Source organism: Rhea pennata, chromosome 11, assembly GCF_028389875.1.
Source record: "Rhea pennata isolate bPtePen1 chromosome 11, bPtePen1.pri, whole genome shotgun sequence".
Lineage (NCBI taxonomy): Eukaryota > Metazoa > Chordata > Aves > Rheiformes > Rheidae > Rhea > Rhea pennata.
This window is the reverse complement of record NC_084673.1, coordinates 22,910,322-23,044,979: the sequence shown is the minus strand read 5'-3', so window position 1 is coordinate 23,044,979 and position 134,658 is coordinate 22,910,322. Positions and strand designations below refer to the sequence as shown.

The window sequence follows — 134,658 nt, the reverse complement described above, 5'->3', positions numbered from 1 at the left end:
TCCCTGGGGCCATCTAACCTGTGGCACTCCTTTGTCCTGGATGTAGGCCTTCTTCTTTTCAAGAGCATCCCACTGTCTACCTTTGTCTGCACATGCCCCTACTCTAGCTCTATCCTGGTCCAGCTGATCCTGAGTCCCAGGACTCAGCTTGGCCCTGACCCACTTTCCAGATATGTCTCATTCCTTCCCCTGGTGAAGGCAGAGCTGAACTGATGTTCCTGAATGGCCAGAGCCCTGTCAAAGGCTTTCTGTGAGCCACAAAGTCAATTGAACTGTCAGCCAGGTTAAAATCTGTCAGCATAAAGTTTGGCTCGAAGGAGGAGACAGTGCCAAGGACAAAGTAGCTCCTTTTGCCTGCTCCTTGGGCAGCGGTACTGAGAGCCTGAACACAACATTGACTACGGTTCCCAAGAGTGAAAGGTAGATTATTTGAGGAAGACTGGGGATCTTTGTCTCCTCCTCTGGCAAAGGAATGCTGGCTTGGGCTGGAAGTCAAAATGCTAGTCTGTGAGACAGCTGCGAGCAAGGCTCCTTCTCAGCCTGGGAGAATGAATTATTCTGTGTTGCCTTCAGCATGACCACAGTGGGTGGGTGAGGAAGGGTTGCCATTAGCTTCTGGGGCTCCCATTATCACAAAAGAGCCTTCTGACAGCACCTCAGTCTTGGAGGATGGCTGGCAGCATTCCTCAGTGCCTTGCTAAGCCTTACTTAGCCAGCTTTCTGCACTGGTGGAAATTGGAAGGGTTAAATCAAGACTCCCTTTATGAGGGGGTCAGGTAACGTAAGCACAAATCCTGCCTGAGTGAGCTTGTCTCACAGCCTGTCTGCATTGCTTTGAGGAAAAGAGAGTCTAAGCCGCTATAGGAAGAAATGTTAGGTGAATGTTGAAAACTAATGACTCTTGTTGTCTAACTGTGTTTAATTAGAAACCACTGTGTGTGTCTAGTGCTTTCCAGCATCTTTCCCTTTGGTCCATAGCTCTTCCAGTGTCTGCTGAGCCTGTACACAACCCCACAGGATGCTCCCACTGAGCTCTGCAGGATCACAGGCTCTGGGAACTGAAGAATCCCAAGAATTTTGCTCAGATCCTTGCCTCAGACATAAAGCCAAGTTAATGCAGTTTCAGAAGTCCCCATGAGTCAGCCAAGTGACATGAAGAGCCCATGTGCTTGCTTGTTTCTCAGAAACGCTGAGCAACATGCCTCAGCTAGAGCTCGCTTGTGTGGGCTATGCAAGGTTCCACTGTCGCGACCTCATGGCAGGATCAGAGCATGAGTGCAAGCACTTATCAGTTTCTGCTGCCTTGCAGAAATCTCTGAGATATAGGGCTGAACTCATGCTTTCTTCTAGAGCTCAGGCTCCCTACCAAAATGACCTCGTCTCCCACACCAGGAGGCCTGCTGTGTCTAGGCAAGTTTTACTCACGGGTCAATATTAGCACATGCAGACCAGGACCATAGACATCCCCTTTGGAAAGGGTTCCCCCAGGTGTAATTTTAGATGCAGATGGTGTCATTGGCCCCCAAGTCTAGCAGACGTGGGCTCTGCTACCTGTAGTTCCCTTGGGGCACAGACCTGCATTAAGTGACCATGTAGCAGGGTACCAAGCAGCGGTAGAGCCTCCAATACACTGTACAGGCAGCCAGCACTGAGATGCCAGCTCTCACAGTGACTGTGAACAGAGCTCGCCCAATCCCAAAGGCTACTCAACGTTTACACCCTGCTTTGCACATGAGCTGTGATTTCCTCATTTCCACAGAGGGAGTCAGAAAAATAGTGAGTCTACAGAGCTGTTTAGTCTGTACACTCTGGACTGACTAACTGCCAGGGCAATTGCATTTCTCATCCCAGAATACCTGAACACATCGCCCAAACTCTGCTGTCTGCAGATCACACCAACCAAAGCAGTCCCTTAGGAACTCAACCTGGTCACCCTAGGGATCTAACTACTGAACTCTACTGGATGTACAATACTCCAAACAATACCAGGGAAACCTCTTCCCAGGCCAGGAGAGACCTTTCTGCCCAAAGAGAAAAGGGGGAAGTTGCACTGCTGTGCATGTCCAGAGCAGCCAAATTCATGTGAAACATTAGGTATGGCCCAAATGATTTGAGCCAGCAGTCAGTGCCAGCCATAAGGTGATGGCACAAGGAAAAAACCCACCTGGGTTACAAGCACAAACATGCAGGTTAGTTGCCCTTACCTTGGACCCCATTGCTTTCAGGGTAGACAGGGTAAGCATTAATGCAGCAAGCCTCCAATAGTACTGCCAAGGTGACTACCAACATCTGGGAAGGCATCTTCTGTCCTTCTCGAATTGGTGACCAATTTCCCAGGAGTGTGTAAGTGATGAAGTGTGAAGAGGCTCTCTTTTATGTCCTCCAGCCTCGGTCAACTTTCTGTAATCAATATGCTATCATCAGGTGTGTTGTGTTGTCTTCTGAGTTAGCCATTAATCCTAATGACAAGAGACGATTGGCTGTGCTCTCTCCCCAATTTGATCTTTGCTTGATCATGCCTGACAAGAAGCTTTGACAAATGCTTCGCTGGGATTTCAGAGAACACCACTGTTTACCATGGCTTTGCTGCACTGAGGGAGGAATGGCAAAGGAAGGCTTTACAGGCTAACCATGCCCCTGCTAGGTCTGGCCAAAGCTGAACAGGGATCAGAAGAGGACAAGGAGGATGACATTTGGACAAAGCATCGAGAACCACACTTCCTTTTCACATAACATTGCTCCCCAAAGGTCACCACATATCCTCAACCACTTTCCCTTCTGATGGCAGAACCAGGACAATGACAAAGTCTTCCTTGCAAAGGCATCTCAAGCTGATGTGTACCAGGTGCCCCATTCCCTGACAGGATCAGGTAAGATATAATGCTCCTCCTCAACAGACAGCAGCAGCTGGAGCTTCCTTGCTAAGACAGTATTTGGCCTTGCTGGTGTTCAGAGGAGGCTGTCTCCTTCTCTCATAAGCTGTTAGTAAAATTCCCTCTTCCAGAGGAGGACAAAACTCACATGGTGTCTGAGTTCTGGCAGCCCCAGCTGCCGTAGGTTGCGAATGTCCAGGCCAGTAAGTCGCTGCACATCACAGAAAGTACTCTTGCTTGGTTTCACAAAAATGTGCTCATTGTGCAATTCACAGTCAGTGCTAAAGTCTGGACGTTTTCAGCTTAAACACATGCTTTTTCCCTCTTGAGAAAAGGCAGCTGATGATGGGAGGACTTGCAGTCGATGTCCCTCCTAGAGACATGGCCTGAAAAATGCTTTTCCTGAGACAGTAGTACAGATATGATCTACACTTAAAAGTTGTAGGTGCAGAGCCAGATCCTCAATCCTCATTCATTCACTACGGGGACCTGAAGAGGAAGAATTGGCAGGAACTAACATTTTTTTTTTCATTCAGATTTCTCCAGTTTCCATTTGATTTTGCATTTTACTGACAAACTTCACATTCAAACTACTATAAAATGTCAGCATACTCTAATTGTCAGTAATTTATTTAAATTACTTTGCCTAAGAGGTTTAGTTTAAAGAAATCCAGTTGAAACTGGTCACCTTTGTGACCTGAGATAGGCCATCTTTGCTGCGACAGCATCTCTCACCCTCACTCGCAGTGTCACGCTGGCTGAGAGCAGTGAGGAATAATTTGACAGACGTAAGAAAATGTGAAGAAGTAAGAAAGAGTCTGACAAACATAAGAAGAAGTTTAAGCTCCCAGGAGCTATAAATCTTGAGTCTTACTCATGGGGAAGAGGAGACATAAAGCTTCATTTAGTCCCCTTTTACCACTAAAAGGTACGTTCCTCCAGGCTGGACAGTGCCTGCTTCAGCAGTGCCATGAGGAAGTCCATTTGAAATTTTGATGGGAGACCCATATTTCTCCATCTCTTCAGTCCTTTGCTTTCATGGGGGGACACTGCTGAACTTTTACTGGAAAAGACTGTGTAGAATGCTTGGGGGCCCAACAGCTATTTTGTTGCTGACCATGACCCTGCTGACCATGAAAAGCTGACAGTGTCTGCAGTCCTCAACACAGACTCTCATTTTTCATGAGGCAGCTTGAAGGCACATTAACAGGAGACAATTACTTCTGTCTGCACATCCCTATGTGTCAGACACAGATCAGAGTTGTAGACGGATGAGGCAAAATGGTCATCCATCCTAACTGAATACACAAGTGAGCTGGCATCTTTCTCCTGACAAAATCTATATCATCTAGGCTGTTTTTCATCTGTTCCTATTCCCTGAACGTCAGGTTTCATGCAGTACAATGAAAAAGCGTTGAAGCAGATTCATCAATTCTACTGTCAGGACATGACAAAGGGACATGGGTAGAAAGTATGAACAAGATCACAGGGAGAAGGTGGCAGATTTCAGACTGGGATGTTAGCTTGGTGCAACAGGGACCACATTTGTCATCTCACAAGAATTTCAGCCCAGAAGGCTTTTTAAGGACCATAGCCCTTCTTTGCAAGTCAGTTACATTCCATTTTACACCAGTTACACTGTGCCTGAACCTGCATGACCCAAGTAGACCTGTCTGGAGGCTCTGCCCAGATTGGAATTTCCAAAGGGGATGCAGACTGTGACTGATGGCACTGGCAGGAGTCCATGCCAGAGCCAGCAATGTGCCCTTGTGGCCAGGAAGGCCGATGGTATCCTTGGGTGCATCAGGAAGAGTGCTGCCAGCAGATCGAGGGAGGTGATCCTGCCCCCCTACTCAGCCCTGGGGAGGCCTCATCTTGAGTACTGTGTCCAGTTCTGGGCTCCCCAGTACAAGAGAGACATGGAGCTACTGGAGAGAGTCCAGCGCAGGGCTACGAAGGTGATCAGAGGACTGGAGCATCTGCCATATGAGGAAGGACTGCGAGAGCTGGGCCTGTTTAGCCTGGGGGAGAGAAGACGGAAGACTTCCAACCTTACTGATTCTACGATTCTATGATTGCTCGGAGTGGAGTTTGACTGCCTCCTGCAGCCTGTAGGACAGTGATGCTCTCTATGTTTATACCAACACCTTGCCTCCAAGAGGCTGGGTGAGATGGTGAGAGGCAGAAGAGATTGTATTAGGGAAAAGAAGCTCCAAAAAACTGTCCCTCGACTCTTCCTTAGTTCAGATGGTGAATGCATTGGCTTTCCAGCTATTTCAGTTGATGTACCCATGCATTTAGAGCATCTCATTCAACTGTTTGTATATCCATCCAATTGCATCTACATCGATTCTGTGTCAATGGCACCACTAGGGTTCAGGATGGCTGCCAAAGTACCTGTGCACCAAGGTCTCTGTGTCTTTTTTCCACATTTATTTCCAGTCTGGAAGATTAGTGTGACATACTGCTTTATGACCCAAATATACCCCTCCAGTAGACTGGGCTAGAACATAATCCACCTTGTGTACCATCTTTCAAGTTACTGATCTCCTAAGACCAGTTAGCAAAGCCCTTCACTGAAAAGTGTTTCAGGAGCTAATTTTCAGTAACTCTTTTTGCTTCACTGTTTATAAAAACAATGGTGTTTGTGTTTACCTTTAAGACAGTCAAGGTGATACCTCGTATTGTGGGTAACCATAGAATCATAGAATCAGTAAGGTTGGAAGGGACCTCTGGAGATCATCTAGTCCAGACATGTGAGCTATCCCACCATGTCTCCGTGATTGCAACGAGATCATGGCCCTGCGATCGCACACAGATCTCCAGCTCCTCCTGTTTGTTCCCCATGCTGCGTGCATTGGTGTACAGGCATTTCAAAGAGGTGGTCGTGCCTGCAGGTTTCCCAGGAAGGGTGTACGGAGGTCGCCCACAGCCGTGTCCCAAATGCACATCCCCAGCTGCACGCATCCGTTGGAGGCCCCCCTCAACCCAACTTGTGTTTTGTTGTCTACCCTGTCTGTATGACACCCCTCTTCTCCACTCCTACTTAGTTTAAAGCAAACAGCTTGGTTCTCCGGTGTCTGCACAGCAGGCACAGACATTTCTGTCTTCCTCAAGCAGGTGGCTGTGAACCAACAGCTTTGGTTGCAGGATCAGCAGCCTGGAAAGGAGGCTACTGTAAGGGATAGAGATAAGAGGCTGGTGTTTTTATCATCATGGCTGACTAGCAGACTCTGGCAAGTCCTGCAGAATCTCAGGCTGGATAAATGTTTTCAAGGAGCTCGAGTGTTTAAAGGCTTGCAAATGTTTCACTACCATGATGTAGCATTTCTGATCTGCAGGGTCATTTGGCTGAAGGAGCATGGAGACCACTTGTTTAAGGGCAGACCTGCTAGTCCAGAAAGGTGAGGAACTACACATGAGCCATATGTGGAAATGACCTCTGTGAACTAATGTGTGTATTATGCAGAACTGCATGCACCGAGTCTCAAAGGGCAGCTCTATCTGTACTGTGTATCACTAAGGGCAGGAGATGTCTCAGTGGGCTGAGAGCTACAAAACTGTGTGCCCAAAGCAGTGCAAGGAGAGTTTGAAAGCCATTGAGCCAAGCCAGACAGTTCTGTGTCCAGAAATACTCTGGCATTGCAGGAGGTAGACTCCTGCATCAGGAATGTGTGCAGCACAAGGCCCAGGTCATATTTCATAGATCATGTCCAAGCTTTCTGCTGGGAAGAGTAGAGGTGAGCTGAGCAGTTCCTTTGAACCAAAGCAGGAAAACTTGTCCAGTAGAGCAATGGGACTTGGTGGAAGAATTGGGCAACTCCTAGCTCTGTCACCTCAGCTTCAGCAGAGCTGACCCGAATATCCACAGCACATGCTGAAGGCCCGGATCCTTTTCACAAGTCCCCAAATCAGTGCTCTTCTAGACCAACACATGGAGCAGAAATAGATCAGCTCTGCAACAAGCCCAACCCCAAAGCCCTCCAGCACATGCCTCCCAGGCCAAACACTCACACCAAAGGTGACCTGGGCTTCACCATCATCCATGGGCGCTCAGCACTTGGATCCAGGCCTACTGAGCTACAGGAAAGCTCTTGCCTTGTCAGAAATCACTCAGTTCTGAACCAACCAGTCCAGTTCAAGCTTCCCATGTCTCCCCCTAACTCCTTAGCCCTGCAGCCCTTTCCATACAGGTGCTCCAAATGTATTTTCCACAGCTTCCTGTTGATCTCCAGCCTCTGGGACCACCACAGTCCCTTTCCACCTTGTAGTAGGCATCATGGCTGAGTCAAGCTCTGAATTTACTCAGTGTCCTGATCTGCTGGCCTTACATAGGAGCAATCCTGCAGAGTGCAGGGAGAGATGAAGCAAGAACCAATGGCCTGAGTTAACTGCAGCCCAGACGCAAAGGACCGGGAAGCCTTTCTGGCCTAAACTATCAGGTCCAGCAGGAAAGCTCTGACACTGCTGGTCCATGCCAAGCCAATGACACATTTGGAGGCACGGAGCCATCATGAAAGCATCTCAGCCCTTCACAAGGATGGCTGGATAAGAGGGCCTTATTGAGCAAGAATTGTAACCCACAGTCATAAGTCTCTATAAAAACAACATTATTAATATTGGTCCCAGTCCTTCACTCTTCTACCTGCTTCATAGGCTGGTGGCACTCGGCCTCCAGGGGTGCCTACTACATTTTTGTACCACAGGTCCCACATTGCCAGACCTGGATCCTTCTCTTTGTCCATCTTCATCCAGCAGGAAGAGTGCATACTACAACTGGAGCACATGCTCCTGCTTTCATGTCCCTTTCTGCACTTAGCATAGCAGGCGCACTTCAGGCACCCACTGGGCCTGTCCAGTTGTTACGATGCAAGCACCCAGCAGAGTTATCCCAGTTCCATGGGTACAAACTGCAGGGCTGCACAGCAGTGGAAAATGCCTTTCCTGCACATCCCCATTGCTATTCTCCGCAGTGCAGAAGTCCCACCAGCCCCCTGCAAAGACCCTGGGCCAGGCTTAATCTGGCCAGTGCTTGGGGAGCTCTGAGTTCAAGAATGGGGAGGGTAAGTCTGAAGAAGATCTGCTGCAAATATAATCTTGCCAAGATGCAAAGACCCCAGAGATTTCGAGAGTATTTATCTGGGCCGGGCACCCATCCAAGGCCAGAGCTCGCTACAGGGAGATGGGAAGTGCACACAGCACAGACAAAACGGTGGATAGGCACACAGGAAACACTAAGGAGGTGCAGCAGGCATTGACTGTGCACAGCATACCTACTGAGCAAGGAACCTCTGGTGAGAGACCACATGCAGTGGTCCATCCCCTCTAGCCTGTCCAAGGAAACCTTGCAAGATACATGAACTCATGCAGGACAGCACTTGGAGACGGCTCCAAGGCCAGGAAGCCAGGCTCCTGAAAACCTTGACAGACCATAAGCTGCCCCCAGAGCGGCAGCACTGCTGTGGCAGTTGAAATGATGGGCAGGATGGAGAGTGGGTAAGCACCTACCTACTTGTCAGGGTCACAGGAGTTCCGGGGGATGGGCTCCAGCCCGAGACACAGATCTCTGCTTCTCTGCCACCCGCTACCCCCCTTCAAAGGTTAGCAGGCCTTTTATTTTGGTTCTGGTAGCCTGATTATTAGTGCTTAATTTTGCCCTGTCATTTCAGGAGCTGTCATCTCCCTCATGTTTATTAGGTATTGTGTTTCCTATCTGTCGTTGCAAAAGTCCCGCTGGCCCCCGCATAGAAATTTTCCCCTCTCCAATACTTTTACAGTTTAATTTGGAACAGACTGGCAACTCAGCTCTCTGAGAATTAGTAATAAAAAATACCCTCTTGAAGAGTCCTAAAACTACTATTTCTAAGAAAGAGCTGTTTTCAGCTGCATTCCCCTCATTGCTTTGATTTGGTACCAGCGGAAGTTTAAAACACAGACAATAGCACAAAGAGCAGGTGGGAACAAACCTATTGATTACAATGAGTCAGAGATTTCACAAGCCTCCACGGTGAATACCTTCAGGCATGGCACTGTGGCTCTAGGTCCGTGGTCAGCATGAATACTACAGTGGTTGACCCCCACGATGATGCACTCTGCAGGGCTGAGATGGACAGATGGACGTTAAGCCTAGACCAAGCCCCCAGCTCCTGGAGCCCCAGAACACAGGTGGCCTCTTAGGACTCATGTTCAGCTGCTCCCAGACCTTCTGCAGACAGACGACTTTAGCTCTTACTAACACAAACTATTCTGCAAGGGAGTTTGTCCTACCTCCCCAGGCTAGAAGCACTGCTGTGGGGATGAGGTAGCTGCACATGGCAGCACAACCTTCCTGTGAAAGGCAAGACTGCAGGCCTCCAGCACAGGGCTGGAGCCAGGCTCACACGTAAGCATGACCCTGCAAGAGTAAGGGAGGAAAAACACACAGCTATGAGGCACATGAACAGGCAGTCGCCTCCTCCTGCTACACAGGCTTGGCTGGGACTGGGAATCTGCTCCTGCACACCACTCTATCACATAGTACAATCTCATCCTGCTAAAATGTTTCGCACCTGGAAAGATTGTGATCAAAGCAGGAAATAGGCCAGACACACTTCACATCCTCAGACCCCAACGCGTACATGGTGGGAGCAGGTCAGCAGCTGCTCTGTGTCCAGGCGTGCCAGGCATTCAGTGTCCGGTCAAGCATGGCGCCTTCTCACCATTGCACCGGAAAGCTCTGCAGGTTACTCACACCTCTGATAGTGGTTCCAGTAGAGACGGAGGGTGCAAAAACTCTTCTCACTTCAACTTGGAAAATTCAGCTGCTAAAATGCTGTGTTGAAATGTCACGATCATTTGTCTTTTTCCACTGTTACTAATTCTGTGCCATAGAGAACAGGGACTATTCAATTACTTAAATCACCCTCTGGGTTTGGGTGATGCCCCGCTGCTGAAGGGTGGCTCACCTGAGTCACCCATGGTGATCTCATGCCAGAAATTCAGAATTTTCTTCCCCCTTCCCTTCCTTCACCTTTCCTTCCCTCTTTCACTTCTCCTTCCCTATCCCCTCTCCCTTTCCCTTCACTTTCCTCTTCTCCTTCCCCTTCCTTCCCTTTCCTTCCCTGCCTCATGACCGATTATTATAAAAAAGCTGGCTGCATCCCAAAACAATCTCAGCCTCCTCTTCAGGCTCTGGGCAGGTTGGGATCCCTTCAGACATCCCTCTACATAACTGAGAGTTGTGGTGCAAAGGGCGCATCATCATCATCATCTGGGCAGCCTATGAGCTACTTCTCTTTTTCAACCACTCTCCACTAACCAGTGAAGATAAACTACTAATACTAGCAATTATCATATCAGACAACGAGGCAGTCATGGGAGCCAGTTTCAGCCCACCATCCCAGGCCAGCACCTCCTAGCTCACAGCCCAGATCTTGGCTCGTGTTGCACCAGCCAGCCTTGAATGGCTCCTTGAAAACTCCCTGCAACCATGAAATGACGATCAAGAGCAGTGGTGGGGCTGGCTGCCCCGCTGGCACTGCGGCATATGAGGTGGTCAATCAAACAGAGTCCACATACTTAGGGTTTTGACTGTGACCTGGAGACACATCACAGACTGTGAAGCACAGAGGGGATGGTGCCCAAACACCATAGTGAATGATGGAAGAGTGTGAGCCCTTAGCATGTAATCTCTCTTCGCTCCTGAACAAGGGCCCCAAACTACTCATCTCACTGGCCAAATACTTCAAGGGCAGTCCAGTGCTGCAGCTGGATGCTCAGAGATGTTTAGCCTCCATCCTTGGAGGTTTCCAAGTCCAGACAGGAAAAGGCCTGATGTCACCAGTGAACCTGCTTTGAGAGGAGGATGGCTTAAAGCCCTGACAAGGTCCCTTCCGACTCGATTTTTCCTATGATCTGCTGTGTGAGGACACAGAGCATCTTTTACTAAAATCACTGGCTGCAGTCAGCATCCTGGAGGTAAAAATGTAACCACATCACTGCCCTGTTCCAAACTTGAACTCAAAGTACAAAGATAGCATCTGCTGAACACCACCAGTGAGAAGAGAACTCGGCATTATCCATCTCCCTGGTGAATGGTGTGCACATGAGCACTACCTGATGCAGATGTAATGTGGTTTCTTGGGCTCACCCCAGGCTGCAGTTGTGATTTTGGCCAGCTGTAAATATTTTTGTCACTCAGACTGTTTTGTGGGCCCATGCACGGCCAAAGCAAACCCAGTCAGAGTCCAGATCGAATCTCAGGGAGGTCCAGCACCTCTGCAAGAGCTCAGCATTTTGTTGTAAGGTATAAAGAACACAGCTTATGGGGTCAGGTCAAAAGGATCAAAGGGTTAGACTAGAAAAGAAACTGAATGAAGATGCAGAGGAATATTGAAGGGAAATAAGCTGTTCTCTAGGGATGGGACAAGAAACCACAAAAAGGAAAAGTGTGATGAGTCACCGGGGAAAACTCTGACCGCTTGTGGGGAAAGAGCAGGGCAGATTCTCCATTCCTGGAGGTCTCAAAGTAGAAGTGGGAATGCATCTCCAGAATTCTTCATGGAGAAAATGTCCTGGACGGGAGCTGCACTCAATAAATTCCCAGGGTTGCTGCTCCCATCTACTGTGATGCTGCCGTTCATCCACCAACCAGATAGCACGACCACCGGACAACAGACCTTGGCAAAAGCAGGCACATGGTTTTGGCTGTGCAAATTTTTGCAGAGTAGTCACAGATGTAGCTCAATTGCCTCAAAACCTTCAAGTAAAAAAAAGATCATTGGGATGGCAGGAGGGGAGGTAGGGGTGGAACATTTTGCTCAGGCATTTGCAGGTTGCAATGCTTCCACACTTGTATTTGTCTCAAACTGCCATCTCCTCTGAAGTCTGCCTAACTTTAGTAAGGTGGGAATTTTGACCTGGCATTTTGGTTTGCTTTTTAAACACCTGAAAATGAAAAAGGCCATTTCATGTGATCCAGACCAATGTCATATATTCATGCCCAAAATTTCATTCTATCAAAAAAAAAAAAAAAAAAAAAAGAAGAAAGAAACAGCATAGCATATGATAGCCACTGCCCAAATTAAGGAAAATGAAACTCTTTTGTTCGTACTGAGCCTGAAATGTCAGAAGGAAATAGAGTGTATGGGTAACACACATGTCCCTCTGAGCAGCTCCCAGGACCTTTTCTTTCCTTTTTCTTTAAAAATTCAACTCAGGCTATTTTCTAGCCTACATGTCCTTGATTATAACTAACAGAGCTTTTGCTGATCAGCTGCCCTCCTCTCTGCCAGGGCAGAGGACACCTCCTTGACCTGCTCTGGGAGCACTTCCCAGGGGAAGGCTATGCCTGATCGTGGCTATAGCGCGGTCTCTGCTCCTGGTAATCCCAAGCACCACTGGGATTGGTGTGTCTCACAACAACAGCAGATCACATTCAGGCTCTGCCTCTGCGCTCAGGGCCAGTTGACTTTCCGAGCCCAGCTCTGGCAGTTTTCCACTCTCGACACCTCACCCCAGGAGGAAGTACGCAGCACACAGCCCTACCACAAAGAAGGGTTTCAGTATGACGAGCACAGCTGGAGATCCCCCCTCCCCAGCACAACGCAGGGGTGTTAGAGACGAGCGCTTCTCACCAAACTGAGAGGCTGATGGCATTTGGGCTTGGTTTCCATTTGTGCTGGAAAAGCACAAAGGCTTTCTTGTCCCCAGGACCGGGGCAGCCACAGAGACCCCCTTACTACCTTCATACAGCTGCGATCAAAGCAGCTGAGCTCACTAGCACAGCAAACCTCATCGCCTGCCCACTTCAGGGCCAGGTGTGAAAGTCAAGGTGACCTGAGAACATCATTATGGGGACAGTCCCAGAAAATGGCTAGATGGAGAGGCAATCCCTTGTGCAGCAACTGGGATTTTAACCATTTGCTGCAAGGACAAGAGTGACACTACAATAGATGATTGATCTTAAAATCCAGGCCTGTGACCAGGGCCCCTGGGACATGCTTTAACCTGGGGGGGAGGGGGAATCTCCAAGTATTTTGCACTGATACCACTTCATGCTGCATGTTGGCTCCAGCTTCTTGCATGCCCATCATGGCTTGATGCACACATTTAGCATTGGGCTTTTTTCAGAGGAATTTAGAAATGGTAAACTGCACTAGCAGCTTCTTCTGAAGCATGCTGCCATCCTTCCCAGACCAGGTGGCTAACAGTATCTGAGCAGTTTCCATTCTTCTCCCAGTCAAGAAGTAGCTATTAAGCTGGAGGGAACAGATCCAAAGTAAAAAATAACCCCTAGGGCTGACAACATGTTTCTAACGTAGCAATTTCCAGCTAAAGGAAAAAGCTCTCAAACACTGGCAGAGCCAGCCACTCCCACTCCGCTCTGTTTACTTCTCAGGTAGGAATGCAGGGAATTTGGAACAGCTCCTGATTTCCTGGATGCCTTTGAGAAATCCTATCTGTATCACCCTCAGTGACACCCTCAACGTCTGCACGTGCCCTGAGACTGCCTCATCCCCTGTCCTGGAGGGGATGGTGTGGAGCACGGGGTGCGACGCGGGGCGCAGGTGACAAGGTGCCCTGCACAGCCACAAGGCAGGGGCTGCCCCTTGTCCCCGCTCAGCTGCCAGAAAACCACAGCCAGTGTGCTACAGGTTTCTAGATGAATCAGCCAGCCCCAGCAGCAGGGAAAGAGGAAGGCTGACTTCTCATGGGCAGGAAGGGCACAGTCACCTCAGCGATGGGGCTGTTGCACAGCTGGGGAGCTGCGCAGGGCTGTCGGAGGGGTGACTGACTGGGAACCTGGACTAGAAAGCGCTGCAGCGCTTAAGGAACCTGGTGCAGCTCCACCATGGCTGAGGGCCAGGGAGGTGAGGTGCTCACCCGAAAGCTTCCCCAAAGTGTCGCTCGCTGGGTTGGCAGCTCTGCCAGCTGCAGTGGGTGCCAGGGTGCTGAACAGCAGTGATTTCTCACCTATTCCCAGACTCAGCTTGAATCTCTTGATTTATCCCCCAGAGCTCAGATCTGCTCATCCTGGCCCCTACAACACAAAGGTGAGATGCTGCCAGACACGGAGGAATCAGGGCTTCCCCTCGCCATCATAGCTGCAGCCACGGCCTCGCCAGTATACCCAAGGGAGCAACCCCAGGGCAGGGTTACTCAAAAGGAGAATGCCCCAGCTGTAGCAGATGGAATCGGAAAACTATTCTGCAGCTGCTAAAGTACCAGCCTGTTCCCAGGCAACAACAACACACAGACTAGCCACAGGCAAAATTTCCTCCCAGGGAAGCCCCAAGTTTTCCTGTCACCTTTCCCAGATACTGCTTGAACAAAGCTGCACTGATTTTCTAACTCAGAAACAAAAAGGCATGGAAGAAACTTTCCCATAATAAATTAGTCATTTAAAAACAGTTCCAGTGCACAATCAGTATTTCCAGAGCTATGCCAGACAAGCAAAAAAAAAAAAAAAAAAAAAAAAAAAAAAACAACTCTGTAACATAATGGAAAAAGTTTATTTTATATATTTACATATATATTTGCTAAATATATATATATATACGTAAAACATATATATATATACACATACACACACATATATATACACATATATATATGTGTACATGAAGAACCAAAAATTAACAGGGAAATTCAAAAGATGCTGACATCTTTCTATGGCAGCCGGTCCTAGAGCATGCTTGTACTTGCCTGCCTGGGACTCTTGGCCCAGTCTCAGCCCCAAAGAGGCATGAACATGTCTGAGCAAGCAGTCCATCATGGCTGGGTCAGCTTTGGGTAATGTTTCTTCATCCACCAGAGCTACTCATTAATGCTGCTACCTGGCTCCTGACAGCAGGCATGCATCCTGCTCTCCTGTTACACCCCTTCTTTACACTGGGGCTCGTTGGTGACCAAGGGATGCATCTCATAGCCGGAGAAGGTGGCTGCCTGCAGGATGCTGAGGGGCGAATAGGGCACTTCACAGGAACTGGGCAGAGGGACGCACTGCCAGCCTAGTGTTGCCTGGTTCGAGTCATTCTGCTGTGTGTCGCTGTCACCCAGCTCTGGCTCATCCCCATGGCTATGCAAGAGGCAGAGGGCAGTGAAGAGCTGGCCTCTCTCCTCCTCTTCGGCCGGCAGCTTCACAGAGCTGAGTGGTACCTGTGGCTGGCAGCATGGCTCTGCTGTGCCAAAGTTCTCCTTTAGGTCCTCTTGGCTAAAACTTGTGCACTGTGGAGTCAGAGAGATGCTGCTGCCTGCTCCCAAGAGTGGGCATTGGCATTTAGAATAAAGCTGGAGGTGCAAGGAAAGCCACATCTCAGATGTCTGGTAGTCTTCCTCATCCCTATAACTGTTACCATTCAGTTCTGCCAGCACTGGCTGCTCCAAACGGGCCCATGAGCCACTAGGCAGCTGGGCTGGCAAAGTCAACACATCACCCCCTTCCCTGTCCTCCTCCAACCCCTCCAGGGGTGAGGAGGCCCCTGAGTCTGAGACATGCTCCAGCTGGCTAGGGACAAAGGACAGGGCCTCACTTTCTGGCCAGTCTGGCCTAAATCCATTGGCACAGTAGCCACTCATCTCCATGGAAAAGGTTCCTCCATGGAGCAGCTGAACCTGGGGCTTTTTCTGCTCAGCTGCAGATGGTCCATGGGAGAGAAGCACAGCCAGTGAGAGCAGAGTGAATGAGTCCCCCTCAAGTTCAAGGGTGGGCACTTTGGTGTTCACAGTCAACTCCTCATTCAGAATAGCCTGCCGGAAAACAAGCAACAAACCAATCAGTCTGAGATTGCTGAAACTTCAGTGTTGCTGCTTTTCAAGCTACTTCCCAAGCATCAGGTGCTGCTGAAGAGCTCCTGTCTACTCAAAGACACAAGCAATCCCCACAGAGAAGCCAACTGAACAGGAAAGCAAAGGGCACTGTGACCAAACTGGGCCAGAGCAGGTAGAAAAGCCTGTCAAGTCCTCTCCATGATGGCATGGAGTGCTTCTCAGCTCACACAGCTGGGCATGGCCATTTGCACATGTGGAGCACTCAAAAGGCTGCTGAGACCAGGCTGCTGGCACTCCTAGGACTAGCACCATCAACACTGGGAAGTGGGAACACTGGGAAGAACTGGGTCCTAGGGAGAAAGGCTGTTCTTGGGACTGTTTCCATTGGGATGTTTCCCATGGAAAGTGGAGATTTACAAACCAGTTCCGCTTATTCAGGACATTTAGTTGTCCATTTGCATTAGCTCAACAGAACTGTAATCCAGGATATATCTTGAAGCTTTCTCTCACTGTTGCATTTGACCCAAGGATAGAGCAGTCTATTAATGTGGCACGGGGCTATGTCTCAGCAAGACCACTGACCACCCCAGGATAGCATCCCCACCATTTTTTACTCTTTCCCTCTTCTTCTCCATACTATTCTACCTGGGTACACAGCCAAGCAAAGCCAGTGGTCTCCAAAGCAGGAGGCTCCTAGTGCCATGGACTACACTCCCAGGCTACATGCTGCCCAAGGCATACTTCTTCATTGTGGCCTGTAGCTGCCCGATGCATCCATCGGCAACTCTTACAATGCAATATGAGGCCTGGGGCAACGATGGGTCAAAGTGAGGTACCAGGGCACCAAAAGCTGATACAAGACGGGGAGGGAAGAAAGTGCTAAGCTTGCTGAGAACACAGGTAATCCTGGCTCAGTCATGGTGCACAGGAGGAGGAAGCAGAGGATAGTTCACTCACAAGTGAATTCGGGATGCGTGTCTCCGAGGGCCTCAGAAACACATACAGCCTGAAGAAGCAGAGCCCGGCCACACACAGCACCAGCAAGACGGCAGTCAGCACGGCGAGGAGGACCTGGGAAAAGTCTGTTGGGGATCAGAACAGGTTGAGAGTTGGAGGAACCACACTTGGCATCCCCAATAGTGTGCCCAAAGTCAGTTTTTCCCTGGGGCTCCCATGACAGGCTGGGATGACCCAAGCAAGAGGTGCAGGGTAAGCCAAAGTCAGATGGCAAGAGAGCATTTTCCTCCAAGAGAAGAGGTGGAAGAGTCCTCGCAGGGTCCTGCTAGGTCACCAAACTTGACCAGAATGGCCAGAGGTTGTGTGTCCCTCTCCCTCTGACACATCTGCATGTCTTGAACTAGGGCCCTGAGATGGAAGTACAGCAGCTGAGACAGCTAAAGAGCTCTCACCTTCAGGAGGAGCTGGTGTTGTGATGCACTGTGCAGCCTCCCTGCTGCGCTCCCTGCGCATGCCCACTGTCACAGTTCGGACACAGTATTGGGTGCTTGTTTTCAAGTACTTGAACATGCAGTGAGCTTCCTTGCCCTTCTGTTCACAAGGCACCTGGAACAGAAGGTGGGGGGAAGGGGGAAAGGAGGATGGTTGGCTAAGGGGACCTGGTAATACCTCCCATAGGGCCAGGAGAGGTCTGTGCACAGCTCTGCTCATTGGCATTGGGAAACACAGCCAGAGATGGCAAGTAGTATGTCCATCAACCTCAATATCATGGGACCAGTACTGAGCACAGACCCTACTGTCCCACTCATCAGAGTCTTCGGGATTTATTTCTTCACTCCAGGAGCCCTTTAGTGGCTGGCACAGGTCCCAAAGTACATTTGTTTTTATAGCCAACGCATGCTTTCATCCCAGCTGGTATTGTTACAGTTCTTTTCTTATTCGTGTAGTCTAGAAGAGGAAAGGGATCCCCAGACCTCCAAGTTTCATCTCTCCAGCTCCCCATCTCTGCACATCAGGAAAGCAAGCCTGGCCTGCTCCATTGCCCGTGAGGGTGTCTCTCTCCCAGCAGCAGGCATTGCTCTGGCAGGATGGGTGGCTGAACTACCTGCGCAACCGCCACAACTTTATGGGGGCCATCAGTCTGAGGCCCAGATGTTGCTAAGACAATGCATCTAGAGGAGGACTCAAAAGCATCCTTCTAAAAGCTCCATTTTTCTGCATCAGAAAAGCTTTTGCAAATCTTGTGCCCTCTGAGCCTTGCTTGCCCCTCCCATGTAGTTAGAAAGCCCTTTTCTCTCCAGCACATACTTGCTGGGTGAGTACATCCTCTTCATAAAGGTCCAGCTTGTACTGCAGGCTCCATAGCACTTTGTTGATAGGCTTGTAAGAACCATTTCTCCTTCGGTATGGAGTGAGTGGCATGGTGATGTTTATGCCAAGGCTATGACCTTGTAGCAGCCAAGAGAGCTTAGGAGGACCCACAATTGCTGTAGAAAATAGAAGAGGGGAAGGAAGGAAAAAAAAAACCTTCAAAACACAGCAGGCTCATTTGTCTGAAAATGATACTTTTCTGTTGACCTTTCCAGTCCTAATGCAAAGATGTTTCCGCAGGCAGGTCTAACCTGGTAACACCTCATACTATGAAACCGTCTTTAGAAACCCCATAAACCAGGTGCTTCTGACAGCTATTGCTGCTTCTGCTACCTCTGGTAACACCAACAGAGTCATGTTAAACCTACTGGTGCTTCTAGTTCTCGTCTGTGAATCATTGCACACTGTGACAACCCTGTATGAGACTGGTTAGGGGAAGGCTATGCTGTTTGGACAGGAGACTGCTCTAGTCAGCCGGTGATAGAGAAGAGACATATGCTCACAGCTTGCTTCCCTACATACATATCACCTCAACACACAGGAGTCAGGGTGAAGATGGTGCTGTAGGGGCTATTCCTGCCTAAACCAGCTTGCACAGCTTTAACTTGCCTGGACAAAAATGCCCTTACATAGCACCTCTCAGATCCATGACAGGGGCAAATAGGAGATGTTTTTAAGAGGGAAGCCTGGAAGGGCAGCTGCTCTTCTGCCCATTTTTCAACATGCTCTCCAGAGACTCAGATTATCACAACACCTTGTTCTCAACCTTTCCTGGGGAAGCTGGTGCTGTCAGCCGGGGTGGAGGATGGCTGCCCTAGCATGCACATGAGACCTGTTTCTGGTCCATAGCCTAAGTGGATGAGAGCAAGCCCCAAATGGCTGTAGAAGCTTGGAAGGACAGAAGTAAGAGGGCAGGTGTAAAGCTCTTCTCTTCCTGCTTGTTTATCTCCAGCTCTAGGCATGGGTAGTTCATGGACTTCTGAACTGGCACTTGTGTGGAGTGGTGACAAGGGCTCACTGCAGAATTTAATCCCTCTCCCAAGAACCCTTATGCTGAAGGGACAACTTGCTGGGCCTGTTGTCCCTCACCCCACCTGCTAAGCCCATCAACATTGCTCTGTGATGTAGATGGGGAACCTGGATCTGAACCTAGGCTTAGAGCCACAGCTCTTTCATCTCTTTGGGCACCATGAAGCCCACTCTATAATAAGGGAAACCTACACTAGATCAAAGAGAAGGGCTCTCTACTTTGTTGTGCACAGCATCTGGGCCCAGGGTCCGTTCTGGCATTCCCAAGCCTCAGGCAGACATGGAGTGAGCCCTGTGGATGCTCCTGAGCTGTTTTGAGGCTGGAGCACAGAAGGTACAAGGAGAAGCTAAGGGCACTGGGTGTGTTCAGATCGAAGAAGAGAAGACTTAGGGGATTGCTGCTGCTGCCTGCAACTGCCTAACGGGAAGGTAGAGAGAGGATGGAGCCAGACCCTTCCTAGAGGTGTCTAGAGACAGAGGCAACAGCACAAGCTGCAGACACAGCAATTCTGATTTATTTTATTTGTAATGTATTTATATTATATATAAAATATTTTCCCCATAAAGATGGTCAACCACTGGATAGGGACTTAGAGGGGTGCAGGAATCTACATCCTTGGAGATGGTTTCTGCTTAACTGGACAACACCTGGACCTGCTTTGAACAAATGAAGGCCTGTCGCCCACCTTCATTTCCAGGCCCATAGAAACTGTGGAGACTCCCAGAGTTCCCATTCCACTGTCTCTCTTCCCTAGTCCCACTGTGCTTTGCATAGCGCTAATATAACACATTTCTTTCCTCTGATCAGACTTCTCTATACTTTTCCCATCAGTATCAACCTCTTCAAGGATCCCATTCCCCCCGCCCCCATCAGCTCCCCAAAAGAGCAGGAGTCCAGCTAGAGGAGTTCCCAAGTCCTTACTGTCTCTGTACAGCTGCAGTTCACTAGAACAGACCCACTTGGACAGGTTGTCTCCATCCACTGCTCTCACTCTTGCCCAACACATACCATGGATATCTTCAAAATATAGCTCACAAGTCCAGGATGAGCTGGTGCTGTTTCCCCAACAGGTATCTGCCTTGGTCCAGTGAGAAGAGGAAAGAGGTTTCCCTCTAGACCTCCAAGTGGAAAAGAATGCAGTGAGTAGGTGCCAAAAAAGTGGAAAATCATTGCAAATCCCCAAGTGCGGGATACCCATTGCGAATCTGATGAAGCAGAGTGGGTCAGAGAACATGGATAACGTAGCCCAGGACACTGTTGGCAAATAAGAGCCTTACTCCTGGAATGAGGGAGGTGATTATTCAGCACTGATGAGACCATATCTGGACTACTGTGTCCAGTTCTGGGATCTTATGGACATATTGGAGCGAGTCCAGCAAAGGGCCACAAGGATGATTAAAGGATTAGATCATCTCTCATATAAGCAAAGACTTGAAGAACCTGGAGGGGAAAAGGCTCAGGGGGATCTTATCAATGCATATGAGTATCTGATGGGAGGGTGTCAAGAGAACAGAGCCAGCCTCTTCTCAGTGGTGCCCAATGACAGAATAAGATGCAATAGGTACAAACTGAAACACAGGAAAGTCCATTTAAACATAAGGAAGAAGAACCCACCTTTTTTGACCACCTTCACAGTTAAAAAAAAAAAAAAAAAAAAAAAAAAGTTGTCTAGGCAGGTTGTGGAGTTTCTATTCTTGGAGATATTCAAAACCTGACATAGTCCTGAGCAACCTGCTCTAGGTGGCCCTGCTTGAACAGAGGACTTGAATTTGATGATATCCAGAGGTCCCTTCTAACCTCAACTATTCTGTTATTCTATGAAATTTATTTCAGGAAAACAGTCCTCTGGCTAACAAAGGGCCTCCAACTTCCTTGTCACACAACCCTCTGGTAGAATGCTCAGGCCTTAGAGAAGAATCAGCCATAAGTATCAGATGATAGCTGATCAGCCAGTGAGCATATCTGGGCAGCAAGAGAGGCAGAGGAAGCCCCCAGTGTGCAGGTCAGGGCTTGGAAGCATCAGGGACAAAAACACCTTCTTCCTTCCAGTTCTATACATACCATCTCTTCCACTCGACCTGGTACCTGGCACTGCTGGGCAAGCGAGGGTCTGGCTCCCATGTCAAGTAAACATGGAAGTTTTTTGCTGCTAGCGTCACGTTCCGTGGGGGAAATAACATGCCTGTGGGAGTGGAAGAAAGGAATGTAAAGGCAAAAAAAGGCAATGCTGCTCTTCTCCAAGATGGCCCACAGAGATACATGTTCACCCCTCTGCCACCTAAGTGGAACCTGCTGGAGTTCAAGCAGGGTGCTATTGCCTGGCTCTTTCCTCCTTCACCATTTGCCACTATCTCACGTTAACCCAGCTCGTGGCTACATTGTGCAGATCTCACTGTTTTGTGCAGGCACCATGGGCCCATGCACCCTGACAACCCCTTGGTTACCGACTCCTTGGTGGTCTCCAGCAAGGGTTGGCTGGAAGCATGGCTCTCAGCATCTATGTTTTGGGAATCTCTGCCATGACCCAACACACCCTGGTATATCCTATTTACAGTTCTTTGAAAAGGTACCGACTCTGAGGCCATTTGTCTGGATATGGAGGCTCACAGGGAACGTAACTAGCCCAGGGCTCTGCTTCCATGACCCGTAGCACATGTGAGGCACCCAGCTGGTTCCCCCACAGATGAGGGAGAGGAGCCCAGCACAAGCTGTCCTAGCACTCCATCTCACCTTTTTGAGTATCCCCAAGTGCACGTTGATTTTGCCCGCGTGCCTGCCCTACTGACTTTACTCTCTATCTCCATCTCTTTATTAAAACATCCACATTGCCCCAGCAGCAGGGCTCTACCACCCAACTCCTCCAATGGTATGCCCCACAGGGCCGGGGAGCAGTGTACTTCTCAAACCTCTCTCAGCTGCATGTGGAAGATAATCTTTCCTTGGAGACTCTGAGACACAGAAAAGCCCAGTTGCGTCTTCCGAGTCTGGTCCCCTCCTCTCTGCAAGTGCCTTTTTTAGGTCTGAGAGCTGTCCCTGTACTTCCTCCTCCACTGTAGACCCTGCAGCCAAGGCCACAACGAGACAGTCAGGACTTTGCCTCCTTTTCCTGGCCCACCAAGAGCATGCAGCAGCTCCAGAGCTGGACTTACCCCGGAGCAGGGTGCAGCTGGTAACAGACAGAAGCAAGCTCAGCACAGCATTCATGTTCCCACCGGGCCACGTCCATTTGCCCCCAGCTCTACGCTGACGCGCTAGAACCCATAGGTGTGGATTCTTAGCTGTTTTGCCACCTGCAAGCACAATGGATGGCTAGAACATGACATTAGAGAAAACCTATTTTCCCAAAGCTGTTGTTGCAAGAGGAGGTGCTATACCCTTTCCACAGCAAGGGATGCACATGCCACTGTGCCCCAGGTATGACTCGTGCATGGAGGTTGTGTGCCTGGGTTGCAGATAGCCTCGGCATGATGGTGCCTGCTCTGGAGTCCTTGTACTCCCACTGGACCAAGGTAAGCAGTGCAGAGCCAGGTGTCCTCAGGGCTGTGCTGACAGGGAGGGAGCACCAGCTGCAGTGGTGGTTGGTACCAAATTCAGCCAAGCAGTGCTCCCTTTGCAGTCTGCAACGTCCTGCAGTTTCTCACATTGCTACTCAGCGGGGGCACTCTGAGCTCAGATCAGCTGCCTACATGTCCACCGTGACAGGGGTCCCCTGGCCCTTCTCAGCACCGCAGGGCCTGGAAAGGAGCCCATTGGGACAACGGGCAGCTTTCCATCCTCCATGCTGCACACAGAGCCGTTTGCTGTGGGATGTGGTGCCTGCCGCCAAGTGCCTCTCACCCAAGAGGTTTCCTGGGTGGGGGGCAGAAGAGATCCCTTATTGGGGAGCTGGGGCCTGGTCTGACACAAAAAGCAGGCTGCCAGGCTGGTCGATCGAACCCCTGCTTCTGCAGTGGTGCTGCCTACTGCCACACTCAGTCGCTGTCACACAATTTCAAAACAGCAGCATTAGAGTCCATTATATTAATTTCTCCAAACAAGTCTCCCCTCTGCTGCTGACGTGCATCAGCGTGGTATTGTCTTTGGTCACCAGCATGATGCTGGTCACAGTGCGACACCTCTGTATGGTGGGAACGTGGACTGGCTCTCTCCCTGTCTCACTCTCAAGGAGTGGCCTGAGAGCAGAGACATCCACATTTATCCAGTTCTCCACCATGTTTGGTTCCTCTCTAAAGCCAGCAATAACTCAAAATCCTGGTATCGTTAGCACATCTGTATAGCAAGTAGTATTTGTCAGAGAAAGCTCACAGCTTGAGGTTCACATCACTCTGGAGGTGACTCAGTGCTTACCCATCCGCTTGCTAGGGATGGGCAGGCTTTTGGGGATGACTCACCACTGATGCAGCGGGGATACTGCTGCCACGACCACTCTCAGCCCTCCCAAAGACAAGACACGGTGCACCCTCACACACCCGCTCCTTGCCAGGTGTCTTGAGGTGCCCTGCAGGCCACCATGCCCTGATGAAGGAGGCCTCAGTCTGCCCCAGGGCCACGGTCTTGTCTGGGCTCCTGTGTCACAGCCACACATTGCACAAACCAAGAGGTGATGTCAGGGCAATGCTGCGGCACATTATCATTTTGTTTCCTCATACCTATCTCCATTATATATTGGTACATAATACATATTGTATACCATTTCCTGGCTCCAAAACCTGGGCAGTAGCTCCTTATCTTTGCATCACTTCAAAGCCCAACTCCTTGCTAATTTTCACCCCTCTCCTGCCAGCTACTGGAAACATTTCCAGGTAGCATGGAGGTACCTTGCTCTCCAGGAATTACTGGACAAAGGCTCCATTTGCAGTTGCCAGTTCCAACTGCCTGGTCATGGAGACATGTTTTCTCCACCAAATGAGGGGAGCCAAGAGCCATTTCCAGAGGCAGAAGCGTGGGAGCATTTCCCACACCAGATTAGACATCTGCCGGGTTTATTCTTAATGACTTGCCTCCTACTCTTCTCATTTTATATCGACTCCACTTCAACTACGCTACCAGATCAACGTTATTACTGTAATTGGCTTTGCAAGTGCATATATAATGCTTTCCCCAGTGCTCGACTAGAACTTTCCAACGTCATAAGCAAGGGTGGCTTTGCTTTCTACAGTCAACAGCCAGGGCAGCAGCTTTCTTGTGCACATTGCCTCTCCTGTTAGCATAGCAGCAACCCACCCACTCGGGGCTGCCAAACCACCTCCCTTTCTTCCTGGCCTCACCTCAGTCCTGCCACACCTAAGTGCCATCCAGAAGGTGTCTTCTGCCCCTTGCAACTGTTCAGAGATGAAAATGAGGAGAAGCAGCCAGCGAGCTAGGACAGGTGATGTGAAGCTATGGTCAACAGAAGTCCCACCTTGGGGCTCAGAGCCAAGAGGCCAGAGTCACTGAAGGGTGGGCAGCCTGGCAGGCAGCTGCTTTTGCACCTTCACCACCCCAACCAGCAGAAGACAATGGCTGGGTTACTAAACCCAAGGCTTAGGGAGCAGCTCAAATCAAGGCACAGACTTAATAGCGCCAGTGGGCAGTTTTACCACTCAGCGCTACCTCTGAAGCTCTCACAAGCCCTCCCAGCCCCTTTGGCAGGCCTTGCACAGGGCCCCGGGTGCAGCTGGCAGGAGATTCCCCCAGGAGAGAGGAACCCTGTGCCCCATGAGCATGCTGGTCCAAAGGCAGCAGGAGGCAGTCTAACTATGGCCACTCCACAGCTCTGCCACCGGAGTGAGGGGCGCACCACTGCTGGCTGCAGTGTGCCCGGACAGTGGGCACCACCGGGCCATGAGCATGCACACGCTCCCCAGGCCCCTCTGCACATCTTGGCAGGATAAGAAGAGGTACTGAGGATTCCTTAATGCTCAAGGCTATTAGCAGAGCCACATGAAGGTCATTAAAACCCTCCTTCTGCTTCATAGGGATGCTGTGAACCAGGGTCGTTACTGGGATGTGCAGAGACGTGGAGCAGCAACTAAAATCCCTAGCAAGATGAAAGCTCTCCACCTCGTGGGCCCTGCTGCCTGGGCAGGGGAGGGAGGGCAACTGGACAGGGCAAGGGGCTTCATGCCCTGCACGGTGGCCCCTGCCCTTCAGCAGACATGGTCATGGTCTACTTTTGCTCACGGATGAGGGAAAAGCCAAACACCACACCTTTGCATTGGGTAGCGACACATTCTTCAGACTCAAACACACCTTGCAGCTGGGGCAGCGGGCATGCCGCCAGGCTTATGCTTCCTGGAGGTCTCTGGCTGTCCAACCTGCTGCTGAGGCCCTGCAGGGATTTCTGCTCCCACCCGCGGCCCCTGCAGCTGGACCCTCGCAGAGCCAAGACTCTGCGGCAGACTGGGACAAGGCTGCCCTGCACCCCAGCATGGCTCTGTGCACACCAGCAGGACCCATCCTCTGCTCCCTAGGACCGAGGCACCCCAGAGGGGGCTGCAGCAGGCACGGTGGTGTGACCAGTTGCAGAGCAAAGCAGCGAGGAAGGCCAGGGTGACCCCTGCCTGGGGCAACCAGCCCTTTACACTATGCTACTGGCAACCTACCACACTTTCCAGGGCAGCCACCACTCTGTGCATCGAGGCACAATGACTTCTGTAGTGTCCTGGACTGTTCTGCTTCAAGAGAGAACCAAGATGGCCAGGGAGGTGGCAGCAGCATGCATCTCCATCACCGCTTGACACCACCTCCAGCTGCTCTTGAGGAAGAGGCCCCAGGCCCCATAGAACTGAGGGGCATTTAAGCCCAGAGAGGTTTTCTCCTTAAAAAACTTTGGTTAGTAGCCATCCCATACACTGAAACTGCAGTAATGAACCCCTCGCTCCTCCCTACGTCCTTTCTTTCACCAGCTTCTCCCCATTGCTATGCTATGCAAAAGCCTAACGGGTCCCTCCCCTTTTTAGCCATGCTGTTATTCATTTGGCCCCTGCCGTGACAGGAACGTGTTACAGCGAACACGGCAGTGCAATCTGAGCCCACCACGGTCTATTAAACACAGACAGACAACCCTCTAGCTCAGAAATCTAAAGTCAGATTACAAGAGGCTCCAAGAGTATTTAGCGGAAGTGTCATTAGCTATCTCAACTCCTGTGCTCCCTCCAGGGCACCTGCCATGACCCAGGGCAGGGCATGGGGCTGGACAGACCTTAAGCCAGCCTAGCAGAGCAAGTTTTGAGTTAACAGCAACACTTTTGACTCAATGCATTGATTCCAACTTCTTTGTCCCAACCTCCCGGGATTCCCACAGCCAGCACGCCAACCCACTGCGTGGGCTGGTGTCCTTCATCAAGATGCACCAGGGATACCTACACCCGCAGTACAGCCCTCTCCCACTGCCTGCCCTCCTCTTCCTCCTTTACCTGCGAAGAAGTCAGTCCCGTCTTGCTACCAGCTGCACAGCCCGACTGTTCTCAGAGATCTGCAAGAGACGTCCCACTCACCTGCTCATAACACAGCACGTGATTTTACTTTTGTGGTTCATACCCTTTTCCCTGGGTCTGTTTTTTGTTTTTTTTTTTTCTCGCTTCCTTGTTGACTGTCATCTTTTCACAGACTTCCACTAAGCTCAGCGCTCAGTGGACTCAACAGTGCCCTCTGTAAGCAGTGAAAGACACAGCCTCATTTGAACATGGTGGCTGTTTCCAGGTTTACTACTAAGCAGATATATCTCTCTGCAAGGATGCAGTGGCCAGAGAGCCACAGTCCTGGGAACAGAAAGCAACAGCACAGCCAAACATCAGGGAATCTGTCAGGGCTACCTTGTGGCAGCCCATGCATGGCAGCATAGATGTGAACCACGATGCCTTCAGAAAGTCACTATCTTCCTAGGAAGAGGTTTTATCCTCAAACACTAGCATCCCAAGATTGATGTTCAGACCTGCAGAGGTCTTCTAGATGGGACTCACAAAGTGACCACTCCACCTCTGGCCTTGCACAGCCACAATGTTTGCAGTGTCACATCTGCTCAGTCCTAGAAACAACTGCTTCAGCAGAACCAAAAGAAATACATGCACAGCTCAGCAACGCCTTGTGATGCCAAGCCTTGCTGAGAACAGAGGTAGCAGTACAGCAGCCTAACAAAGAGAGCAAAAGCACCAGGAATTATGCTTTCCAAAGGTGTAATGCTGTACAGTTGCTGCACGCAGGCTGAGAAGCAACAGTTGCAACGTGCCAAAGGTCAGGGTACAAACACAGAGCCCAAACTCCTTTGGTGGTACCAAGTTTAACAACTCTCTTCTGTTCTGTCAGAAACAAAACACAGACACCTCAAAGTCACTTTAAAGCAAGAGCCTGGCAGTGGCTGAGTGTGATCGTGAGAGCAGATATCTGCTCTTGCTGCTGTTCTCAGACTGTCAGGACAGCACAGCAGCATTAGACAGCCCATACTCTAGACTCAGCCTCCAGGAAAAGTCTCACACGTCACTGTGTGTGCACAGATGGGCAGCAGTGCAAGCAGGATCACAGAGTGTGGGGAGCACATAGGACAGCATGGCTGCAACACAGACCTTCAAGAAAAAGGACACAGAGATGGCAGCAGACTGGACGGATAGACTCTTTAATACCATCTTCATTATGTACATCTTGCACACATTCACTGCCTCCCTCAAAATGGCCAGCAGCCCACATTCCTCCATACATCCATTTATGGGGGGGGGGGGGGGGGGAAGAGAGGAGAGAGAGGTTGGACACCAAAAGTCAGGAGCTGCTGACATCTCAGGAGGTTGAGTGGCAGGAGCATGGGAAGCCCATCAAGCTGAGTGACCATAAACATCCAGCCCACTGAGGTGGAAGGGTATGAAAAAAAAATGGACAGTAGATGCTTTAGCCATCTCAGCATATGGAGAGCAGTACTTAAAGAACTCTGTCAGTGCTGCTAAAGGCTTAAGAGAGCACCCTCCCAAAAATGCTCTTCCTCCCTTGCCCAGGCTTAAAAGACCAGCTCCCTCTTGGAAGAATTCTTCTTTCCTTGCCCATTAGCTCCGCATAAGGCAGAGCACAAAGGACAAAGCCAAGCATGCTGTTCACTCCACCAAGAGCTGCAGTGAGCAGCAAACAGATCATAAAGCTGCCAGCAGCTGTACTTTCAGCATCAGCAGCCCCTCTCCTCCTTGTTATGGTATGGGAGGAAAACCCTTTGCCCTCTAAGTCCAGCAGGGCTGCAGGGGCCAGCAGGCCTCTGGCGCAGAAAGGCCACTGGCATGCAGTCACTTGAGTGGGGAGACAGAGAAGAAAGGATGAAGTGCCCAGGAGTACCCCAGCATGCAGCTGGGAGGCTGTTCCCAAGCAGTCCAGCAGTACCCAAGCCCCTGCCAGCCCCCTTCTCTCTAGCCTTTACCCAGTATCTTTAAAGCAGCAAGAGGTACAGAGAAAGTCATCTCTGTGCCTATGGAAACATCAGTGTCTGCCCCAGACAGGACATGGGCTGTCTGCTCAGAGTGCAGGGTATCAGGGGCTCCTGAGGGACGGCAGGCAGGACAGGTCTCCCCCCTCACAGATGGTACCGTGGGGAAGAGACCGCTCCAGTGGGAACGATTTGATCTCCCCACATCCCTGCACTGCCCACAGGGTGAAGACATGGGGTTGGCCAGCTTTCCCCCTGTGCAGAGGGAGCAGGTAGTGCTGTGACTGTATCAGATATCAGCACGTGCAGCCAGCCTTTCTGAACACAATTCTGCCTCCTTGGAGTCCTGGGAACCCATGCTAGGCTTTCCCAGGGAATACCCATCCTCCAAAGGCCTTCTCCAGGTACCGGGCTACTGTCAGCGTCAGGTGGTCATTGTAGGCAGCTGCAACCAGCTGGATGCCCAGCGGCAGGCCCTCGCTGCTCAGGCCTAGTGGGCACTGTGTCACAGGCAAACCCAAAACGTTGAAGATAGCTGGAAGAGAGAAGGTTGTATGAGAACAGATGCAGGGCACAGCAATCAGTTATGCACAGGACAAGTCACTGACTCCACAGAGAAAGTTTTCCCACTAGATAGGTAACTGCTATCCCACCCAGTTCTGGGATCCTGAAAGCAGGCCCTCTCTGTGGCAGTACAGTCAGATCACACAACTACTAAGCAGTTTAGAGAGACATGACAACAAGAAGCCACTGGCTGGAGGTTCCCAAGTAAAACCCTATCAGCACCATAGATGAAAACTACACTGACAAGTGATGATATGCTCACACAGCACTTGTCATGGTATGCCAAGATCCACTTTAGCACACTGCTGCTCTGGATGCCATCCCTACATTACTCCAGGGCCAGACAGCATTGCAGCATGGTGCTGAGATCAAGAGGCTCAAAAGCCAGGAAAGCCATATAAAGAGCCCCAGACTGTCAATCCCAGTACCTCAGGACACCCGGCAACCCCTTGGATGTCTGCCAGAACACTGTGCCAGCTGTAACAGCTTAACACATCCCTTCAGGACAGGGTGTACCAAGGAAGCCAGGCCAGGTTTCTCTATGAGGGCAGCCCCATTAGAGATAAGACACATCAATCAAACCTGTCCCTCTGCAGACAGCAGGCGTAAATGCCGCAGTTTTAAAGCACGACAGTAATTCTTGCCTGATATTCTGGAGCAGTGAGACACCTAGTTGCTATGCAAAGTCCACTATTAGTGGCATAAATACTCCAGTTAAAATATCTTGGTAGTTCTGCTGAACAGGTCTTCCCACCAACAGGTTTGTAGGCATGCTAGTTCCAGAGAGCTCCTCCTACAGCCCAAGGGAGCCACAAAATGGCCCACAGTCACCCAAGAGTCCAGCTGCTGCTGGTAAAAGCACTGGGCATTGTGAAACTCTACACAAACTGCCACCTCTCTCACTGGCAGGGGACTGAGACAGTGCAAGCTGCCCAGCTTGCACTGTTACAATAGCCACATGGACATATTTGAGACCCTGCTTCAGGAGCCAGAGCACCTCACCTGTGTAGGCAAAGTTGAAGGGCATGCACAAGGGAGAGTGATGCTTGGGTGCCACGGTGGGATGAGAAGGGTACAAGAGCACGCCATCTGGCCCCAGTAAGGTCTCCATCTCAGCCTGCAGGCTCTTCCCCATGTTCACCAACTTGGCATTCCCACCAGGGTTGAGTTTCACCAGCTTCTCTGTCAATCCTAGGGCTACAGGGCAAGAGCACAAACAGGGATGAAGCACTAGAGTGGAATGAACAAGAGACTCATGTGTTACACCAGGCTAGAAAGCACATCATTCTGCACAGACAGCTTCCCCCAGAATGAACTTGGCACTTATTAGCAGCAGCACTCATATCAGGCATACTCCCTGTCTGTAACATGAGTTAATCCCCAATGCTACTAAAAAGCATAAGGTACAGATAACTGGCTAGCTCCCTCTGAGCCCCATCAGTTCCAACAGAACTCAGTGAAGGGCAAACCCTGCTAGCAGCTCTATTATCCTCACTTTTCCTTCTCTAGAGATGTCCCATCCCCATTCCCCTTTACTGAAAATCTGAATAACCCTCCCTCCTTAGGGCATGCACTTTCCTAGGATTTAAAGACATCAAGTGTCATAAAAACCTGTTTGAAGCTTTCTAGTACAAACTCAGGAGCCCCTTCATGTGGCAATGGAGGGAAACTTTTTTGTTATCTCTGCAGTAAATGGGAGAATAGAGCCCCCACTTAACAACTCACCCAGCCCTACCACCACCATTGCATGCCACGGGGACTTACCAATGGCTGGGAAAGTATGGGAAGACATCCCCACGAGCCACTTCATCAACTCCCATAGTGGCCACACCGGCTTTCCATGATCCCCAAGCAGGTCTGTGAATAGCTGTGCCTCCTGCAACCATACACATCCCCTCATTCAGCAACAGCTTGCTGTGGTTAGCGCACAATGTCGAAGAGCAGACTGTCAAACCACTGCTAAGTCTATGGCTGTTCAATTACCCTGATACATTCTGATGAGAGAACAAATTTCTCCACGAACTGGGTCAAAAGCAAACTAGTCCCATTTTCAGACAGAAGGAGGTGTCCATCACAGGCTTTACACAGCACTTGCACTAACCTAAAGAAGCAGCAGGAGAATCTCCTCCTGCCAGACACAGCAAGAAAGGGACCCATCTCTGGGAAGAGAGTGCCCTCTCATGGACACCTTTCAAAGATCCTTCTCACAAGATGATGCTTTGAGAAATGCCTTGGATAACAATGGTAAATACCTCAGGAAGTATTATGTCTCCAGAGTCGGGAAAAAGGAGATAGAAAGGACTAGACATGCCCTTATGCGATACTACTGTTCCTTAAAATGCAGCATTCATTTATCACTGCTGTCTGCATGGCAAGAGCACACTAGGTGCACACCTAGGAGTTTATTTTTGCTATGAAATATGTCCATATGTGCACAGCATGGCACGGAAAATAAAAATTGAGGGGAAGCAACTTGAACACAATTGGCCTCACTGAATCAAAGCACATGGGAAGTTAAAAACAACACAAAAAACCAACCCCCTCCTCCCCCCCCAAAAAAAAAAAAAAAAAAAAGAGAGAGAGAGAGAGAGAGAAAAAGCCCACACATGTCTGCTCCACACAGGCCTGCTGGTAAAATGCTGCTAATCCACTGTTTCAGTCCTGGGCTCCTAATCCATATTAATTCTAACCTGCAACATGGCCCTGGTCTGAGACACACAGCACAAAGGTAAAAGAATGAGGCACAAAGCTGCCTGCTCAACCGACTTGATATCAACTTCAGGAGGAAAAAAAAAAAAAAAAAAAAAAAAAAAAAAAAAAAAAAAAAAAAAAAGCCAACATGCTAAAATTCTCTGTCCCTCCCTAAAACGCCTCGCTCCTCTGCCAGGAGCCACTTACCAAGGGAGAGGAGAATGTGTAGCTTTGGAAATGGATGGAAGGAGGACAGCAGGGACAAAAGGAGCACAGAAGGCCTTCAGGCAGGTGTGGAAAGTCTACACCTCTCCATGTCTGGCCCCCAAAGAGCTGCCTCTTCTCTGCTACAAGAGAGTTTGTGCCTTGGCCCAGCTTTCTTACACACCTGCCCATCGCTGTCCTTGGAAGACATCATGGCTGACCAGATCTGGAAAGAATACTTCATTTTGTGGATTGCCACACGCTGAACTTGGATCCCCAGCTCACCTTCAAGGTGCTCCACCACCTAATGAAAACAGTGGAAAAGGTTTACTCCTAAGAGGATGTGACATTCTGTAATGAGCGTATGCAAATCAGAGACAGGAAAGGCCTGCAGGCTAGCGTCTGCAGATGAGGCTTCCTTTGCTACTATGCAGCAGATATTGCACACCCTACCAGCTCCTCTCTACATTTAGCAGCTGAAACATCTTCCATTTGATAACAATGAGCTGTGATCTTTGAGGTTCCCAGAAGTCCACCATGCAACCCTCAGCTAAGCTGAATTTGGATGCTCCAGAACAGCATCGAGAACAGCACAGAAGATAAAGTTTCTTAACGGTGTCACTTACAGGCCAGCGCAGTAAAACGCACTAGCATGCAGCCACTGTGCTACCAAACACAGTACCTGAGGTCAGGGCTCAAGCCCAATAGATCTCTTCCTCTGCATGACTAAAACCCAGGCAGCAGTCTTGGGTGGGCTGCTAACACGCAGCACAACCTCGGAAGGTCACCATAATATAAAGAAGACAAGTTAAAAAAGCAAAAATGCAGCTATTGCAATGGAAACTGTGCCAAAAAACTTCGGATGCTCCTCTAACATGACTGACATATGACTACTGCCAGCAAGGGCAATTGCAACTGCTCACAAGATTTTCACTTCACTTCTGCTGATACACAGAAACAAGAAAAAGATCTTTCCACATTTTTCCACTGCTAGAACATAAACGGGACTCAAGGTCACCTACACAGCATCAGAGCCAGCAGCTCTCCAGCCCACCACCATGTACAGGAGCCAGCCACAGCAACACACAGAGCAGGTCACTTTGTCCTCAAGTGACTCCTAAAACCTTGGGGGAACAGTTTGATTTCTATGCTCATCCCATGACAGCCAACTGTTTAAATAACCTGTTCCATTCCTTCATACCTTCTTTTGCATCTGCAAGATCTCCTTGTCCACAGGTGACACAAAAATGGACCCACCATCATGATCCATGCAGTGAAATTTTATTTTCTCCAGTGACACCTTTTCATCCAGTTTCAGTCTGTGAAAGGAACAACACTGCTTACGAATCTGTTTCTTGCTCTTCCCTGGCTGCCAGAGCTGCTCACACAATTGTTAATGTGAGATATGTCCCCTAAGGACAATCACGGTAGAAAGGAGTTAGAAAGGGCAGTCTAAGAAGACATAGACATCTCAGTGCCACCCACAACCCACCCACCTGCTTGCCTGATCAGTCCTAGGCCCCAGTAGTTCTGCATATTTATTGCTGTTGTCATAACTGTTAGAAAAAAAATCCAGGTCTCTCAATATGCACCTTATAATTACAGATCTTGGCCATGGCCAGGGCTAGGAACGCGGTTCAGCACCATGCCATAGGAGAAGTGAAAGTAACGGAGAAAGCAGCCGCGTGCAGTGCAACAAGCCAGCATGGAGGCCACTGCGAGGAGCAGGATCTGCCTAATCTGCCCATCTCTGCTTTGCTCCTTACCGACACGTACACAAGCCACGCTGTGGTACAAGGTCTACGCTGCAGCACTGGCAGGCTACCTCGCTCCTCTTCATCTCCTGGCCAGCCTGTTGGTGAACAGCAAGCCCACACGTGCCAAGGTGAGAGCTGTGCTGGGCTCTGCAAGGGCTGATGCTGTCTAAACCAAGGTAGGAGGACCAGCAGGCAAGGAGCAACGACTGGTCAGACAGGGAGAGTGACCCTTGCATCACTGAAATAGTAACGCTCCTCTGGATTTTACAGGGGCAGAGGAAAGGCATATTTCCGAATGCGGGTCTTGTGATAAGGGAGAGGGGCATCAAACCAGACATTTTACTTCTCAGGTGCATGAAGCTACCAAATAACCATAGATCACAGCGGAGGATGAAAAAATTAAGTTGTTCAGCAATAGGAAAGATCATGCCTAAAATTCAAAAGAAAGTCCAGTCCCAAGAGGAAAGGGACATGTTGACAACCAACTGAAGGATAAACTGGGCTATACTCCTTTCCTTAAGCCTTACTTGCAAGCCAGGCACAGCTGGCCAAGACAGCCTGCTCCCATAAGCTACTTAAACACCAGACATACCAGTAGTGGGAAGCAAAGCTGCATGCCCTGCCTGCAAGGGTCCCACTGAGGCTGGAAGTGGGCAGAATAAATCAACAAGCAACTTGGGCTGAACAGACCCAATTTGTTAGACAAGCTATCATGCCCAAAAGGGAACGAATAAAAACGATCTGCTGCAATGGCCAGAATGTAACTGAGACCAATGAAAGTGTAAGAGCAACCTACTTTCTGACTCCAGGCCCAGCCATGACCCTCAACATAGGTTCCAAGTCTTCTGCGTAACGGCACATGGGCCCCGTGCACAAAAAGTTGGTCCGCACCCCCTTAGCATTTGGGAACTGGCCATCGTTGGGTACCACCCCTGCAAGCAGAGAGGTACACAGGTTAGCTATTGCAAGGTGAGCTGAGTCTCCCCAAACACCATCTCAGGCCAGAGCAAGCCTTGCAAGGACACAGCCTTCCAGCACACAGGGAAGCTATCACTTAGGGAACTGCATGCAATGACACCACTCACAAGCTGGTGGTAACATGCATAAAGTGAAAAGGACCCAGTTGGCACAGGTAAGAACCCCGCCTCTTTCACTGCGCAAAGTCACCAGAATCCAATAACAGCCCTCAGCCAGGCTTGAAAGGGTGTCTTATGTCAATCCTCAGACAGTTACCTCTTGCCAAGAAAACACCCAAGCAACAGATACTGACCTTGGGAAAAAATCCCACACTGAGAATGCAATACCATGTGCAACACACCTCCCACCTCCCATGCATTTGACACTCTGCCATAAATTACCTTCCCATTGCTGAGGCCAAGCTGTGCTCATGCAGTGGACTTGTCCCATACAAGAATTTGCCTGTTCAGTTACAGCACTCCCACAATGTCAAGGATTGTGATGCAAACTAAGGAGCATCCTGAACACGTTCCTTACACAGCCCTCCCCACACGTTTCACCTCAACAAACTTCTGCCGAGAGGAGAAGATGTACAGTTCCCCGCCCCAACCCTCCATGCCTGTTTTACCTGCAGTGGGTTTATGGCCAAAGACTCCATTGAAGAAGGCGGGCATCCTGATGCTGCCACCGATATCAGAGCCCACACCTATCACCGAGCCAGCTGCTGCCAGGACACAGCCCTCCCCACCTGCACAGGAGAAAAGAAAGCAAAAGCCCACAGGCTTGTAGCACAGAACATCCAACAACACAGCAACATCTCACTGCAAAAACTTCTCTTTCCACACAGATGGGATGGGAACTACCCTGGCTTTATATTCAGGGGGCTGCTGGGCAACTAATGCCAGAGTGATTTTCCTTGTGTAAGTGCCAAACCAGTGCTGCTATTCGTATCTATAGGAAGACGGAGAGATCCAAAGCAATGCCAGCTATAACATTCAGAAGATACCAGTTGGCTGGACCTCTGCATCATCTACTGTATTGCACAGGAAGCAAGTACGCAAGCTCCACAGGGCCCCAATGACATGCAGCATGCAGAGGAGTTGGAAACAGTGTTCACTTTGCTTGCTGCATTCATCTGCTCCCTGCAGAGGGTCACGCTAAAGGCAAGGAGGCTCACCTGAGCTGCCGCCCACAATCCGTTGCAGGTCGTAAGGGTTGTTTGTCCGGCCATAGACCCTGTTGCTGGATTCATACCACATGCACAGCTCGCTGCAGTTGGTCACACCCAGGGGGATTGCACCCGCCTGCTTCAGTCGTGACACCACCACGGCATCCGATGTGGCAATCACGTTGCGGCGGCTAACCAGGCCAGATGTGTTGGGCATCCCTGCGGTGCCAGGATTGACAGAGAGAGGAGTCAATGCCAGCTCCCCAGAGATCGCTCTCAGGGCAGTGGGCAAACTTGTCTGCAAGGCTGGCTAACAGGGTCCACTTCTCCAGCACCCGCAGGAGCTCCAAGGACTAAGACCTCCTCCTCTAAGGTCCTGCAACACACCCGGAGCGTTTGAGTGTTAAAAATGAAAACAGACACTATGTGTCTGGGTGAAGGGGGACATAAACTGGCAAAAGGGAAGCTATTTCCCATCAAGCAGGCCTCACACTTCCCTGTCATCCTGAGGAGAGCTGGAGCAAGTCGTGATCCAAAAAGCTAGAGAGGAGCAAGGGCAAACCCACCTTGCAGAGAAAAGGCCTCCTTGACAGTGATGGGAACCCCCAGGAAAGGAAACCTCTCCTCTAGAGTTTCATCAGCAGGGCCCTCCGAAAGCAGCTCATCCACCTGCCGGGCTTCCTCCAGGGCCTCCTCAAACCTGTGAGGAAACAGCAGAAGGGGCAGCCCTGGTGCCTCTCTCCAGCCTCAACCGCACCAGGAAGGACTGGAGGTCTCCGCAGGGTGGGGGAACAGAGCTGGCACGTGAGCCTGGCATGAGGAGCACCCAAGGGGGTCACAGAAGTGCAACCACACTGCAGCAGGGAGAGGAACGCGCTCGCAGCTGATAACTGAACTTGGCGACGCAGCGCTCAGGCAGTTCCACGGGGATCCAGGTCCTGCTAAGCGCACCCCAGCCGTGCGAAAGGCTGGGCCAGGGAGGGGAGAGGAGCCTTCCCCAGCTCCCAGCACGCGCCACAGCCGCTGCCATGCTACGGCCAGGGCCCTGGCACACCGGCAGGTGCCCCGGGACACCGCGCCCCCCCACTCACCTGTCCTTAACGACGGCGTTGGTGAGCGGGTTGACCTCTCTGATCCGCTCGATGTAAGCCTCCACCACCTCCACGCACTTCACCTGCAAATGGCCGAAGGGAGGCGAGGTGAGCGCCGCGCCGGGCCGGGCCGGGCCGGGCCGGGCCGGGCGCTCCTCACCTGGCGGGCGCGGATGCGGCGCGCCAGCTGCCGCGCGGGCAGCAGCAGCAGCGCGCGCCGCGGCGGCGGGACGGCGCGCGCCGCGGGGCCGGCGGCGGCGGGACGGGGGGCGGCGGCGGCGGCGCGCGCCGCCAGCGCCAGCAGCGCCAGGCAGGCGCGCGACACCAGGCGCAGCAGCAGCACCAGGCACCGCTCGGCGCGCGACAGAGCCATGGCTCCCGCCGGCGCAGCGGTGCGGGGCGGAACAGCACGCGCGGGGCAGCGCGCCGGGCCCTCTTCCGGCCTTCCCGCCCCCCGCCCCCGCGGCCCCGCCCCCTGCCGGGCCGCGCCGCCCCTCCCCCAGCCGCGCCGCCCTCCTGAGGGGAGCGGCGAGGCGCCGCCTTCCGCCGTCCCCGGGCGCTGCTGCCGCCGCCGCGGCAGCCCCGTGGCGCCCGTGGGGCTGGGGCTGGGGCTGGGGCAGTCCCAGCGCAGGGGCGGGGGCTGGGGCAGTCCCAGCGCAGGGAGGCTGCCGCCCCGGCGGCGGAGGTGGCGCTGCAGCTGCCCGCTCCCCTCTGTCGTGAAACTGTCATGGCGGCCGCCCCCCTCCCGTGCCTCATGTCCGCCGGGGAGCGCGGGGCGCCGTGGGGGCGGCAGCCCGTTGCTGCCCGCAGTGCCCTTGGGGAGCTTCGCCCTTTCACCCTGTCCGGCCAGAGCTGCCCCCCCGCAGCCAGGGGTGCGAGGGCATCCATGGGGCGTGGTACTGGGCCGGCAGCCGCCCACCCGCCTGCCCACGCCGCGCCTTGCCCTGGGCCTTGCGCCCCGGCTGCTGAAGCGCAGCAGCTGGAAGCAGGTGTGAGGACACCTGAGGGCCGCTAGGCCGAGGGCGAGCGTCTCGCTGTTACACACTGCTAAGGCTGATTCTCTGTTGGCTACTCGTGACCCCTCCAGGGATGTAACTGTACCATGCTGTTCCACCAAGTGGGAATTCACCTCTTTACTGCAGGGGCGAAGCTCATGAGGAGGGGTAAATCAGGCAATTTAACTACTGATTAGAGATTTAAAATAGCCTAGTGAAGAAAGACTCTTTTATTTTTTATTATTTTTAAGGGAATTTGGGATAGCAACTGACCCTGTTAAAACGTCTTTACCAGCAAGCTCTCTTGGGCAACGTTCAGAAGGAGCCTGAAGCTGCCCGGGCTGAACTGCGGTAAGGCACTGTGGTTGAGTGCATCAGCAATACATCTGGCTTGCTTACAGGAGTGTCTTGTGTTCAGGGTGAGGACGAGATACTTCTGTGTACTGTGGAGATTGCCAGTCCACATCTAAAAGCCTGTCCTCAAGGTCTAGCTCTAAATGCAAACAGAGCAGATATTACCAACCCGTAGGATTTTAAAGCTGATGAACTTAAATGATACCTAGTTATATCAATCCTGTATGTTTTAAACACTGATCTTCATTCTCAAGCTTGTCCCTCATAAAAGACAGCAATTAATACACTTGTTTTTAAACAAGCACTGAGATTTTTAAAGCCCTTGATTACATGAGCTGGAAACTAAAGAACACTGGATTACCCTCAAAGCAAAAGTTACAAGAATTGGTAATACTGGAAAATAATGTTATCTTTTGAAACAAGTATTTGCATCTGAGCTGACTCTGTTCCTTCTCATACTTGGCGATTAAATTCTCAGTGAAAAGCACTGAGATGCACATACTCCTTTCCTTATGAAAACATTTCATCATTGCAAAGCCAGCTTGTCAGTATTTATAAAAATAATTTGCAGCATACACACCCTGGGAGGATACTAGATTGACTTCTGTCCCATAAAAAACTAGGCTAAACATAAATGGGAAATAATCTTGATAATATTTCTTTTTCACAAGCTCTTACCAAGAGACATTTTTTTTTTCCTTTCCTAATGGATGGAAGAGGGAAGAAAAGAACAGGAAAAGTTTCTTTGCCTGTTTGGAGTTGGTTGGCTTTGCACTGGAAAACCATGGAAAGCTTCATCTTCATCTTTTAGTTGGCTTAGTTAACAGAAACCTCTGCAAAGTTCATAAAAGCCTCTCCAGCTGTTAAACTAGAGATTTCCCTTACTCCTGGATGAACAAGGGAAATTTTTATGCCCTGCTGATTTCCCTATCCCAGTTTTTCCTTTCCTTTGATGGGTCTACCTTGACCATACACTATGGCCAACTCTGGTATGAATTACAAGCACTGCTGTGCTCAGTGCTTCCTCAGACCAATGTGCATTGTTGCTGACAGTGCAAAGTGAGATTTAAAGCTCCTTTCCCCGTTTCCCTGACAGTGCTGAAACACCCATGCAAGTGGCCTTATCTAGATCTGTATACAGCCTTCGCCCTTTCCCCTGTAATATCTAAGCAGCTACGCACCCTTAGATTACAAAAGATACAGGCTGAAAAATCTGTGCATGTGGCTTAACCTTTCATCTGCATTCTTTGTGTAATCACAGCTTAACAGAGACCCGAAGTCGTGGGTTTACAAGAAACTGTAAGTCAGGACTTGTTAAAACTTGGCCCATGAAATCTTCTGGCAGCACCAGCAGTTGCAGCTTCAAATTGCTAGGTCTGGAACTTGCGCAAGGAATGGCAAGACTCCCTCAGAGCTTACAAATGCTCTGTGTAAGCCAGTGATCCTAAAGCTGTATTCCAAAGCTAGAACAGTAAAATACATCATTTGAAAAGAGCCAGGGCTAAAATGATCCTGCCTCCTCAACTTTGTACATTGCTGATCTTGCCAATTTATTTCTCACTCTGTGGGACTGATTTGCCAATTGTTGTCCTGGTCCTTCACAGATGTTTACAGTCACGGGTGTAAGCAAAATTAGTTCTGTCCTGGGTCTCTGCTTCCCTTTGCAGCCTAGGAATTTTAGCAGAAATCTTCCCTTTGCAGCCGAGCTTTGCACTCTTGTTTGCAATGGAAAGTGTCTCTTTTAATCTTTGTTTGGCAGCTTTCAAGAACAGTGTTTTGAAATTCATACCAGATTAGCCGACACATGCTGGCATGAATTCCTTACATCCCTGTTGATCACACTGTATACCAACGTGTCCCAGATAGCAGCTAGTACTGTTTCTCATTAGGTCATGCAGGTGAGCTTTCTGCAAGTTATGCCAAAAGAACAGCTATCCCAGTTCATGGGAGCAGGTAGCCCAGTTGAGCATTATTTCCCTGAAAAGTGGAAACTCAGGTAGTGGGTGCTCTAGAACTAAAGTATCAATAAACCTAAGATTAAAATTATTAAGACTGCACTTCATTTGTCAGAAACAAACAAGCAAACTCTAAGAAGCCAGCTATTTCTAGAATAATAAAAAAAAAGCAGCCAAGAGCAAGAGTGTTGAAAATATGCAATGAAGTTCACACATCCAAACCTGCTCCACCACTTTATAATAAGGAACGCTATCTACTTAGAAGAAAAACATGATTAGTAAATCTTGACCTTGTGCCGATCATTATCCCAGGTCGTTTCATTACTGTCAATGGCTTAAAAAAAGATTAGCAAGAATATATGGAAATTAGAGTGGTTCTGCTCAGTCTATTTATACGTGCTATAACCCCTGAGTAACCAGGAAATCATGAAATACACTCTGCCTCAGAGCTCAGGACCAGTGGATAGCAAGGAAGCATATTCTGATCAATAATTTCATGTTCTGGTTACCTTCACTGAACTCATCAAGCTCTTCTGGATCTTTTCACCAGTGCAGAGAAAACAAAACTTTGGGGTGGGGGTGGAAAGCCTTGAAAACACAATTTTCCCATGCAAAATGAGTCATTTTAAAGCTTATCTTTAAAATAAAGCTTCAGAACAAAACTGTTTATGTGGAACAATGGTGGAAAGGGAGAAGAGAGAAGGGATGTTCAAAGGTTTGGATTTAAACACATGACCTCAACGCGTATTTTCCTGCTGACTCCCGACATGCAAATATTCCCACATCTCACTCCATGCAGTGACTGAGACAGCAGCATAAAGCAGCAAATCCTTACTAAAGACCTTCACTATGAGGGTGGAGAGCCAAGGACTGATTTCATGATCTACAATTTTAATAATAGCAATAGAATGGGAAAAGAAATTTAGAGGAGCTTCCTCTGAGCCTGCTTTTAACTAGAGCAACCACTGAGTGATGCTATATTCTGCGTTTCCATTATTTGTCTTCTTTAGTTGTCACAAGTTTGCCAGAAGCTAGACTATTTTGCCCAAGGTATTTGCACAGCTTGTGCTTCCTAGCATTATGGAAATGGTGCATTCCCCCAGGAAATGTCACTTACGCTCTCTACAGCACATTGATTGTCTTCAATAGTGTCCTATAACCACACGATGGGGCTGTTGGTTTATGTTCCCTGCCCTGGGCCAGAAGACTGCTAAGCCAGCTGCATCTGGAAGATTTGCTTCAGATTGTCAGTGCTAAAACAGAGAGGTCAGAAAAAGCCATTGCATTAAAACACATGGAATCCAAAACTGAGAGAGCTTAATGCAAGTCAAATGATGAGCTTCACAGGACCTTTTTGTACGTTGCCATGGACAGATTTATAATTATTACTTAAGAGCTTGACTGGAAAGTTCTCTGCCAGCATTGCCATATTATGCTGCTGTTGAGTACCTGTGTTGTAAGCATACAGAGTTTTGAAGAAACAGGTTTTTGAAATTGCTCCCAAAATCTAGTCCCCATACCTGCATACTCAGGGAGGCAGGGCACTGCGTTTAAGTAGAAGGGACTTCACAGGATCTTTTGCCTGCTCACAGGGTGAAGGGCTGCTCAGAAATGAGGATCTTTAAGAACACAGGAGAGCTTTCTGAAATACAGGCTGAGAACAGGCAAGTAAGTACCTTTTCAGCAATACCAGTTTGCAGCTGACTGGCAGTGGAAGTTATAAAAAGCTTCAGACAGAGCTTTAGCTGAGAGAGATGCAGGTCTGAATCTAGTACAGGCACTCTGCCTGCCTCCCTCAGCTCATGGGTTTTGGCAAGACAGGTCCTACAGAGACACTTCTCCAAATGTTAGAGAAGTTTTATTGCTTCCATTGGCTTTAGCACCACAGTTGAGTCCCCATGAGCTGGACTCTGGATTTCTCCATCATGGATTCCTTTGGGCAACAAAGATTGCAAAGAATCTGGGATTGGAAGGCTTGAAGCATTTCTGGCTTGCAGCAGCTTTGCAGCAACCATTGTCTCATCTGCGGCACATGGTTAGTCCAAAGAGCTAAATTTGCAATTCCTGCTTATTTATATCCCAGACCTTTTCAACTCTGATGTCTCTTCCCAACTGCTAGTGACAAAGTCACCTGATCCTTTAACTATCTCTAAAAGAAAATACCTATGCAAACTGAGGCAGGCTCTTTCATTTATTCTCCTCAGAACCAGAACATAGTCTGCAGAGTGCAGCCACCAAAAGATGAGACCCAGTAGCTCTCAACTTTGCACCCAGGCTTTCCTGTGAGCTTCATTCTCAGCACATGTGCGTAGATAACCCAAGCCCCATGTTACAAATTTCCAACTTGCCATTAGTGTGATAAATATATCAGAAGGAAAGAAATGAGAATGACTTCCTTCATTAAACAAAGAAAATCAGTTCCTAAAATCACCTCACTGTCCCAACCTGTGTTATAAAAATAAGAACAATGAAAAAAACCTGCAGATCAACCCATGAAGGATACAGAAACTAGCTGATTATTCTGAGGAGCTGTTACCTACTTCTTTCTGTTGCCCTGCTCCCTTAATGAATGTCAGATCTTCATATCCGTCTTGTTTATAAACACAGTTCACTTACTGCCAAGGTTGTTCTTCAATATCTTAGGAAACAGATGCTCCAGGATACCCAAGGACCCCATAACCACCCTTGCCCACCCCTCCCACCCTGGTCTGGGCAATCTGGTTCCGCTCCAGTAATCTGATGTGGCTAGCCTCCCGTGCCTAGTAGGAGGCACCCTCATAAATGTCTGTGCGTAGGCAGTAGAGGATGGCTGCACCCAGCATGAAGATGGCAGATCCCCAGCCCAGGCCATAGCCCCAGTTGAATTCGTGGTAACTCCTCAGCATGCTACTGTCAATGAACTTGATTGGATAGAGAATCAAGGCACAGATCTGCAGCACCACTGGGACAGAGGAAAAAAAACAAGAAGCAAAAAAAAAAAAAAAAAAAAAGTGTTACACTTTCAGAGAGCCCAGAAACATGCAATTCACTTTGCAATTCTTCCCATTAAGGAGAGATTCCAATAAAATACTGATACTTGAGGCATGGAGAATTGTAGTCATCTTTTGGCAGCCCTCATTCCACTTCCCTTTTTCCTCTTCCTTCTAAGCACATAGAGGGCTGCCACATTCAGTACAACAGCAGTGGAGGAAGGCCTGGAACAGACCCACACTGTGATTTCTTCACCATTTTTTAAGCCCCTGTGAATTTTCAGCTTCATAAAACCAAAGTCAAGGGATGAACTGGATTTACACCTCATTCTTTTTACCCATGACTTGCTCTACTACTACAACAACAAGGCAAAATTATTTAAAAATATTTATTTCTATTTCTGTATTTCATCTTGGACTATCCATTTTGCATTAACTGATAGTTCTACCCTGACTAATTTCATGAATCCACGCCCACAGCATTACTGGATTTTGGATTCATTGTGTTATAGGAAACATATACTGGAAACAATTTTTCTTGGCAAGAGTATGAATATTTAAAAAAGTCATATAAGCTCAGAACTGGGGGCTGTTACTCTCTCCTTTAAGTGCAGGGTGAAGTTACTACACTTTCAAATCTGTGACTGACCCACCAAGCCTAGAGAATAGGTATAGCGGGTGGAACAACATCACAGCACTTCTCTGTGATGCTCCTGACACCTTCGCCTTAGGACAACTGTCCTGTGACTTCTGGAGAGGTTTCTGCTAAATAAAAAGGTAGTGTTTTTGAAGGGTTGTGCCTCAAGTTGTTCATTGCTTCCCCTAGGGAAACTTCTTGTATTAGCTTTTCATTGCTGGATCAAGTCTGAACTGTCCCATTTACAGGCAAGAAAGTTCATTGCTTGGCCCTAATATATAAATGGAACAAATTGATTCCATTAACTTAAAGCAAATATATACTACACAGAAGGACCACACATCCCAGGATACAGGATACTAGCTGGCCACAACTTGGTATTAAAAATGAAATATGAATCACTTCCATTCTTCAGTTAGCCTGGAGACACCTTTTTTAGGAACCAATCCAAACCCTGTCCTGATTTATGAACTTAACAGAACTGTACAAAATGAGTCAGGAGAGAGTTCATCCCTTGAAATGGAATCCAAGCAGGCAAAGGATAATCTATTTATAGACGTACCTGCAGCAAAAAGGAGAACAGCAACCACTCTGTAGTACTGCCAATAGATCTCCAAGCAGAATGAGATCAGAGAGATGAGGAAGGACAGGAGAGCGATCATAGCTGCTGTCAGAATTAACACCAGTGTAGCCACTTGCCAGTCTAGAAAAGAGACAATTTGAAAGCAAACCTTTGGTTTATGACAAAACTTAGCTGCAGGCCTTCAGACTACTCCAGAAGCAATTTGACGCAAGCATCCCTTGCCTGGATTTTCCTGTGATCTCCATAGCCATGCCAGTTATTGCTAGAACTGCTCATCCCTTAAATGTTCTGTGTGCCTGAGCAAAACCTAATCCCTACTTCGAAAGTGAGGCTCTTTGATGAGCAGGGGTTTGCTGAAGGAAAAATGCCTAGAAGGACCTCTGACTGAGAGCTTCTGGGAATTTGAACCAGAAAACTGAGAGCATGTGAAACTAGGGGTGGTTCTCACATCCTTGGGAAGGTGACAGCAGAAGTAGTCCTCTTTGGAAAACTAAAGCATTGGAACTTTTGGTTCAGCATATTGTGAAACTGCAGCCTAAGTCAGGCAATTTGAGAATAAAACACAAAAAGGAAAAAAAAATAAAAAAGAAAAGAAAAAAGAAAAAAGAAAGAAAACCAACCCTCTATGTACTACTGGGTTCCAGAGCTAGTAGGACCAGGCTTACATAGCTCATTTCTTAAACTGCCCTTATGGAAACTTCCGAATGAACAGAGCAATAACAACATTAAGAAACTGGAGGAGACATTATGAGTGTTGTCCTGTTGAGAATGTCATGAATCAAGCTTATGTTGGAAAAGTATAGCACTCCTCTCACTAAGTCAGAAACATCTCTTGGGCCAGCAGTGAGTTCAGCCTTCAGGCCTTTTTCACCTTGAATGCTGAGTCCCTCTGGAGTCTTTTACACTCTACCTAGCTTTTTTTTTTTTTTTTTTTTTTTTTTTTTTTTTTTTTTTTTAAGAGAAAGAACAGAAAAGAAAGGAAAAAATGAAATAAGACTGTTTAATTTCTCACCATAAAGCAACTGAATTCAGATTTTTTTCAAGTGGATTGTAAACCAGTAGGCTCACAGCTTTCCACACATGCTTACCAAAAAACACTATACAAATAAAATTCTGTTTTTCTTGGAGAAAAAGACAACTTGAGACAAGTTATTTAGCATGACTTGCTTCACCTTTTTTGTTCATGCTGTTATTTCAGGTGGCTCAGCAGCTAAATGGCCAGGTGACAGCAGGGAGGTGATGGAGGACGTGTTTCTCTTTGGTATCTCCCAAGGGGAGAAGGAAGCTTTGGGACATGTTTGCACTTAGAGGGGGTGGGCTGGCAAAACTGATGCCAAGGCAGAGGTTGAACATCTGAAACACCTGAGAAAGCATTGAGGTCTCTTGAGAGCATGTCCTTGCTCTTTCCATTAGCATCGTTAGGGGTTCAGCACTTTGTGGCCCGCAGCTCACATTCTGTGGCTGAAACAGAGGCAAAGCAAAGCGGTCTGCTCTAGTAGGAAGTGCATAAGGGAGTTTCTTTGTGTTCCTATGGCTAACCTAAATAAATGCACAATATTTAGAGGTTTAGGCTGGGGCAACGTCTTACACATGTGATCAGGAATATTTCAAGTTGAACTGGATAACTGGTTTAACACTAGTACTTTGGTTCTAAATACTTGAGGAATGGCAATTTGTATGAAAAAAGAATCTTTTGTCTCACCCCAGCAGGAATCACATTCCAGTCCAGCGTTTTAAAGCAACAGCACTTTCTACCACACTTCTCATATAATATTCTGACCATCTCTGCTTCAGAGTCACTACAAATGTAAAGGAGAATCCCCATCCCAAGCAAATGGGGCAGCAAGAAGGGAAAACAAGCCAAGTCATGAATATTTTCCATACTAGAGTCTGAGCTCATGTACACACCATGTGAGATGGCATTAAAAGTGCTGTAAACTAGCTCCAAATGAACATGACTTAGGCTGGCCCTGCCAACATTACAGCTGCATTAGCAAATTGCTGTCAGTCTGTTAGGAGAGTACAAGCATCAGCCCAGAGCAGAGGGAAAGGAAAATCAGGCAGAATGGTACCCTGCAGAGTAGTGGTTGTTTTAAAGGGTGGTTGGCAGCAGAGGGAGCAGCAACGCTGGCACAGACCCACCTCAAAGAGGAGAAGGAGGCTGCAGTCTGGGAAAAAGTCAGCCCAATGGGCAATGCATGGAGGAGAGACTGCACTGGTAGCCGAGCCCAGGACAGCCTGCAGCTTGTGCAGGGAGGAGGGGAAAGAAAAGTCAAACAACCCACAAGCGAATGAAGTATCTGGAAACAGCAGCGCTTTTCACTCAGCCTTTGTCACCACAACAAAGGGCTTTTCCCAGAACTCCTATTAATCAGCAGTTAATAGCATGATGATGTCCCCAGAAGCCTCAGTCCCACACTGGCAGAAAACAGATGAGGCAGCAGCCCGGAAGGTGATGGAAAGGGACATGTGAGGAACGGGGCAGGACATCTCATATTCCCTTTGGAAAAATCTGGCAGGTCCAGCTCAAGACATTTAAAACCTGAAAATCCCTTCAGGGTCAGCCCTACCATCAGGAAGCTGAGTCTGCGCAGATGTGTCCCAGGTGCAGCAAGGTGTGATATGGAACACATAGAGCCTCCAATCCAACCTTGGCCAAACATCCCATCAACATCGGGTACTTGCCAGGCTCTCACTGATGGTTCAGCAACAGGAAAAAATGCAATAGCAGGAAGAGCATTGCCCATAGAGAGTATAACCATGCTGGGAAGGGCTGCCATTGCTACGGTGGAAGCAGGTTTCCACAATGCAGATGGGCCTGCCAAGCATGCATCCATCTGCCTCTGCTGAACTGCTGCACAACACAGTAGCTGTCTGTCAAGCACCACGTGCCTCCTGCAACTGTCCCACACATGCAACAAGAGAACTTTATGCAGTGCACTGAAATCTCATCCTTCAGATGGGCTGACTGTCCTGGGAAGGACCTATGTCTGTAGGCAAGAGGAAGTCATATGGTCATAGCAGGGGTGATGCAGGTACCTATTGCATCAGTGAGGGTACAGCAGGGCTGTGTGTGTCTCAGCACAGCTGTCCTCAGCTGTGCACCCATCACCAACCTTCCCTTTGCAGAAAAAAACATGTGCCTGGGATGCTCGGAGAAAAACCCTGCATCTTACACATGCCCTCATCTGGCCAGAGCACCCCAAGTAGCATTGCAGTAACTCTAGGGCTGGAGAGGACCTTGGACAGGAGATGTGAGCCAGGGAAGCACCTCCAGGAAGAGCTCAGCCACTCTCTGCCTCCCTGCGGGATGGCACAACTGCTGCTACTCAGCCATTTATGGCAGCATCTGGAAACGAGCAAGAAAAACAAACTGGAGACCTAGTGCAGCAGGACCGGGGCCAGGGATTGTAAGGAGCTGAAGTCCAGAGAAGAGCACCAGCAATCACATGCAAACCCCCAAGAGAGAGCACCCTGAGGCTCTCCGTAGGACCCAGTAGCCCCATTCAACCCTGTATCTGCAAAGAGACACCAGTGTGCAAAAGGAGGTGGGGAAGGCTGCAGAGCTATATGGAACAGAGACTTCATCTCTGCTTAATGTGGAAGAGACTTGGGCTCTGTGAAGGCATTTATAATAGTCTTGCATAACACCTGGAAAGCCCTGGAAAGGATGAAGCCTGAGCTGCCTCCTGCTCCTCCACAGCCTGACCTGGGCTTTCCCTGCCTTGTGCCCCAGGCACTATGCAGAGCAGCAGGGCTCCTCCAGCATCTGGCATGCATCTCCTTGTCTGGGGAGGATGGGGCATTCTTGTGCCTGCACCATCGCCCACCCTCTGACCCAACCCCGGATTTTCTGGCTGGGGGAAGGGGCAGTGCAATGCCCTGTTCGGATACCACTGTGTGCCACTTGTACATCAAACAGGGCAAAAGCTCTGCTGGAACATGCCATCAGACACAGCTGCAGGCACTGGGCAGAATACATGGGTATATGGGGGAAGATGAGTCATATCTGTCTGCTCATGTGCCAGCATCCCAAACACTGTCTGTCTGCAGCAGCCCAAGAATTGCCTTGCTCCCAAGGCCACGTGCTCCTCCACACCTGCCTGTTCAAAGCAGGGGCTAGTTCTACCACTTCCAGGACTCCAAAGGAGAATTTGTTGTGGGAGCAAGCACAAACATAAAAGTAATTAAGGCTGAAGAAAATGTAGTGAGAGAATTCGAGCCCCATCTGCAGAGCTTGTGGGAAAACCCAGAAATGTTTTGAATCCCATCCAATGACTAATTACCTTCCCAGGGAGGGAAGACGAGCTGGTGGCAATGAGCTCTGAAATCCCTCTGGGAAAAGCACATCTAGACCCAGCTGTCAGGGCTTATGCCAAAGACAAAGAGCTATGTTTTCTGATAGCAATGGGTATGGACTATTGGAAGAAGCCACCAAGAGCAGTGTTGGATACACTGTTTCTCCCTGGTCTTCAAATCACAACCAGCTGCCTTCCTAAAGGAAATACTTCAGCCAAACCTCCCTTAAATGAATACACTTAGAGATACAGGACGAAATCATGGGATGGCTAAGAGGTGAACAAGTAGCTGACACCTCCTTTGGGAGCTCCACTAAGGTTTCAAGGGTCACGGGGGAGTATCCCGCTAAGAATTTGCCTACAGTGAAGAGCCTTTATGTGAAACTAAGCCATATGCAGTGGCTAAACGGTTTTCACCAGAGGCAGCCCAGGCATCCCCAGCAGGCCAAACATCAGCAAGCAGCCCCTGAGGATGCTCTCCCAACCAGGTCTTGGCAGAAAAGAGGCTGAAGTCAGCCCCTCTGTACCTTCTGTTCCGAGCAGTAGCTATACAGCTCTGCTTTAATTTGCGGTGGGGATGGAGACAGGCAGTTGGAGTATACATCATGAGGGGGAGCTGCAAAGGGAAAGGTCAGTACACGCAGCGAGTCCCCATCTGCTTCCGTGCCCTCCTGCTGCACAGTCCCCTGCCTTCAGAAGAACAAAGGATGTGGCCCCGTTTCCCTGGTTGAGTTGTTACCAACAAAAGATGGTACAAATAAAATAGAAGCAAACAGCATGTGTTGGCCCTCCTGCCTGCCTCCTCACTGCGTTGCGTGCAGCTCTGCCGTTGTCCCCTGCCTCACTGAGCTGGTGGAGGGGGTCCACGTCCTCTGGGCCCAGCTGCCTGGAGCATCAAAGCCATTGCTCTGCTGTCCCAGCTCTGCCAACCAACTGCTGCGGGCAGGAGGCGGTGACTGTTAGCCATTGCCCAACTCGAGGCAGACGAGGAGGGGGGTTCCAAGACACCTGCACCCCCAGTCTTACTGACTCTGTTGGCATAGCTGAGCCACTGAACTCCATGGCAGCTTGCAGCAGAGCCGAGGATCACTTTCTCTCCTTCAGCTCTGCAACAATGCCACTGGAGCTGCAGTTTTTGCCCATTTCTGCCCTAGCTGGGAAGATGAGGCATCAGCATAGACTTACCTCCTCATAGCTTCCCTTAAACATCCTGCCATGGCCACAGTTTGGGGCAAGTGAACCCTTCAATGGCTCTCCTTGGATTGTGAGCCCTGGGAAGGGCAACATGAACATCATATCCTGAAGCTGCCTCCTTGTGTTGTCAGTCACCTGGATCCAGTGACCTCCTTGGCAAGAGACCAGGCCCCTGTGAGGGGTGGAAGTGAGAGGAAGCCCAGATAGCAAACACTTCCATTGGACTCATTTTCTGTGGGGTTTTGGTGTTGAGGAGGGAAGGGCACAGGCAAGGATTGAGGGATGAGTTCCTGCTTCCCCTTGCAGAAATGCACACTCAGTAAAACAGGGTGGCTTTTGACACACAGCTGCAAATGCAGATGTTGGGAGACTCTAGCAGAAAGTGGAGTTTCCCACTGCCCCTTCATCTGGTCCACTTCCATCTCATGGTGCAGCCATGGCCATCTGCTGGGCATTTCTTCTAAGCATGAGAATCTGTCTAGAAGGGTCAGGTCTCCATGCGGTCTGAATGTTTTCTGGCGTTGGGGCTCAGGTTTGTCCTGGGAGGGCATACACAGCCAGCAGAGCACAGGACAGGGAGCCGTGCAGGCTTAGGCACACTGCTTCACACTCTTCCTATAAGAAGGGGGTCTCTCCATCTCAACTTTGTACCTCTACCAAGCCCAGCAGGCACAGATGTGTTGGCTCTTAATGAAGATTTGCCATGGCATGAAAAACGCATTTGAAAGCTCTGTCTCTAGGTTTTACAATATCTAAAGGGTTTCCTATTGTAAAAAGATGAGGAGGAAGCAGTGAGTCAGATCTCCTGTTTGTATCCCTGTCCCAAAGCTACAATGCAAGGAAGAAAACGTGCCAAACCAAATCCTGTTCACTGATCGATAGTCACAGGTGGCCTAAGTGAGACAAACAGATGCAGCAGCAGGCGAGAGAAACAAGACAGCTGTTGGCTGACTATCTACATCCCCTCTTTTTCAAAAGAGAGTGACCTTTCAAGGCATCCTGGGGTAGCAGCTCCCTACATACCAGCAGCACATCTGGCCTGACCCATTTGGTCTACTGAGCTGGTCTAAGTTTGGGCTTCCTCAGCTTCATCCTCCCACTCACAGTAAATGAGCAGGAATGTCCTGCATGAGCTCAGTCTTACCAGTGGAGGGCAAAAGCCACTCATTAGCTTGGCAACATCATCTCTGACACCCCTGGAGCACAGCCTGGATGTTGGGGGCACGACTACAAGCTCCATGCCCCAAAATATGCACAGATCTCCTCACAAGCATGTGCCACACTCCAAAACTCGCACAATGTCTCAGACCAACAAAGCTTCACCAGGTTTTGGCAGTGTAAGGAGCAGGCCTGAACACAGAGACCTACTTGGTAAGAGCCTGACTAGCATCAGCGATGCCTAATGGGAAGTGCACACTGCCTCCCAGTCAAGAGCACATGCCAAACTCATCAGTGTTAGTTAAGCCTGAGGCCAGGCCTGGAAGCAGACCCAAAACTGTGTAGCCGTTGGCCTACCCTTTCTCATGGGCTTGCCCATGGAGCTGCAAAATCGTTTTCCAAAGAAGAGGTCAGTCTCCTTATTCCCCAGTTACAGGAGATGAAACAGCAGCATGGAGATCTGAGCTACTGTGCACGATGCAGCTGCTCTAGGGCTGGACACTCCACCCCAGCCTCAGAGTTCTGCCCGCTACACCATGCTGCCTTGTATGATGGAAACATCTGACCTCTTCACCTGGGTCTCTCCTGCTAACTCAACTCCCTCATGCGCTCCCCTCATAACACTTCTGCACTGTGTTCTCTCTCTTCTCTCAAGGTTTGAACCAGCTCCCACAGCCCAGGAGAAGCCTGGACCAACAGGGATAGAACTGTGGGCCAGAGACAGGGACAGCAGCCCAGGGGAGCAAGGCTAGGTGAGGGGACAGGAGTCTTCTTGGGATGTGGCCACTAGCAGAGCAGCAAAAAAGGAATACAAGTGGAACAGAGAGCAAATCCTGAAAATTCTCCATACAGAGCAGCATGGTCCTGCTCAGCATCATGGAGGGGCTGTTAGGGGCTCCTCAGGACAATCCTGCCGGGGGCAATACCTGTGTCCAGCGTGGTTCTCCTTTGCCTGGTCTGGTCTGCTCCAATCAAGAAAGGTCTGGCACATCTCCCATCCCATACGCTCCCCTCTCACAAACTGCCAAGCTCCACAGCTGGGTGCCCTTCTCACAGAGCCCAGGACAGAGGGCCAAAATCCTCCTGGGTGCAAATTTTGAGGGGAATAAGTGCACCAGGGAGAGCAGTGGCAAAAACACTGGCAGAAGGAGACTCAGCCTGACTGCCCATGCTGGTGATCCCCTCCCTCGAGCAGGATGTTCCCATCTCTCACCTGTCTTGAGGGTGGACAGGCAGTGCCACATGTCTGTGGACTGCTTGCACACTTCCCATAAGGACAGCGAGTAGTAGTCTGAAGTGACCCAGGCAGGACTCAGGAGGGCCACCACATCCAGCGCCAAGCCAATGAAGATGCAGCAGAGAGCAATGAGTTTGAAGGGACGGAGGACGTATATCTCATCCGTGGACATAGTTCTAACCAGGGCTGGGGCAGCGGCACTGTGCAAAGTTTTTGGGTGCTCTCACTCTGCGCAGCCCTGGGCGCGTGCAGCCCCCTGGCCCAGCTCCTCTGAAGCATGTATTGAATCAGAGCAGACAAGTCAGCAAAGCAGTCCAGGGAGGGGAGCGTGGAGGCAGGGCAATTCTGCTCCATTCACTCCCCTGCAACGTGCCAGTGTGCCTCGCGGTCCTAAAGCCACCAGGGTTTGGGGGAAGCAACGATGGACACAGCAGCCTGCCTGTGCACTGGCTGCTCCCAGGCCCTCCCATGCTCACGCACGCCCCTTGTCCTGCTCTCCAGACCAGTTGCGAGGTGCTGCACAGCAGGTCCGTTCCCAGCAAGGATTAGTTGTTAATAATCACTTGGGCTGTGCAACCCACCTTGTTAGGAACGGGGCTCTTTTCTGTCAGGTATCCTCCCTCTCTTCTGCAGCTCCCTGCCCCTCATCTCAGCAGGGATGCAGGAACCCTGCTGTGTCTATAAACGGTGTGCTCATGCAGGCACATCTGTAGCTCAGCAGCACATGTGCATGTGGAGCAGGCTGCTGCATGTGCCTTGTGCAGCACGTCTAACGTGGCTCCATCTTCCAGGTATGCTGTATGCAGTGCTGTCTGTCCATGCAGCGGCCTCCCTCCAGAACTGTGGTGCAGTTCTTACTCCCAGCTCTGCCTGGAACCACCCAGGTAGAAAGTGAATCCCTCTCTTTGAAAGAGGTGAAGCTAGGAGAAACTGAGGCACAGAGGGTACCATCAACTTTCCAGGGCCAGATTTCTCAAGCATAGCTGCTGCCTTATGGGCATCACCAATATCTGGCATGGAGGACAAAGAGCTCTTGAAAACATCCCTATAGGACTAGGCTATGTAGCTGAGAGTCTTCAAATGGTTAAAAGCAGCAGCTTTGGGGAGCAGTGGCCCCCTGCCAGCCTGCAACATATTTCACAGGCCACAGTGCACCATTCCCATCTGCTTGTAACAGAAGATAGCCTGCAAAAGATGACACCATTTGGTGAACAACTTCCTGCAGACCACAGCCTGGAAGAAGGATTCCAGGTTTTGCAGCTACTTGAGCAGTCCCAGGCAGCTCCTGGCAGCCATATGGCTCCCACATCTTTCTTGGGCAGGGGTAGTGAAAGCATTGCTGCTGCTGAACTTGGCAAAGCCTGAAAGGTGCCTAGGGAAATCCACATGTGCCAGCCTCAAACACCTTCCTAGAGTCCCTCTGGGACCCTGCGGGACATACAGCCCTGTCAACAGGCACTGTCATAGCAGACATAAGGAGTACAGCCTTTGTAGGCAGAGACAGTTCCCAAGGGCTCAGGTGGTTTATCCTGTTCTCTCAACCCTCCGCCCAGCTCCCCCACTGCCAGGGTCCTCTCTCTGCTATCTTTCTCCACACCTCACTGTTGGGGCACAGCCCTGGTGTGTGTGTGGGGGGGTAACAGCTTTACCATGGTCAAGATCAAGCATAGCAGCATATCCATACTGTGGGGAAGAGCATTCAGAGAGCTCCATATCCCACTGGATGGAGCCAGCAGCATCCAGACAGGCCTGTTGGTTCTGTAAACTGTAGGGAGAGGAGCAGCAGTGGAGAGTACAGGGAGGAGAGGCAGAAAGGGAAGCAGGTTTTCCTTAAGCAATACTCAGTGATAAGAAGCTGGCAGTCCTGCTCATCCCCCCCATCCCTCCCTCTGATTCACCAGAAATGACTTACCGGCTTGACCTCAGACCTGCATCATCTTGCCCACTGATCTTAACTCTTGACTCTTGACTGAACTTGGCCATGATGTCTTGGTCTGCCCTGCTTGCCTTGCCTGGGTGCTGCAGGACTGGGTCCTGGCTGGTAAGATCCCAGCCTTTCGGGAGCAGCTGACCCTTCCTGCTCCTTGACAGGTGACAGTGGGCAGGCTGGCTTTGGCATTCATGTTATTTGGGGCAAGCAGCCAGCAGCAGCTGGCCCAAATTCTAGCTTCTTTCAGGCCTGTTATCAGGCATGCAAGAAGGCCAGACTTCACAGCTCCAGAAGGTGTACCCAAAAGCCTGCCAGTGACACAGCCTTTCCTTCCATTCCCTTTCTTCCAGCAATGGGAAATGCATCTGTTTCCTAGCAAGCACAGAGATGGTCACTCCTGCCTCACTGGTGTGTTGCACCAGGTTGTTTCAACGGCACCATCACAACGGTGTGTCCAGGACTCAGTGAAAGACAGTGAAGGGAAGAGCAGTGTGGATTCATGGAGCACCATTAGGGGAAGGGAGAGCAAGGCATGTCTCTCTGACCTTCCAGGCCAGATGCACGTTTAAGGAGGTAATCAGTACAAGCTTTGAGGCCTTTAGGAGAGGAGCTGGGAGCAGCATGGTCACGAGGGTAGCTGCTTCCACTAGGGCAGGAGCTGGTCATACTTTATCTGCTCAGGCCTGGGCCAGCCTCTGCTAAGGTTTTGTATTCCAAATGGTTTGTGATACTGGCACAAATGGAAAGAATGAACTGTAGGCAGCTGCACCCCTGACGGCCATGGCAGCTATCAGAGATGGGCTATCAGGTGTCACAAGCAATTTTTCCTGCTCTCAGCTTGGGGCATGCAGCTTTCCTGCCTGGGTGTCTCACATGCAGGACTGCTTCACCTCCTGGAAGGGCAGCCCTAGTGCCAGTGAGGATCGCTGTTCTGCTGCCTGGCACTGCTGGGGAAGCACGCGAGAGTGAGAGTCTGGCTTGTGGCCTGGGACAGTGCCTGTGACTGCACATGGCTGCCTCAGCAGACGAGACAGTTGCTGTACCCACAGGGTCATTTATGTTGTCCTGTAGGGAGCTCTGGGCTGGCAATGGTCACCCGAGATGAGGGACAGAGAACACTTTTTAGCTTGGGTGGTTGTGACCTCACATATTGAGCCTAAGTCATAGCTTATGCTACTCTGCTCCCCTCCACTTCGCCCAAAGTCTAGCCACCTTCTCAGGGCCTGTACCATTATGGCAGGGCCAGCAGGTGAGCCAGGGAGGTGACAGTGTCCTGGCAAAGTCACTCTTTTCCATGTAAGGGGACCAAGTGCTCAGCAGAACAGACAGGAGTGTCAAGAAGCTGAAATTAAATTTACCTTAGCACATCTCACACATATGAGAGCCCCTGGCTCCTTTCCTCTCAAGGACACCCAAGGAATAGTGCTTCCCAAGCCCACCAAGCTCGACCTGAGCCCAGGGACCTGGCTGCTGAGGTAACAGGAGTTGTGGCATTAACCCATCAGATCAGTGAGTGCTATTCATCATCCTGTGTCACCACAGCAACTGCACCAGTAGTACCATTACTGCTCTTCTTGTTTGATGTTGGATAGTCGGGAGGTGGAATCAGAACTCCCTGCTCCCTGGGGCTTTAGAAATACAGTGCATCATATTTCTTCTGTCCAATGGCACAGCTGCCCCATATAAGCTTCTTCCTGCCTTGAACAGGAGAGCAATCAGTGTCCTGAGCACTGTCCATCCTGCTGTCTTGCTTCACACCTGTGAATAGTCTGCAACCCCTGTGCTGTGTTTGGCCAAGCCAGGCCATGGACCAGCTGAAATCTCTAAGTAACCTCCAAATGAAAGGAGACTGTGTGGAACCCAGGAACAAGTTCCAAAGTGCTGAGCTTCATCCCTATGTTTCATGATGTTACCAACAGCCCTCACTGGATTTATGGCCTTCCATGTTTTGGCAAGCCTCTCTGTGTACTTATTGTAAGACAAAGTAAATTTGAAGATATTTGACATTACATATGATTTTTTTTTAGCAATTACAATACAAATGTAAGTTACACTTAGCAGAATATGGCAATTCTAATACACAGTTGAAGCCCAGTACAAATGTGGATTCCCCAGATGCTGGGAGGAATACATGGAATACAGGAATTCTTTTGTTGTTCAATTTTTATACTCTATGTTGGGCTAAGCCATGTATACACTCCCCCCCACCCCCCAAGCAGGTCTGGCTAACTCAGGGAGACTGTCACGCTCTTTTGATTAACTCAGGGAGAAACATTTACACAACCAGCTGATCCACTCCACTGTGATATAGTCAGTTGATCCACTCAACTGACATAGCTGTTTATCTAAAACAAAGCCACTCTCTAGTCCCCTTTGTGTTGAGATAAATTCAGCTTTCTTTGCAACAGCTGTAGTCAGTCACTGCTTACATTCTTCCCCAAGCTTCACGGGCACCTCGCCCTTGCCCATCTCCTCTGACTCTTCTTCTGCTATAGGGGTTTATTTGTTGGTCACGTGCCACCCCTTGCTCAGACCAACATTTAACAATTACTAGTATTGCACAGTCAGTCTAATCTGTTAATTGTATGAATGACCAGCCCTCTTGCCTGTGCACCATGAGGGTAGGAACCTGAATATATATGGGAAAACAGAAATTTACCATAGTTTTGTATTTGACTGAACTTGAGTTAATATTTCATGCATGTGCACTACTCAATTTTTAAGATCACAGATCAATATCAAGGTTGAAACAAATAATATTACAATGATTATTAACAGCATAAACATAGGATGTAACATCAGTCACAATACATCGGCAGCTTTTGCTGACCAGCCTTTAAAGGTATCACGCCAGTGATGTTCAGTAAGACTAGTTTCAACTTCTGCTCACCAAATCAGTCCATTATTGTATACCATTTTTACTCCTTTTTTTTCCAAGTGTTTTTCAACTTCATACTGATGTTGAGTAACTTTGGTGTTTTGTTTGAGAAAGCCATCTAATTAATGTAAGATTACTCCAATTACTACTGATGTATTAAGCAGCGCAAAATAACACATCTTTTGTTCAGTCATCTGAGAAGTCATCCAGTAAGCCTGCTTGGTGATTTGGTCAAAAACATATGTAACATTACAATAGTGAATGTTGCCTTAAAATGTCTGTAGTACCTATTTCACTCTATCGTCAAAGCCATATGGAGCTTCCTATCCAGTGTTATCATATATAGTTACATTTACTTTAACTTTAGATTTTAGGAGCAGTGTAACATTATTGCCTGCTATCAGTCCTTGACCTTGTGCTATTACAGATTGTATTCCTCTTGTAAACATAGTTTTAAAGATGGATTGTGACTTGTCTTTAATACTGGAGTTGTTCCATGGGCAACGTGAAAAGGCGGAACCTGTTAAAAACAGGTTTGGGGTGTATATTCCAGTTATCAGTGTTCCCACGGTGATAAGGTAACACTATCTTTTCCTGTAAGAGAAGACACCTAGGTCTTGGACGTAATTCAAGCCTCAGTTGTGGTTAATTTACTCCCTCTAGTGTCTACAGCATCCCATATTCCTTTTCCTTTGTAAAACAAGAGTCACCCAAATCCATCTCTGAGTTGGATGTTTAACCACAACTACCCTTCCAAGACTTCAACAGGGTTTCACTTCTGTTTTAACAGTCATTTGTGCAGCTACTGACAGGAATCCCTTATCTCTGGGACTTCCCTTGGGAGTTTGTTGCTTATTGAGCTGACTTACACCTTCCCACAAATGGGATCCCCACTTAGAAGTATTAATAGATACACTCTTGTGTAGCTGTTGTTTTATTAATCCATTACATCTTTCTACTACTCCATTATTGGAGGTTGATATGGTAGATGCAAAGTCCCAGGAGGACTTGAGCCCAGGATGCCTAGCCAGGGCAGGTTCCCTGCAGGATCTGAGCCCAGTGAAGCTCATGATTGTGTATGGGCCAGGCTAGGAGATGGAGGTTCCCTCAAATCTCCATACCCATGTTTCACCTCTTTCTTTTCCCAGGCTTTCAGCCACGGATGCCAGCTTATTTGCAGTGGTTTGGTTTCCCTGCAGTTATTAGCAGGAAAGGTTTACTGGGAGAAGCTGACCCTCAAGTCTCATTTTCGCAGCAGAGCTGTGTGCTGGTAAGGCAGTGCTTTCAGCAAAGCAAATTGCCAGCTGATGCCTTCCTTCTTTGGAGGGCTGGTGCATGTGAGCCTAGCGGTCCTGCCTGTGACACAGTATCTGGACTTGGGCAGAGGTGACTTGCTCCTTGCTTGAGCCCTGAGAGTGATATGGACTGAGGTCTGGGTGCAGGGCTACATGCTCAAGCAGGAGCTACAGGATGGGGCAAATGAAGATGTGTAGGAGAGAGAAAACCAAGACTGTTCTTTGGCCCTTGCTCACTTGATGTAGCCACCCTTTTAAAGGAGAGGGGAAGGGGTCAAAAAGCAGTGAGTCTAAGTGAGTTTGGTGGGGAAAAGCTCTCTGTATTTTTGTTGCCATACAACTCAGCCTATTTTCTTGAGAGGGATGGGGGGTGTGGTAAATAGCAGCCCGTATTGTGGATGCTTCTGGGCTAGGTCCCTGCAAGATTGGCTCTTTCACACTTGCCCCTTCCCCTTTCCCTTAAGAAAAGAGGTAGGCAGGGAAAACCCAACACAATTTGTTCTTTGGCCCTCCACCCATCTCAGGAAAACAGTTGTGCGGGGACAAAAACACCCCAGAGGGTTTCTGCTCCAGCAAACAAGGTGTTTAGGCTCTGCAGCTCTCACTGCTTCCTCCTTGCATCCACAAACAGAGGCTTCAGCTCTGCATCACGCTGGGGCTGCCCCTCTTGTTCACCTTGCTCTGCTGCCTCCTGCCCTTCCCCGTGGAAAAGACTACTCCAGTGTATCAAAAGGAAAGGTATAGTGAGGGCATTGGGATGTGGACTGGAACTAGCAAGAGCCATGCAACCACGGTTCTGAGAACTATTAGAAGAGGTTAAATAAACCACACACTGAAGAAAACAAGTGCCACCTTGCCTCAGTTGTGACTAGCTCCAATTTTTATTTTCAAGAGCAAGAACAACACAGTGCAGTGCTACCATGCCCAGTTCCTGCTCCTCTCCCCCCCTGCAGCATAGCTCCCCATGGAGAGGTATGAGGGATGCAGGGAGCAGAACGAGCTGGCAAACACAGGCCCATGTCTTTCTGCAGTTGCTTCTCAAGGAGTAAATGAAGATGAAAACAAGTGCCTCTTCCTTTGGACAGGGTCTCTAGAAAACAAGATCACTTATTCCTTGCAGTGCTAGCTAGAGCCCAAAACAGTGGCCTTGGCAGGCTGGTGGAAGAGTGGGCAAGAAGTGAAGTAGTAGTTGTTCTCAGCAACAAGAATATAGGAAAATAAAATGTATTTTGATAGAAATAGCAGGAAAGTAAACTACAGACACTTTCCCTCTGTCAGCAATAGCGCTAAACCACTCATTTTGCCCTGAAAGTGTGTGGCTCAGCACTCTGTGTTGGTGCCCCAGCTGCAGCAGCCCCAAACCCTAGCTTCAGCAGAGCCCAGAGCTTCACTTCTCTGCACTGATGGTGCTGCCAGTCTCAGGCCCACAGGTAACCCCATGACTGCACAATTCACACGCAGATGGCAAGACCTGACACTTAAGCCACAGTCAGGCCAGCCAAGAGTACTCCCAACTTCACTAAAAAGCGTGGGGCATTGAAGCAAAACTTGTCCCACCTCATGGGTGCCCTAGGGCAAGTGCAGATGCCTGCTCTCTCCAGCACGTTCAGCAAAAGGGGTTCGGTTTGTCAAACAATCTTAGGTGGACATGGTCAGGACAAGACATGTCCCTGAGGGCTGCCCATTCTGGAGCTCTTGCTTCTTTGAGCTTGGTGGCCTTTCCTATGGAGAAAAGACACTGCAGCTGCTGCCTCGGCGGTGCAGCAGCCTGCAGTCATTGTATGGCCCCCAAAGCAGCCCACCACTGACCACCTCAGACATGAGAGCCTTCCTATTGCTTCTAAGATTGCCCTGCCTGCGGCAGGCAGCAAATGATCTCTGCCAGGCTCTCCTGCTCTGATGCACTGGGCACAACCAACTTTTGGGGAACAGAGTGCTAAAGCCACCTTGGCTTTAGCTTTGGTCACTCATCACTTTGGGGCACTTGCTAAACAACTCTTCTTGCACCTGGATCCTCCCTCACTACTTCTACCAACAGAGCTGTGCTCTTCGCCAGCAGCTTCTGGCATGTCATTGCAAGGACCCTGCATCACCTGTGCTGAAGAAAAGCCTTTCATGAGTAAATGAGAGTGGAACTGGGGCAAGGCCAACATGGCTTGCTCTGGTGCTCCAGCTCAGGCTCTTGCCCTGCACAAACCAGTCTAACAAACACTGGCCAGGAACTGGCTTCCTGCCATGGAGGAGGCAGGGATCACAGCGGCTCCCCAAAATGACTTGCCTGGCAGCATCCAGAAGGCAATGGCAGGTGATATATTGGCAGCCCCATATTTAGCACCACTCCAAGATCATTAACACACCTGTTGTGTGCCAAGTACAGTGTAACCCCCTGCTCCCTACCTCCTACCCCAAAAGCCTGAGGAGCAGTGGGTGGTCACAGAGCACCAGCAATGGGCATATCTCCCTGACACAGACACCCCAGAGTAACAAGGATATCAGAGGAACCAAGGCACCTGCTGCAACATATCCATCCTACTTATTCAGTTGTCCCCAGGGTTGGCCACATGGGAAATATCATCAGTGGCTGGATGCTGGCAGCTGTGGAGCCATCCTTCTGCACCGACTCACCCCAGGCAGCAGCAACCAGCTCCCTGGGTGGTTCACTGGCAACAGCAAAGGCAGAGGTGGGGGAGACCAGTGGAGCTCCCCAGAGCGCCTGGCTCCCAGCATAAGGATGCTTTATGCAGACACACAGAAAGTTGGAGAGAAACATCTCTGGTTAGTACCAGTTGCATTCTCCAGCCTGGGGCACATGGAAGCTCCCTGAGAGATGAAATCGCTCTACCCTATTCCACAATGTGAAAGGAAATAGGTTCCCCTGGAGCTGCTGCCCAAATCTTCAGTCCTAAAATGTCAGCTGTACCAAAACCTCAAACTAAGCAGCCTAGTAATTGCCCAAATCATACAGTTGCTTTTGTTGCTCTGTTACCTCCAGGAAAAAAAAATGAAGCAACTTTGCACCGAGTGTCAATATGCAACACATTTATTTTGGACGATAACTCCTTCCTGACTGATGAGCGGCTAGGGAAGATGCTTAGGGCATCACAGCTGCTGGCTCCCTGGTGAGGAGAAATAATGCTGGGAGGAGGAGAAGGGCAAGGAGGAGGTTGGGTGGCCTTGGTAGCCACACAAGGGAGAGCCTGCGCCTGCCACCCCTGGACACCAGCTCTATGTGTCCCACCAGGCCAGGCGGCACCCTCTGCTCTGCAGCTCTGCAAGTGCACCAAAATAGGAAGGTGGTTAGAAAAAACAAAGAAAAAGACATCGGGGTAAGTAATTACATGTGGTTATCTTTTTTCTTACTGCAGCCCACACCACTCTTCCTGCCATAGTGAGTTTGTACAATAGTTAAGTGCAAAATGACATACACGATGAACACGGCTTTGCTATCTCGAGGTCCCTCTTGCCCCACTTACATTATCAACTAGATAAAAAGGCTGGTTTCATTGCCTCTGTGTCCCTCATGTTTATTTTGCAGAGTGTGTGGAGAGCATCCTGAGAAATGCTTGATGCTCAGAAGCAGAGTGAGGAAGCCCTTATGCCTCTGTCTGATATTAGGTTTGTGGTACCTCCTGCAATGCCAATGGAATTATTCCTATGCTGAAATGCTTTGTGGGCTCAGTATGAGATAGTAATTTCTGCCAGGTCGTGCCCCGAATGTACATCTGTGCTTTGATTTTGGTAGGTGTGCAACATCACATGTGCCCTGCGCATGTTTGTGTGTGGTTTTTTTGTTCATGTGAGCATGTATGTGTGCATGAGTGTACTTGGCTCCGTGCACATTTGTGTTTTTGCATATGTATGCTTGTGTCTGTGTGTATTTTTGTTTGTGTGTACATGAGTGAGCACATGAGTGTGTCCCTGCACGTTTGTGTGTGTGCACATTTGTGCATGTGTGTGCCTCTCTGCATGTGGGGGGGGCAAGCACCTGTGTGCATGTCTCTGTGTGTCTCCGTGTAAGTGCACACGTACATGAACACACATGCGTGGATTCAAGCACACACACAGACACACATATACTTGCACATATGCACACACAATTATGCATATACATATGCATGCATGCACAGGCACAAAAGCACATTCATGCATGTGCCAGTAAAGAAACTAACTTTTCTGGGGGAACCAGAGGGCACATGGAGGGCTTGGGTACACTGAAAGAAATACAGGGGCTCTGGGGTGCACTTAAAGGCAGATGAAGTGGCTTTGAGGAGACTGAAAGGCTGAAGAAGGCCCCTGGGGCACTGAAAAGCACTCCTCTTGAATGAGGTTTTTTAAACTATTCCCATTGCTCTGTGTGAACTTTCATATGTTTGGAAACATAATGCTTCCCTCATATTAGCGCCCTGGTCTGACAAGGATACAGAGCTCAACCAGGACAGCAGCTTAAAAGGGAATTTAATAAAGATATTAATAAAATTACTTACAGGTCTGTGTAGGGAGGGTCACTCACACCACAGCTGCTTGAACTGGCCACCTCCCAAAACACTACCCTGAAGAGATTTGAAGGAGGCAGAGGGTTGTCAGCACCCAACAAGACTGGCTCAGTTGTCTTCAGTTGTTGATGTGAAGAGGAGAGAAAAAGGAGTGTTAATTCTATCTATTTTCTTCATACCACGTACATTTTTCTTCCTTAGATAATATAAGCCATTCAGGATATCAGTCTTGGGGTATTGCATGTTTGTTCTCCTCATCTCTAAATTTTCAGATAATCCAAGCCATATTGTTGAATGATCCCATGTAATATTCCCCCAAACATACATCAGTGTGAGGCCCAAGTGTCCCCTGCCTAGTGACAAGAGTCTAAGGTGGTCCAGGCCTGGAGGGCTTGAGCTATGCAGCATCAGCCCAGGGAGGAAGCACACTGGTGCGCAGCCCTGTGCATTTCACAGAGCCGGGGAATCCAGGGCTCCCTGTGTTTTGGTTGGGCTCCGGGGGAAAAGAGGCCCTTTCCTTTGGGTGGATCTCCCTCTGGTGGGAACAGGGACCTGGATGAGGAGCTGACCTGCTTCCCCAGCCTCCTGGTGACCTGCCCTTCTCGGTGAATTGTTTCTGTTCAGCCTTGTTGCCTTGGGAATGCCGTAAGTGACTTCCATACCCAAGGCAGCAGTATTTCCACTTTGTTGTTTTTGTTTTTGTGTGCTGGCAGCAGTTATTTGTTTGTGTTTTGAGTATTTAAATAGAGGCTTCTGTGCCTTGAAAATAAGCTTATGTTTGTTCCTGGAAGTACACACATCAGATGTCTCCCAAGGGATCCTGTGACATAGGTTACAGAAAACTGCCTGCTTTGAGGTAAAAGCGAGGGTAATGCTTGCTGAAGTGACATTCATGCTAGTTGAATATAAGTGCTGTCTTGACTTCTGTTGCTTTTTTACCACTGGTGGAAAAGACCTCCTCTTTTAGCCATGAATTTCTTCAAATCCAGGCTGTGGGGCAAGCAGGACATTCCCTGTGCAGACTAAGGTTGTGACAGGGGGAAGAGCAAATAACACACTGTGTTGGAGGGAAGGATCTCCTGAGAGAGAAAGGGAGGGCGTTGATGCCATAGGACTCCTCTTTCCAATTCCTAACTTTAATATATAACCCACTTTCTGAAATACAGGACAAGCGCATTGCCCACCATTCAGAGTAATAAAAAATCTTAGTAATGCAACACCTTATAAAAGCAAATAAAACCCCCACAACTAGAAACAACCTAATGTGAAATGCTAACCTGAGCCTATGTGACCAGATACCAAAATAATGGCTGATAGGGAAGAAAATGTGCCCTCTGGTTCCTGCAGGCCCCAACTGCATTCAGGTATACCCCAGGGACTGCTGTTTGTGTGCACTGCGGCTCTCTGTGCGCATCTCAGGACCTGTCCATTTGTCTTCTGTGGTACCCTAGATCCCTCCATGTGCCTTTTTGATCTACTTTAAAGTTCTCAGTTTGTCTTCTGGTACACTCTGGGGCTCCCAGTTTGCCCTTGCTCCCTTCAAACCTCCTCTCTTTGCTCTGTGATTTGTCCCAGGGCTTTCTGTTATCCTTCTGGTGCATCCCAATCCCTCTGGTTTGTTTTTGGTGAACCCCAGAGCACTCTGATTTCCTCTGGTGTGCCCCAGAGCCTTATTCTGGTGTGCTCCAGAACCCTTTGCTGGCTTTTTGGTGCACTGAAGAGTTCTGTTTTCTCTCTATTCCCCTCAAGATCCCCTCATTTACAGTTTTGTATAGCCCAAAGCCATCTGTTTGCCCTCTGGTCCCCTCAGGATGCCTCCCTTCGCCTTCTACTGTGACACAGCCCTCTGCCTTTCAGAGCTCTAGATGCACCTAGCACTCACGATTTGCCCTCCAGTAGACCCCAGAGCCCTCCATTTGCCCTGTGGTATACCCAAGACAACAAAACTCACACCCCAAACAACCACTACAAGGATAATTGAAGGAGCCAGAGGATTGCTAGCAATAACTGGATTGGCTCAGTTGTTTTCACTGCTTGGGAATGTGGAGGAGAAAGAAAGAGGGTTTTTAATTCCAGATATATTTTCTTCATACAATGTCCATTCCCCCCCCCCCCCCAAAAAAAAAGAGGGTGATGGAAAAGTATAATTAGTTCATCTGTCAGGATGGAGACAGTTATGATGTTGTTGAAGGGAGGTGGAATGGAAGGACTACAATAGAAGGGCCTGGAGGCAGCAGCCTCCTCATCTGCCTCCGCAACTGAATTTGTGCATGTGCTTATGCGTGGATCTGCCCTGGGGAGAAGCTCTTGCTCTCTCACGAGTGGAAGAGCCTGGGCAAAGCAGTTGCTGAGCTGAGATGCTGAGCTTTTACAAGGTGCTGCGGAGGTGCCTGGTCCCAGCAGAAAGTACCAGGCAAGCCACTGTAGGGGAAGGGGGCTCTTGGCCATAGCACTGGGGTTTCAGAAGGCTGTAAAGAAATCACTGGTATGTCACTCTTTCAGCTTTACTTGAGAGATGGAGTGCTGCATTTGTGTGTATGATTGCTTAGTTCCCCTTAGGATCTGTGGGTATTTTTGGATTGAAGGGATCTGCTGCAGAAAGGGAAGAAGAGAAAACATGCAGGTGGTGGTGTGTCCTTGAGCACTTCCACCTGGGAGTGCTGGCCTCTGCACTTTGGGAACCTGGACTGAACTGTTTGTCCTGCTCTATGTCCCTGAGCAGGTTGTACGGTTAGATTATAGCTAAGTGTGTGCTCTGCAGCACTGGATTCACTGAATATGAATCAGCAGCTCAGGGGTCCCAGTGACCTAGTGCCTCAGGCTTTGGGCTGCAAGGCTCTCTGCAGAATTCTGGCTGATCACTTCTGGCTTTTGAGGTTTTACAGTGGAGAAAATCCCCACTGTAGGCACAAGGAATAGAGATATTTGAGGAAAAGAAATCATCATTTGTCAAACTCATCTGAAAGGCGTAAACATCTAGGCAAATAATGTATCATTATTTTGAAGAACCACCGTCAAACACTGCCCTTATATTTAGCTTTCAAAATAACATTGCTTGGAGATCTTCATTTGCAGAGGAATTGGAGTCCGTAGTGCCTGTGCAGAGCTCTGACATCTGTACATGCGAATACTGGAACATCCTCTCACTCTCAGGACAATCCTGATTCTTTTGAGGGCTAAGTTTTCCCCCTCACCTGTGTGTCCCTAATGAAATAACATCCACAAAGGGTGAAGGAAGAGGGCAGTGTCTTTGGGGAAAGCACATCAAAGGGGTGAACTAGTAGCACAATAATGCAATGAGGTGTGCCTGAGGTGTGGATCTGTCCTCTGGCAGGGAGAGATGCCAGCAATGACACAGCCTTTCCAGCACGCTTAGGTCCCAGCGTGCAGCTCCATGGGATTGGCATGGCTGCACCGGCTCTGTTCAAATAGCTGTCTCTCAAAGGGAGGATGCCACCTTTCCCATGCTTTCTGGAGCTGGTAGCTCTGTGTTCGTAGGTTGAATCTTGATGGGGACTTTTCCCGTGGCGTTCTCAGGTTCAGGATGGTCTGTGTTACCAAGGAAGAGACTAAGCATTGGGTATAATTTTCCAGGGTTTGGAGAACTGATATAAAAATAAAGCTTTTGGCAGACATGGGGGGACCCCTGCTTCCCCATGCAGACCAGAGAACTCTTCTGCCCTTGCTAGCTGATTCAGACGACTGCCTTCCCATGGGGACAGCTTGGTTCATAGGCATGCCGTTCACCACCCTGTAATTTTGCACTTAGGCCGATTTGCTAACAGTGTTTCTGTGGATTCCTTTCAGCCCTGATGAAGGCTGAGGATCTTTTCAGTTTTACTGAAGAAGGACAGTGTCTTCAGGAAACCAGAGCAGGAACAGTGATATTTTGTGGTAGGGGTCCATGAGTGGTGGAAATGCATAGAGTAGGGAGGGATGATTTCCCAGATATTTCTGCTGGGTCTGAGTTAGACAAAGGAGGAGTACAGTTTGCTGTAGTGTGAAATTCAGGCTAGGCTCGCTCCTTCTCAGAGCCTCCCAGTGCCCACAAACTAGACGAGGTCTTTCTCATAGACTCAGGATAGTGAAGGTTAGAGACTGCAGGCTTGCCAGAGCCCAGTATCTCTGGCTCTGCGTGTTAGTGAGAGGAAAGCTATTAAGGATACAAGCTCCTGAGAGAGATGCAATTGCTCTTCAGGAAACCTTAGGGATTTGCAGCCTGAGAGAATTATAACATGCCTTAAACAATTATTCATATAGCAAATCTAAAATTTGTAGTGTCTGGAGGAGTTTTGAAGAATAGTTTGCAGGCTCCCTTTTTGAAAGCACTTTTGAAAGTGCTTGTTTAAAAATATTAAGCAGAAAACAGTCTGGGTTCTGTCTCCATTACAGCATTCTACCAGCAGTGTCAATACTGGCTGGTGACTGTTGTCAAGTGTCACACAGTCTGTGTTGGTTCCAGGTTTGGAAGGGCAGGAGCAGCTTCCTTCCAAAAGCAGCGGCCAGGCAGGCACGCTGTAAGGAAATGGATGCAGTGTGACACCAATTGCAATGTGGTGGTGATAGAAGCAGACTAGTTTTTCCATAACATCACATTTTTGTCCCAGAATCTTGAAAGTCCCCTAAACATCTGCCTCGCACTCCACACTGCTGAATGCGTTGAAATTAAGAAAATAGCTTTTTGAACATAAAGCCCGAGGAAGCACTACTGGCTCTGAGACACACCTCACCCCATCACTACCACCGAGCTTGGATACGTGTGGGTTCATGCTTGTTCTGATGTGCCCTGCAAGTGGTAGGGTTCGCCTCATGGGTAGAGGAGCAGGGCAGGTCTAAGGACAAGCAAGTAATAAAAAGTGAAGGAGAGGGGTCAGTAGCACTGAGAGCAGCCAGCACTGGCCTGCAGCTTGGGCGAGCCCTTGGGAAGAAACTGTAGCTGGCTTTTTCTCTGGAGATTCAGGCTGATGTAGGGAGAGCTCCCATCTCCTGCTGAAATCAGTGGGGCCACCAAGGTCTCGGAAGAAGACTGATAGGTCCCAGCTCTGACTAATGTCAAACTTGTTGCATTTCAAAGGGTGGTTTGGGATTCAAAATAGACGCTGCAGTGGTGTCTGAACCTGCCTGCAACAGGAAGCTCTCCTGCAAAAGGAGTTCACAATCCAGTTTCGCTTGGCTTTATTTTCCATACATCTCCAGGGTTGGTTTCGTCAGACACTAACTAACTGGGATGCACAAAGTACCATGTATCCTTTTGCTGTGGCAAAACAGCTGTATCCAAGGCGCCCACCTTGCACCTTTCTCCATGTCCCGCCTGAGCTATGAGGTTGAGGAAAACAACACAGGCAAGGAAAAAAAATCCTTCTTCATACTTCTACATGATAAAACTTCAGGTGGGGACAACAGAGATCTCAGAACTGGGCTTTGTTGTCACAGGAACACACGGAGCAGCGTGTTTTTTTCTGTTAAACGCTGCCCTATGTGTCATCTTCGAGTTAAGTCCTGGGATGACTGAGAAGGACTCGTGCATGGCCTTCAGGGTTTGCAGGGCTTCTGCTGTGCTTCCGCCTGAAGCACCAGAAGGGAACAAATCCAGATTCAAAAATGGTCCTGCTTTTTGGTGGGTTACTGCTCATGCAGACCACTTCCCCAACCTGGATATCCTCGCGACACCCTCGCGGACCTGCTTGGGCAGAGCCCACCTGCTTAAAGACCGTGGCTTTAGTGTCAGCAACGGGCATTAAGCACTTGGTAGCAGCTGGCACGCTGAAAAATCGCCAGTAGTTACACTGAAACCCCAAATAAAGCTGCTCCTGCCCCCGGACTCGCAAGCAAGCCCAACGGCGGCCCCTTCCGCGGTGGCCCAGGACCGCCAGGCCCGGCCACCCCCCAGGCTCCCCGCGGCCGCCGGGCAGCTGCCCCGGGCGCCCCGGCGGCGGCCGCGGCCTCCGCGCCGCCCGGAGGCGGGTTCCGGCCCGGCCCGGCCCGGCCCGGCCGGGGGCTGCGCGGGGCGGAGGGGGCGCCGGGCCCGCTCCGGTTCGCTCCGGTTCGGCCCAGCGCAGGGCGGGAACCCGCGCGCGCGCGGGGAGGGGGGTGGGGCGGGGGCGCCGCGCTGTGCCCGGGCCGCGGCCCCGCGCCGCGCTCGTCTCCGCCGCAGCGAGGTGAGGCCGCGCCGCGCCGCGCCGCGCCGGGCGGGCGGGGGCTCCTCCCGGCGGGGCCCGGCCCGCGGCCGCTGACGCGCGTGTGCCGCTTCCCCGCAGATGTGCGCGTGCTGCCTGCTGGTGCTGCTGGCGTGGGGACCCGGCGCCGCGGGAGCCCCGAGCGCCATCACAGGCAAGTGGCCGGCGGCGGCGCGGGCCCCGCTCCGCCCTCTCGTTCGCCGGGCGGCGGGCGCGCCTGGAGCTCGGCTGCCGCCTTGGAGGCCGGTTCCGTGCCGGAGGGGCTCGGGGCAGGCGGGCGAAGCGGGCGGCGGCCGCTGGCCCTGTTAGCCGACGCCCTCGGGGGGCCTGGCCGAGGGGAGCGGGCTCTGCGGCTCGCGCCTGCAAAAAACCCTCCCTGGCTCCTTTTTTAAAAAAGGAAAATTTTAAGGCAAGTCCTAACCGCGGGCTCACAGACTTCTGCCCTCTCAAAGCCTGGCTTTTCCATAAACGGCAGCTTTTAGGGGACGAGCAGGAAGGGCCTTGTGGGTTTTCCTGGCCTTTATTTGAATTCCTTGCTGCTGGCAGGATCCATGAGTGAAGTGCTGATGCTTGGTGAAAGCTTGTTTAGTTCAGATGCGGCTGCTTTTGTGGAGTGAGGGCTCGAGAGAGGGTTCTCCAGGCGTGAGCTTTCTGCTTTAATGCCGCCTGGGAGCGGAGCGCTCTGCAGAAACGCCTAGGAGTGGAAACCGTGAGACTTCCAGGTGCAAACGTAGAGCTGTGTAAATACCCACGCAAGTTGATTTTGAAGTCAAGCAAGCAATTTTTTTTCATGTCCGGGATGCGAAGGAAACTTGCAGGCAGCTGCTGAGGCCTTCTGCTTTTCTGTGTTGCTGCTTAAAGCCAGACCAGCTCAGCTCATCACGGAAAGAGCTAAGCCCGTGCCACTCCGTAGAAGAGCTGAGCCAGGGAGCCTTTCGGTGTTCAGAACTAGCTGCCTGGCTGATGCTGTTAGAATAATGTCAATATTCTTCTAGTAATAGCAATAGACCTGTAACTTTTTAATAACTCTGTTTTATTTGCCAGCGCAAACACTTGCTCCTTGTTACTCTGCTGACCTAAAGCCAGCGTCGGAGAGGCTCGTCTCCGCAGTCAGCTGCACCGTGCTTTTGGCGGTACCACCGCTGAACGCCAGTACGGTTGTGTCCTGGGAATATAAAAACGGCCCTCATGAAGAAGTCATCCTAAAGTATTTCCTCAATAAACCTGTAAATATTGCTTCTTCTTACAAAAACCGCACAAAGTTCAATGAAACGGATTTCTCTCTGCAAATGGTGCTGCAGCTGGGAGACAGTGGAACGTACCGTTTTAGAACAGAGTCACAGGAAACGGACTGGTTCCAACTGGAAGTTATTGGTGAGTGACCATGATAATTTGGATAGTGACTCCATTACCTCGGTTTTTTATGTTAACTCTACCAAACTTTTGAAAAGCCAGCAGTGTGTGTTACCAGTCCGTCAAAGGGGCAGAAGTATGTTCTGTGAGTGCCTTGCCTGCCGCCTATGAGCGAGGAGGCCTCTGCAGTTCTGCCAGCTGGGGTAGGGCATAATAGGGAATTTCTCTGATTCTGGTGGAGCATTTCACTCCAGGCAGGATGGAGCCTGTTGACGACGTTTCTGTTGAGCTGCATTCCACTCTTCTGTGCTGGCTAGAATTAGCTTTAAAAGCAGGGGCTTTTTTTCTGCTGCTTTGATTTAAGAATAACCAGTTCAAATCGTATACGGTAATCGCCTCCTCTCCTTTCCTTGAGCCCCAGACCTCTGGCTTTTGCCTTGAAGTGTGATACGTCCAGGACAGTCTGCTGAAAAGATACTACTGCTGTATTCTGAGGGCAGTAAAAGTCTAGTCTGTGACTCATTTTTTTATCTGCTAGCACTTTTGGAAAACAGTTACCCGCTTTTGGGTGAGTAGCTGCTTTGTGCTTTGCGAACAGCACCATATTATAACAGCAGATCTAGGTGGAGCAAAGTGGAGTCTCTAGAAGACTGTGCAGGTGCCAGCAAAGAGCTGTTACGTTTAGAGGCTTTCTTTGGGCCCTGTGGGCTGGGCAGAGGTTGGTAAGACTGAAGGGACAGTCAAACATCATCTTTCTATCTACCCTCGGTGTTTACAGTAGCCAAACAAACCTTGGGAAGGGAGTCCTGGAAGTGCAAGTGGACGCTGATCTAGATTAACTTTCACACAGAATCACAATTATCCGTCTCACCGTTTCTCTCTCAAATCTGCTCGAGTTTTCCGCTGAACAGAAGTCTTCCCTCAGGGAGTCCTCTCCTCGCATGTGAGCTGCCTTACAGGCGCAAACAGTTCGCAGTGGTCCGCAACAGAGGGAAATTGTTTGGCTGTCCTGTGCGGAGAAGGGGAAGTTTTGCCTGCATGCTAGAGTGTGACCATGTGAGGTGTGCAGGTGAAAGCGCATAGGAGTTGCTGGATATGTTGCTGGGTCTGTAGTACGTGGAAATGTACTCGAGCTGATTTGAGCTGATGCAGATGCATAGTATGGGGTTTGTGAAAATGCTTGGGCCTGTGCAGAGCCCCAGGTTCCGTTTGAACTTGGGGGCATTCACATCAGATAGAAGCAGCTCTAGGCTTGCAACCTCTATGAAGCAGTAGTTTGAATAGTGGGGTAGGAAGGTGCTCTCGTTTTGACATCAAGAAACTAAGCAGCTGAATCCTGACTGTTGTTCTGTCTCTCCCAGAACCGCTTCCTGCGCCAAAAATTGTGGGCAACTCCTCTGTGAAAGCAGGAGGCAGCACTAAACTAGTCTGCAACATCGCAGAAGGGAAGGCAGACTCCTACTGGTGGAAGAAGAATGGGGAGCCGCTGCTTGGGAGTGACCATTTTCAGTTTGTTCAGAATAACACTTTGCAAATCGTTGAAGCGACAATGAACGACAGTGGCTACTATGCTTGTGTGGTTCGCAACAAAGTGAGCCAGAATGAAACCTCTTTTCTGCTTCGTGTTCAGAGTAAGTGGGTGCTTCCTCCTGGTATTTGGGAAGGGAAACATAGGAAATAACCAAGCAACCAGCCCAGTTCTGTGAGAACATCTCAAGTTTAGAGCATCCTCCCAAAAAAGAAAAGTCACCTCCTCTGTTGGAAGCATTTTGCAGATTTCCCCTCTACAAGTCCCCCATGACTCCTTAGCCCCAAACACAACCCTCAGCTCCCAGCATTAGCGGAAATGGACAGTGGGAATAGTGGGGCTTGGAAGGGCAAATGCCTTCTGTGTTCCCTGTATTACCTTGCACTGAGTGTAGCTGTCCTGTGGCAGGTTTTTGCTTGAAGGGTGTGGGTAGGAAGTAAATTCAGTCTGGCTACAAAGCATACGAGTTGTCTCTTTTTCAGATGCTGCAAACATGGTCTTACCTGTGATGATGGCATGTGTTGTTGCTGGCTCTCTAATAGGTGAGTGTGGTGATTCACTTTTTACTCTTTTTGGCTTACTGCATTATCACTGACGGGTGCCATGGCAGATACTGCAAGCAAGAAGGGATGGGGTGAGTGAAAGCGGGGTGGGGGTGTCTGTGCTGACTGATGCGATGCGTGGTGGCTGTGCACCTGGGTTTCCCCACCTAGGCACCCTGCAGGGAGGTGGCTGGTGCTTTGTCACTGCTGTCATTTAAAGCAGGACATCCGCAGCCAGAGAAGGATAGGCTAGGGCAAAGTTTGTGTGGGAAGGAGCAGCTTTCACTCCCTGTGCTGCAGTCTCTGCAGTGTAGTGGGTCTAGGTGAGTCCCTGTATTGGGACTACTGTGGAAGGATACAGCTTTTCTAATAAAACCCTTCCTGTGCTCCCTCATTTTTCTCTGGAAACAAATAATTTTGTTGCCACGGTTTCCGGCCCTCCATTTCCTTCCTTTGCCTCCCTGCTCTGGGCATGGGAGGGGGGATTATCATGAGAAACTTTCCTGTATGTCCAGAACAGATATGATACTACATTTTACCTTCCTAATCTGGGCAGAACTCCCTCTGAAGTCTCATGGACTCTGACTGGCTGATGGATGTCCCAAATCTCTTTTAGGGTAAAGCAGTTTAGGACCCTCAATGTGAACTGCTGTTGTTTTCTGCCCACAGAAGGGAAACGTGCTTCCTGGCTCCATGGGCTTGTTTTTCTTCCTTTTTTGGAGCTGGAGAATGTTTTTTTTTTTTGGGCTTATCTCCAGTCCATAGTAAAGTGGGGATTTTAATTCTAAGATTGCCAACTGCAAACTTGAAAAAGGTGAATTGCACAAGTCAGGACCTGAGAAAAGAATCCTCTGGCTTGAAATAGAAGTAAGAAGTTCTCTGTAGCTGATTTGATTTTTTTTTTCTTTTTATGTTGGATTAAATTTTCGATTTTTGAGTGATCACCTCAAACATTGTGTAGGAAAACTGACCTGAGCGCGTCTGCTCTCACCTCACACCTGCTCGCACGTGGCCAGAATTGGTGTCTGACTGTTCCCTGGTCTTTGGCTGGGGGGGATGCCAGTTTAAAGCTAAAGACAAGCACGTTTCTGCAGGTCTCTGTAGAGATGAGCACGAGGTTCCTCAAGACGAAACAGCTGAATACCAACCAGCCACCTACAGGCAGTAAGGTGACTGTGTCAGGCACACTGACTCTGTGTCAGGGAGTGTTGACAGTCGCTCCTTGGCTTCCTGTTTGAAGTTTCCTGGTTGAGTGTTGCTACCCAAAAGGAAGAGGCACCTGCTCCTTCCTCCTTTGGGAAGTGATATCTAACAACCATCTGTGGAATGTTTAATGAAGCCAACGAATGGTTTGTTCCCAGGTGTCCTTGTCTGGTGTAGAAGGAGGGGCCGCTTCCGTCACTGTGTCCGTAGGTAAGATGCCTTGAGCCTCTTTTGCCATACCTACTCCTCCATTCATAGCTACAAGCCAAAATCTACCTTGGCTATAACTGAATAATCTTGACAAGCTGAAGGTCTGAAGGGATCCTTGGCTAACCTGTGTCCATAGCCACAGATCCACAGAACTGTAAGGAAACAGCCAGATGGATACAGTTAAATGCAGATGCTGTGGATGGGACAGGCCCTTGCACAGACAAGGGAGAGAGTTGAGGAGGGCCTGTTCTCTCACTTTTCATGTAGTGTTGAACCTCTCAGCCCTTTCATTCTCTAAAGATGCCCCTTGTGGAGAGATCTCTGTACTGGCAGACCTTACAGCTGGGCAAAACAGGAATACAGGCACATTGGCCCAAGGAGAGCTGTAAGTGGAGCTACTGTTCATGAGCCACAGCTTCTGTCCTTGGCCATTTAGTCCTTTTCCTCTGAGGCTGAGCAGAGCAAGAGTCCAGGTGGTAAGCGGAAATACCAGTGTGGTAGCACTCCACTACCACAAGAGAGCCTATAATATCCTGCCAGAGCAGAGCAGCATCTTCTGAAGCCTCAGAGAGGGTCTACTAGGCAGCATATTGCCTGTGAATAATGGGTGGTGTCCACGTACCAGAGGATGGGAGTGGGACCTGGCTTAGTACTCCATGGAAACCTGTCTTCTCTCATTGCAGGTGGAGGGCCTGAGTGACTGCACCTTGCTCCCTTCCTCTTGAGTAGGTGATCTTGCCTAGGGAGCACTGGACATCTGCCATCGTGAACAGTGGTCTGATGCTGTCCCAGTCTCTTCTGGACTTATTAATTGTTCAAGCTGCTAAAGCCCACAGATACTTGCAGAACTTGTTTTACAAACGACACTGGCCTGGACTCCATCTGCATTGTCCTGTCTTTCACAAGGCTTCTTGCCCATCTTTAGGGGAGATGGGCATGGCCTTCTCTGGAGCACTGTCTGCTGCTTTGCTCCGTGCTTCCTTTCCTGTCATGGCTTTCTCCAAAGGCTGTGAGGGCACTTCGAGAAGGGCTGATGGTTGTGGATAGAGCAACTATCCCGGCTGGGCAAACGTGTGGCTCTGGAGCCTGCTAGGGAATAGCTGCAGGTGCTCTGCTACTCTGTGTTGGGAGACTCAATGGGACTTGAACTTCCTCACTGTGGTCTCAATACCTCCTGGTGTGCTGCTGTTTTGGGGCACTTAGGGACTTGCTGGGTTGTCTCAAGGCTGAGACCATAGGGCTTATTTTGTGTTTGACCCTTGGAGGGAGGAGAAAAGGCAGGTTTTTGCTATCATGTGCACTAAGGAGACCAGGAGATGAGTAGAGTTGGTTGAAGTCCACAGAGGATGGAGGGGTGGCGTGTTAAAGAATGAGACATACAGCATAGTTTTGTTTTGAAAAACAAACCCAAAGAATTTCCCACAACCAACTGCTTTAGAGCAGCAGTGCAGCCTGGCATGTGCATAAGAGACGTAGATATGCTCTCAAGCCGGTCTCCCCTGTTCCCTCAGCTTTGGACTTGGGAAGGATCTAAGGATGTGCCCTCATCTTCTGAGTGTTAGCCCATGGGTTGTAGTTGTGATGGTACAAGCTTGTTCCTCCCTTTTAATGCTCCTGCAGGAGCTGGTGGTTGTGATCTGAGTTGATACGTCCAGGGGCAACCCTTCTTTCCAGCCCCAAATTCCTTTCCTGTCTGTGTCCTTTCCTCATGCTCCTTCTGTGGAGCTCTCCTGGGCTTTACTTATAAAAATGATTGTTATAACTGAAATTACTTAGGGGTATAGCCTTTCTGTCTCAGCACTGACATCTTCACCCTGGAGAAAACTGGATGCTTTCTTGGGAGCACTAGGTCGTGTTAAGTGCCTTTCTGAATGTCAAGCTGGGGAGATTGCACCCATCTTTTGATCTGACAGGTAGTCCCACCAAGCCCAGAACCCCCCTGAGCTGGTCTCCAAGCCCTCGGTGGGGTCAGCCATTCTGCGTACTGTAGCCTAGGTGCCTTCTCTCCTAGACTAAGGCAGCTGATGGGTTGAGGACCTCTTTCCTCTTGGCCTGCAGGCAAGAGGAACAGGTCCTTCTAAGTGGCTTCCAGGCTCTGCCGTGGGGTCACTGGACGAGCCTGGTGTTCCTGTGTACAGTTTCTCTAGCTCCTTCAGAGATACAATTCAGCTCTACATAGCCAGAGGAAGAGAGCTTCCCCAGCAGAAAAATACCTCAGTTTGGCTTCTAGCAGAGAAAGCAGAGTTGTCCTGGCCTTGTCCCATTCACTTGCTGCAAGGAAGGAGACAGGAGAGTTGAGCTGTGCTTTCTTCGGTGTTTTGTTCATTTAGATGTTCTTTTTCTCCTGGTTATTGTGATTGGGTTTTGAAGGCAATTTCTGAATATTTAGCATTGTCCAAGGAAAACACTAAAGTAGTCAGCAAATGGAGAAAGATGAGGGTTAATTTTACTGTGGTTTGTTTTACCTGTAGACCATAACTCACTTCTACAGAAAAGGGCATTCCTAGCTACCTGGAAGCTCTTGAGTCTCACACTCTCTTCAGAATTCTGCCCTCTCTTTGGAGAAGAGTTGACCTATTGACTATTCCTAGGAAAATCCTTTGAAATGCAAGTTAAAGCTGATAAGCACAAAAGCAAAATTTCTGTGAAGTTGGTTTAGAAAAAATAAAAATGTTGGAAATTGTTTGTTTGTATTTGAAGAGTTCTGGTCACATTTGTGCCTTTTACTCTGAGAGAATAAACTTAATTCATGACTTGACTTTTTTGGGCTCTACCTGCTTTGACACTACTCCAGTGCACTAGCCCGAAAAAGGATATAGCTGAGTCCTGTGTGCATCAGCCCCAGGGAAATAATAAATACATGAAAGGACCTGACAACAAAGTGCCATCTCTCAGCCTGTAATTATGTTACAATTAAATTATTAAAGGAAGTGAAGCAGATTGCATGGATTAAAACAAATTTGGTTTTAAGCTGTAATATGGATTGTTCCCTATTTTACTTGCGAACAAATACAGTCAAATGTTTGACAAAATACATTTTTTTGACTTTTTTGAGAATTGTCTGTAAATCATTCTAGACAAGTTGTTTTTTAATGGGCTTTTACTGCTAATAAAAGTGCATACGTTATTCCAGTGTATATTGTGATCTTCAGATACGGGAAATAAATCACCCTCCGGTATCTAAAGCCTGCAGAAACCGCAGCAGGCTAGGAACATGCATATGAGAGGAGGGACAACCATAGCATCAGGTAGGGAATGGTTTGTTATAACTGTGTATTTTTTTTCTCTTTGCCTTTAACTTTGAAAAGGCCTGATTCGTTTCTGCATATGGTATACAAGAAAACTGGTACGACAGAGGTACCAAATGCAGAGATTTGTAAGGAATTGTAGTCCTGAGCTTGGCAGTTTGTATGTGTACATTTTACTTCGCTCCCTGTTGCAGGGAGCCAGGGTTCCTGCACAGGCTACAGAATGAACCGGTGGGTTGCACCTCATGGCAGAAGATGACATGCAGCCACCTGTCCAAACGGCGCTGCTTCCCGCTGCAGCATGCCCAAGGTGGTGGTTGCTGGCTACGCTGTTCTGCAGCGGTCATGTTATCTGCGTCCTCTGCCTTGTTTGGGCAGCTTCGCTCCTTCCGTGAGGAGCCTGGAGTTTGGGATGTTCTTACAGCAAATGGCTTTGGGGTGAATTTTAAATAGCTCGATGCAGATAAGCAACCAATATGATTTTGCCATTTGTATATATAGGCCTTTCAAACCCTTGTAAAAGATGTCACTGCTCAATTAGTTTAAGCAGGAGAGGTTCAGGGTACTTCAAGAACTGCTGGCTCACCGCTCACCTCAGAGGCAGGAAAGTATTTACAAGGCTGCGGCCAGGAGCCTGCTTTTGCCCCTGTACGTATTAACCAAGCACAACTCCACAGGCAGAAAAGCTTTTAAGTCCTGTGTCTCTCAAGTGCCGCAAGGCAGTGTGCCATTTGTCCGGAGCCTTGATCCCGGAACGGAGCTTCTGCCTTGAATGTGGCGCCCGGAGCAGAGCAGGCAGCTTGTGGTAAGCACCGCTCTGGCCTGGGTGGGCTGCTGGGGCCTCTCTGCCCTAGAGACATACTTTCCCTTGGGGAACACATGGGTTTGCTGTAATGCAGAGCATTGGTTTTAATTTTGAACACTTTTATTGCTCCTCTTGATCAGCATCCTAAACAAGCTGTGCTTTACTGGCATTTTATTTTCAACCAGGGCATTATGCTGGTGAAGCACTGAGACTTCATACAGATTTTTGTGGGTTTATGACTGCTTCTAGTAGCAACTTTGAGCCGAGTAGTTGCTCACTGAGGCTTAAATGCCACCCAGGGGCCAGCCCTATCCTCTGGGAGCCTAGGGAGGGGGGCTTCACTGTTTAGGCTTTTGTTCAAGCTGCTCATGGCCCCGGGAGCCCCGTTTCAGTTCAGCTCAACCCTGGGTTTTCCGTCCTGGCTGCTCCGCCACAGCTGGACTCTGGCTGTATCGGTGCTGCAAATTGATCCCCTGTGCCCTAAATGCAACAGGGGGCAGAGCTGTGAGGGAGGGTGCTGGATCCAGCCAGACGTGCGTCCGCGGGGCTGGGCGATGCCCGCAGGGCGGCGGCGGCGGTAGTTCGCAAGTCTCGTTTAAAGAGCTGGCTGCAGTTGCGTGCACGCATCGATCTCTGATGCAGCCGCAAGATCTCGACGTGGCTTTATTCTAGGCTCTGCAGCCCCCCTCACTGCTCAGTGGCTGGGAACAAAAAACAAGTCTTATAGGCTGCAATGTAAAAAAAAACAACTTGTTTTTAAAACAGCGTTCATCTTTCATCAAAAGCAAGGGGAAACTGAGGGCTGGGTGGGGTAGAGGCAGCTGTGGCCACAGACCACAGGGAGCAAGTGCCAACTGCACCAAATGCAAACGTGGCTCACCAAAGCTGGTCAAACTTGCCATGCAAGGACCAGCCCCAGATCAGCGTGTAAATACAGGTTAGTGAGTAAGACAGAGCACTCCTTCGTGTTAGGAAGCAGGATGGGGATACAAATGGGAGTCCCCAAATTAAATACATTTATTAGAGCAGCTGTAATGAAGAGATGAAAGGAACAGTGGATGGTTATTTCTCAGTTTTCACAGATGAACACTTTTCATAGCAGACCTCCCAGACACAGACTTAAAAAAAAAAAAAAAAAAAAGAAAAAAAAAAAAAAAAAAAAGAACCAGAACGTGCCTCAACTCCAGTTAAAAATAGTAAACCCCAGAAAGGACAGAGACAGCTGAAGGCCACATCACGAATGCAAGGTCAATTAGGTGGCACTTGGATGGGAAAGCCTCACCTTTCCTTTGCCTTGCTGTTCACAGCTCCACTCCACGTGCAGCTCTACTCTTCATCTCTTTCCTAACCCTAACCTTACCACTAACTGCCACATAGGCCAGAGCCGACCAGGCCCATTGCTGTCTTAAATGGAGAACATGTCCTGGCAGCAATATTGCTGCAGCCTCACATGTCCTTTGCCTTGCTCTTCACATCTCCAATCTAGTTCAGGAATGCTTTAAAATAAGAAACCCCACCTAAGACAGCCAGTAAGGCATAGACCGTGATGGAGCTGTCTTTCCTCATCGTCCGCCCCAAAAGCTAGTTATTTTTCCCAAAACAACAAATTTGGAGCGTGGTGTCGAGGACATCAGAAGCGAGGTAGCGCAGGAAGCTGCAGCGTGCATGTGCAACAACACTGAAATCACGTGTGGGCAGCGCTCTGCTGCAGCTGAAACTGGGCAAAGTTAAAGCTTCAGGAGCAAAAGCATGGGGAGGGCAATGCAGGCAGCAGAGTCTCAGCAGCACTTGGGGAATGCGATACTAAAACTAACCGGGAAGGCAGCGGAAGCTGGCAGCCGAAGACTAAATCAGTTTTAGTTAAGAGTGAAACTATTTTTGCGGCAGTGGAGGTCAGGGACGGGGGTGGTAGGAAACGTACCAGGTGTGACCTGGAGCCATGGTGAGGCGACCAGAGTGGTAACATTTTATGAAGTGCTTTTACAAAAACATTGCCTAGATAGTGCTAGGGTACAACAGCAGCTTACAGATGCCTTGTTATAAATGGCATTTTTCCAGCTCCCTGGGGCTCCTTCCTGCTGCCAGGGGTGTGTGAGCAGAGCTTTCTGGCTGTTGGACAGATGACTTCATATTCCTCTTCCTGATTTTGTCCTCAGAGTTCTTCCTGTACCTGCAAAAAAACCCACACAGGACTGTACCCTCCGTGCTCGCCCTGCGATGGTTCCAGCTTCATCTGTGGAGGTGTCCAGCCCAGCCATGGAGGATGCGGCCAGCCGGCCAGTTCCTGGCGACTAGCTGGTAGCAAGATGCTTGGTCAAGCAGCTGCCTCAACAAGCGCTTGCTCATCTGGCCATGCACAGATGCTGCCATGTCCTCTGGAGGTACAAAAGGGATTTAGAGTTTGAGTAACAATTAGGAGCTTTTAAGTCAAAGTGTAAAGCGCCAAATAGCCCACCCACACGCCTGTGAGGCGGACAACATCCTGTGGCTGGCTGTCCCTGTCGTGGAGCTAACACCTCCAGGCACACAGTTACTCTCATCTCAAATGTCCCAGTCCCTCAAATCACCCCCAGATGTTGGCTTCGACCCTCCGCAACACCACCACCCACCAGTGGTGGAGCAGAGCCCCAGCTGCGTGTGTGCGAGCGCTGCCGAAACGTGGGGATGCTAGCATCACTCTCCAGGCTGATCCCTAGTCTGCGGTCAGCTGCTGGCGACACTGCACACTTCGACTTTGCACACTGAATAAGCAGTGGGAGGACAACTCAACCAGGTAAAGAGGAGTCCCCCTAAACCCCCCCCCCCAAAGCCTTCTTGCATTTCCAGAGAAAGGAGGCAGTCCATAACACAGAGGAAGGCGCACCAGCAGCAAGTTGGCCTCAGAGCGGAGGGGTTGAGCACCGGTGAGGCTGGTGCCGAAGGGAGGAGAGGTTTCTCTAAAACAGAGCTGGGACGGGGAGCATGAAGTGAGTAGCGGAGGTGTGATCGTTTAGAGCTGAGTTTTGATTAAGGGACCTATGGGTTTCTTTCATGTCTTATTTGTAACTCTGCGTAGTTGTTCCTGTGCTGGTGTGGTAGAAGAGCACAGGTCATGCTTATATCATTCTTATCTAAAAAATAAATTATCAGGCAGTTCCTCTCTCAGGGAGAGCAGCCCTGAGAACTGGCATACTTGGGACATTCCTCCAGGCACCTGCCCAAAAGGGCAACAAGGCAGATGTCCGCAGAACCAGTACAGGCAGCTGAAACTGCAGGACTCAGGAGAAGCAGCAATGCTGTCCACTGAGCAGCAGAACCCAAGAAAGCTCCTTAGCACACAGCAGGATCAAAGTGGTGCACTTGAACCTGTAGGTCCCATAGGACTGAGCTGAACTGCTACCTCTGGTCACTACTGGGCTAGTTTTGTGCCCACCCAAAGCTGCCCAAATGAGGACAAAACCAATACTGTTCTGCAGGAAGACAGATGGACCCTCCCTTGCAAGTATTTCCAGCTACAGCTACCAGAGGAGCTGAACTAAGTTTTTAACCTGTAGCTCAGAGCTTGTGGCAGCCCCACGTTAATCAAGAGTTTAACACAAAGTAAGTAACACAGATTTGCAATAACTAGAAAAGCAGAAATTCAGAATGGCTGGTTAATAGCAGTGAGTTACCAAGGTTGCCATGCCCCCTGTGACACGGACGACTTGCACATTTTCCATCTTCCTCTCCTTCTTTACACTCTTGTGATCTGCAAATAAAGGAGAGGCCAAGTAGCTCTTGCCACTTAGGTTCCCCAAAACAGTCAGGCAATTTAGTCAGCACCTCACACTTTATGAGACATGTGAAGGAAATCTGGCTGCAGAGAGAAATGGAAATTGGAGCCTTTCACTTGGACTAAACTCCTGTTTCCAAAACTCGGAGATCCTTGTTTTGGAGGGACAGTAGAAAGGAGAACAAGAACGAAGCAAGGAGAATGGACTTATGTCTACAGACACCTTCCTTGCTTGCAAGCTGCCTCAACTGGCTCAACATGACTCTAAACTGGCTCCTTTGGGGTTTACTGATTCTATGCAGTGTTTTCTATATTTCAGGCTGTGAAATGCACAGAAATGCACTCTGTGGAGGTATAACAACCTCCTCTCAATCTTCTGAAGGGTCCTCCTTCCCCTGAGAAGCTACAGGTGATGCCAAGGGCTAAGCTAGCACTTTCAGGAAGCCTGAAAGTGGTACAGGGTGCATGTTACTCTTCAGGCTGGTAGGAAGGCAGGCACTGCTACAGATCTCCTGAGTGAGGAGGAGGGCAGAAGAGGGTCTTCTGAAAGGACTGGGATGTCCCCTAAGACTGAGATACCACATAGCTTGTGCAGGGGAAGACAAATGCAACTGCTAATCATGTGAGCGAGGAGATTCTTGTGGAAAGGCTACAGAAACCAGAAACTTCCAAAGAGCTGGGAAAACACAAGTGACGTGGAAAAGCCTTCTTGATCTCTTCCCTCCCACCCCAAACACTACTGTAGCTGAGATTTTTGGAACGGAGTATGGCTATTGCCAGGGAAAGCAACAGCAGGTGCTCTGGAGAAGCAACGCACTTTCCAGAAACTCCTGCTTGAGCATCTGTGGGCAAAACAACAGTGTTGGCAAGGACTGGCAGATAGAGAGCAGTGCCCTACAGTGCCTTTCCTAAAAGGCTGGACATCAAACTACCATTGGCGCTGGGTCCTCAGCTGCTTTAGACAGTCCCACTCTCAGCAGAGTCAAAAACCTTAAAAAAAAAATCTTTAAAACTGAAAGCATCTTTCCTCATGATCCCCTGACAGGCTTTGATCACTACCAGCATGGCTGGAGCAGGGGAAGGATGACAGCTCAGAGTAAGCATCTGGCTTATTCTGCAAATGGCCAGAGCAGTTAATTATGATCACGCAAATGCTGGAAGGAAATCATGGGGCTACGCACAGCATAGGAAGAAGACCAGCGGCATGAACAGGGCTACCGCAGCAGTAAGGATGAAGATGAGCATCAGATTAATGGGCTCCGAGCAGCCTCGCTCTGCAGAAGAGAAAGTGAAACTGGTCAGTGTTTGGCCCTTTGGTCAACATGCCTCTTGAATGCTTACATGATGTGAATTTAATTCAGAGTCTTTCTATGAAACAAAGAGAAGACTCCCTGAGCCACCACCACAAAAGACTGTGTTAACTCCAACAAAGCTTAGGTTTGCCTTCTTGCAAGGCCAGCTGTGCAAAGTCATGGCATGAGGCTCAGGCCTGCCAATCCCTCCCAGGTATTCCACTGCTCTCCACAACAAAGGTGAGCAAGGGAAGGAGCAATATAAACCTGGGCCACCCCTTACCATGGAGCCGTTGGATATTTTGGAGCAGGAGGCTGGTGAACAGCACAAGGACGATCACTGCTGTGGGGGCTGCAGTGTTCAGGATGACGCAGTACCCTAGAAGAGGGGAAAACTCCTGACAGATGAGACAGAAATGCATAAGGGGGGCAATCTTATGCTCAGAGGAGCTGAGCTTTGGTAAGCAGGCAAGCAAGCCATGGCCAATGGCTCCAGAGAGATGCGCACCAGGTCTCCCCTGGCAGTGAAGAATTACAGTTTACTCATAGACACTTAACAGGCCTCTTCTGTCAGGAGTTTAGCTCCTAAACAACAACTCACATTTTTTGGTCTTGAAATAGATGAGAGCTGCTGGTCTGCACACCAGTGTTACTGTTTGGAGGACAGTCATCATTATTGTAGCAAAGAGGAAAAGCCCGAGCAGTATGAAGGCAGCAGAAGGACCTGTGGGAGGCAGAGTTGAACCAGAATGTAAGAAATATTGAAATGCTTTTTCTGGCTGAGGCAGTAGTCTGAGAAAGAGACGGGAGAAGTTTGCTTCTCAGTGATCTCATAAGACACCACTGTGCCTTTAGCACGGGATCTGTTGCTCAGTGCTGTATGGCGGAATTTGCCTGGGCATCGGGAACAGGACTGCAGAGAAGTGTCTTACGACTTAGGGATGCGGCTGCCAGCAGCACTGGCTCAGCGCTGCTGGCCCAGGGAACTATATCCTACACTTAGTAACAGTTTTATCCCAGGTGCTGATTGCAAGCAGCATTTTTTATAAATGATACCTACAGGTAGCGTGCAGAGAGCACCTTTCTTTCAACAGAGAGCAGGCAGAAGGTCCAAGTGTTACAGTTTTTTTTTTCATTTGTTTGTCTTAATATCTGTTTGCAGCATATTATTTAGTATCCATAAGATGACAGCTAGGTAGCCTTAGCCTAGAACAGGGAAGGCCTGGCTAAGAAGTACTTGGATATGCTGACCAGTTGTAGAAGAGCCAGGCTTCATATTATTCATCCAAGGTTCCTCAAGGACTGCTGGAAGTGGTTTCAAAGCCACTTTTTCATCTTCGAGAAGCCCCAGAGACAGGATAGCAGTACTCGAAGAGTGCCAAAAGACCAATGAAGCACTCAGGTTTTAAAAGAGCAGAGAGGAGACAGAGCAGTGAACTCTAACTTCAGTTTCTCTAAATCACATACCACCAGATCGAAGATGCTACCTTGAAAACAAAGACGAGAAACCAAACCACTAAAATCCAAATCAGATTAAGTGAAGGAGTCACAGTGAGATCCTACCTTCTTGTTGCACCCAGAAAATAGAGGTGGTGAGCAGGAGAAGAGAGGAGACACACACCAGTCCTTGGATGCACAGAGTCATCCATCTCCTCACTTTCTTTCCTAGGAAAAAGGCAAATACACCCTAGTGAGAATGCATAACCACACAAGCAGCAGAAATGGTGCAGCCTGCAAAGGGAAGGTAAACGTGAAGTGCAGGTTTTCTTTGTACAGAATTTAATCCTTATGAGATTAAAAATAAAACACCAAACCAAAGAGAAAACCTGGTGAACTTCAGAGTGCTCTGACTTCAAAGCAGCCATGAGAAATCAGCCAGATTTGGGATTGTTCCATTCTGAACCAGACATCAATTCCATCTAGTAAGACAGACTTTACAACACATCTGCCCAGTTTCTGCCTCCTATAATAACCTGACAAGTGCTGGATTTCCTCTGGAGATCCCTTTTATTGGGAAAGGTCCACATGGTACAAGTCCTTGTCATATACTGCAGGCATGGAGAACCCTCCGAAAAGACTATCCTCAAAAGCGAGAGCTAACACCACAGCCTTCAAATGTCAGCAGCATAATATTAGGAGACAAACACACGTGGGACAACTTTCTTGCCAGTTGGAGGACCCCCTCCTCTGTTCTCCAGATAGCTTCTGCTGTTCTTGGGACTATTCCTGGTGGTCAGAAGAGCATATTAGCAGGTTACAAAAATTGTGTGTGAGAGGACTTGCAGTTATGTCTTTAGGTTTGTTTTCTGTTGACCAGTACGCATGTTGTTACTGAAGTACTCATTTTAACCTGTAAGATCCTTGGAATATGGATGTAAAGCAGCACCTTCTGGGGGAAGGCTCTTTCCATGTAGGCTTTGATAATTTCTAAGCCCTGTGCTTTTTATTTCTTCCTAAGAATGTCCAAGGGACAGGAGAGGAATGATTTCTTCATTTGATAACGTGGTATTTTTGAGTGGCTCCACTTTACAAAAAGCCATTTGAGATGAATTATTTCTAGGAAGTTTGATTTCCTTTGCAAACTACAAAAATGTAAGAAGGAACACATGAACAGAGTACATCTCTTCATGCTACTGAAGCATCACAGACTGAAGAAGGAAGACAGGAGAGAAGGTTTTGGCTAAGGCTTTCTGCCATTGCCTGTCCTGTTCCTCTGTAAAGAGGAAAGGGTTTAGTTTGGGAAACTCAGGTGCCAGCCTGCATACTGGGGCCCAGATCTGACACTTACCAAATCCTTGCTTATCTGGCTGACAGAGCAGGACAATGAAGTCTACCACAGACCCCGCAGCAAACATCAGCGCAGCAGCAGCCATTATCTGAGCATAGCGTAGAGGGCGCGGGAGACCTGCAATGCAGAGAGCAGTAAAATCCCACTGCTGAGGATGGCTCAGAAACACAGAGAGGCTGTGGGTATCTCAGGAAACTGCAAAATGCTGGGAAACCTGTGGGAAGCCTCCTGGGTCTTCCTTGCTTGGGAATGCCCATGAGCGACAGTCGCACTCTGCTGGGACAGGGCAGAAAAAGTGCTGGCAAGCGAAACTTGCTGCCTGGACAGGGAAAAGGGAGACCAGGCCTGGTGTGGCATGTAAATGCACAAAGTGATTCAGAGATCGCTGCCAGAGTCATGAGCACAAGCTAGCCAACATTAAATGCATCAGCCAACTGTCAGGGAGCAACACTAACCCACTACAGTCAGGTTCAGCACTGCTTCCTTCCAGCTTATCTCATTGCTGACATTGCAGGAGTAGGAGCCGCAGTCTGCCTTCTCCCCTTTTGCAATCCGCAGCACAGTGTTGTTTTCAGAGAGCTGATAGCATCTTTCTAGGGGGAGAAGATGTCCCTCCTTCTTCCAAGAGATGACATCCACTCTTCCTTTCGGCAGGACACAGACCAACTCGATGGGTGAACCTGCCAGGCTTGAACTGTATTGGAGCTCAGGCTGGGGCACAGGCTCTGAAAAAAGAGATTACAGAGTGGCAGTACTCCCAAGAGTGTGAGGCTTCCTTTTTATTGCCTTTCTTTGTAACTCAGATGTTTACAGTTAGCCCTTACTGAGCTCTATAAGTGCCCAGCCCTGCAGGGAGCTAGCAGGCTCTTCCTTTTCTGTTTATACCCTAGCTTGCTCAGTACCCCAGTCAAATCTGAAGGGAGAGAAGATATTGCAGCAGCAGGGCAACATCTGCCAAGTTCACAGCGGAAAGTGAACTCTTGGCTCTTGCTGCCGAGCTACCCCAGGATGGACACTACCAGCCCACACGGCCCTCAGAGATCAGGCATGGCTTTCTGGGCCCAGGGATACGGACCCAAAAGAGCCGTGAGTTGCAGCTGCACTGAAAAGTGATAACAGGGACTTTCCAGAAACTGTCTGCCAGGAGTGTCCTAGGAGGAAAGAGCTGTTTCCACACAGGCAGTGATAGCTGGGAGGAAGAGGGTGGGTCAGAGAAGCAATGTGGCACTGCCCAGCTGCCTGAATTTAAGCTGGTCAAACTCCTAATGGGTCAAAGCACAGAGAAGCAAGCCTTGTGTGCTGAATGTCCTTACGGTGTGCAAAAGGAGAGCTGCCTCACTGCCTCGGCACCTGCACCAGTCAGGTCTGCTATTAACCACATCAGGACTTCCACTTAATAGCAATAGCATGCTCATTAGGTCCTTCTTCCCTGGGCAGGATGTCCTACATGCGGCATGCTCACGTAGCAATGCTGAACTCTATGAAAGGGCAATTCAAAACAGGCCGAACTCTCAATTCTGTTTACCTCTCAGGTAAGTTCAGAGACCAAGAAAGGAAAAACTTGTATGAAGGAAGAAGGTCTACAGACACTCAAGACCTGTAGTTACGCTGGGGATCTCCTGTGCATGTTAGCAGGGGACCATGGGAGAGCTCATGATTAGTAACGGCTATGTGACAGATGCGCCCTCCTATGAAGAGTGTCCGTAAGTCTGGCTAACCTCACCATCTCTGATCCTGAAGAGGTAAGGATAGTGATTTGTAAGGCAGGAACTCATCCAGTGATTGCCTACTGAGGAGCTTCTCGACCATCTTAACACATTTGACTTATTGATAGCTTCCAACTTCCTCAAACTATTACTGTCACAATTGTTTTGCTTATCAAATTTGAGCAGAAATCCCCTCTCTGAAGGGATTTTTATGACATTTACTTTCCTGTTCATGATAAAATAATTAGATAAAAATAGAGCTGAAGATGAAAACATAAGCTGGGCCAGAATGTGCCTTCTCATCTCATTCACTCTGGGATGAAGGCACCATGCACCTCTATGTCTCAAAAAGGAAATTCAGTCCACATCCTGACTGAGTCTCTAAAAACCCTCTAGCATTTCCTAGCAACTCTTTTAGGGTCTTCAGTCTGAGTCCTTCAAGGCAGTGATGAAACCAGAAAATCCTCTCTATTCTAGTTACTGTTCCTCATAAGTGGACTCTTCTGTCATACCAACTGTAAAATCTTTGTCCACGAAAGCCATCTTCTCAACACGTTTGACTTACTGATAACTTCAAGCAAAGTTGTCCTAGCTTTATCCTGCACCAGGTCAACTGTTGCTTTATAGACTCCATTGTCCATCTCTCGTAGCTTTAACAAGAGAAGGGAGCCATTCTCTGGATAGAAAATCACTCTGCCTTGGTAAGCCGGGTAGATAGTTGGAGACTGTGAATCTGCGTAGTACTGCAGGATGAATTCAGAACTGGTGTTTTTTATGTGTTCCCACTCAATGATGTTTGCGTTCTTGGTATCTGGCGCACACAACAGCACAGAGGATCCTTCGGCTACACCTCTTCTTTCTGTGATTTCCACTGCTGCACAAGTCCATTGCAAAATTAAAAATAGGTCTGAGGAGAGAAGAGATGCCAGAGAAGGATAAGTTAGTGGTGAAATACAAGCCAAAGGGCAATTTTTGCACAAGGTCTCAAGTGTTTTTCTGAAGCATTTTATACCACACATCTGACTTCTTTCCTCCTTTTTTATGAGAAAAACTGTAAAATGTTTGTGCACATGTTATGTAGATGCTTGTTAGCTGGTTAAGATGCTTCCTTGCCCTTTGGAATGAAACCAATGGGAATCTTAGACCCACATATTAACACACTTACTGGCATTTCTGAGTCACACAACAGCTCTGTGGTGCAAATGCCAGGCAAATGAGCTGCTCTTGATATTCAGAGAAATCAGAAAAAGGCTCTCACAAAAGGGCATTTGTCTTGAAAATGTTTTCCATTTTCCACCAACGAACGGATGGGAAAATGAAGCTAATGTGGAGATCATTCTGTAAGCGTGACCCTTGGCTATACCAAATGGAGGCATGTATATCCTGCTGCAGAACTGCTGGCATAAAAAGCCTCGGTGAGCAAAAAGTCACATCCACCAGCTCCAGCCCCCAAACCTGCCTGAGCTATTATTCTGGAGCTGCTTTGGGTTAGACTGGTTGCTAAAGAGGTACTGAAAAGAAAGCTCTGGTCTGAGCATGGAGGAAAGATGAAGGAGAGGAGGCTTGGAGACACTCGCAGGAGGGTACCAGGGGATACATTATGGTCAGAGAGTAGAAAAGGAAACTGTGGTGGCCTTGGAGAGACTCTCAGGAAAGCAATCCTTAGGCATGCAATAGAGGACCACTGCCTCATAAGAGGTGGCAGTAATATTCAGGGACTGTCATGCTGAAGCATTTGAGATCACTGGGAGGGAGGCACCTGCCCTGTGCAGCCTGCCAGGCTGTAACCCTCAGTGAGGAAGCTATGGATGGCTCCCTGGGGCCCATGTCAGAGAACTGAAGCAAAGAGAGCACAGAAATGCTGGAAACGGGTGCTCTCAAACTCTCCAGGATCCAGTAGAGCAGGAGGGCTGCTCTGCAGTACCTGGTGTGCGGCACAGTCTGAACAAGGGATGTGTGAAATGCACTCACCGCACAAGCGCCCCTCTGAACCGGGGCACCGGCCTCGTACTCACAGCCTGCAACAGCCGAGTGGAGCGGTGTCGACATGGTGGAGACTCACGGGCACGTTCAAAGCAGCACGAGGAACTGCAGCATGGACGAACACATTCGGTAGCGACTCGCTCCGGAGAGGGCCGTGGTAGGCATGACAGGCTGGCCTGCGAACAACACCAAGAAAAGCTCCCTCAGCATCTGCCCCACAGCGCTGGTGTTTGATGGTGACAAAGACCTGTGTGGGAGTAGCAGTTATTCAGAGGAGGGCACGTGCATTTGGCGGCTTTCTGCACGCCTTCTCCCACGCTCCCAGCACCTGCAACTGCAACTTTCACAGAATCACAGAATGAGTAAGCCTGGAAGGGACCTCTGATGTTCATCTAGTCCAACCCTCCTGCTCAAGCAGGGTCACCTAGAGCATGTTAGACAGGGCTGCATTCAGGCAGGTTTTGAGTATCTCCAGAGATGGAGACTCCATAACCTCTCTGAGCAACCTTACAACGCTAACATGTACAGCCCTGCCTCATCCTTGTAGGATCCATGTACGGACCCCCGGCCATGAAATCGCCCGTTCCTGTTTGCATTAGAAACAAGATGGGGGCTGATAGAGGGAAAGGCGCTGATGTGGCCTCTTCTCCTGCAGAGGTGAGGAGCTGCAGTTGGGCTGAGTCTGGTTCAATGAACCATTACGTGCCAGCAGCATCCAGGTTTTTGCCATAGGCACCCACAAACAGCAGATTAGCATCTGAAAGGAAAGGCATTACAGCGGCTTGTGCTTCTAAACCTCAGGTTTAAAATAGAAAGCACACTTAGAACAAAAGAAAAAAATAATCACTCCAAACCCCAACAGACATAGTTTTAAGTTGTGTGAGAAGTAGGCAAATGCTAAATCTCACAAACTAGCCCAGCTCTAGGCTTGCAAAGCCCGAACTGAAAAGCAATTCATGGAGAATCCTCCCAAGTGCTCCAAACTGCAGCTGCCAAATAGGAAGCAGCACAGACATGCCCAGCCCAAGCTGCTCACCCAGGATCAGCCCAGGGGCTACGTCCCACCTCCAAGAGTGGCCAAAACCCCAGGGAAGAGAATAAAGTTTTATTTGGCTCTGCAACGGTGACCTACAGCCCAGGGACGTCTCCGCAGTCAGAAGCATTCACAGCATGTCCAACTGCTGCAGGCATTAGCGCTGCAGTTACATACGTACAGTTTTCTGTTTGAATATATTGCCTTCAGCGCCTAGGCTCCATGTGCGACTTCAGTGGAGCCTTAATTGCTTGGACAGTGTTTTGCAATTAACTCTTCGTTATGGTGTTCCTAGGTCAGCAGGTATTTGGAGTATATGAAAAAAATGGTAATTTATGTTGTGGCATTTTTTCATGTTTTATTTGTTCATTAGCCAAAAGGTCAATTGGTGGAAAAAAAAATAAAATTAGGAAATTGTCTTCTTTCCCTCTGCAAAACACCTGTTGATGCACAAATACCCTTTTGACTGTTTTCTCTGGTAGACTCACATGCAGCTGTTTGGGCAGGAAATGACTTTGGCTTTTTACGGGAAATTAAGAGTTATGTTTTATTTTATAGGTTACAAGGAGCTTAGAACAACAGTCGTGGAGAAACCAGATGCCATTTAAGATCCGCAGCGATGGAGAAATTTCTTTTTTCCAAACAAATCCAGATCTGTGCAGAAATGCCTTTTCCAGGAAGTGCAATTGGATTCAACGGTCTCTGGCACACCGCTGCTTGGCTCCCACTTTCCTCTAATAACCGCTACGGTTATTTATGTCATTTAGCTTGTACATAGACGTTCTTGACAAAAATCTAAAAAATAACAGGCACACAGCAAATCAACATTTAATTCACAATTCCTGTTACTCCAAGCTTCCGAGAGACCTAAAGTCTAGCTCCTCTTTTTACTCCGTGCCTTGCTGCTGGGGCATATTGAATTTGGGAATTTACACCAAGCGTAACGTAGGTAAATACTTTGCAGGCTGAGAAAAGGCCAACAGGAAGAACTTCTTTCCGTGGGGGTGGCGGTGGTATTTTCAAAAGCTTGTAACTGTAACAGCGATAGGAATCAGACCCACAACGACTCCAGCGCTTAGGCCTATGAACCTTCCCCGGTCCGTGGCATTTCGTCTATGTTTTGTTGTCTCTGGTATTTATGAAATCCCTATGGAAAAACCTAAAAGCGGGGGCACAAACAGCAACACCAGACTGCCGGTATTTTGAAAAGGGCCTTGTTTAAGGAATATTTGGTAGCCTTCACTACAAAGTGTTTATTGCGTCCACTGCTCATTGGCTACAGGAAACGCACCACATGCATTTCAGACCGGCCTTCAACAGTGATGGCTTTTGTATCTGATGTTTTCCAGCTGCTAAAAGAGCTTGTTAGATTGCTTATATTACCAGGGCCTCAGATATCTGCATAAACATGCTTTTTTTTCCGCACAATTCATCAGAACGAGGAGGAGGACGTGTGGCCCCACACAGCACTGGAGAGGGGGGCTCCAAAAGCCTCTCTGAGAGGGGCTTAGGGAGGCAGCAACGCCTGGGCGCCACGTCGGTCAGCGATGCGCCCCGAGATGCTGCGCCTGCCTCCTGTGCGGGTTTGCACGCAGCTCGGAGCCCGACAGCGTCTAAAACAAACCTGAAAAAAAACGGGGCTTTGCAGAAGGGGCAAGCCAAAGCAGCGGCCGCCCGAGAAGACCACCCGAGCGATCAGCGGGAGCACGTGTGTTCCTGACTTCTTCAGCTCTGTTATCGTCCCGCAGGCAGCCACGTCGCCGTGCTGAGAAAATAAAGATTAGAAACACCAAGACAAGGCATGTTCACTATCACAGCTTGCCAGGCACCAGCGGGGAGCTCCCAGACCACACGTACTCCAGATACGGGCCGTTAAGGCGGCCTGGCCCCGTGCAAGATGGGGCCGCTCGGACACTGAATTTATCTGGGAGCAGGTAAACTAAACAAGCAATGCAACTGGGCTTCCTACAGCAGGGTCTGCATCCTCCAAAACAACACATCAGTTCGAGTGAGAGATCTTTAAAGGCAGCCCTGAGTGTATTTTCCTCTGATCTTCTGCACTGGTAATATTATAGTAGGAAGAAATGAAACTATTGTAGCCGGAAGAAAGGAAAGGTATGGGAGATTTGCAAGGACATGCATCAGCTCCCATCCCAGGGAGTTGCATGCTCCCAGGGAGCGTGCAACCCCCCCCCCCCCCCCCACACACACACACAACTGGTGGTACTGGTTGGCACAGTCCGGTCCTTTGGTAAGGATGTAACAGAAATGCTGCAGGCCAAAACCAGGGGTGTCGAAATTGGGTTGCAGTACAGGTTTTGCATGTGCACATGCTCCTTCTGCTCTTATATTTGAAAGCCCTTACTGCAAGTCTTACAGCAAGATTATTGAGAATGGTCTATAAACTTTCCAGACCAGAAAAAAAAAAAAAAAAAAAGATAACGCTTATCATCCTACAGCTTCATAAGATTAAATATCAGATTAGCAAATATGAAATCTCACTCTGAGAGAAGCCTAAATCTACTCTCCCCCCCTCCCCCCATTGTCTGCTCGGGCATGGTAAAAAGAGGAATGCCTGGTGGCACTGATGAAAAACACAGGAAAAAATGGAAAATGCTACTCACCAGTAATGATCACCACTGAAGAAAGAAAAAATATATTCAGACAAAAAGCCTGTCTTCCGTAAGCAGCAGGATTGTGAAGCCGCGCTGTTTTCCACCAGAATGCAAAATTTGACAACCTCTCCTTTTAAGTTCACAGCAAGCTAACCTTGTAGCAAAAGCGAGAATAGCCGAAATGAAATCAGCCGGTGTGCCAGCTATTTTGAGAAAAGCAGGTTTACATGCCAGTTTGAGTAACCGGGAAGTCCTCTCTCCTCCTAAATGCAGACGTTCTTTGCACGTTATGATCAGGACAGACAAATGAAGCGCAGCAGCAAAGATGGAGAGTTCAGGGGTAGCAAGTATCCAAAAGCGCGTGTGTCAAAGACCTCCACCGCGACCAGGAGCGCTGTGACGAGCTCCTCCACGGGCAAGAGGGTTTCAGCCGGGCGCCACCCTTCTCCCAGCCTGGCGCTGCTGGCGGCCTGCGGGCTCAGGAGGCCCCGGCTGGAAAACTGGCAGCAAACGGAAATGATCTCTGAGCAGCGCTGTAAGCGGGTGGCGGAGCGGGAGAGGGGAGGGGAGCGGGACGTCGGAGGGCGCGAACAGCAAGGGAAAGAGGGACGGAAGAGGGGCAGTGATGTTTACGACCTGCATGAACACCACCAGAAGGGCTTGCTCAGTTTCCCAGTCCTGTTGCCTGCAAATATTTACTTAATCCATCGAGAGCAGCGTGGGGCCGCCTAGAAGGAGCGGGGAGGGGAGTGCCGAGCCTCCCACGGGGAGCGCAGCTCGCGCGGCCCCCTGCCCCCCGCCGGGCCCGCTCGCTCGCTCACCCACTCGCGGAGCCCCGTCGCGGCGGCGCTGGGTGCGCGCTCCTCGCCCCGCAGCCAAAACAGATCTTTCAGCCGCAGAGCGGAGCCGGCTCCTTACGGGACGGGCGGAGGGGCTCGGCTCTGCTCATGCCTCCGCCCCCAGATCCTCGCCCTTGCAGCCTTAGCTGGGCTAAGGAAGCCCTGGTGCGAGGCCATCCGTCGTGGGGTATCACGTCTGAGGTGTGGGGGAGGCTCTCCTCCCACCGCGTGGGGTCATCCCCTTGTCGGGGTGCCCTTGGGGGCATGTGGTTTGATGTGAGACGGCGGAGGGTGATGGTCCAGATTCTCCATGTGCCTCACGTCTATTGACAAACCAAGAGTTCACCAGTACCTGAGCTGGAATCCTGTCTAAGCCCTTTGGTGGCAGCAGTAGTATCTACACACATTGTACATACACACCTCTTTATCTTTCTCCTTCTGGTGCCAGTATCCGTTTCAGAGGCAGATATTTGCACTTCATTCTGCGCTTAGCAACAAGAGCTTTGCTCCTGAGTGTTTGTCCACAGGAGGCAATACCTTCCTGTCAGGTGTCAGAAAAATTATATAACCTTTCAGAGACATCATCGCTTCTTTCACCCTCAAGATGGAGTTGGCAGTTAGGACCACAGCTGCCACTTAAGTGGCATCCTACCCTGGTCCTGTGCCAGTTTGATGCACTTTTGCTGTGGAGACATCTGCTTTATGGCGCTTCTGTTGCACCCCAGGAGGACATTTAAAGATGTCCAGGTACATCTTCAGAGGTACTGCCAGGAGGTGTCCATCTCCCAGCTCCTTCCACTTCAGGTATTTTGGTTTCACCAAGACAGAGCTTTGTGTCTCCAAACCGCAAGCTGCCTATGCTGTGCACTATACTGTGCACTGTGACTTACTCAAACACAGGCCCTTTGCTGGGGGGACCCTCTCCCAGCTCCCCCTTTGACTATCTCCATGCTCTCCTCACCCAAACAGATGTTCACTTTTTATAGCGGGCCCTAGCCTCCATCCCAAGCAAACATTGCTCTTGATAAGTCATTGGATCTGGCCTCCTCAACATGTCTTTGACTGCTTAGCCTGCTAGATTAAATCACTTTTTTTTCAACCTTAATGGTATTATAGAGACAACAAAGACCTAGCTAACAAAGGCTAAGCAAATACAAAGTCAATAAGTAATTCATATTCCCAGCTGCTACCAGAGCAACCAGGCATAAAGTTCTTTGACAGAGAGAGAAAGATAAGCATACATGGTCCATGATGCTCCAGCTAAGCTTTTTCCATCAATTAATAACTAGAGATTCTTGTGACTTTGTGGTTGTAAGGGGTGGAGGTGGATGAGAAAAAAGGTGGATGAGAAAAAAAATCCCCTTACAAGTCCCATTAATGAAGCATCAGTTTGATTCATGTCTGCTTCTCCTTGGCTGGCTCTCAGGTTTCCGGCCTGCAGTACTGCAGATGCTCAATTACTTCAGGAGGAATACCTAAAAGAGGAACTGGGAGGACACTTTAGAAGACCATAAAAATGGGTGCATTCATACTCCTTACCTCTGAGACCATTGCAATCTCTTATATAGCAGAGTAGGTTGTTCTCAGATTCTGGCAAGAAGCAGAATATTACATTGGCACAAGCACTCCTCTATGGGGGCTAGTGCCTCCACTGAAATTAAGCAGTGCATCTTTTAAACTGCCTGTTACTTGGCTCTGAAATTGCTGATGGGATAAGGGCATGGTGGCTAAGACCAGCTTAGATATTTGCTATACTCGGTCTGTGAGTTCCTTTATCTCTTTCTACTCACTGCTGCCCACTTTGAGTGACAGAATTTAATTGAAGCTAAAAGCCGCAATGAGCTCCGTGACCTCTCACAGTTCAACGCTCCTCAACATCACCGAACCCTTAAGACTCAACCTGAGAGTAACCTATGAGCTGCGGTTTCCCCGTATCTGAACAGATAAAACCAGGCCAGTTTGACTGCATGGGGGTAAAACTACAGGCAGCTCAGTCTACCCCCAACTTCTTGATTTTAGTGGACATTTTTCTTTATGGCGCCATCTTCTTTACTTTCTGATATTCAGTTGCGTGCTTATCCTATGTTAGGTTTTTGAGAGGAGTCCCTATAACAGACCGTTCCACAGAAGCTAACAGATTTTGCCCATGGATTTGGTGGTGCAGGCCCAGGAGCTGTTTCCCTCTGCAGCACGAAGGCTGAGGAGCAGAGGTGAGGCCGTCTGTTCAGACACAAATAACTGAGAAGGAAGACTATATAAAATGTCGATGACAATCCAGACTCCTGCTGATCCCAGGAGGTGAGAGCTCCCCTCCCCAGAGCCAGCACTTCCCCAAACTTTGGGAGAAGGCCACTCTCTGCATACATACTATCCATATCCTCGAACAAAGCAGTCATTGTCTTCTTCAAACACGCCACAGCTGGGGCCCTGGGGCTGCTTCCCAGAGAAGCAAGCAGCAAGCACCTTCCCTTATGGGTAGGAAACGAAGGGCAAGAAACCCAGCAGGGAGCTACTACCAACACTGCTCGATACAAGATCACTGCTTGTACAGAGAGATTTGCATTTAACCGAGTAGATTAAAGAGCATGCTAACATCACATCATGTCATTGGAAGCAGAGTCGTCAGCAGAAGGGAGCTGGACATGGGTGACGCTGCTGGCTGCCTGCCCCAAGCTCCGAGGGAGGACAGTGGTCCTCTGGCCTCTGTGCACCAGGTAGCAAGGAGGCAGGCATAGCCCTACCTGGCAGCAGGAAGCAGTGAGGTGAAAACGTTTGGTTACCCATGTATATTTTAAAAAAGATGCAGCCTCGTTATTGCAATAATGGGAAGTTGAACCCTCAATGTTAAAAAAAGGCAGGAGTGGACTTGTTTAATTGCCATTTATTACCTCTGTGTAAGAGGCTCAGCCTAGTGAAACTCAGACAGCTACAGACTCAGTAAGCATTGACCTGGGAGGATGCTTGGAGTGACTCAGCCAGACAAGAATTTCCTCCAGCCTCTAATGGGTAGAAACAGGATCCTTGATGATGGGCAGAGACATCTGAAAGAGCCTGGAATGAAATGGTGGTGGGATACGTTGAGCATCGCTAGAGTTGCAACATGGCAGCTCTGTGCAGGCTGATCCTGGGCTCATCCTGTTCCTGGAGTTATTCCGTTGGCTTTAGTAACATGCATTCAAATCTGCCCAGGGCAAGAGAGCTGGCCTTTGTCCAGCTGCTAGCAGATAGCCTGCTAAGAGTCTGCATCTTCTGGTTGTATGTCACAACACCCCGCAGCTCTCACCATCCCCCAACCCCATGTTTGCCAAAGACTCAAAGCTCTTCATCTTGCCAAGGTCACTCCATTCCACCTGATGCAAATTTTGGCTCATGAGTAGGGATGGAGACACTGACTGAGCCACTGTCACACCTTGCACAGAATCAGGGAGCCAGATTGCAGTCTTGTCCTTAATTGAGAGCACTTTGCCCCCTGGCAGCCTCACAGCTTCCAGCTCTGTGGAGGTCTCCTAGAGTCCCTGAGCTATGTTTATGACCAGCCAAATATGTGCTGGTGATGGTATGTTGGATAACAGGCAGAGGTCCATAGCCATATGGAGACTGCAAATGGCCATGGCTCCAATACTCATTCCTCTTCAGTTATCTTTGCCCAAGGCTGTTTTCAACTGTGACAAAGAGTAACTGATGTGCTGTTGATGAGGCTGTGACCGGAGTGGGGTGTGCCCCAGGGCTCTCCCAAGATGTTTGCACATTGGCTAAGCCTCATCTGCAGCACCACTGAAATCTTAAGTGATTGGAAAAAAATTGCAGGAATTAGGGCTTAAAAGTTTGGGTGCTTAATCCTTGAATAAGAGCTTTGTGGAGGGAGCTGAGCAGATGCCAGAACCAGCCCCTGAGCCTGAGGGTGAAATGAGGTTCTGGGAGGGCAGAGCTGGACTGATTTAAAACAAGGCACAGACTAGGTCATACATCCCACTGTTTTCATTTCAAGGCTGTCTGAATTTACACGGAACAAGATAAGAGATTTACCTGTGCTTGTCCAGCCACCAGGGGTCATGTTCCTCTTTCTGACATCCCTGAGTTGTATGATCTGCAAAACAGGTATCAAGAGAAAGAGTAGGAGAGGCACCAAGCATACAGTATAGGATGTTGCATTGAGGGATGGTGTCTGAAGCTCATTGTGGAAGGGAAATGGTAACTGGAGAGACCTTTGGGTACTTAAGAAAGTCTTAAGAAAGGCTGAACAAATGAGTTTTAAATAATTCACATTGTCACTTGAGTATGTGGAGAGAGAGGGATACCATGTTGCCGACACAAGGCACTCAGAGGTTCAGGAAAATTAAGGAGCAGGGACACTTACAGCGCAGGAAGATTGCCAGGATTGGAAGGGCAGACACCACAGCTGTGCTGACCACAAGGATGGTCACATCCACAAACTCCGTGCAACCTTGTTCTGTCATTCAACAGACAAAATGACAGCACAAAACTCAGCCCAAACCAGAAAGACAGAAATAGAGAGCTAAACTGTCCACATCCAAAAATGCACCAACGGTCATCAAAGATGATCAAAACTAGATGTCCTTTCACAAAGATTTCAAAGGAGCCCATGACAAATGGGGGATTTTCTCTAGGAGCCTTCTTGCATTCCCCTGAAAGCTCCAATCTGGGAAATATTTTGGAGGGAGCAGATCTAATTCTGAATGGTAGATTCAAAGAGACAGAGGGAGCACGTACATCAAATTTTAGCCTCAATAAGACAAATCCTTTAGGGCTTGCCAGACCTTGGGGGTCTAAATGCAGGCCTCTAGATAATCTCTTCTCACCATGACGATGGTAGATATTCTTTATCAGGACGCTGGTAGTCAACACCACTGAAACCACCCCTCCAGGAGCAGCGTAGCCCATCGTGCGCTGTACTGGTAAGTGAAATAAGACAACGTGGTGTTATTGTGTGTTACTAGGTACATGCAGCAATGCCAAGCTGGCCTGGCCCACGGTCTGTGGGGAGATGTACCCGCCTGTGATTTACAGCTGACTTTTTCACTGCTCCAAAGCTCAGCTATGCTTTTTTGTGAAGCAAAGCTGTCAACAAGACAGCGTTTGGGGCACCTTCTAGTGATCTGACAGAACTTTTAGACAGAATGAATTACAGCAGAAAGAAAAATAAAGTTTTCGTTAAAAAAAATGAGACATTTTGCAGAATAAACCCCCCATCAGCCGGTTTTAACACCATCCCTGCCGTGCCCAGTAGAACAGCTCGCCTGTTTTGCTTTTGAGCTGGATGAGTTTTGTAGGCTGGAATGTCACATTGGCAGAGACCAGGAGTGTTACCACAACTACATATGTCAGGAGGATCTCGGGCAGTATGAAGGCAATAGATGGGCCTGAAAGAAAACAGCACAAGGGTCAATATTAGCTCTGCATTTGCCTTATTTACAAGCTTCATGATTTTGTAGACGTCAATCATATATCCCTTTCCCACCCTCTTCTTTCCAAATGGAAAAGTCCCTGTCTTTTCAGTCTCTCTTAACAAGCAATCACTCTATCGCTTGATCATTTTAGGTGCTCTTCTGCAATTCTGTCTCTTTCAGGAATGTAGGAAGGACCCGTGCCCCATTTGTAAAGAGGGATAGCTGTATTAATTGCACAGACAGGTAGGTAACCAACATCGTCCAGGACCCTGACACAAGATCACCCATACATGGCTGAGGGAGGTACATGTTGCCCGAGGCTGGGCAGTGTTCAGCTCCGTTCTGCGCATTGAGTTGTTTAGTTGTGAGACCTCCCCTCTCTTGGGCACTGTCTTCCATTTGGACACCCACAAGGCTCTAACTCTCCCAGGAGGCCTCTTGTTTTGGCCCATATACTTTTTTTTACAGCAGGGATTGCTGCAACCTGCACAGGGGAGAAGAGTCAGGGTGGAGGTCTGTAGAGCACTACCCTTAGCCCACCTCCTACCTTCCTCTCGCATCCAGAGGATCCCAGCGGTGCTTGCCAGGACAGATGAGATGCACACCAGCCCACAGGTGTAGGCACTGAGCCATCGCCACAGCTCCCCCCCTAAACATGCAGTGCGGTGCTGGAGTGACATCCGTGGCACTTGTGACATCCCACACCAGCCACCCGCTGCCCACAGAGGGCTGCAGCCCATCTCCCCCAGATGCCACGGACTAGCTGGGACATTTGCCAGGGACTAACAGAGGTGATGTGGATATGAGAGGAGATTTACCTCTTCAGGATGAGAGCAGGGTCAAGGCTGGATGCCCCAGTGGCACAGACACCTGTTCAGGGGCTCACACCCACCAACAGCACTCATCTGACCCTGCACCCTTCACATGGCCTTGCACTGGTCAGGGCCTAGGACTCGCCAGTGTGGGGAGCTGGAAAGGGTTCTGCACCCCGTAGTACAGGAGGTCTTTCCTCTCCAACTCCCCTTCCTCAGCCAACACGCAGGCTGTGACCATGGTGGCCCTGCTCAGTGTACCACCCGAGATGCTGATGAAGACAGCCAAGATGCTGATTTTCTCCATCAGCCCCTCAGCACCCATCTGCCTGCCTCTCTGCAGCTGGCTACGTCGGAGCAGGTTGTGGTCAAGAGCTGGCTCCCTCCTGAGAGTTTATCATCCTGTGGCTGCCAAACAGAAAAGCCTTGGTGCATGGCTGGCATGAGACCGGTGCTGTCCCATTAGGACCCAAGCACCGCATGGTATGGACACATTGCCTCCTACGACTGTGCAAGCAGGAGAGCTATAGATTGGCAGGAGTGACTGGGGAGGCTCTTGGCTGGGGTAATCTTTCTCTGCTTTGTGTAGTGGCCTTGGCATCAGCATAGATAGAGGGGAAATGTGTCCAGCTGACAAGGAGGGGTTGTTTAAATATGTGCTTATTTGGATAGGTTTTAGTACATATGCCTGTAACACTGTTTCTCACTTTGCTCTTATTATTCCTCCAGTGTACTAAAATGGAGCGTTGTAGTAAAAATACTCTTGAGAAACTTCTTTTTCTATAAATATGTCACTCACCTCAACTCTGTTTAGCAAAAAATGTCTAAGAAAGTGCTAACAGACTAAAACCAGAGAGTTTTCTCTGTTAAAAAATAGCCCAGGAAAGATTTTCTCTTTACTCTTCTACAGATCTGATACATGAGAATGAGGCAAGATGTTAAAAGAACTGGAAGGGGAAATTCATCTGACTATTAGTTTTTTCCACAGGAAGACCAGTTTTTCTACCCTTCTTCCCAAGGGAAACATTTTCAGTGCCTTCCCTCACAGACTCACTTATTCTTTGTTTTTCTGATTGACAGACTGGAAAAATTAAGCCCCATCCCGAGACGGCAGCAAAGACCACAGCCACCACTGCAATCCTCAATGTATCTTGTAAGGCTGGGGAGAGACCTGGAAAAAATCCAGAGAAGCCAAGACTCAGGCCTCCAGCAGGACTAGTATAGTGCACCATGGGGCTCCTCTGTCGCTAGAACAGACTCTCTTTATTTGCCATCTGGTGGCCAAATCAATGCTTGCTGCTGCAGGCTCTGGTCCATGAAGTGTCCAGCCTGGGACAGGTGGTGCCACACGTACCTTGGCCACTATCTCCCGGGATACATCCTGCCTGCCATCCCCTTGGCCATGGGAGCAGTCATAGTCTGGCCAGGCCACAGGACCTTCTTCAAGAAGGAACTGATAGGCTCCCCCTGTCCATCCTGCCCAGGTCAGCCTGTGCCCTGCAGTCAGGCAGAAATGGTGGGAGATAGGGAAATTTTGCTGGTGAGAGATGGGAAGATACCGTCTGGGGCAGTAGAGGCCAGAAAGAAGACCCCAGCCAGGCTGCCTTGTTGGTAGCACTATGCCAGGCAGCCACTGAAGGACGGTGACACACGATGGAGGTGTGGGAGCTCCTGTCAACAACCCAGGGCTTACCCATGGGCCACAATGTCACAAGAGGGCTGGCCAAGCCTTGGAGAATAGAGGCAGTGGGATGGAGTCAAATCACCCAGTAAACCGTGGGGAGGGATGGAGAACAGGAAGAGTGGTGGGACTGAAAGCATGGGGTCTCTTTTACTCTCCCTGGGCAGCTTGTTTTCCCTAGGGAAGCAGTTTTTTTGAGGGCAATTTTAGCAATGCAAGTCATGCCCCAAGCCCCAGGTCAGGAACCAACACCGAGCAGCTATCACCTGCAATGGTCACATTCAGGGAGGCTTCTTGCCAGCTTATCCCATTGCTGGCGTTGCAGGAGTAGGAGCCGCAGTCTGACTTCTTCACCTTCCTCAGGTACAAAACACTGATGCTGCTGGAGAGATAGAAACCTCTGTCTGGGGGAAGGAGCTGCCCATCCTTCTTCCAGGAGATGGTGTCCACTCTGCCCTCTGCCACATCACAGAACACCTCGACAGTGGACTGTGCCACTAGGGCACTGCTCCGGAGCTGAGGGTGAGACACGGGCTCTGGAAAGGGTACACAAACAGCAGCATTTCTGTCAGGCAGGACTTGGAGCCACCTGCAATGGGGAGCTGGTGGGGATCAGGGGCACAACCCTCTGCAGCATCCTTGAGTTTGTAACTGTGCAAACACAGGTACCTTTCCATGGGCAGTCCTGTAGGCAGGTATCTAGCACAGATAGAGCATCATACAGGGCTGCTCTGGTTTCTGGTCTTTTCTTTTTTCCTAGAGGTGGTAGACCTAAACCACATTTTTTTTTTTTTTTTTTTTTTGCATGTGGGTTAATACAAGGCATTCTCATTCTCACAAGATGTGGAAAAAAAAAAGAGGAAAATGATGCAGTCCCCAGTCAGATTTCTGAGTAGTGAAATGGAGATGTGAGTGGTGAAAGATAGGGAGAACATTATGGCAGCAAGCACAAAGAAAGGAAAATATCAGAGCAAAGCAAAGTGGCAAGAATGGTATTACGGAGAAACCTGTGTGTTATTTAAAGCGTACTCTTATCATTGTGATAGCAGCTGGCACCAATGAATAGCAAACAGCCCATCAGTCAGCCTGAGGGCTTAGCTGCCAGTATGGTCAGAGGGGGAGGTTTTTTGCAACTTTTTCAGAAAGCCCACACTGATGGACATAGCTCCATCAGCTCTCGCAAGTCCCCCTTGCAAAGGATGTCTGAGGTACACACTGCAGGTGGCCAGCGTGAGGCAGTAGACTCACAGCATCCTTCAGTCCTCTGCACTGGAAGTAGAAAAAAAAGAGAGCAAGTGGCCTTTCCAGGATGGAGTCCTGCTCTCTGACACATCCACAACCCCCAGAAGGTCTCTCAGGGCAACACCACAGAGTTTTCTCCCTGGTGAAGGTTTGGAGCCTCTTCACCAGCTCTCCCTGGTGCAGAGTTTTCTCCTGGCAGGTTGAAATAAGGAAACTCTGCATGACTAGTATCCTAGACTTAGCTCAAATCCCTTCACCAGAATTCTTGGCCTGGCCAATGGTCCATACATGTTCAAAAAATACCACTGCTCAGTTTGTATCCATCATTTTGCTCTTCCCTCCCATACCTGCTACTTACTGAGGACTTCCAGGTGGATTTTGAGGCTCTCACTTTCTCCTAGGTTGATAGTCACTTTATAGATCCCACTGTCGGTTTCCTGTACGTCTTCCAACAAGAGAGATCCATTGGAAGGATGGAAAATGGCTCGACCGGCATAAGGTGCGTGGATAGCTGGGCTATGAGAGCCCCTGTAGTGCTGCAGGATGGAGCGGGACTCAGTGCCATTGAGGTACTCCCACTCCACGGAATATATATGTGTAACATTATCTGGCACAGGAAACAGCACAGAGGATCCCACAGCGGCAGCTTTTTTTTCCAGAGGTCCTCCTGCTTCTGCAGCCCATTGGAAGGGCACTATGGAAGGTGAAGAGAAGACAAGTTAGGAAGACAGAGCAAGCCAGCTTGTCTCCAGAGAGGCCAGCTGTGGTACCCCCTGGACCAAGGTTACACAAGTGGACCATTTAGTCAGGCAGTGATAACCACTCACAAAGCCCTGGCCACTGCAATGTGCCATGCTTCCAGGCAGTGAGATACCCCAGTCAGAGCTGAGGAAGGCACCTAAATACAGCACGAGATGCTTAGAGGAATTTGCCTACAAATGGTGCTGCAAACTCAGCCCACGTTCCTCAGTGAGCCACTGTCTAATTATTTTTGTGTGTACGTGTGTGTGTGTGTGTGTTTGGGTGTCATTTCCTAGTCTGTGTGCAGAAGGGACTTTCCAGTCCTGATGTAATTTCCATTGCTCATTCCAAATTCCTGACATTATTTGAGGTGAAAGCCTCCATCGACTCCCAGCATACCGGGATGGAACTGCTTCCACAGCATGCAGGGCAGCTGCTGGGTTTGATGCGACCCAGGGTGCAACTGAGACTCTGAGGACTTCAAAACGAGCAGTTGGGAGCAGAAGGACTCCTGGGGAGGCTCAAACCATCTACCCAGGTGAGAGATTGCAGCTCCAAGCCCCGAGCTGCCATGGCATCTCTCAGCCTGCATGAATTTCCAGGAAAGATGTGCAGAAATAACTACTAAAGTCCTTGCTTGTAAAGAGGATTCTAAAAAAAAAAAAAAAAAAAAAAAAAAAAAAAAAAAAAAAGGTGAGATCAAAGAGTTCAAAGCAGAGAGTCAGCCTTAGGCAGATGAAATGAAAGAAAAGACACTATGGAAGTGGAAGAGAAGACAAGAAGAACTACCCAAGCAGAGCTCCAACTAATTTGTCTGAAAATCATGATGTGACAAAGATTCCTGTGACTCGCAAAGACTTCTGGGAAGATGCTGGGATTTTTGTTAAAAGTCTTCTTCTTCACTTTCAAGTTTTCAGTCTGACCCTGGTGCAGCAGCATTGCAACTGAGATTTATTCAAGAAGTGAAGGGGTCTGGCAGCAGCGATCCCAGCCTCTGCTGAGACGACCAACACCAACCAGTCACAGTCACATCTCCTGGCAAAGGTGACATCGTGAAGACATGTTTCCAGCACCCAGGCCCCAGACACGCAGCTGTCTGCAGCAAAACACAGGTGAAATGCTCAGCCTGGGGGGCCGTATGTCACCTCCGTCCCGGGGCAGCTGGTTCAGCAAAAATGCAGACTGAATTTACTCTATCCCCTCAAGGTGTTTTAATTTGAGCCCTGAGAAGCAAGCATTTACACTGCCTCCGGCTGTTCATGAAGAACATGCATTAGGCATTCGTCCCTTCTGCTTTGACGGGTTACTTCTCTTAGCAATTTTGCAGGGAAGATGGGAAAGAAAACAGGCATAAGAATCCAACTAAATCAAGTCCATTTGATGATTTTCATTTCTTAGGCTAGTAACCTCAAAAAAGAGCTCTCAATTTTTACTTATGTGCCTGGTGGTCCCCCAAACTGTCAGAGATGTGTGCAGGAAGGAGGAACAGTTTTACAACCGAAAACCACTACAAGAGCGCTATTTATACAGTATGCTATCCACGTAATGAACAGTAGGAGGGCCATTAGCACAAGATAATAAAACACTTAATTGTGCTTGGCTCTTTACAAAGGTATCCAAAATTCATCTTGTAGATACTTAAACGGAGCTCACTAATAATACAGTGCTTGAAAAACTGGAGGTACTGTAAGGGTTTTCTTTTCTGCTTAAGATACTGATCCTGAAAACATTTGTACTTCAAGCTATCCCGTTGCGTTTACAAAGACTGTGATGAGATTATTCACATATGATTGTGATAAATTATGAGTTATTACTTACAGGAATCGTAGTATAATTGTGCTCACGGAAGACTTTTAGGCTTGGCACCATGAGTAACTTTTCCGGTGCTTCTAGCTCCTCTGTTTTTGGACAGTGAAGCAGAGATACCCTTCCTTTCATTTTCAGCTTTTCAGAGGAAACATTGCCCAACGTAAAAAGCCTAGTCTGTATGGATCAGGCACCCATGTACAATTGCAAAACTCCACAGAAGTCACAGACATTCCCCCAGTTTACCCCAGGTGAGGATCTGGCTCAGAGCCCACTAGACAGCATCAGCCCCAAGCCCAGCTTGAGGAAAGTTTACCTGAAAGGAGCACCCAGCTTGTCCCCAGCAGCTCTGACAGATGGTAAATCAGCATCTGTTGAGGAAAGTAGTTCAAAAATTGCTGTGATTTTAAAATAAATCCTCGAAGGTCCACTCTATAGCAAGAATAAATGAACCAGTTTGGATGGTGTGAAGAGTCTTCACAGTCTTAACTTCTGGATTTCTGATGCTTGCTAGGGCAGTGCCTTGGACAGCCCCAGCCCCAGCCCCAGCTCCAGCCCCAGCTCTCCTCAAGCCCAGACTCACAGTTTTCCTCCCAGTTGCTCCTCTCCTTTCTTGCTGCCTCCTCTCCTGTCACTCTGCCAGGGAATCCGTCCTGGGAAGCTTCCTGGTCACAGGCAGCAGCTTCACACGCTTGCTTGGAGTGCTCTCTGATCCCTGCAGCAGCACAAGGAGCAGAAGCTGGCAGCTCAGCAGCGCTGTGGGCTGGCAGCCCGGGAGGGCAGAGCTGCCTGATCATTCCCTGCATCGTGGGAGTGAACAGCAGTTCTCTGGTGTTCAGATCTAGAGGGGCCTTTCCTCACCTCTCTTTTGCTGGTGCCCGCTGGGCAAAGCAGTGACAGCTCCTAAGAGGGCCATTCGCAGCCATTGCACAGCACATACTGCAGCCCCGTGGGTGCAGGATGGGCAGAATCGCGGGGCATTCCAGAGGTGACCCCATCACAAGAAACACCGAGCTTGATTGCTAGGCCAAACTGAGGGGGAGACTCAGTCCAGCTCCTGTTCTAAGAGGGATTTCTTACTTCTGTTTTTACAGCAATAAAAATTGCAGTTGATGTCCCAGATTATTTCCATACTCTAAAAAGTGTAAGATTTATCCTCCTCCCCTTCTTAGACATCCAGAACCCTCTGTCCTGTCTCCTGAGAAGAAGATCCCAGTTCCCTAGCTGCACACTGGCATGATGGAAACACCTTTGTTAAGGCACTAGGGGCAGAAGATGGGGGAATGCATGCAGGAGGACCGCTGTCTTAAATCCGAACACAAGGTGATCTCATGGACTGGCCTGTTTCTAGTAGTGGCCAAGGAATCAGACAGACTCTGAAACACTTGTCTCTCTGCTAGCGGCTTTTTCCTCCCTCAAGGCAGATGCAGACTAGGGTCATCCACATCTCTCAAACTTCCTGCAAAGGGAATTTCAGTTTAGAAGAATGACATAACTGGCACTGAAAAGGAAGAAGAAGCATCTGGGGATCAAGTTTTATGCTCTAGAGCTGGACTGAGTAACAGGGAAATGAGATATTGGTGAAGCTTTTAGCTCTACCACCTTGGAGCACCGAGGGAAGCTTTCCTGCCTTGCGGAGCATGGCTGGCCTGCAGTGCTGTCCAACCCTCTGCAGTACCAAAGCTACGGTGAGATGCCTGCTGGGACTGGGCAGCTGTGCCGATGTCGTCAGGCCTGGACTGGCCACCGATACAGTGGTACTGGACAGTTCCATCAGCCTTGTCTGAACGTTCCCCTGCTAGCCAGGGGAAGCACCCTGGTTCTGGGCCTCTTGTCTACCAAAGCAGGTCCAACACACGTGCTGCGATCAGCACAGCCCATCATTATCCTGAGCTGGCCTTGCATGCCTTACTGTCTCTTTTGCCATTTCTTGATTTTTCTTTTCTCTGTTCCAATCTCTTTCCAAGCAAACAATCTGCCTGCAATTACTTTTTCCCTGCTGACCTCAGTTTTGATACCTCCACACCTGAATTTAGCATTTCTGATACCATTATCTAGGCAATCGCAGCCTCATCTGGTATTACTGAATCGATTACTTGGTCTTGCAAGACTGTCCCTCAAAAGGCCCTCAAAGCTCTCCTCCGGTTATGTGTGAAGTTAAGCTGTTTCTCTTATCACTCCCCCTCAACAACTCATGAAGCCCAGCCATGCCTCACAGCACCAGCTGTAACTTTTGATACATCTCACACCTTTATCTGTCACAGCCAACAATTTCTCATGTCATACTCAGTAGTCTTCCACATCCTGTGTAGGCTGCTTAGCCTTAGGCCAAAGCCTTGCAGCTCTACCTAGCGGGCAGGACAGGAATTGTCAAACAGGAAGGGCAATGGCCTTTAAGCCGGTCTACAAGGCATCTTGTAACTAACTTACTAAGAATCATATGCCAGACCATATGACCCAAACCATACGCCAAATCATATGCCCCAAACGGATTTTGGCTCTTTTTCTTTAAAAAAAGGCTGCTCCCAGCCAGATTCTGTCTTTCATGTTCTTTTGTTGCCAATTCTGCATTTTCATTTTTAATTTAACTTCTCTTTCTCCCTGTGTCCAGCAAAATGCAACTTCTCTCTTCCCATCTACTCAGTTCCTCAAGGAGTGTAGGGTATTTGTTGGGTTGTATCATACATCAATTAACATTTTTTTCATAACAGTTCAGATCTGCTGCATCCTGTGTACAGTTTACTTGAGTTTGGGACAGCTGAAAAACTAAAAGCAATGGTAGGAAGTGTACAGATATTCACAGAACACAAGTAGGAAAATGTATGCTTCATAAGGAACAACAGCTCTGTCCTATAAGTTTCCCATGGAGATTCCCTCCTTAAAGTAGTACATTTGTTAGGTGTCTCTTGGTAGCTGCAGTGGATGCATCAATGTGAACAGTGAAAACTGGGGTGACAGCTCAACCTATGGCTTCTTTGGAAAGATGTTACAGAATGAAGCTTTTGTTCTCCAGGCAGATGTTTTATCTGTTTCCAGGAAGGATGAAGTGCCATAGAGGAATATCACCAACGCACCATTCCCACCACATACCCATCATCCATAACCCACCATCCATAACTGCACCGCAGATTCATTTTTATCATTCAGGCCACTCTGTCCATATTACTCCTTTCACACATTTTTGGAAGAAAACTGTAAAAGCATATTCTCCACTTAATCTTAGATAAATTAAATGATAAACAAAGCAGGTTTCTGTTCTCCTTTCAAAGTATTTTAAAAGCTTTCCTAGTACTTGCGTAACACCTAGCACCTTTTGAGGAGCTGGCAAAGACAAAAAAGAAAACATAGCAGGCAAAACCTGTCATTATTGGTAAGAGACTCATGCTGTGAAGAAGAGATTTCACACATGCTGCTTTGGGCCAGCGAAGCTTATTGTGGTGGCAGAGAGATAGGAAAAGTGGCTGACCATCAGCAAAGTGAAACTCATGCTACAGACTGTTCCTGAAAGTACAGCCTCAATTCCCTCCCTGTCTCCTCTCCCAGGCTGCTGTAGCTTGAACAGTAACAAAGTGACGATCATCCATCTCTGCCAGAAATCAGAAGTGTTTGGATGAAATAGAAATGTAATGAAATTATCCAGCTGATCTTTAGAAATCCAGTCATCCAGTTGCAAATGGCTTTTGAACGGCTCCTGATATCCATGTAAGCACTTAGCTGAGGTGTCTGCAGAGAACTTTGCCTATGGGATTCCCCTAAATTCCCTGCCTAGGATTAAAAGAGAGAGAGGAAAAAAAAACAATCAATAGAGAAGAGACTTCATCAGACCAATGCTAGTGAAAAAGATATGGTCTGGAGTCCCAGCTCTGCAAAACCAAGGGACTGCAGGCTCTTTCAGTCTGCTTACATATAGAGAAAGCTGTGGCTTGAAGTTTTAGTGGACAACTGTAACCTCAACTGTACTATGTTCATCACTTGAAACTGTATCTCAGGTAGCTACGATATGCATCCTATTGGGTCTGAGAGATTCCTACACAAGGGACAATTGTGATTGATACAGTTTTTCTTTCAAAGCAAATAGAATCTCAAAGGATGCTGTTCAGCCTTACGGGCCTGGAGTGGGCTGAGATGCAGAAAAATAAATTGTGAAGAGCAGCAATGTTGTTGAGGCAATTGGTGAACTACTTGAAATCTTTGAAATAGAAGGCTACCTGTATCCAGTGGGAGGGATTGTGTTCTGAGATGTGGGCAGCACACAGCACAGCACCTGACATAGAGATCTGCAAGAAATGAACCCTTTGCAATCACAAGGAAAACCACATTGACCTTTAACAGCTTTAAAGAACTGGCAAAGAAGCACCTGGGAGGCAGAACTCTGTGAAGAAGCTACCTGATGAAGGAAATGAGAAAGCAGAAGCTGTCTGTAAAGCTCTTGGTTTAGTTGCAGGCACTGGAGGAATGGGTTAGAAAGAGAAGAAATCCCTTCTGTGCTGGCAACACAGCATCAGCAGGAGAGCAGGGCCCCAGGAGAAGTGGAAAAGATAACAGAAACAGGGAACCATGAAGAGCATCACAGACCAAATGTGTTCAGCTCAGAGAATGGTCTGGGTATTTCTATTACCCATGCACTGGTTGTATGTAGGTGTAGTAGTACTTTACCTCTTGGAAAGGCTCCATACTGGCACCAGGCAGCTTCTACAAGACCCGAGTTGCAAAGGGAGAATTTAATCACATCTAAATTGCATATCCTTAGTGCAGACATAGAAAACAAATCAGCAACTCACAGTGTGCGCAGCTTCAAGGCAATGGCTGTTACCTATTTTGCTCTCCCTCTGCAGACGTTCAACACAGCACAGACACGCTCTGTGCTAACAAATACCCCAAAGCCATCAGTAGTACAGCCTAGGTGCCACTGCACAGGACAGAAGGAAAAGGACACTACAAGGGCAAAGAACATGAGGGAAAGCATATACATGCAATGGGACAGCAAGAGCCTACAAAAAATGTTACCCTACAGAGCCACAAATCTGCAGATGGCTAGGACTGCTCCTGTCTCTTGGTATTATCTTCTGGGAAGCAACAGTTCAGCCTGGGATGTTTCCATAGCACAATCCATAGTTTTCTCCATCCAGGTATCTTTTGCCCGGGAGGGAGGACCATTCCATGGGACTTGGAGGTTGTGTTTCTGAAAGACTGATGGATAATGAATTCATTCTATAGAAGGTCTTAATATTACTATAATATTGAGGCTATTTTGTGACTTAGCAGGCACAGGGGAAGCCAAGTGGTTATTTTGCCAATTCTGTCAAACTGAAGATAAGCTCCGTGGCTGCCCACAGTTGTGGAGAACCTGATCTATGTCCTGAGCAGCCTTCAATAATGGGGCAGAGACAGACTCCCAAGTCTGTCAAGAGGACTGTCAGTAAGGCAGTGACACTATATGATCAAGCCTGAGGAGTGACAGTCATATTTACTGTGTTTATTTGCTCTTTCTTCACTTTTTTTAGTACTTTCCTCTCTTTTGCTATTTAAGGCCTTATGCTAACTACAGCAATGGCTCTAATTTTACCTAATGCAAGGTTTCTGAATTTTTGGTTTTATTAAATGACAAAGTATTTCTGTTTTCTGGAGCAAAGCTCTGTTGTCATGAACACCAGGAGACCTGAGCAGCCAAATGATGAGGCAGGGTTTCACCCCTGGCCAGGAGAGGCCTGTGTGCTAGCTACAGGATATTTAGCTGGAGATGCAGGTGGGAGGTAGAGAAAACCATGTTTGACACTGTGTGTCTTGTACAAAACATTTCTTCCCTTGCTAAAGGCAGGGGACCTCCAAACATGAAGAGGAGAAGGCAACAGCAGCGATTTCTATGCTATCTCCAGGAGATTCTTGCTCTGCCACTTGGCTGGCACTGCATGTTCTCAAAGTGGCTGTGGTTGGGAAATACCAAGGCTTCTCATCCTTGCCTTATATCCATTAATGGGTCCTAATGTTCTGCTACACACTCTGGTTTACCATGACACCCAGAAGGACAGAAAAACGGATTTATGTCCTCACAACATTTTAAAGATGCCCAAAAATGCCAGTGCTGCTAGAAATGTGGACTTTTGATTTTAAACTAGAATTACACAGCTCTGCTTTCTTCCACCTACATACACACTGTTTTGCGGAAATAATTTATGTACCAGGAAATCCATTTCCATCTCCTTGCACTTCACAGGGACATTTCAAAACAATAGTGGAGGAAGCTATTGTGTTGGTATCCTAAGGTCACGCATTGTAGGAAGAACGCACATAACAATTATTTGGTACACTCCTAAAAATAAGAACAACTTTTCAGTCCAAATAATCTTCATATATTCTTTTAATATGACAAGACTGTTGGCAATGAATCTGGGACACAAGATTAAGATCCATTTAATGTTCTCTGTCACCACTCCAGTTAAGGTGAGTCTATGGAAGTAAGGTTCCCATGGACCAAATTGTTGATTGGTCTTTGCCTTATGAATCTTTCTCTTATGCCATGTGTCTTTGTACACAAAATTCTCCAAATCCTTTACAGCCTGCACTCAGTGTGCAGACTAAGAGCTGCTGGAGTAAGAGCACTGAGGGTCACATCAGTGACAAAAACATTCTCTCATCCTCTTCACTTTGAAGCAGAACTATCTTTAGCAAAGTTCAAGGCTTCCACTTGAGGCAGATCCACAGTCTCTGCACAAGATGACAGTGGCCAATCCAGTCCTGGTAGATCAGAGAAGGCTACAGACATGTACACAACCTCTGGTGTTGCTCTCTGCTGTGACTGTTCAATGTTGTCTCCAACTCTGGCATAAATAGTCGCTACATCCCTCATCATGGTGCTTTCCATGGGAGACTCCTCAGCATTTGAGACCTAGACAAGGCAAAGAAAACAGCAAAGATGAGTGCCTTCTCCAGAGGCTCTGTCAGGATCAAGCAGTGTACAGAGTTACTGACTTGCAGTAGACAAGAAGAAGCTGGTAGCAACAGGGGCTGTGTGAAGTCAAGATGGCTTTGCACACAGATACATTATAAGCATAGTACAGATTTGTGAGGGATGAGGAAAGTTTGGTCCCAGCTCTGTCTACATGAATGCAGAACTGGTGCAGTCTATCAGGCACACATGATAGGTGCCTTGCTACTCCTCCCATGTATTTTGCCCAAGAATCTCTCAGACAAGACCATGTTCTGCCTCAGACACAGCTTAGATGACAGACTAAAGAGTTCTATGGACACTAGAAGCAAAGATAAAAATCTTTGCTGAAGATTTTTTGTAGTTCCCCACAGAGAGGGGAATGTAGCCTCCACTGTGGCTATTTTTTACTGAAAAAAAATCACAAAAAAAGTTTGGGAAATACTAAACCTTCTCATCCTTTCCTTATATCCATTTATTACTGATGGGTCCCAATGCTCTGGTACATACTATCTGGTTTACCTTTTACCTTTTTGCTTTCTTTGTATGGAAATTACTACAGGGGAAAGCTGGTAGGATCTGCAAGAGAGACTCTCTTGAGTGTCTTAGCACTTCTGGGACATCTGCCAGCACCATGGAGTCACCTTCTATGGATCCCCAGTGTTGGTCAGAGCAGTCACTTGAGCCACCTGACTGATGTCTCCTCCTTAGGTTTCTTTGTCTCTTTCTCACTGCTTTATTCAAATTCACAAGCTGTCAGTAGCACTTCTTCATGGATAAAACTCCACGTGAGATGAGTCCCTAGACCACCCATACCAACCCCTAAAGAGGTGCTGTTGCATAAATTTATGAGGCTAGGAAGCAAGGAAGGATGATCACCTACTTTTTTCTCTCCATTTAATGATTCTAGCTTTTCTCTTGTTGCCGTTGGCCAAAGCTGGCTCCAGGCTTCTCAGCCATGAAGGTAAAATTCAGGCTGATGCAGACAAAGCCTGAAGTTTGGGGACTGAAAGGGAGAGAGGTGGAATGGAATGGAAGAGAGCAGCTCAAGCCCAGCTGGGGGAAAGGGCAGGCACTTTTCAGTCTTTCCTTGGAATAATAAATTAACGTCCTAATTTTATATTCACAACCTGGTTCTTATAGCTCAGTATATCTTAAGCAAGCCAGTTAGCAGTTACCCAGCTGCCTGTGTCAAAGTGTTTTCTTATTTTTTCAAGTACCTCTTGTTGTCTAATGATTCTCATTTTCTTCTGTTGAACTGCACCTAGGAAAAGGAGAGTTACATTATATTATTTGACAGACACACTAATAGTCTGTATCTTCCTTTCTTCTAGTGCTAGAGAACTAAGATTACTTTACTGACCCTGTCTATTGACAGGTTGCAATGTGGATTTTGCCTTTAGGATGGAGATTTCTGTAGCCACTTTCTCCAAGTATAAGCAAAATATCTACTTGTAATCAAAGAAGTTTGTTTCTTGTCAAATCAAACTGAAGGTACCCACAGGGATGAAGGTTTTGAAGACATCACTGCTGGAAGCTGGGGAGATATGTGTACCTTCTGGTTTATATTAAAGTGGAAACATCCTCAAGTATTCTCTTCAACTGGAATTTTAAAGTAACTACAATAGTGTAGTCATAACTACGCTTAGAGGATGCATTCTGGAGTACACGAAATTGTACTTATTTTATAGGACTGATATATTACAGTATTTTTATTCTGGTCTTAGCACCTAAATGTACGTGTTCTCCAGAAAACTTTCATCATTGGAAATGCGATAGACCCATGCCATGCAGCTACATTATGAAGCTGCATCAGGGACTTTAAACACATTCAGTGACTCTTAGAACTGAAGGAGGTAACACATTTCAGGGGACTTCTTACGGACGGAATAATTTTGGTATGAAAAGCAGGACACAGGTCTCACCAGAACCTTCCACTAGCTTTATCTCCTAGAATAGGTCTGGAGGAAGCAACCTCAAAGCATAAATTGCAGGAGCAGATCCACTCACCCAGATGCCATATGCAGTAGAAGAGCAGGAATAGCAGAAGGAAGGAGATTAAACAAGAAGAAACTCCAATTACGTAGGTAGAGATCTGGCTTGAAATTTCCTTTTTTGTCTCATTATGGTCTGACACTTGAAAGAAAATATGTGATATGAGTGTTTTCTGAAGGAATAGTTGCAGCGGTTGCAGAATATTTTCTGGAGAACATGCCTTCTGGTCATAATACTCTCTTTGTGATCAGAAAGCCATGTAAGTAGATGGAGAGTAGCACTGTGGACACACAGGTTAAAGGAAATATTTCATCGCAAAAGACCCACCCACACCTACAGCTCAGGTATGAGTTTCTTTTCCTGCACTGACTGATTGCATGTCTGAGCAGTTGTGCTGCCTCTGCTTTGGGCAATGAGTGCCTTGTGGGCTGCAAATGCTGAGCTGTGAGGGGTTGCCGTAACTCCAAATCAGATACCGCAGCCCTCTTCTCCCCTCCTGGAACCATCCAAGAAAATATTCTGAGGAATACTTCCATCCTGAAGTAGAGAAAGCATTCTCCAGTCCTGCCCACAGAGCGCAAAGATGTTTAGTGCTATGTCTGTAATGATTTGGAGTCTACCATAGTCAGATACTGCCATCCAGATTGTAACACCTGCTTTGTACACAGAATGGCAGCTGAGTTGCGGAAGAGTCATGAGTGCAAATGCAGCACTGTTTCACGCCTTGACAGATGGCAGTGAGCCAGACAAAATCAAGGAAGGGTATTGGAAAACTACTGTATGCAAAGTCAGAACTTCAAAATCCCTACGTTCATCATGGAGGGTGTAAACTAGGCCAGGAAACAGTTGGAAAATGGGGAAAAAAACAACAGGCAAAACTAGAAACAGAGATGGGTTTAATACACCAAGACTAGGTGGCAACTGTGAATAAATAACCCAAACTTGGCCAGGTTACAGAAGGAACTCATTCTGTAAGAGAATCCAAGGCTGCCAGCTTGACTGACTTCCCTGTGATGCTATCTGTGTTTTTTGTGTACATGAATAGCAATCATTCAGTATACTTTTATTAGCCCACCTGGCCACAGATTTATTCCTGAGCCCTTTATTATCCCCAGTGAATACTGAATTTCCTCCAATATAAGAGCCAGATCCAGTGGTTAAGTTTCTCATCCCATTTCTCTCAAATGTATTGATTAATATTAGATAAACATGAGGCTGGTGAAACACTATTACTTATTTAATGACAATCAGCTACACAGGAAGCCCTTATACTGCGTTCTGTTACCCAGTGTGCAAGCAACAAACAGATGCACGGGGTCAAGATATTTGTTTACTTCATTTCTGCACAGAGATGGGTGATAGGTGGTAAATCCACAAAGCTAGCACCCATCTCTGTGGGTGATTTAACCTAGCAATAGAGGGGCAGAATGAGTTTCCTGCCATAAATAGAAAAGCTACTTACAACACCACACATGACATCCCTTGAAATCCTGTCTTCACCGCAGCAACATATCCCTTGGGGAAGTAGGACAAACATACTACCAGCATTCCCTCTTCTTTCTGTATGCATCGCTGGGGTAGTTTAGGTGATGTCTGTGCTGAGCACGCTCTCACACTCACACTCACCTGGATTGTTAAGGCTAAAATGAGAGTTGTACACAGTTAAGGTGATGTTCTTGGTTTGGGCTGGCTGTTTGAAGGTGATGCTGTACACCCCGCTGTCATTGAGCTGCAGGTCCCGGAGCAGCAGGGATGCGTTCTCCGGGAAAAGCACAGCGCGACCTTGGTATGCCGAGTGTAGGAAATGGTTTGCAGAGCAGTGCTTGGGAGCTCCCTCAGCACTCAGGGAGCAGTTCAGCACCGTGCAGGTGACAATTTGCTCAGAGCGGTTACTGAACGTCCAGTGAAATGGCAATGGGAAGCGAGAGGAGCTGCTGAATTTGTAGGACACAGGTAGGAGCACAGACTGGCCCACAGTGCCATTGACCAAATCCTGAGGGATTTCAGCAATGAGAGCCAGGTTTTCTCCTGCAGAGAACGAGGAGGGGCAGGTTAGTAACATCACTTCATTCTGATGTGTGAAAAAACAGACTGTCTGCGACTGCCTCTTCTCTTTCTCAAACATGCCCAGTAGGGAACACACCTCACTCCACCGACACATTTTCTGCAGCTTTATCTATGGAAATCAGTTCTCAGCAAAATGCAGCCACCACATCCATACCTACAGATTTTACAGAGAGACCTGAGCTATCATGGTAAAGAGGGCTCTATCCCTCCAATGCTTGTAGAGACCATCTTGGGCTGTGAGTGTTGAGCCTGCCCGTAAGTAGGGGCTGCAATCCCAGCGAGGGCTGAAAAAACATAGGTTGGTTGGTCTTGGAGATGGGCTAACATGGTCAGGAGTTCCCAGCATTATTTGTTCCCTGACACTTGAGCACATTGTGCCATTTTATGGCCAGATGTACTTTTCTGTACATCTACATTTGAAGGTACTCTCAGCCTTCACCCCTCCCCATCCCTACTTGGGGAAGGGGGAGACAACGGCACGTTCCACCTCGTGCTCTGCAGCAACCTGTGGGTGGAACACACGCTGTCAAGCAAATCCTGCCAAGAGCCTGTCAGGGACTGATGCCACCGCAGGTTCCTGACAGCACAAGCCAAGAGCTGAAGGGAGAGCTGAAGGGGAGAGCTGAGCTCAAACCCTCACAGCAGAGCAGGTTGTGGGTCTGGGACAAAAGCTGTGAATCTCACCCACAGGCTTAGTTTCCAAGCCCATTTTTAAGAACTAGCAGCATTTGTATGCTTGGAGACAAGTTTTCTTCCCTGCCCAGTGGGGTCTTGGATGTCTCCTTTCACGAGGAGCCACCTGAACCTTACCAGGATGCTTGGATGGGGAGGGCTGAGAGCAGCCTGTGAGAAAGAGTAGTCCTTCAGAGCAAACTTACTATGAGTTCTCTGTATGGCTTCCCAGCCTTCAGTGAGCTATGACTCTGATCCAACCAAAGACAAGCATCTGGTGTCACTGCCTGTACTGCCCATCCACAGCACAATGAAGTATTTGCTGGGTTGCTCTCGTATGGCGTACCACATCCCCCCAAAGAGTTTTCAGCTCAGCCCATTCCAGACTTACCAAGGAGCAGAAGAATGGAGCTGAAGCTCCTGCAGTGCCAGCGAGAGGACATTTGCTCCTGGTCCCTGAAGATGCAGGTGCTGCAGAGCTCACACAAGTTTAAGCCTAGCTTGCACTGTGAGGGAATGGAAGCTTTTGCTGTCCGATTACCACGCCTCTGGCACGGGGTCACTAACCACCAGCTCAGGGGAGGTAACCACTCCATTGTTCCAGCAGCATTGGCTAAGGTCTCTGCTGAGGCAGCAAGTGAGCATCTCTGAAATGTTGTCTCAGCCCAAGAGGAAGTTGTTGACTCTTCCTTAGTCTCCCCTCTATGCTGGAGGCTTCATTTGCAAGTGTGCCAGAGTTGACAGTTTCTTCGTATGCTCTGCAACAGCACTTTTCGAGCAGTTGAATGCCTGAAGTGCGACCTGGGGTATGATGATGCCCCATGCCAGAGACTAGCCCCACTCAGCCCATGGGCTCCCAGAGAAATACACTGTCTGGTTTCCACGTAAGCCCGCAGATATGCCTGGCTCTCTATTGATACTCAGCCAGATGAAGCTGTTTGCAAAAACACCCTTCCAGAACTGGTAATCCAAAGAAAGTCAAGTTCTTTGTAGAGCAGTGAGGCTGTCTATGTACTTACTGGTTGCAGAAGGGAAAACGTGCAACCCCCTTTCCTTCCCTGGTGGCAGGCATGCAGGTGGACAAGAGCCGCTACCAGGCACAAGCGGAGCCAGCACAAAGATCGGAGGACGCTCTCAGGCTGCTTGGAGGGAAGTGCTTCTCCCCCTGTGGGGCCAGAAGGAGAAGTGCAGATGTGACATCACCGTGCTAGGGCAGCCCTTGCCAGCCGCTGTCTGTGCTCTGTTGCTGTGGAAATGGAGACTTGAACCTGGGAAGAATGAGCATGAACTACAAGTCCAGAAGCTACAAGACAGGCCTGAGTTGGAGACTCACCAGCTCCCTGCACCCACAAGACTGCTCTCATGTGAACATGGGACTGCTCCACTCCTGTGGCACCAGGATTTCACTCTCTCACTGTGTTCCTCTGGTTAATAATCCCAGCACAACATTTGCAAGAGTGGGAGCACACCTCCTGCACGTGGCCAGTCCCCTGTAAAAACACGCCAGGGCAGAAGTGGAGCACTGCTTGCCTATTTTGAGTTGGTTGCTGTTGTTTAGAGCTGACCCACAGCTTTGCGGTCACAAAGGAGAGATTTGTGTCAGTGCGTGGGGAGCACAGCTGCAACAGGGGCCTGTTTGCTTGCTGGGCTGGAATCCTGCAGCTGCAAAGTCACCACAAGTCACATACTGGTCCAATCTCCTCTCCTTCAGTCACGTTGAGGGGAAAACTGGGAACAGCACACAGACAAGTTCTGAAGTGCCCAGCACTGCCCATAACAGCCTGTCTGGGGAATTAACATTTCCAGATCAAAACTCTACAGTTATTACAACGGAGCTATGCTAGGTTTTGCTTTCCATGCAACTCCATGAAAACTATTGTGCTGACCTGATTTTGTGCTTAGTGAAGACTGGACATAGCTCCTGGGAACACCAGAGCTACTGGATGGTGAGATGGGGAGCAAGAGAGAAAGGGCAGAAGCACAAATCCGAAGCAATAGAAGAACATTTGGTGATTTGTAGTTTCCACTACAAGCCACTTTACTCTTTCTCCCTCAGAGAACATCAGTAAGCTGGCATGAAAAAGCAGCCTGTATATCCTGACAAACCTATCCTGAAGAGCCTTTTAACACTTTGGGCTTATTAGAATCTCTGGAAAATTATTCACTTCTTCACTTGCTGCTCTCACGTGTTTGGGAGGAACAGGTTGTTGGAGGAAGGTGTATTTGCCTGGAGGAAAGGATATTTAATGGAAGAGGAGAAAGGGTACTGAACTGTAAGAAAAGTTATTCGACTGAGGACAAACAGGGCACCTTTCCTGGGATGGAATGTTTATAAATGTGAGCTGTCACCATAGAAGAGTCAGGACTTTTCCACAATGTTTCCTTTCCAAAGTATATTTGCTTCACATTCAATTGCAGAGAGAGAAAAGGTAATTCTTTATTAAATTTTCCTCTGATGGAGAAGGTCCACCAACTGGGAAAGGGCTTTACTGGACAGGATGTGTGCGAGCCTTGCAGAGCTGAGCTAGCTGTGAGATGCAGAGAAGAGCACCAAAACTCAGTGATGGTGCTGGGGAGGGAGAAGGTGTGAGAGAAGTTCTAAAGTGGTGATTTTTACATGCATTTGGGCTTAGCATTGGGTGAAGGGACAGAGATTTGTAGCTACTTTGAATCTAAAGTGGGCTGCAGACACATTGGTTTTGAAGAAGGTTCCTCACAACTGTCAGTCCACATCCGCGTGGGCAGAAGTGCAGAAAATCGCTGGAGGTGGAGTTACAGCAAGCGCTGCTTGTCACACAAAATTAAATGAAGCCTGCTGACCATGAGCAGGGGCAGCAATCCCAATACTGGCTGGAAAACACAAGTCTCTGGCCTCAGCGACGTTTTTTCTTCTCTTCCAGGAAAGGGCACAGCCTAAGCTGGGCCAACTGTTACAAATTCCACATCGGGTAAATTCATGTTTCCCAAAACACATCTGACACCAGACAAAGCCAATTCAAATGTATTTTAATATCACAAATATGAAACCTTAAGAGTTCTTTCGAATTTACAGCTATCTTGCAGTTATCCTTCATGGCAGTACAAAATCATCAGTGATAAATAAAACAGCACTGATATAATGCAACCACATGGATAGAAATAGTAAACACGAGCACAGTAAGTGGCTGTACTGTGTCATATTGACAGTCCAGCTTTTCCACTATCTTCTCAGAAAGCAGTTTTGCCAGATGCCTGTCAAAGAGTCTATGAGCCACGCTGTGACTTATCCCTCCAAATTTCCAGCAATTTGTGATTCACCATCAGCTGCTTCCCCTTATCATATCAGCTCATGTATTATCTTGATTCAGGTTGCTACATGCCTTTCAGTCTGCCCCATCCCAGACTTAACCATGAGCAGCAGGACAGAACAGAGGGTCCAGCAACTTTGGAGAGAGATCATGCCTCAGCACACAATCATGAGAAGCAGAGCATCCATACTGGCTTCAAAACTTGCATGGATACAAGCTAGACACTTCCCAGCCATTTCCTGCATCTCATCTGTATCTACAAGCATTATTTTTAATTTAGTGATTTTTAATCACTCCAGATAGTCCTGCTAGAGTCTAGCTGCAAGCAGGTGCTTCTGCAGCCTTTCCTTCTCTTATAAGGACACGAGGCAAAGTTTTGTTACTGTGGCCTGAAATAAGCCAACAAAGGTGGTGCACTGCTTTAAAGAAATAAGCCTCTTGCAAGAGAGACTTTCCCCTCTGATTTTTAATGTAGGAATACTCAGTACATATTCTGGTCACTTCCCTCCCAACAGACCAGCTCTGCTTCAAGGAAACTACCTCTTTTCTATAAATCTTCCAGAAACTTCTCAACCAGTTGCTCAACCGGTCATATTTAAACTAAATTAAAAAAAAACAACAAAAACAAACAAAAAAACCCCCACATTATTGCCAGGGCTGTACTGACTACCTGTGATGGGGCTGTTCCTTTACAGGAGGGTATTTCACACAGATCAGGTGAGATGCTTGAAAGATAACTAGTCTCTACCATAGTGTGTCCGGTTAATGTACTCAAGAACTTTTTCATAGTGATATTTCAGTTTATATTTTAAAAATTCATGTTTCCCATATAGTGATCTCCAGTAGGCCCCCAAGCCAAAGAGAATCCTGTTATTACAGTTAGTGGCATCAGATTTGCAGCAACCTGCAGATCACATGCATCCTCCTCTTTCATTTTTATTCCACTAAAGAGTGGTTGTTTCCACCAAATAAAACAGAACTCTCGCACCACACTTCACAGGACAAAATGATTCTGCTCCAGACTAGCATGTCAGGATTTAGCAGTGAGCTGGACAGAACATGGATGTACTGAAAGTGAATCACGGTTCTCACAGTCTCTACTCCCATTCTCCTCCATTCCTGTCAATGTGCTCTCCACATTGAATACCTCAATTGCAGACCTAGAGGAACACAAAGGGGGAAGACAACCCAGACAGGGGCTTCTCCTTGAGGAAGCTGGATCTCAGAGTGTCTTCTCTTTAGCTGGCAATTGGGCACTTTCAGCTAACAGCCTGCAGCTCTGCCAGCACCGCCTTCTGTTTTTGGCTCGGACAGCAGGTCCAGGCTTGCTGCCTGCTCCATAGTAAAACAACAGTATCTTGAGGGTGGCAGAGGACCAAGCCACCAAGTGTGATGCAATGATGCCTGGCAGGAGATGGATCTGGAACCCTAGCTGCACAAACCCTATGTGTGCCCAAGCCAGCAGAGACACAGGAGACCTGCTGTGGTCCTTCGCCAGTGCTGCAGGGCAACCTCAGAGGTGCTCTCCGAGATCCTCCCCACTGGCCTGCCAACAACCACTAGCCTAGGCTGGAGAGGAAAAGGCTCATTTTTATTACATATAGGAGGACTCTCACCATTCACAGCTGCCACCATCATGACAGGAGAGAATCTTGCCCCATACCAGCCCAGTCCACTAAGTTACAGCTGATATTCAAAGTCTATGGACACATTCAGTCTGTAACATTGCTCCAAACTGTCCCTGCCCAATAACATACCTAGTTCTATCAGTGACTCACAGGGCACTATCAAAATATATTCCATAAGGCATTCATCAAGTTTTGGGGACCTTGATAAATGTAAATAAAGCACCAAAGCATCAATGTCTTCCAGATCTCCTTGGAATGGAGAGTGGATCGATTGCTATTCATTTACTCTAATAAAATTATATAATACATTGCCAGAGACAACAGTCATAAAAGTTATGAGGGACAGGGTAACATTAGCAGCATTTGATCTAGAGATCTACTTACATAAATACAGAATTAATACAGCTAGCTTGGGACTCAGGAGATTATTTCTCTGGTTAGTTTAGGCACAGCCCAAACTGTTTGGTCAATCAGCTAAAATGTTGTGCTCAGAGTACAGGAGTGGTTTCTGAGTATTAATCCTAGACAATGCCAGCTCTGTTGATGGGGAAGTGTCCTGCTCTCTGCCAGCTGGAGCTATCACAGCAGTGCTGTGCTTATTCTTTTAAAAAGCATCTATTTTTCCAGATGATGAGTTCTAGCTTGAAACAACTCCCACAGCTTTGTTAGTCACCCTTGTACATTGTCTTTCAGCTACCATTTGCTAAATACTGTGAGCACATCACAGTTTTTTGGCTACCTCTTCCCAAAGTAGACGACATTTATGTAAATCCTTTCCAGGTCTGCCTCTGACCATCTTCTCTGTGGCTCATTAGGGCTTTGGACCTGCGTAAACATGGATATAGAAAACACTGAAGATAAGAATCTTTACCTGGTGGATACAGAGATCAGCATGCGAGTTTCATTTATGCAGTGCATCCTTGGGCTGCAGCTTTGTCCCCTGACCTCACACCAGACATCACATCCAGGACTGCTGACCCATTAACAGCAGAGAGCTGTCTGATACAGCAACATGAGACAGTTGATGGACCCCAGTCCTCTTCCTAGCGTACAAGCGCAAAAGCAGCAGGGACACAGGGGACCTGCTGTGCTTCCTCTATCAAGTATTTTGCCCTAACATCTCCATAAAACCTGAAACCTGGTAGTCTTACAGCATGAGACTTGCCGGGCTCAGGTATGTCACAACCATACCTGAGGTTGTGTATGCTGCTCTGAACAGAGATAAGGACCCCTCCTTTGCACACTGCTATACAAAATGCTGTATCCATTGGCTGCCTCTAGGAGCTGCACTCTAGGCCTGGCTCTTATATAGGCCTCTGCCTAGCACTGACTAAAAGGGAACTTGACCCTCCCTAACAGAGGATCATCTGGGGAAAAAACACCCTCTGGGCAGGAGCAACCAATGGAGCTCATTAACAGCAGCTAGAGCTTCCTGGGAGAAGTTAAGGCCTTCTGCAGCTGTCCTTACCTAGCTCTCCTCAGCTGTCAACCACAGACACTCTCTATTTCCTCAGGGAGTTCCCAGAAATCCTCCTTAATCTCCAACAAGGTTTTCCGGAGATCTAAGTAGAGCCCAGAAACTGCTGCACAAACAGGTCTGCATCTGTTGGCTGCCTCTGTCAGCTGTGCTGGAGGAGAAACAACCTGTGCACCGCAAGGATAATGTGAGGAAGATGCGGGATTTTGATCCACTGCTAGGCTGGAACCGTCTCAGAGTCCAGAGATCTTTTCTCATATCACACCCATTTACCTCTGCCCCAAACAAGGACAGCCACCTCTTTTCCCCTAACTGAGGAAGGCAAGAGGAGAGAAAAGGGACTAGGACTAAGACCAGGGTCAGATATGATGCTCTCTCTGGAAGACAGCAGAAAAAGGGTGCAAGATGCAAGACTGGACCTCCTTCTACAAGGTAGCAGTTGTCCTAGTTTGATGACTTACAGAGAATAAATTCATACCACAGATTACATGCATTTCTCAAAAGGTATGAATATTGCCAGGCTATTTGTGGTATTACACCAGCCTGAGTGCCTTCATCCTCAGGAAGAGATTCCTATTAGCTAACTCAAACTGATTCAAGTCAATCTGTGTCCAGAAGCTCCCATGTCAGAGCAGAAGGGTTTTTTTATGTCTTACTCTACCTGTTGATTTATGCATCTCATCAGCGGAGGAGCTTCCCCTGCAAGAAATTTTGTTTGCTTTAGTATTTTTTTTCACATTGATATTTGGCAGTCACACTGGTGAACAATGGTATCATTTCTGCCTAGGGAGCAAGCACTACTTAGTCTTTCTGAAGGCCTTCGAGCCATCTACCAATGACATAATGTGGGTGTTGCTACAGGCTATAGATTTCTGTAAGGTCCTCCTCAGAATACAGGCAGAAAATGCTACTTATAAATAATAACAGCACTCATCCTGCCCATGGAATCTTTAAGAATTTGGTTTTCAAACATATGATTAGTAAGATTTGGAGAATCTGTGGGCTTCCAAGCAGAAGCATACTAAATATCCGCCCATTATTTTATATGTCACCTACTTCAAAGGTTTTCAGATGCAGATACATGACTACGTTGTTCCTCTTATCTACAGGAATAATACTTTTTCCCCACAGTATAGTGAGTTGAGCTCCAGAACTCAGAGACCAGCATGTTGTATCAATCAGCTTCATGCAATACACCCATGCGGTGTGTCTGATACCTTGTACTAAATTGCAAATTCCAAACATATCCAGTGAATGTACATTGGGCCTTGCAGCTCAGCTAGACTGATGGTCTGGAGTGTCCAGAATATTTCATGTTACTTTATTCATGAGGGGCAAAACATCTGCATTTCTGGATCTACAGGATTACTGACCACAAAAATATTCAGGAGGAATCAGGACAGGAGGTGTAATGGTGAAATATAGGACTATATCCACTCACCTCTGTGCCATGCATAGCAGAACAGCAGCAGAAGCAGCAAGATGAAACAGAAGCATCCAGCAATAATAACAAGGATTTCCTGTCCAGACCTCCCTCCTCCAGCTTCAGTAGCTGAAATATGAAAGAAAATGTTTTCCATGAGTATTTTAAAGAGTTAATTATAACTGTTGAAATACGTTTACCACAGAAGGCTCCCTCTGGTTACAGAACAGGAAAGTACTGATCACTACGGAGGATCCTCTGCGTAAAGGAAATTTGTAAGTAGGAAATGGCCATCCCACAGGTGGGATACGTAACCTCAGCCTGACTGCAGTGTGCGGCTGCATCATGTTTGCTTGCCTCAGCCCATACTGTGGGCTGCGTGCTTGATGCTCTGAGTCATTGCTGCAGCCCTGTGGAAGATACATGTCAGAGTTGCTGGCAGGGCTGAACCCCCTCAGAGAGTACTGCATTTATGACAGATAGTCCAGGACAGATTAGCTCTCATTATGAATGCAAAAAATTCAAGCAATTATTTCTTTGGGGGCAAATGTAAAGTTGGTTTGGGGCTTTTCTAATTGATTATAACTCATTCCCATGAGTTCCAGGTTTCATTGAGCTCTGAAAACTCCTCTCTAAGAGCTAGTGTCCTGCCAGTTCTCAGGATTACTTTGAGCCAAAATGCACAAGCTTTTGGCCCCAAAAGGTTGGATTATATCACAATTGGATAATACTTGGATTATATCACAATTGGATAACACAGGCAGAATTATTTCATTTATTTGACTTTTATAGCAGATTGTAATAGGGATGTAAGACAGTCACTATTGTGAACAGTCTTGTGTATCTCAAGATAAGGCAATAACATTCATCAGAATTAACCCAATATAAAGTTAGAAATGTTAAAGGGCTGCACAGATCAGAGAGGATGTCTGAATACATTGCAGAAATGCTGCAGAAAGTTTACACAGCTGCTTGAAACAGAGACAAAGCAATGTCCAAATTACATTGCAAAGTCAGAACAGACATTCCAGCCTTGGCCATCTTACTAAAAGAGTCTGATGATCCAGGTCCAACAGGTAATTAATTAATTACCTAAGAATCTCTTAGGCCTTTTTTTTTTATTTGCAAATATCACAAGCCACAAAGTTTATATATTTTTGTAGACATCCAGTCTCAAGTTTGTCATTTGATTCATATTAATGTCAAAGCTGTTCTGAGCCATAATTTACAACTTTGCTAGTGAAAAATAGCTTCATTTAGCAATTACTAGTACTAGCAAAATCCTTCTCGGTGACTGAGAGGAAGTTCTGATATGTTCTTTCTAAAAGAGTTACTCATCTGGCAGAAAGGTTGGAACCAGCCAGCTGCTGCTAGGAACACGAACACCCCTCAGCAGCTTCCCCAGAACTGACTGACCCCCTGTTTGTGCAACTTTAAGAAAAACTAAAAAGTGCTGTGATGTTTCCTTTCACCTCCCTGGTATGTATTCACCCAACATAGGATAGGCATATTAAAGAGAGTGCATGGCCAGTGCTGCACTTACCAGCACGTGTGTCCCTGTACACAGTTAAGGTGATGTTCTTGGTTTGGGCTGGCTGTTTGAAGGTGATGCTGTACACCCCGCTGTCATTGAGCTGCAGGTCCCGGAGCAGCAGGGATGCGTTCTCCGGGAAAAGCACAGCGCGACCTTGGTATGCCGAGTGTAGGAAATGGTTTGCAGAGCAGTGCTTGGGAGTTCCCTCAGCACTCAGGGAGCAGTTCAGCACCGTGCAGGTGACAATTTGCTCAGAGCGGTTACTGAACGTCCAGTGAAATGGCAATGGGAAGCGAGAGGAGCTGCTGAATTTGTAGGACACAGGTAGGAGCACAGACTGGCCCACAGTGCCATTGACCAAATCCTGAGGGGTTTTCATAAGAACAGCCTGGGAGAGATCTGCAATGAAAGGTAAAAAGCAAGTATCAACAAGATCATTTTTACAGAGAGTTAAGGCAGCCTTCTTTAACTTACAAATTAAGATTTTATTTACAAATGTCATTTTTTCATATAGATGAGAGTAGATAATAGCAATGGCACACTAACAGCCAGTCCCAAATATTTACACTTTTCCCAATCACAGTTTGCTCTTTTATAGGACTCTCTGGGAGACTGTTGTCCAGACAGCAAATATTTAACTGCCCAAGTCTTAGAAATATGAATCTTGGTCTGAAATGGGTGGGGGGGGGGAAATCTCTTCACACTATTGTAGTCTGCTGCCATTTTCACTTTATGTGACTCTTCCCCCTCCTCACGCACACCTAGTGCATGTCCCCACTTCAACGCACTTTTTTTTTTTTTTTTTTTTTTGCGCAGGTAAATCTCTGGCCTCTCATTGAATGCAGTCCTCCCCCTGGCCCAACCAGATGCATGAGTGCAAGCGATGAGGGTGACGCTAACCCCAACCATTCCTAGGGAGAGAATAACTCCATAGCCATGGCTGGGGAGGGAATAACTCCATGGCATGTCTCTACAAAGGGCCAGCCCTGCTCCACGAGAGAAGCAAAGGTCTGAGAGGGCCTGCCTTCCCCTTGTCCTCCTCCTGAGCTCCCCAAGTCAAAACGTGCTCTGAACCCTGACAGCCAGCATGTTAAGGGGCCAAAAATTTGCAATAAACCTCTGAGCGAGAGGCCCAACTGGGCCAGCTGCGGCCTCCAGCAGTTGCTGCCAGTGCCAAGCCTGTCCCCATGTGTGGCACATGCACACTGAGGCAAAGCCACTCAGCACACATGGAACACAGGCTGCAAACCCACGAGTGCAGTAGGCACCTCCCAGGAGGCACAGCCTGCCCAGGGACCTGGGCATCTCCCAAAACACTTCCAAGGCTGGTGCCTGGAGCAGCCATTGTGAGGTCTTTCTGGGCAAAAGCTGGAGAGAAGCCACCGCACTCCCCAAGGGATATGGGGGCAGAAAGGTTGGGCCACTCCTCCTTGCCTAGCCCAGGCAGTTGAGGGAAAGAGCTAGTCTAGGAGCCTCCTGGGAATGGGCACATCATGCCTCAGTGGCTGCTGCCCTGAGCTTAGCAACAGGCTGGAAGTGTGATACCCAGCCTGAGATAAATCCCGTATGTCTCAGAGCAGAAAAATAATAATAAAAGAAAAATCTGAGAGCAAAGGAAGAAAAGTGCCTTTTGTAGAGTGAACAGCAGAAAAGGTCCCTGTTGCACACCCTGCAACTGTCTACTTTCGGAGGTAAGTTTAGTATCAGATAGAAAGCGCACTCTCCTTCCCAGACTTACAAAGTGGTAGAATGGAGCAGAGGGTCCAGCAGCCCTGGGTAGAGCCCATGTTGTCTCTTCTCAGCCAGAGGAGGGGCCCAAAGAAACAGGTCTCACCTCTGGCACCACTTGTTGCCCTGAGTCAATCTACAGATGCACTCTGGTCGCCTAGTGCCTTCAGGATGAGAGGATTTCAAGGACTGACAGACTACTGTCTAGAGGCCAGTAAATGTTACTGAAATAAAACCTCACCTCAAAGAGGAAATTACTAACTCTTCCCCAGCCCCTCTTTGTGTGGCATAGCTTATTTATAAGCATGGAGGTGTGAAAACACTTCACACTGTGCTGTTTAACTCATCTTTTGCAGTTCTTAAGAAAAAAAAGCAAAAGCATGTTCGGAAAAGAATCAGAGTTAAACCTGAAAAAGCACCAAGTTATCCATATCCGGGTGCTATTCAACAGGAAGACGGGGCTTGAGGCTCTCACAGGGACCGCTATGGTTTGCGCCTTTAGTTGCATTTAACTTTTCTGCATTTTAGCATCTCTGCCAAATGGAAAGGAGGAAAATGGGAGCCAAATGGGGCTCTGCAATGGGGACAGTAAAAGTCAGTTTGGAGGTAGCAGAAGAGGCTGGGAGGGACTGAGGGCAAGAGGAATGCCTCCAGCAGGCTCAGGGACCAGGGGACCCCTCCTGCCCAGCTGCTGGAGTTGAGCCCAGCCCTTGGAGACTAGAGGCCTCTCTGGTTTAGGCTGATGGACATGGCAGCTACTTTTCCATTTGCAAGTTCAATGAGTAGCAAGGCTTACTGTGTATTCCAGAGACGCATATTCATGCACGAAGAGCACTAATACAGCTGGCTACGCAAACTGCCACAGACAGGGCACTGCCTGTAACAACATCCACATATAACACTACCAGAACTCATGAGGTTCAACAAGGGCAAGTGCAGAGTCCTGCACCTAGGGAAAAATAACCCTAGGCACCAGTACAAGCTGGGGGCTGACCTGCTGCAGAGCAGCTCTGCAGAGAAGGACCTGGGAGTGCTGGTGGATGACAAGTTGACCATGAGCCAGCAATGTGTCCTTGTGGCCAAGAAGGCCAATGGTCTCCTGGGGTGCATTGGGAAGAGTGCTGCCAGCAGGTCAAGGGAGGTGATCCTGCCCCTCTGCTCAACCCTGGTGAGGCCTCATCTTGAGTACTGTGTCCAGTTCTGGGCTCCCCAGTTTAAGAGAGACATGGAGCTACTGGGGAGAGTCCAGCATAGGGCTACGAAGATAATCAGAGGACTGGAGCATCTGCCCTATGAGGAACAGCTGCGTGAGCTGGGCCTCTTTAGCCTGGGGAAGAGAAGACTGAGGGGGGATCTTACCAATGTGTACAAGCAACTGAAGGGAGGATGTTAAGGGGATGGGGACAAACTCTTTTCAGTTGTCCCATGTGACAGGACAAGAGGCAATGGGCAGAAATTGAAGCACAGGAAGTTCCGCCTGAACGTGAGGGGGAATTTCTTCACTGTGAGAGTGACAGAGCACTGGCACAGGTTGCCCAGAGAGGTTGTGGAGTCTCCTTCTCTGGAGATCTTCAAGGCCTGCCTGGATGCAACTCTGTCTAACATGCTCTAGGTGACCCTTCTTGAGCAGAGAGGTTGGACTAGATGATCTCCCGAGGTCCCTTCCAACCTTACTGATTCTATTCTATGAAACTCACATAAAACATAGGGACAGATAACCAAATCCTATTCCTCCTCTCTAGCTGATTGGGACTAAAGTTCATTAGTGAAAACAGACACGCCCTCACTCTCTAGATCCATAAGCATTCCACACTCATGAATCCTGCAAATATTAGCATGGGCTCTCAGCCTGCCTAATATCCCTGCCTGGACCCTGGGCCTCCTACTCATCAGTTAATCCAGCTTGAAGTTTTCCAGTAAATTACAAGCTCATCTCCACACACACCAGGTTAGTGGAAACTATAAACACTTCACTCTCCCCACTTGCTGGCACCCAGACACACAGGCTCTATGACCCACGGTTCCTCCATTTCTATGTTACCAGACTGCATGTCCAGGTAGCTATGAGATCTTTGCTTCATTCTGTGGGCTCCTGTGCTATGTGCAAGCTGTCATGCAAAGGCTATTTTTAAGATAGGATTAATCACTGCAAACCCTGTGATATACAGGTCCAGAAAGCTGATAGAGGATCCTTATTCTTCCTCAAGACATGACCTTGCCACCCCATAGATCTACTGAAAGCTCAGGAAGAAGATATGTAATTGCTAAAGGTTTCATTGAGCCCCTAAAACATCCCTGCCTTCTTCTGCCCATAGCAACTAGTGCAAAAGATATCAACCTCATCAGGGGCAGAAGTACTGGAAGTGGTTTACAGTACGTTTATCCTTCAAAATGTTAGCCTGCCTTTTCTCAGCCTTTACAAAACAGAGCAACACAGGTGCTGCTTGAGAAACACCAATCTGACGGATAAAACCAGTGAACAGTTCTGAATATGGCAGGGAGCTGTGGGTGGATTTCCTCTTTCCTCCAGAGCTGAGCTCTTGCTGTGTATCAGAGCCACAAGCAGTGCAGACCAGGTAGCAAAGAGCGCTTCATCCCATCTGCATGGCAATGCCTGTGTTTGGGGGATTGCCTTAGGCTGAAGGTTAAGGAGTCTTTGATGGTACATGTATAATGCTTTGGGCTGTCATCATCAGAGTGCAGAGGGAGTTTGTTCATTTATCTGTGTGATGCTACAATGCCTACTGAGGGTTGCCTTGAAAGCAGCACTGCCCTGAAGTGGGCAGCAGATTCCCTGGCTTTTGGAGCTAGATTCCCCATGTCCCCATGTGTGATGGGAGATAAAGTCTGGGGAAAGATTGGTCTAGCCAGAGCTCAAATTGGATCTGCCAGACCTAAAATCTGTTGGAGGAGCAACCACTAAGGAAGCTGGAGAGATCAGAGCTAATCGCAAGCTTAATCACACCTTGCCTGTGAGTCTTGCTGTGAGTAAAATCCCAAGAGTAACAATGAGGAGTATGGGTACTTGAAGACATGAAATTGTCAGGTCACATAGTCTTCTCTGAAAAGTAGAGATCTCTTGGCAAATTTATTCCAAGTAGAAAATGGTCGTAGACTGACAAGAGTGTGTACATGACTGTGTGTACATGGGAGTTGTCCTAGAAGGCCCCTGTGTCTGGCAGCATTGCTGGGCCTCCCGAATGGCAGGAGTGCTCTGGGGCAGCGTTTGTGTTGACCCCATGACAGAGTGTGGCTCCAGCTGCCCGTCTTGGCCAACAGGTCCTCCTTCTGTACCAAGAGCAGAGGCAGGAAGTGGCAGGAAATGCTGCGGGATGAGGGAAACATCTCCAGCACGATGGCATGCGTCCGCGTTGCTCTCCTTCTTTGTGCTCCTCATCTACAGGACCAGGCTCTGCGCAGAGCCCGAAGCAGCGTCTCGAGGAGCGAGGGCCTGGGAGCCGGTGGGTGCGGGAGGGCGGCGGTGGCTGTGGGGGGAAGGAGAGCTGTGGGTGAGGGGCTGCGCGAGCACAGGGCGAGCACCTGCCACCCCCCCCACCAAGGGCTTTCCCGAGAGGTCATGGCTTAGTGCTGCCGACCTCAGTGCCCCTTGCTGGGCCGGGCTGGGTCTTCTGCCCCCAGAACAGCTCTCGACTCACGTACGTACCTGGGTCACCCTCTGGGGAGTCTCTGGAGGAGGAGGAATTTGCCTCGTCTTTGTGCTCAGAGGGAACATGCAGGGGGAGAGCAAAATCCCACAGGTGAGTGCCATCCCCTAATGAGGTGTCAACAGGGGAAAATAGTACACAGTGTGGGGATGCTGCAAATGGCCCTGAGTCCCTTTGATGGTCAGTGCCAGCCACCTGCTCCTTGCTCACCTGGTGTGGACAGCCTCCATGCGAGGGCGAAGCTGCTGGTCCTCCTTCTGAGGAGCCTGACGTGTGGAGGAGCATGCTGGTCCCCTCTTGCTGAGAGCCTCCGGCCAAGGGTGGATCTTCTGCCTCGGCTCCTGCGGCCACTGCCTGGGGGAGAGGCGCGCTCTGCGGGTTGCCATCTGCTTCTCCGTCAGCGTCTGTGGCCTCGCTGTCGCGCAGGTGTCTCCGCGGCACGAGCCTCTGGCAGCTTGGCTGGACCCAGATCATGTGGACAGAGGCAGATTCCTCCAGCTGCTGCTGTTCTGGCAGGTCTCTGTCCACCTCCTGCTGCCCTGTTTCCTCCTCTGTCCACCCACCTTGATCTTCCCCCAGTGCTGCTGTGGCTCTGGTTCCTGCTGCTTCCTCACGCTCCTCATTTAAAGATTGTTGCTGTGAGCCCCTTGCTGTTGGTGGCTGTTCTAGCCGTGGCCTTCTGTGCCTGCCCAGGAAAGCTGGCACGCTGTAGCTGCACACAAGCCTCCACAGCTTCCCCAGCTTTGAGACCACCACTCTCACACCTGGAGTGCGGTAGAAGAGCCGCAAATGCCTAGCTCAAGGCTCCTAAACAGGACCTCTTATGGCTTAGGCCATGGTGTCCCTTCATCCGCTCTTGCCTCCTGGTTTCCTCATTTGATTGGCAGGAGCATCAGTTTGTCCATCTCTTCCTTCTCTCGCAAGCTTCTGGCATAGCGAGCCAGATGCTCCATCCTCCTTTGACCTTTTGCTGGCTTGAGGAGTGATTCCAGTTGAAGCAATGATTACAAAACATGGCACAGGCAACCCCTAAGCTGGAAAGAACAGAGCACACTACTACCGCTACAGCAGAGACAACTAGAAGGCATTGGGAGGCAATCTCAGCTCGCAGAGAGACAAGGCTTTCCACAAACCTGTGTCCACAAGCTGTTATCCTTATGAAAGCTGGGATGCCCCTTTGGGCACAATAGTTCTTGCAAGTCATTTGAGTCAAAGTCTGACAGTGAACCGGTTTATTTTTTAGTGTCTGCCCTTTTGTCCACCACATAGTCTGAGACCACACACTACAAAAATGCCATTTCCATACTGAAATGCAGGGCTAGGTGGAGGATTAGATAAAGAAATGAACTGTCATTCAGTGATCAGTAGTGTGCTCCACTTTAATTACAGGATAAGGCTGAAGTTTTTTGTATCAACATGTTTGAGAGAAAGGAGGACAAAGATCTGTTTCAGGGTGTGTCGCCTACACAGCTGGATCAGATTGAGAAGGGACTGCTGTGAGAAAACTATCCCTCGGAAGTAGGGTAGGGGAGCACTCAAAGAATCCACGCCTTGAATTTGTTGTTATTTTCACAAGTTCCAACGCTCAGGCAGAAGCTTTGGCTCTGCTCTGTTCCCTTCTCAGGCACTAGGTTAGAGCCATATAATTGTCTGTATTTGCAGTACTCCTCTGTGTCAAAGGCTCTGCCCTTCAGGTGCGAGTCACCGCCACAGTCCTGCTCCACCACTGCTACCACCATCATTGAACCCATTGTCAGACTCAGCCACTGCAATTTTGGAGATTATTTATGGAGTATCCTAGTGAGTTACACTGAGCAGTTCTCTGTTACTCACTATATTATTTAGAGGCCATCATTTGAAGAAGCACACTGCTGTATACTCGTTTTCATTTGACCACCTTCTCCTTGTACAGTAACTTAAGGAGCTGGATACTTATTGCTACTACGTTCATCAAGGATAAACCTGGAAGAATAAAGCAATGGGGGGGAGGGGGTCTGTGACATCATTTGGTCACAGCTTTTTTGTTCTATACAATGAGAATTAATTCCTACGGCCAGGCTCTTCAGGAGTGCATTGAATCATTGCAAAAAGATGGAGAGACACTGCTCTAGAGTCCGCAGGGGCATGCTGTCCACGTAACTGAGAACAGCAGCTGCCAAAGAAACCACCATTCGCTGAACCGCTGCGCTCTTGTTCCTAATGAATGCTGGTTTTGAGCGGCCAGCAGCATCACAGAGGTTGAAACACCTACAGAGTGTTTGGGGTGCAGAAAGAGCCTTCCCGGCCCCGCTCCGCAGAGCCCGGCGGCGCGGGCGGCCCCGCCCCGCCCCCGGCCGCGCCCCGCCGCGCCCCTGAGGCGCCGGCATGCAACGGCGGCGCGGGCGGGCGCGCGGCCCCTCCCGCTCGCCCCGCCCCCTCCAACGGCTGCGGCGCGCGCCGCGAGAGGCGCCGCCGCCAGGCGGAAACCGCCTCTGTTGCCGTGGCAGCGGCCAACCGGCGCGGAGGAGGCCGCCCGCCGGCGCCGCGGGGCCGTGCTGGGGCTCCTCTCAAGTGCGCTGTCCGAGCTCAGTCGGGAGGTCCTTCTGAAGGGAATTCTTCACTGGAAACTTCCTTATTGTAGAAGTTCCACTTACTAAGATACCTGCAGGCCTTAGGAGAGAAATGAGTACACCTAAAATACGCTGGGGTTCTTTGGGGCACAGGAATTCCTTTATGCTGCTCAGTTCT

The 134,658-nt window shown here is 48.7% G+C and overlaps 5 protein-coding genes and 1 long non-coding RNA gene across 24 annotated transcripts; 1 reads left to right on the top strand and 5 right to left on the bottom strand.

The window, feature by feature from the left end:
• Positions 1–27,564: 27,564 nt before the first annotated feature.
• On the bottom strand, positions 27,565–37,165 carry FAAH2 (fatty acid amide hydrolase 2). Its single transcript, XM_062584639.1, has 11 exons — positions 36,953–37,165; positions 36,793–36,875; positions 36,268–36,401; positions 35,711–35,920; positions 35,162–35,281; positions 34,373–34,508; positions 33,021–33,138; positions 32,004–32,123; positions 30,689–30,800; positions 29,927–30,121; positions 27,565–28,895 (listed from the first exon to the last, which is right to left on the bottom strand). The coding sequence occupies exons 1-11, from the start codon at positions 37,163–37,165 to the stop codon at positions 28,720–28,722; spliced, it is 1,617 nt and encodes a 538-aa protein (XP_062440623.1). The 3' UTR covers positions 27,565–28,719.
• Positions 37,166–42,855: 5,690 nt separating this feature from the next.
• LOC134145457 (transmembrane protein 47-like) lies at positions 42,856–52,344 on the bottom strand. Its single transcript, XM_062584978.1, has 3 exons — positions 52,149–52,344; positions 44,265–44,405; positions 42,856–43,037 (listed from the first exon to the last, which is right to left on the bottom strand). Exons 1-3 carry the CDS (start codon positions 52,342–52,344, stop codon positions 42,856–42,858), a joined length of 519 nt encoding a protein of 172 aa, XP_062440962.1.
• A 16,538-nt stretch (positions 52,345–68,882) lies between these two features.
• LOC134145139 (HEPACAM family member 2-like) lies at positions 68,883–76,907 on the top strand. Its single transcript, XM_062584363.1, has 7 exons — positions 68,883–68,926; positions 69,026–69,098; positions 69,989–70,318; positions 71,659–71,928; positions 72,308–72,367; positions 73,729–73,780; positions 74,464–76,907. The coding sequence occupies exons 2-7, from the start codon at positions 69,026–69,028 to the stop codon at positions 74,474–74,476; spliced, it is 798 nt and encodes a 265-aa protein (XP_062440347.1). The 5' UTR covers positions 68,883–68,926; the 3' UTR covers positions 74,477–76,907.
• Positions 76,663–93,931, bottom strand: LOC134145138 (uncharacterized). 14 transcript variants are annotated; one of them, XR_009959537.1, is made up of 13 exons: positions 93,011–93,931; positions 92,011–92,151; positions 90,390–91,181; positions 87,936–89,529; positions 86,120–86,389; positions 85,665–85,781; positions 84,440–84,541; positions 83,478–83,600; positions 83,160–83,255; positions 82,766–82,858; positions 81,484–81,560; positions 79,755–80,003; positions 76,663–78,561 (listed from the first exon to the last, which is right to left on the bottom strand). XR_009959537.1 is itself a non-coding variant. In XM_062584360.1 (13 exons), the coding sequence occupies exons 4-13, from the start codon at positions 89,417–89,419 to the stop codon at positions 79,986–79,988; spliced, it is 1,272 nt and encodes a 423-aa protein (XP_062440344.1). In that variant the 5' UTR covers positions 89,420–89,529; positions 90,390–91,181; positions 92,011–92,151; positions 93,011–93,931; the 3' UTR covers positions 78,570–79,985. The 14 variants fall into 14 exon arrangements, 10 of the variants coding, with proteins under 10 accessions (XP_062440344.1, XP_062440341.1, XP_062440338.1 ...); XR_009959538.1 differs by having other exon boundaries at positions 76,663–78,534; XR_009959539.1 differs by having other exon boundaries at positions 79,861–80,003.
• Positions 93,932–96,706: 2,775 nt separating this feature from the next.
• LOC134145230 (uncharacterized) lies at positions 96,707–106,240 on the bottom strand. Of its 6 annotated transcripts, XM_062584556.1 has the most exons (11): positions 106,114–106,240; positions 105,847–105,901; positions 103,342–103,677; positions 102,008–102,277; positions 101,115–101,231; positions 99,796–99,897; positions 99,099–99,221; positions 98,661–98,753; positions 98,198–98,290; positions 97,867–97,927; positions 96,707–96,891 (listed from the first exon to the last, which is right to left on the bottom strand). In XM_062584556.1, the coding sequence occupies exons 2-11, from the start codon at positions 105,899–105,901 to the stop codon at positions 96,840–96,842; spliced, it is 1,302 nt and encodes a 433-aa protein (XP_062440540.1). In that variant the 5' UTR covers positions 106,114–106,240; the 3' UTR covers positions 96,707–96,839. The 6 variants fall into 6 exon arrangements, with proteins under 6 accessions (XP_062440540.1, XP_062440535.1, XP_062440537.1 ...); XM_062584551.1 differs by having other exon boundaries at positions 98,198–98,753; XM_062584553.1 differs by lacking the exon at positions 99,796–99,897 and having other exon boundaries at positions 98,198–98,753.
• Positions 106,241–122,094: 15,854 nt separating this feature from the next.
• LOC134145446 (uncharacterized) lies at positions 122,095–125,192 on the bottom strand. The gene is made up of 3 exons (XR_009959610.1): positions 125,023–125,192; positions 124,243–124,280; positions 122,095–122,929 (listed from the first exon to the last, which is right to left on the bottom strand). It is a non-coding gene; the product is annotated as an uncharacterized LOC134145446 (long non-coding RNA).
• Positions 125,193–134,658: the final 9,466 nt, after the last annotated feature.

Coding starts and splice junctions, on each gene's coding strand:
- LOC134145230 (XM_062584551.1), bottom strand. CDS start 105,901: ATGCTGATTTACCATCTGTCAGAGCTGCTGGGGACAAGCTGGGTGCTC. Junction 102,278..103,341: donor AATCCACCTGGAAGTCCTCA/GTAAGTAGCAGG, acceptor TACCCTTTCCAG/AGCCCGTGTCTCACCCTCAG. Junction 99,898..101,114: donor ATCAGAAAAACAAAGAATAA/GTGAGTCTGTGA, acceptor CTGCATGTTTAG/GGGGGGAGCTGTGGCGATGG.
- LOC134145457 (XM_062584978.1), bottom strand. CDS start 52,344: ATGTCCACGGATGAGATATACGTCCTCCGTCCCTTCAAACTCATTGCT. Junction 44,406..52,148: donor CCTGTCCACCCTCAAGACAG/GTGAGAGATGGG, acceptor TCTCTTTTCTAG/ACTGGCAAGTGGCTACACTG. Junction 43,038..44,264: donor TGTTCTCCTTTTTGCTGCAG/GTACGTCTATAA, acceptor CCTCTGTCCCAG/TGGTGCTGCAGATCTGTGCC.
- LOC134145138 (XM_062584351.1), bottom strand. CDS start 88,389: ATGTGTGGTATAAAATGCTTCAGAAAAACACTTGAGACCTTGTGCAAA. Junction 85,782..86,119: donor GCTGAACCTGACTGTAGTGG/GTTAGTGTTGCT, acceptor TCTGCATTGCAG/GTCTCCCGCGCCCTCTACGC. Junction 83,256..83,477: donor CTATTTCAAGACCAAAAAAT/GTGAGTTGTTGT, acceptor CCCCTCTTCTAG/GGTACTGCGTCATCCTGAAC.
- LOC134145139 (XM_062584363.1), top strand. CDS start 69,026: ATGTGCGCGTGCTGCCTGCTGGTGCTGCTGGCGTGGGGACCCGGCGCC. Junction 69,099..69,988: donor AGCCCCGAGCGCCATCACAG/GCAAGTGGCCGG, acceptor TTTATTTGCCAG/CGCAAACACTTGCTCCTTGT. Junction 72,368..73,728: donor TGTTGCTGGCTCTCTAATAG/GTGAGTGTGGTG, acceptor GTTTGTTCCCAG/GTGTCCTTGTCTGGTGTAGA.
- FAAH2 (XM_062584639.1), bottom strand. CDS start 37,165: ATGGCTCTGTCGCGCGCCGAGCGGTGCCTGGTGCTGCTGCTGCGCCTG. Junction 36,402..36,792: donor AACGCCGTCGTTAAGGACAG/GTGAGTGGGGGG, acceptor GTTTCCTCACAG/GTTTGAGGAGGCCCTGGAGG. Junction 35,921..36,267: donor GGAGGCCTTTTCTCTGCAAG/GTGGGTTTGCCC, acceptor CTGGCACCGCAG/GGATGCCCAACACATCTGGC.